The sequence below is a fragment of the Periophthalmus magnuspinnatus genome, chromosome 24, assembly GCF_009829125.3.
Source record: "Periophthalmus magnuspinnatus isolate fPerMag1 chromosome 24, fPerMag1.2.pri, whole genome shotgun sequence".
Taxonomy (NCBI): domain Eukaryota; kingdom Metazoa; phylum Chordata; class Actinopteri; order Gobiiformes; family Gobiidae; genus Periophthalmus; species Periophthalmus magnuspinnatus.
In genome coordinates, this window is record NC_047149.1 from 22,711,645 (window position 1) to 22,855,823 (window position 144,179).

General features: G+C 40.2%; 1 protein-coding gene across 4 annotated transcripts; it reads right to left on the reverse strand.

Annotated features, from left to right (window-relative positions):
• Positions 1–7,001: 7,001 nt before the first annotated feature.
• runx2b (RUNX family transcription factor 2b) lies at positions 7,002–99,566 on the reverse strand. 4 transcript variants are annotated; one of them, XM_055232045.1, is made up of 8 exons: positions 98,974–99,566; positions 98,608–98,731; positions 62,649–62,908; positions 60,859–61,015; positions 51,896–52,000; positions 21,903–22,070; positions 14,909–15,061; positions 7,002–9,971 (listed from the first exon to the last, which is right to left on the reverse strand). In XM_055232045.1, exons 2-8 carry the CDS (start codon positions 98,663–98,665, stop codon positions 9,490–9,492), a joined length of 1,383 nt encoding a protein of 460 aa, XP_055088020.1. In that variant the 5' UTR covers positions 98,666–98,731; positions 98,974–99,566; the 3' UTR covers positions 7,002–9,489. The 4 variants fall into 4 exon arrangements, with proteins under 4 accessions (XP_055088020.1, XP_055088021.1, XP_033846545.2 ...); XM_055232046.1 differs by having other exon boundaries at positions 98,970–99,566; XM_033990654.2 differs by lacking the exon at positions 14,909–15,061 and having other exon boundaries at positions 98,974–99,565.
• Positions 99,567–144,179: the final 44,613 nt, after the last annotated feature.

Genomic DNA, 144,179 nt, shown 5'->3' on the forward strand with positions numbered 1-144,179 from the left:
CTCTCTTTCTTTCTCTCTCACTCTCTCCTCTTTAACCCAGCGACGAACGGGGATCTGGTTTTAGGAAGTCCGTCCGTCTTATTGCGCCGACCGTCCGACCGCGGTGTCTGTGGGCTCGTTTAAAACCGGCGTCTTGCAGATTCGAGTCTTTTTTTTATTACGGGTCAAGAGACAAAAATGTGTTTTACAACGTCTCCGGGCGAGGGTGAGCGCTTTTTAAAAAATATCTGGCATTCATTTACGGGGCTCGGGGCTTTTGGCGACATCGTGCGTAGTGTTGAAACCGTAGTCGCGTTCGGAGTAACATAACATAATAACATAATAAGAGGGGCTTGGCAAACGCGCGGGCCCCTTTGGCTCTATGGGGCTGCGTACGGGTGGGCCCCTCACCAGAATCCCCGAGGTTGTATGAAAAAGCCACTAGAGTGCGCCAAAGTACACAGTTATTGTTGACTCAGGGCGGCGTGGAGCTGGAGCGGGTCGGTTACACTCGCGTCTTATTAGGATCATCCGTGTGGGTTTTTTAATGTTTTCTAATGGCCGCGGCTCGATGACATTAGTGCGGCTCGTCACGTCGGGTTAAACTGCGGAGATGTGTGCGGGTTCAGGGAGGTCGGGATGTGGGATCCAGGGGCGCAGCCGGGACGGAGGGGACGAGGGAAAGAGGAGAAGAGGAGAAGAGGGAAAGAGGGAAGGACGGGCCCTGAGAGAAAAGAGGGAAGTTTAGTGTCTGCGTCGTGTTTTTGTTCAAGTTTCATTAAAGAGTTTTAGATGAAAAGATCACTTTATGAAAAGAATGACACTCGTTTGTCATATTAATGATACTATTGCTCTATCTATCTATCTATCTATCTATCTATCTCTCTCTCTTTGTATGTCACTCTCTCGCTATCCATCTATCCATCTCTTTCTCTTGATTTCTCTCTCTTCTATTTCTCTATTTATCCATCCATCTCTCTCACTTTTTATTTCTCTCTCTCTATTTCTCTTTCTATCTATGTCTCTATCACTCTCCATTTCTCTCTCTTTCACCTTCTATTTCTCTCTTTCTTTGTCTTTCTCTCTCTATATATGTATCCGTCCATCTCTCTCTCACACACACACACTGTTTCTCTCTCTCTCTCACACACACACACACACACTCTGTTTCTCTCTCTCTCACACACACACACTCTGTTTCTCTCTCTCACACACACTCTGTTTCTCTCTCTCTCACACACATACTGTTTCTCTCTCTCTCTCACACACACACACACACACCCACACACACCCACACCCCTTCTCTCTCACACACACACACTCTGTTTCTCTCCCCCTCTCTCTCACACACACACTGTTTCTCTCTTGTTCACTCTCTATTTCTCTTTCTTACTCTCTCTCACAGTTTCTCTCTTTCTGTCTTACTCTCTTTCTCTCTCACACACTCACTCTCTCTCTATTTCTCTCTCACACACTGTCTCTCTCACTCACTGTTTCATTTCTCTTTCTTTGTCTTTCTCTCTCTATATGTATCCATCCATCTCTCTCTCACACACACACTCTGTTTCTCTCTTTCTGTCTAACTCTCTTTCTCTCACACACTCTCTCTCTCGCTCACTGTCTCATTTCTCTTTCTTTCTCTCTATACATGCATCCATCCATCTCTCTCACACACACACACACACACACGCACTCTTTCTCTCACAAACACTCTCTCCCTCTCTTTATTTCTTCGTGCCTCAGTCTCATCTTTCACCTCAGTTTCCTTTTCTTTTTTTTTATCTCCAGGTGTTTATCACTAAAACAAACCCCTTAATAAACCTGCACGTTCACTGTGAGCGGGGCTCCCTCTCCACAGATCAGACCTGTAACACCTGTTCACTTGTCTCCATGGAGTTTGACTCAATCCCTCCATAAAACCACAACCCCATGTATTTCAACTAATTTTGTCTTTTCTCAGTAAAGTAAAAATACATCTGCTGTGCGCTGCCTGCATCTAATTATAAACCATTTTACTGTCCGATAATCAGGAAGTGCACATTAGCATGCTAGCTTGTTGTGAAAAGCACTTTTAAACTCCGAATGCAGAAGAAAAGTGAGGAATAACTCTGTGTTTTCCGTGTTTTTAAGACGGTAAAAAGCAGGTCCGGTCCGTGTGAACAGTGTGACGTATCTGGGCCCCGTGTGTCAGGGGCCTCTGTAATGATCCTAACCTCTCCCCTCCAACACCAAGGGCCCCGCGGAGCCCGGAGAAGAGTTTATCTGCAGATGAGAACTGAAGATGTAGAGCACACAGAGCACACAGAGCACAGAGAGTAAGCAGCGTACGGGGCCCCTCCCTCCAGAGGAACAGTCCGTCTGAAAGGGCCCCTCTCAAACACTCACTCAGGTCAAGTCAACAGTTTGGATTGGACTGGGACGGAGCACAATACTGGAAAAAACGTCTGATAACTGACTGAATGTTGACACTTAAATTCACTTGAGCGAACACAAAAAGGTTCCTGGGGCCTGTATTTGTCAAACATGAAAAATGAACAAAAGACAAAAACAAAACAGACAAATGTGGAGAAGTAAAGAGGCGGCGGATGTACATGAGTAAATTTAAAACTGCGTAAGAAAAACAGCTATTTATAAAGGATTTTTTCACGTTTACTTAAAGACTGAAGGCACAGATGTAAAATATATAAACATAAATAATAAATAGTAACTAATGACAACAAGATCTGTAATTTTATTTAAAATCTGTGTCTGAAACTTTAAAATCTTACATTTTTAACGGCTTTTTCTAAAACACCTGCGTTATGGATATTACACACATATTAGCACATAGATGGTTAGCACGTAGATGGTTAGCAAGTAGATGGTTAGCACGTAGATGGTTAGCGCGTAGATGGTTAGCGCGTAGATGGTTAGCACATAGATGGTTAGCACGTAGATGGTTAGCATGTAGATGGTTAGCGCGTAGATGGTTAGCACATAGATGGTTAGTATGTAGATGGTTAGCACACAACTGGTTAGCATGTAGATGGTTAGCACATAGCTGGTTAGCACATAACAGGTTAGCATGTAGATGGTTAGCACATAGCTGGTTAGCACATAACAGGTTAGCATGGAGATGGTTAGCACATAACTGGTTAGCACATAGCTGGTTAGCACATAACTGGTTAGCATGTAGATGGTTAGCACATAGCTGGTTAGCACATAACTGGTTAGCACATAACTGATTAGCATGTAGATGATTAGCATGTAGCTGGTTAGCACATAACTGATTAGCATGTAGATGATTAACATGTAGCTGGTTAGCACATAACTGATTAGCATGTAGATGATTAGCACATAGCTGGTTAGCACATAACTGGTTAGCATGTAGATGGTTAGCACATAGATGGTTAGCACATAGCTAGTTAGCATGTAGATGATTAGCATGTAGATGGTTAGCACATAACTGATTAGCATGTAGATGATTAGCATGTAGATGGTTAGCACATAACTGATTAGCATGTAGATGATTAGCATGTATCTGTGTGATCCTCACTCGTCCAGGTCCATAGTTAAAACCAAAGTTAAATCTGTCAACTGAACAAAACGTTGTAGGAGTGAAGATATTTCGCTGCTCATCTTAGCCGCTTCTTCTTCAGTTAGCACGTAGCTAGTTAGCATGTAGCTGGTTAGCCTCCACAATGCTGTTGAACTCTTAATATTTGAATTTTTCCAAAAGTCTAAGGGAAAAACAAACAGGACATTGAGCGGGCGTCACTGTTGAGCTCCATTATATAAGTCGACTTTGTTATGTCTGTAGAGAGCTTTGACCTCTGACCTCCTTCGTCCTATATCCAGATCTTGAGCTAATCTTGGTCAGAACTACCAAAAATATTATGTATTTTCATCCTCCGTAGACACATTAAGAAAAAAAAGAAAGACTAAAACCAGAGAATGAGAGTCTGGTTTGGCAACATCGCTTTACATTTTCACACACAATATCAGCAGACGACGGCTTTTTTGCTGCTCTGTCCCGATAAACGCTCTTCCTACTGTCCAATCTCTGCTTAATTTAACGTGAAAAGTGTATTTTCTTTGTTGCGCAGCTGCGAAACTATTTACAACCTGCTTTCAGAGTCATGTGTGTCGAGTTTAACGGGGCCCAAACTGTACCCTCTATGCTAATTTCACCGGGTGTCTGGGTCCCATTGCTTCTCCCGACTTCATTATTATAATTGCCCGACATGGCTGAGAACGCGGAGAATGTGAATTTGAAACCAGCTCGTGTTTTTCTGTCTTTCTCGTCTCCTTGTACATTCGCTATATTCAGGGAAATCCCAAAAAATGTTCCCGATTTGAACCCTAAAACAACACACAGACGGGATAGGGATGGCGCAGCGCTGGGTCTGTCTCTGGCTGTAGTCTATTATGTCTTGGAATAATGTAAAACAGGTTCCCTCGTGTTTCGCTCGTGTGCTCGGTTCTTCCCGGAGTCTCGCTTTGAACTCTGGCCCAGTGCAGTGGCAGCGGCGGCCCCCGTCCAAACACAATGTTGGGGAAGAGGAGAGATGACACCGGCGCTTGTTAACACACCAAGTCTACACTGTGTGGAAACTACGCCTGAACAATGTAGGAAAATATGTCATTGTAACTTTTCAGGTTCATGTTGTGATAAAGCCGTAAACGTCGCCTCGAATAGCCTCAGTGAAGAATGAACGTTTAACACTGGAGTATTTTCTGGAGTATAAATCGCACTTTTTTTCGTAGCTTGGCCAAGGGTGCGACTTATACTCATGTGATTTATATGTGGAATATGTTTTTTTTTAACTTCATTATTATGTATTTCTTGGCTGGTGCGACTTATACTCCGGTGCGACTTATACTGAGATGCGATTTTTATGTGAATTATGTTTTTTTACTTCATTATTATGTATTTCTTAGCTGGTACAATTTATACTACAGTGCGACTTATACACAGATGCAATTGTTATGTGAAATATATCTGAGTATACATCTGAATATGTTTTTTTTTTCCTTCATTATTATGCATTTTTTGGCAAATGCGACTTATACTCCAGTGCGACATGTACGTGAAATATATGTTTTTTCCTTCATTATTATGCATTTTTTTGGCTGGTACAATTTATACTACAGTGCTACTTCTGCTCAGATGCAATTTTTATGTGAAATATGTCTGAGTTCCTTCATTATTATGCATTTTTTGGCTGGTGCGACTTATACTCCAGTGCGACTTATACTGAGATGTATGTTATGTGAAATATATCTGAGTATACGTTTTTTTTTCCTTCATTATTATGCATTTTTTGGCAAGTGCGACTTATATTTCACGTACATGTCGCACTGGAGTATGTTTTTTACTTCATTATTATGCATTTTTTGGCTGGTACAATTTATACTACAGTGCGACTTATACTCAGGTGCGATTTTTATGTGAAATATATCTGAGTATACGTCTGAGTATACGTTTTTTTCCTTCATTTTTATGCATTTTTTGGCTTATACTCTACAAAATACGATAATTCATAACGGACAAATTGTTTATTAAAGGTCCCATGTGAAGCAAAATTATGTTCGGATGTCATTACCTCATCACATAAACATAACTATCCTTAAGATTTGTACTATATAATCACTATTTAAGTTAAACCTTGACATTGTCCCAGACCACAGATTAAAGACAGAACCTGGAGTGTTTTTGAAATGGAAAAATAATAAATAAAACATGATTAAATGTCCTACATTACATAAAACTGACTCTTGTGACCTTTAAGCCATGTTCTAATTCTGTTACCTCATCAAAATCAGACCTGGAGTTGTGTTTTGTTTCATTCACACATGTTTGACTCACACTTTATAATTAGTCTGTAACATCTCCAAAGCTCAAAACGCTCTGTTCCACCTCGTGATGTCATGAAGTGGTAGTTTTCAAGTTAACAGCGACGTTTTCACCTTTTATTTAGTAGAGCTTGACATTTCCAGGGCTGAAATCCTCCAAATGATGCTAGCGAAGGTGTGTGGAGTTTAAAAACATAGTAGAGCACTTCCTGTATTACCACATGATGACATCACAAGGTGCAACAGAGTGTTTTGAGATAAGAATCCAGCCTAAATATGCAAGGTTTATGTATTAAAGCAGGTTAGCAGTGTCCATTTATACATACAGTCTATGCTCTTCACAGATCTGACCTGTAACTTGTCTCGTCTTGAGCTAAATGCTGTTAGCTTCAGCGCTGTTAGCTCCTCCCCTCAGACAGATATAAGTCTTATATCAGTAATCTGTAGTAGTAGTAGTAGTAGTAGTAGTAGTAGTAGTAGTAGTAGTAGTAGTAGTAGTAATCTGTAGTAATCTGACCAGAACTGAAGAAGAGGCTTGGATGAACGACAAAACGTCTTCACTCTAAAACCTTTGTCCAGTTGACAGAATAGATTTTTTCTTTTTCTAAACACTGTGAAATACTCTGGGCCTTTCCAAGTAATGGATTATCTACCAGAAAAGTTACACAGAGCAACTTTAAAGGTCCTATATTACACAAAACTGACTCTCGTGAGCGTTTAGCCTCGTTATAAAGCTGTTAACTCATCAAAAACACACCTGGAGTTGTGTTTTGTTTCATTCACACGTTTGAGTCACACTTTATAATTAGTCTGTAACATCTCCAAAGCTCAACATGCTCTGTTCCACCTCGTGATGTCATGAAGTGGTAGTTTTCAAGTTAACAGCTACGTTTTACCTTTCAGTTCAGTACAGATCGGCAATTCCAGCGGCTGAAATGATCCAAATGATTCAAGTCAAGGTGTGTGGAGTTTAAAAACACTGTGGAGCACTTCCTGTATCACCACATGATGACATCACAAGGTGGAACAGAGTGTTTAAACATGTGTAAATAAAACAAAACGCAACTCCAGGTCTGTTTTTGATGAGGAAACAACATTATAACAGATAAAAAATAGAGTAATACAAGCCCTTTAACTATACATAAACATTTTTAATTGCAGGTGAAAACAGAGAATACAAAAAATAATTTACAAAAGTCATATTTTATTCATAAAATAAACAAATGTACAATCACAATGCCAATTTCACTCACTGTTGTCAGGTATTAATCCCTTAAAAAAGATGTTTGTGAGAGATACCAGCAATTTGTAATGGAGAGTCCATCAGAGGGTTTTCCTGACAAGTTCATGAGAGAAAAAGCAAAACTACAGACTTAAACAGACTTAAGTACATTTTACATAGAGAAAGCAAACGTCTGCTCCTGCGTAATTTACATGGTGGTCATTAAATAATACATTATAAAGTTGACTGAAATCGAAAGAAAGAAAAAAGTCGAACCTCATGAAAAAAAAAAAAACACAACACAAACAAAAACAGATGAGGACAGAATGGATGTCAGTGCTGCGTCGATGTGTAAACACTTTTAAAAAGACCATTTCCTGGTCCAGTCTAAAGAGGAAAAGGGATTCAATTAAGTCCAACGTGTGGCCATGGTAACCAGAGGGCTGTTTACATTAAATTAACTAATAGACTTTTATATGGAGTCTTCTGTTACACCAGAGACGCAGACAAACCTGTCCTTTGGTCTGGGCCGATGGGGAAACGTGTTCACTTGTATCAGGAGCACAGAGCCTCAGTCTGCGTGCAAATCTAAAATGAAAGCCTCTCCCTGATCCTTGGACTGGCCCCTGCTTTTCTCAGCTTTGTAGAATCGGGTTATTGTATTACCTTCATGCTCTGAATATCAAATTGTATAAAGTTTTAAAAAAAATCAAATGAATACCAAGTGCCCAGAGTGATCAGATTCAACTTCACTGTAAATGTTGTTTGGCCAAGTGTTCTCCATTGTACATGTGTGTGTGTGCGTCTGTGCGTGTGTGTGTGCACTGAGTGTGTGTGTGTGTGCACTGAGGGTGTGGGTGTGTGTGTGTGTGTGTGTGTGTGTGTGTGTGTGTGCACTGAGAGGGCCCGATGCCCTCTGCTGGCAGCCCGCTGTAAGTGCAGCTGAATCAGAGTAAGTGCTTCATAAACAAACATACACAGAGCTCCACACTGGAGTCACCAGTTTGCTGCCAGCAGCTGCTTCCAATCACCTCCACGTTGCACTTTGTCCTGTTACTGTGACATCTTTAAAATGATGAGCTTTCATTTTAAACGGTGTACATCAGACTTCCCTCATTGTGGTGTCACAAAGTGTTCACTTATGACAAGAGCAAGAAATAAGATACAAACTAGTTTGGTAAACAAGTCAATGCAGAAGAGAAAAATAAATAATAAAAGGAATGTCATAGTTTAGATTCTGCGTCAGTCTCACAGACTGAGCTCACTATGTGTCTCACAATGTGTCTCACACTAAGACTCACTTTTAGAAAGCGTCTTCTGCACATGCTCCGAGCTCTGCTCCGTGGCGTCTTGCGGTGGGCGCAGACAGGCAGTTAGTTCCAGTCGAGAGAGGATCCATCCTGAGGAATAATATCACAAATATCAAAGTCTGCCTCTGGTGGCAGTGCCAGGACCTCCTCTGGGCCTCGTGTCAACAGCCCCAATGCAGCGTTTGAGAGAATACAGAAAGTATCTGTACGCTCATCAGGAACAAACTCAACAAATGAAGCAGAATTTCCCCAACGCATAATTACTTTCTCCATTGAAGCTCTTTCATGGTGCGTTGCCAAGAGGCACAATACGAGTTATTGCTCAATAAATACCAAGGTTTCATTCCAAGCCAAATGTGTGTCAACGCCTAGTATGGATCTGGGCTCTTAATACGAGGAGCAGTTTAACTGAAAGTTACTCCAGAAGAAACATGTTGCAATACTCTTTGGAAATTACATATTCAAAACCATTTATATCTTTGGGTGCTACAAAATTAAACCTCTCACTCTTTAAATTACCAAAAAAATTCATTTAACTTAGTCATATAGATGCATCAAAAATATTCAGATTACACTTCTTCGACTCAAGTTTCAAATACAATACATAATTTATGGCTTTATAAGTTAAAACAAAGAAAAAAAAAAATCGCCTCAATCTACATCCATGTTTCACCCACAAAGTACGTTAACTTAAATTAAAGAAAAAGCATTGTCCATACCACTTAAAGTACCTCTGCTCCACTCCTCAGTGCTTCACTTGTCTTAATAGTGTCATAGTACAAAACACAGCCCAGCAAAAAGCCTCAGCAAAGTTCAAACACTGTACAAAAATAACAGCTTTGTGGATTATGAAAAGAGAGCTGTAGTCTCCTCCACTCGGGCTTACAAAAGTTAAAATGACATTGAATCTTCGTCAATATTGCTGCAGACGCCTCCCTTTGTAGTGCTTTGGTCAAAACACATTTAAGGGAGACAAGCCTTAACAAGTCTCATGTTTTTCTTTCTTTTAATCTCAACCTTCACTTCCAACTTTAAAGGCGGAGATAGTATTAGCTGATCTGCGCACACACAAAAAAATCCCCTTCTCCTCTCAAACGTTGTGCTTTCAAACCTCACAAGGAATTACGCTGCCTTTATTTTTCTTCAATATGGTCGCCAAACCGCTTCGTCCATCCGCCCGCCGTTGTTGAGCACGGTTGGGGAGTTGCTGTGACTACCGTCCCCCTCCACGCCCCCCTCCGTCTGGCTGGGTAGGTTGGGGTTGACCAGGGTGCTGCCCGTGGACGCGCTGGTGCAAGGCGGGATCATTCGGGAGGGTGAGCGGTCTCCTCCGGGCACCATGGGGAACTGGTAGGAGCTTGATGACGTGCCGTAGTAGAGATACGGGGTGCTGCTGGTTTGGTGGAAGGGGACGTTTTGGTTTTGGGTGGAGCCCGGGTACGGAGGGGGCAGGTAGGTGTGGTAGTGAGCGCTGCCCAGAGACATGGGGGAGGTGACGGGGGGCGTGTAGGTGAAGCCGGCCGGGTAGTGCATCCTGGGACTGGGGAAGCGCGTGTCCGTGAGCGTGGAGAGGCTCGGGAATTGGCGCTCGAACTGGCCCGAGAACGGACTCAAGTCGGAGGAACCTGCGGGAAAACACAGAGGAGAAGATTTGGTTAGACTATGTTAAATGTTAAGAATGTTGTTTTTTTAAAAGATACACTGCGTAACTTTTGTGGTGGAGTGTCTGCTGGCTAATCGTTTCCATGGAGATGTCATTGCTTTGTCAAAAATATCTGTTTAATCCTTCCGTCGTCCAGGTTTGAAGGAAAACGCCTACATCGTTTTGTCCAGTTGACAGATTTATTCTTCTTTTTTGTCAAGAATGTTCCACCGTATGGCATTAAACGCATCTATCTTGCATTTATTCAACTTTTGCTGTGAGCTGGGTCACCACCTCACAGATCTGACCTGTCACTTGTGGTGTAAACTAGAGATAGACCGATATATCAGGCCGATATTTGCACTTTTTAGCGTATTGGCTGTCGGTCTTAAATGTCCAGCAGGAGGCTTGCTTTCACGAACAACTGCATAAAAACATGAATAAAGCTTCGTTTAAACACTTCAAATCAAAGAGAAAACTGCACAAAATGGGACTACACGCTCTTATCCGACTCGTATCGAAACAGGATTGTGGGTAAATTTGTAATAAATTAAAATTATTTACTTTCGGGAAGATAATCCTGATTCTAAATGATCAGTATTGGCATCATCCATGGGAAAAAACAACAACATTTCGGTCGATCTCTAGCGTCATCTGCTTGTTTTGATGGATGAAGATGACTTTAATGCCGTACTATGGAACATTCCAGGTCAAGGAATAACATCTCCACGGAAACGAGGAGACAGAAAAGCGCATAAACGTATAAATAAAGCGTGTAGTGTTGTAATGTTGTGAAGTAATAAAAGGATTCTATCAGATACAGTTTTAGCTGATATAATTGGAACTTTGGGCATTTAAAACTAAACTAAAAGTATTTATTTATTTATTTATTATTTATTTATTTTTTTATTTCATTCATAAAACATAAAAATAAATAAAAATCAGCAGCGTCGTAAAGTTAAACACACAAAAAACTAATGAAAAAGGAGAAGAAAGAACAGTAATCTTATGTTATCCGCCCCATTTTCCAGACAAAACTAAAACACTCGCCGTTACTTTAAAACATTAACATTCACAAACATTAAAACATCGCAAACATCCACACTTTTATGCACCGCAACTTTTCAAACTGACTTAATGAGTTGTTTTTTTATGTATTTCTTAAACACTGTTACTGTTCTCGATCGAAATATCTCCACAGACGCTAAGGAAATTACAATTGGGACTAATTATGGGACCCCAACGGTGCATGTTTTTTTTTTTACATCGTCTGATCGTGCATTGTGTTGTGCGTCCTGATTGGCTGTTGGACTGTAGACCATTGTGTTCTGCGTCCTGATTGGCTGTTGGACTGTAGACCATTGTGTTCTGCGTCCTGATTGGCTGTTGGACTGTAGACCATTGTGTTCTGCGTCCTGATTGGCTGTTGGACTGTAGACCATTGTGTTCTGCGTCCTGATTGGCTGTTGGACTGTAGACCATCGTCTCCTCCGTGCCGTGTCTCCTGTACAGTTTTACATAAACGTTGTATCGCAGTGTGACTCTGAAGTGCTGTACGTTCGCAATTTGTTTTCTCCCCGACAAAACCCACAACGTCCTGCACCGACAAAGACGCCTACGAAGGTTTGAAAGAGTTGGAGAGAGTTTAAACGAGAGAGAAATGTGAGAAAATTGTGTGAGAAAAGTGTATAAAGTGTGTGGTGAGGGGTTTTACAGCAAAAAACATGTAGAATAACTAAAAAATGACGCTGATACTTCGCAAATTTCGACTATTGCGGGTTATTTTTATTTTTATTTGGACTTTTCCAGTATCAACAAGCTTCTTAACAACTTTCCTGTTTTGATTTGCTCTTAACAGCAGGAGGCGACGTTGCTCTTGCTTTTACACAATCTGTTATTTACAATCTAAACTAAAGCGTGTATTAGAAAGATTGCCTAAGCTGTTTACATCTCCGTGCTTCCCCGCTCCCGTCTACTCCTTCAAATCACACTACGGACTTAACCGCATTACACAACTCCACAAAAACAATCCTCATAAACGCACAATCCCCTATAGTACATAAACACATTCTATTCCCATTAGACTATTTACCGAGATGGGATTATTTTAAATGTGGCTTTGGCTTCATAAATTGTTTAATACTTTGTCTTGGAAGCGTAATTGACTTTAACGAACAAGTCCCATGAGTACGCAACGGTAGTAAACTCAATAGTACAGACGTTCCCATCCGGAAGTGTGCGGGAAAAAAAAGAGCTAATGGGTTCTTGTGGGCGCAGTTATGCATTCTAATTGGACAGTAAATATTATTCTATTCATCAACTTTGTGTTTTCCTCACTTGGAGTTTTCGGGATCTGATAAGCTCCCCAAACAACGACGAAGCACATGTGGTTACGTTTGAATCCGTTTATGTATATTTATGTTACGAGTGTGTGTCTGCGCATGTTTAGATGTCGCTGTATAACTGTTTACGCGTTTAAATATGTCTGCGAACGCGGTATAGGCTAATGCACGTGTGTGTCTGTGTGTTTCAGGGAGTATAAAACGCATTTGGGTTGAATAAGAAGCTGAACATGTGGTAACGCTTTGAGCCCAACAGTTTCCATGAGATCTATAATGAGGCAGGACTGAGCTCTGATGTGGCTGGTTCGCTCCACTCCCACTGGCTCCAATGCAAGTGTGTGTGCATCTCCCCCCTTATCCCTTTAAAAGTGCCCCCCGAAACCGCTAACTGGTTGCGGTGAGGATCTCGATGGGGTTGGAGGAGGATTGGAAGTCCTCTCTCAAGCTCTACCCCGGTCCCAAATTCACACTCCACCCACGCTCCTGTCTCCGTCGGGTCCGGTTGTAGCGCTGTTATCATAAATCAGCAGGCGTCTTCGGTGTCACCGTGTCTGCAGTGAAGTGAAGGCAGGGGGCGCCGCGCTGTTTATACGCACCGAGGAGCGGAGGGTTTTGTCGCAAGCATCTGATAGCATGTGCAGCCAATTAAGAGTTTCACGCTTTTACGCATTTACACGCCGCGATCTGGAAGGTAATAGGAACAGTGCGTGGCCCCCCCACTGTCACTGGAAACCTCGACTGATACGAGAGAATAAGGAAAAACTAAAGCTCAACAGAAAATGAATAAAAATGATGAAGTGCTGTGGCTGTTTGGTAAGAGCACACGTCCTTCTGACCAAAAGAACACGGACATGGTCTGTTTCCAGGTAAAGGACGTGTGTCTAATCTCACTAGAAAATAATCCCACTGGCCCAAAAACTCCATGAATCTACTGTAGACATGAAGAACATGGTTTGGTCTTAAAGAATCAAAGCTACGACTGTAGATTGTGTAAAATGTTTTATCATGTGATCTCTTCCTTATTTCCTTAATAAAATATCTCATATTTTGAAGGGCTCATGTAGTATTTTCAATATAACTTTTAAATCAAATGTGTCTAGGGACAGAAAAGGCCCTTGAGTGAGTCCATATGTGGACATAGTCCTTTAATGGGAGCTAATCCTGAAGGTTACGCTGGCTGAAACCAGACAGGAGCTGCAGATTTCCAAACGAGAGCATCACATCCGACTTAATGAACTTTTGTAACAGAGACTTAGTGGCTGTGACATTTGGCCACCGGAGCTGCGCTCTGAGGAGGTGTGTGCTCAAAGTTTGCACAAGTGCGTCCATATCAGCTTCTGCTCGTACTTGTCGCTATGTTCTGAGCTGGATCCTGTTACAGCGCAGCCCCGAGAGGTGTCAACATGATCTGTAGATCAGAGAGCCGTAGTCACATCACTTAGGACGCTTTAAGCGCCGCAGGTCGCTCTGTGTTTATGCACGTGCACGTGAGTCCGCACGCTCGTGCACGTGAGTCCGCACGCTCGTGCACGTGAGTCCGCACGCTCGTGCACGTGTCACTTTGAGAACAAAAGCCCTGCTCAGGAGATGAAAGCTGCAGAGCGAGAGGCTAATCAGAGCTGACACGGCAGCTGTGAGTTTGAAACCTGTTCTAATGCGCACTCACACTCAGAGCGCCTCATGGCACAGAGTCAAACAGGTGAACGGCCCCGCGGCGCCTTTAAAGGAGCTGTACATCCACACTCAGACAAATTGGAACACAGATGCTGCTGTTTGCACAAAAAAGACTACAGGCTAATGCCATTACCCAGAATGCCTTGTGAGGGCGGCGTATCGCTGTAAAGACACTTTATTTGTCAGTCATGAGGCTGTTATTAAGCCCTGGTCTGTTATTACCGCTCCTCTGGGATCAAAGCCTTGGAGCGAGGAAAAAAGGAAACAATCCCTTTTTTCTTCGCTGTTTGTCCAAACTTTTCTCTAGAGACGCCTCAGCTCCTCACGTCCAGATATAAGGAGCACGAGCAGCTGCAGTAGACCTGGTAAGAGCAGCACAAGTCTCATTTAGAGAAGTAACTTATCATGGCACATTTGGAATTAACTGAAAAGAGCCGTATGGAGCCTGAGCTATTAATGTTTTAAGGAGTTGCCAGAGTCTTAACCTGCAGATACAGACACATACAAGTTTGTCTCATTCTCAGTTTATGTACAGGCCTCATGTGAAACCTCCAGAAAACACTGACTCATGATTTGCTGCAGGCGCTGGTGTTTAGTTCGTGACGATTCAGACCAAATAGAGTCTTCGGGGTTAAACCGACTTGACTTCAGCCTTGGACCTGGCGACACAAATGAGAGACTCGAGAGAGAGAGGCTCATTCTGCGTTCTGATTGGATAACCATCTCGAGAACCAGAACACAAAATTATAACATAAACAACTCGACCGTCACGTCCAATTTTTTGTAATCAAGAATAAACCATCATTACAATCAGCTCACGCTACATTTCATCTGAACATGTCGACACACACAGACACACAGAAGTCACTATTGTCACTAACTTTTTTAACTCTTTTTTTTCTACCTGTCAAGCGTCTGGGCCCGTCAGTGATGTTGGGCAAGCCCGTGGCGCGGCTGGAGGAGAGGGGGGCGGTGGAGTGAACCGAGGGGGACGCCATGGGACTCAGGTAGGACGGGTAGGTCTGATCATAGGCCCAGGGAGGAGAGGACGGGGACTCTAACATACAACCACACGGGACAAAACGCACAAAGGAGAAAGAGAAAGAGAGGAGAGTTACCCTGACGCTGTTTGCAGACAACATCACAACAACAAAAACGAGCTTCATTTGGAGGAGTTTTAGTTGGTAATCACTATGGCAACGGTGCAGATGTGCCATCGTTCTGAAACCAATGGATATAAGTTGTTTAAAACAGATAGAGTTAGGTAAAATTACTTTTGTTAATGTGCATTTTTTTTGGTTGTAAATGCAGCAAAATAATAGGACTAGTCACTAAAATAACTAAATATATTCATTGTGTCATTTGGTAAACTTCATCCACTCGACGAAGAGGCCGATGGCGCAGATTAGCAGCCTTACTTTTGTTCGTTTACCCCAGGGCAGGTGTGACTACATAAATAATTACCCAAATGCAACTGAAAAATGACTAAAAATGCTCCGTCTGATTTATGTTTTTTTACTCATCAAAACCATCCCTGGAGTTGTGTTTTGTTCCATTCACACATGTTTAACGCACAAATCCTGCATATTTACGCTGAGCTCTTCTCTCAAACACAAAACACCCCGTTCCACCTTGTGATGTCATCAAGTGGTAATACAGGAAGTGCTCCACTGTGTTTTTAAACTCCATACAGCTTCACTAGAATCATTTGGATAGCCTAATTTCATCCCTGGAATTACTCATTTCTACTAAATAAAAGGTAAACGGTAGCTGTTAGCATAAAAAAACTACCACTTCATGACATCACAAGGTGGAACAGAGCGTTTTAAGCATTGAAGGTGTAGACCAGAGGTGTCAAAATCATTTTCACAGAGGGCAACATCAACAAAATGGTCGCTCTCAAAGGGCCAGATGTAACTGTAAGATAAATGTAACTAAATGTGACCAAATGTAATGTAAAATAAATGCAACAACTTTTTAATCTTGTTAATTAACCGTTTCTATATTTATTACTTTTATGGAGTTGCATAGATATGAAAAAAAAAAAAAGTGTAACTGTGTATCTCCTGATAAACTGATATTTTAAGACAGTCATGCCTTTTAATTTACCTTGTCGTGGGCCACATAAAATGACGTGGCGGGCCACATTTGGCCCACGGGCCTTGAGTTTGACACGTGTGGTGTAGACAAACTAATAATAAAGGGTTAGTCAAACACGTGTGGCAAACAAAACACAACTTCAGGTATGTTTTTGAGGTTAAAACAAGAGTCAATTCTGTGCAATATAGAACATTTAAAAAAAATAATACAAATGACCAATTAAATCACCAATTAAAAAAACAAAAACAAACTCTTTCCTTCCCAAATCAATGGATCTGTTGATTTCAGGCTATAGAGTAAAGCACTAATGGTTTATAGAGATACTACTTGTGTGTTTAAAACAAATTTCCTTCCGGACAAACAAAGTAATCTTGAATCTTGTATAAAGAAGCATCATCATTATAACTACGCAAACACCATATAAGTACACAGAACACCTAGCTCCTCCCCCTTCCTATATGACATAATCAGAAACTATCAACCCGCACGGTGCGTTTGTGCGACGGCTGATTTCGAGTGTGTGTTCTGAGCAGGTATCAGTTGGGCCCATTGCGTAACATCCTTCGTAATGACACAGCTAATGTTTGCCTTCGCTGATCTTCCTGTTTGCCTTATAAAACCCGGTGCTGCAGCTGAGCGCTCGGCTGGCACACGCCCAAGAGGTAAACACACACGAGGAGCAGGAGACGCCGTGACAACAACCGGGGTGCAGCTCCGAAATGCAGCTTTAAAAGGGACGATATCACACAGAATGGACTTTTGTGAGCTTCAAGTCGTGTTATAATGTTGTTTAGCGCGTCATAAACAGACCTGGAGCTGTGTTTTGTTTCATTCACACATGTTTGAGTAACACTTTAATATTAGTCTGTCCATATCTCCAAAGCGCAGAATGATCTGTTCCACCTTGTGATGTCATCAAGTGGTAGTTTTCAAGTTAACAGCTACCGTTTACCTTTTGTTCAGTGGAAATCGGCGATCCCAGGGCTGAAATAATCCAAATTACTGACGCTTGAAGACTGTGGAGCACTTCCTGTATCACCACATGATGACATCACAAGGTGGAACAGAGTGTTTTCTGTCTGAGAGGAGAACTCAGCCTAAATATGCAGGTTTGTTTGTGTGTTTAAACGTGTGGGAATGAAACAAAACACAACTCCAGGTCTGTTTTTGATGAGGAAACAACATTATAACATAAAAAAGTGTAATACTGGCCCTTTAAACAGCCAGAGACAATGAGAAAAACTATGTAGTATTTTGATGAGTCTATTTATTTTTTTTATTTCGAGTACATGTATCAGGTACACTTAAAGCTCATTGTCACAAATTAATCCTTATTTAAGCTCAAAAACCAGTGGGAAGAAGAAAACTTATTAAATCCCACCTCTGTAAAAATAAAAGCAAAAAGTAAGATTCATCAAACCTGGACTGTTTCAAAATGTTGTGGAAATGGGACTAAACCAGTTCTTTTTTTAAATTATAATAGAATTCAGTGGTGGAAGAAGTACTGTTTTGTTACTCAAGTAAAAGTACAGATAATAGAGCAAAAAAACAACAACCCCAAAACAAACAAAAAAAAAACAACTCAGTAAAAGTAAAACTATCACATCAAAAAATCTACTTAATAAAAGCACAGATACTGGAAGAAAACTAGTCAAATACTTAAGTAAAAGTAAAAGCATCACATGAAAACATTTACTTAAGTAAATGTATGAAAGTACCTGTTTAAAAATGTACTTAAAGAGTAAAAAGTAAAAGTATTTCGCGTATATTTTGAGGTATTATAAGGCTTCAAATACAGTGATTTTGATACATTTTGATTTGTACTGAATTTTGTTCAGTAAAAACAACTCATTTTGATTTTTTTTCTTGTGTTTTTTATTTAAATATATATATTATTTAACCTTTTAAGCAGGTCTCAAATTATAAAAAATACGTTTACTTTTCAGTCCAGCTCAAAAATATAGCGGAGTAGAAAGTACAGATACTACTCTTAAATGTGATGAAGTAAAAGTCAAAAGTATCCACTGTAAAAAGTACTGAAGTAAAGTACAAATACCTAAAATTGACCTAAAAAGTAGAGTACTTTTACTTTGTTACATTCCACAACTGATAGAATTGTACTTTTTTGTGGAGAATTGTCTTTTTATAGCAATAAACAACATTATTAATTCTTGAAACCCAATTAAACTACATCGTGGTCGGCCATTTTGTTTTATTTGTACAAAATTAAACCCTATAGTTGCTGAGTTATGGAGTTGCGTAATAAAACGTGCCTTGTCTCAACCTAAACACCACCTTTGCCATTTAATTTTTCACCAATTGAGTTTAATATTTCACCCCTGCTCCGAAAAACATGACATTTTCTCCCCGCGATTATCCATTTAAATAATAAACAAGGAACTAGCCTCAAATGACACTTGAATTTGACTGACAGCTGCGGCGTAATTTACTTTTCCGTGCGTTCTTCCCACGTCTTTTGCTACGAATTCAGCGTTTTCAAACTTTGTCACCTCTGCAACGCTCAATCTTACGCCGTCTACTGTTCCACTGGTTAACCATCCCTCAAACGACCCGCCGCCGAGCAGAGCCAGGGAGCAACTCAGAGCTAAATGACGCCGTGTGCGGAGGTGTGAGCGGCGATCGGGTGTAGCGGTCATCTCCAAACCGTGACAGATCGGGTTTCTTTCCTGGATGCCGTCTAATAGAGTGACGGAGACGAGGGACACAGGATCCAAGAGGCCGCGGTGCGACATGTGTCCTGCCTTAGTCCCACTGGGATAATGACATGTCACTAACCACAGCGTTTACATGGTTTTGGGCAGCCATTTTTATCCTCTGATCCAAGTCACTTTCAAATGATGACACTTGATATTCAGTAGTTTGGCGATTTATACGAAATGTCATGAAATGTGTTTGTAAAGTTTAGGTTTGAGGTTCGAGGATCAGACAAAATGGGAATAAACTGTAAAATTAAATATGAAAGTGTATGAAAAGTACCATTTACTGTTTAAATAGTTTGTACTACACTTTATAAACTCTACAGTGTAACTTTGAATATCTCCTTTCCCAACAAGACGGATTTGGGATTATTTCAGGTTAAAAATGAAGCGTAAGTGTATTTTAATATGAAACAGTGTTTATAGTAAATATTACATTCTTAAAGCCACATTATGTAACCTTTTAGTAAAAAAAAAAACAACAGTTATTTAATTTAATTTTGGTTTTTGACTTTTGGTTGTGTTTATTGCACTGAAAAATATGTGTCTTTACTGTGAGCAGGAACCAAGACTAAACCAGGACTAAACCAGGACTAAACCAGGGCTAAACCAGGACTAAACCAAGACTAAACCAGGACTAAACCAGAGCTAAACCAGGACTAAACCAGGACTAAACCAGGGCTAAGCCAGGACTAAACCAAGACTAAACCAGGACTAAACCAGAGCTAAACCAGGACTAAACCAGGACTGAACCAGGACTGAACCAGGACTAAATTAGGACTAAACCAGAACTAAACCAGGACTAAACCAGAACTAAACCAGGACTAAACCAGGGCTAGACCAGGACTAAACCAGGACCAAACTAGAGCTAAACCAGAGCTAAACCAGGACTAGACCAGAACAAAACCAGGACTAAACCAGGACTAAACCAGGACTAAACCAGAAAAATAACAGGACTAAACCAGGGCTAAATCAGGACTAAATGAGTACAAAATGAGGGCTAAACTAGGATTAAACCAAGACTAACCCAGGACTAAATCAGGACTAAACCAGGACTAAACCAGAACTAAACTAGGACTAAACCAGAAAAATAACAGGACTAAACCAGGACTAAACCAGGACTAAACCAGGACTAAACCAGGACTAAACCAGGAACTTGCATCTCCACAAACCTGACTCATATTTAGTCTCCTCCTGCTCGTATCCATGGAGCTGTTATTTGGCTATGACATAAAATGTTCCAAATTCTGCTTCTTAACGTTCTGTTTTTATGATACAGCTCATCATACATCATACATGTGACCAGGCGACCTCCGGAAAGTGACATACTGCAGCTTTAAATAATATCCTGTATGATTTGACATGAAAAACCTCTAAAAACATACTAATAATAACTGAAATAACATTAATACAGTGTCTTATACTTACTAAAGAATCACTAGGACACTATATGAGGTACTTGGGACTAAAAAACGATAAAAAAAACTGCAATATTTCCCATTTTTCCACTGATCCGTGTCTGTACATGTCGTCCACCTCTTCCTCGTGCTGGATAAACGTGAAGTAGATTGAGTAACGTGATAATATTCCCACAAAACCTGGTGCCAGTAAAAGTTTGGTTTGTAATAAACTATTAAAAGTCTTAATGAAGTGTATCGCTGTCTTTGGATGAACGCCACTATAATGTGATACTATGATTAAAGCTCAGGGTAAAACTTCTTTTCACTGCAGACAAAGCGTGTGCTCGATAATGGACCTATTGGAAAGTTTCATCTCTCGTGTTACATTTGAAAGACATGAAAGTCACTTTGAAGACGTTTTCATAGGTTTGGCTTTGGACTGGGAGTGTCGGGAGATACTAGAGACTCACAAAGCTCCAAATCTGCGCTCAAACTCAATATTTAAGTGTGTAGTACGGCCAAAACGGGATATGTGATTGTAACAGCGAATACTACTGATACTTCAAGTGCTGGCATTACTGCTACTGTGAATACCACTGTTGTAAATACTGTTAAATACTGTTAAATACTGTTAAATACTGTGAAATACTTTTAAATACTGTTAAATACTGTTAAATACTGTTAAATATTGTTAAATACTGTTAAATAGTATCATATGAACTATCTCCTACTCTGAGGGTTGCAGGGACCGGCCTCCTGCTGTAGTCAAGGTTTAGTCAAGGTTTAGTCCTGGTTTAGCCCTGGTTTAGTCCTGGTCTAGTCCTGGTTTAGTCCTGGTTTAGTCCTGGTTTAGTCCTGGTTTAGTCCTGGTTTAGTCCTGGTCTAGTCCTGGTCTAGTCCTGGTCTAGCCCTGGTTTAGCCCTGGTTTAGTCCTGGTCTAGTCCTGGTTTAGCCCTGGTCTAGTCCTGGTTTAGTCCTGGTTTAGTCCTGGTTTAGTCCTGGTTTAGTCCTGGTTTAGTCCTGGTCTAGTCCTGGTCTAGTCCTGGTCTAGTCCTGGTTTAGTCCTGGTTTAGTCCTGGTCTAGTCCTGGTTTAGTCCTGGTTTCATTCTGGTTTAGTCCTGGTTTAGTCCTCTTTTAATCCTGGTTTAGTACTGGTTTAGTCCCAGTTTATTCCTGGTTTAGTCCTGGTTTATTTCTGGTTTAGTGCTGGTTTAGTCCTGGTTTATTCCTGGTTTAGTTCTGGTTTAGTCCTCTTTTAGTCCTGGTTTAGTCCTGGTTTAGTCCTGAATCTGGGCACCAGCAGGAGGCCTGAACCAAACCAGAACTAAACCAGGACTAAACCAGAACTAAACCAGAACTAAACCAGGACTAACCCAAAACTAAACCAGAACTAATCCAAGACTAAACCAGGACTAAACCAGGAGCTTGCATCTCCACAAACCTGACTCATATTAAGCCTCCTCCTCCTGCTTGTTTCCACGGAGATGCTGCTTGACTATTACATTCCACAGTACGGCACAGAACGTTCCAAAGTCTGCTTCTTACTTTCAGTTTCCATGGTGCAACCTCAGGAAAGTTACATGTTGCAGCTTTAAACAATACCCTGTATAATCTGACATTAAAAACCATCTAAAAAAACATTGGAAAGTGTCATTTTTTTTTGCAGTTTTCGAGTCTCACCTGTGATCTGCGTTTGTCCCTGCGGGGTGAAGGAGTTGGGGGCGGTGTTGAGGGTGGGTCTGGGCGCTTGGGTGGGCACGGTCACCCTCACCCTCATCCTCTCCAGCTCGCTCAGGCGGTCCGAGAACAGGCCGGCTTTGGGGGGGTCTTCCAACTTCTGACGATGCCCTTTACGACGACAGACAAGAAAAACGGCGTCAGGAAACAGGCTTAACCGGATTTCGATGTGTGTTCAGTTATTAAAATGTACCTCGTGACGCTTTTTATCACGCGCTGGCAGTCACTTCTCATTAGCTAATTAGTTTGTTTTGCTTTTTATCGCGCGTTACGTTTACGGCGCGATCGCATGAGTCAACATCGCCGCTGTCGCATTCAAACACGGAGATTTCGTGAAAAGAGTCGCCGCGTCCCCGCTTAATAAACGCAATTACCTCATATCAGTTTGCACGACGGAACAAAAACAAATGAGCTGAAAGGTGGAAGACGGAGAGAATGCGAAAGTATGTTTACACGTGACCCGCGGCTCCTTCTTCAGGTAAACGCCGTCTCTCACGCCACGGACCCATTATCCCCACAGGAGCCCAGCCAATGCCAAACTCACTATAATATTGTGCATTCCTCTGCCTAAAAGTACACACCTACGGTACACGGGACCCTGAGAGCGATCGTAACAACAACAACAACAGTGTAAACAGGGCGTCGTTCTACCCCAAAACAAGCTAATGACGTCAAAAAATCTGATGCTAATCGATATTAAAACTAATAAATCACATTAACAGGGCAGAATTTGAGGTTTTAGTATGACTTTGAGCTTTATAAGGCCTCACGCTAAGATAAAGAAAGTATTTGGCTCTCCAGAAGGCAAAAATCCATGTGATTATTAGCTGGAACGCTAGCACATGACGCTAGCTGTTTACGTACAAGTATAACTTTTAATACTGCCTTTTGCGGTACAAATGTATGTAAAAGCAGCTCTTATGATCACAATAAGACGTCTAATGCATCTAGTTAGAGAGTTTTTGTTGTTTGTGAACCAGAAAATAATGCTACTGCACTGTTAGCATGCTAGTTGTTGTTGTTAGCATTACCATGACAGCAAAATTCCTCTCTTGCGATACAGATATATGTAAAAGCAGCTCTTATGATCACAATAAGACGTCTAATGCTTCTAATTAGAAAGTTTTTGTTGTTTGTGAACCAGGAAGTAATGCTTTTGCGCTGTTAGCATGCTAGTTGTTGTTGTTAGCATTACCATGACAGCAAAATTCCTCTCTGGCTTCTGAAAAAGTCTCTATCAACTCCAATTCACTTGCGTCAAAAATTCAAGGCAAAAAATTAAATGTCTTGCCTCAAGTGTTGGGTACAAAACTGGCACAGCTATACAGCGTAAAAAAAATAATAAAATAAAATTAAATTAAATAGTAACAAGTGTAAACCTTTCCCAAAAAAAAAACAGAAAAATATCGCAGAATTTTAGAGCTTTTTAGACCTTTTTTTATTTGGCTTTATTGTTCGTAAAGTAAGATATGAACATTAATAAAAGACCAATAAGGCGCATTCTTTAGCCGAGGTCGCTCCCGTCAGCGTTAGCAACAAGTTTGATTGACAGCGTAACTAAGCACTGCCTCATGCTAAACGAGCGGTGCAGGCAGGTACAAAACTGAGGACTATTTCTACACAGCGTAAAAACAAAGAAAATTTACTAATAACACGTGTAAATCTTTCCCGCACGGCACTCAAAAATAAAAGCTAAATATTTGTAAAAAAACAGAAAAATATTGCAGAATTTTATACCTTTTTAAACCTTTTTTATTTGACTATATTGTCTGTAAATTAAGATATGAACATTAATAAAAGACCAATAAGGCCCATTCTTTAGCAAGCGTTAGCAACAAGTTTGATTGACAGCGTAACTAAGCACTGCCTCATGCTAAACAACCTCGCGCCGGATTGGCTCTTTGGTTGCTATGATACTCTGCTCCAAATCCACCCCTTTAACCGCTAACCATGAGCTTCATTTGACTGGAGCCGGACGTTATAGATGACGTCACGCTCATTTTGTCCAATTCTAACACAGTTTAACCTTAAGTTTAGACCAGCGCGTAGTCAGCACTTTAGCATTAGCTGTTTCCACCACAGCCCCAGTGTGTGGATGTGTCCCAGCGAAGGCGGTAAAGTAAATATCAAACAGGAGAGCACTATCTCCCGCTGTGCTTGGCTCACATCCATTTGGCCCAGGCAGAAACAACCAACTACTTCAGAATCCTGCCCAACCTGCTTCTGCTGCCGGCAACGGGAACAAAGGGCTGGCACCAGACCTACACGGCCAATCAAAGGTGGGAGGGAGCGGAGAAGAGCGGAGGCATCATTTGTATTACCAAGACACATCAAAGTCACGAGTAAACAGCCTCACGAGGGGAAATGTCCCGGACTGTGCCATTATCAGAGCGGAACAAAGTCTCTATTAACATACGACCAACACGGCTCACTGTGCAGTCGAGATCAAATGGTTTAAATGTGCATGATGTAACTTTTGTTTTTTTTCTTTTTACAAGAGATAGAAACATGTGTTATTATTGTTTTATTATTGAGCGGGTAAAATGAATGAACGAGTGAGTTTAGTTATGAAGTTATGACTAGTTTTGATATTCAGTTTCAGGGTTGAGTCTCCTTTTTCTTTTGTTTTCTTCCCTTTTTTTCCTCTTTTCCTTTCTTTCCCTTTCTTCTTTCCCCTTCCTTTCCTTTCTTTTCCCTCTCCCTTCTTTTTTTGAATGAATAATCGGCCTTTCGCGAGTATTTCTACTTAACTACGCAACTTTTCTCGTGGAGGGTCTGCTGCCCGCTCGTCTCCGTTTAGATGGCATTGCTTTGCGTAGAATGTTCCACAGTATAGCATTAGCGGTAACTGTCCGATGAGGTTCGTCTGGTCTTTCGGATCTTTTTTTTAATTTTTTTTATTTTTAAAGACCAAGGAGCAAGGTTTTGTTTGTTTTCAGACCTGACAGTTTGGACTAATCAGTTTTTATTGCCCAAAATACACTGTCCGGCCAAAAAAAAAGTCGTCACCTGGATTTAACTAAACAAATACTGTAGGTACGAGCCTCCTATTGGATAATTACTGCATGGGCGATTATATTTCAGATGGCATTTAAGCTTCGAAAAAGACCCATGGTTGTGCAAAAGATGTTAGTCTGTTTGAGAAGCGTCGAATCGTTGGCATCAAGCAGAGAAAACATCTAAAGGAGACTGGAGAAACGACTAAAATCAGGTTAAGAATTGTCCAACACATTATTAAAAACTGGAAAGATAGTGTGGATCCATCGTCTTCGAGAAAGAAATGCGACCGGAAAAAAATCCTGAATGATCATGAACGGCAATCACTTGTCCAAACCACGGCCCGGGGGCAAAATGCGGCCCTCAGACCAGTTTTTATTGGTCCTGCTGAACTGGCCCAACTGTTCTACCACTATAACCTCAAACATCACATTGCCTAAAATGAATGTGTTTTAAGTCTTATTAATCCACAGCGGCTCTGTCAAAGCTGCGTTTAAAGCCGCTTCGAAAATGTTTTGAGATGTGGCCCTCGATAAAAAAAGTTTGGGCACCTCTGACTTAAACGTTTGGTGAAATCAAATCAAAGAAAAACAACAGCAGAACTCAGAGCTACGTTTAATCGTGAAAGAAAGACCATTTTTAAAGGCGGTCCAATGAAATATTAGAGTTTGTGATCTTTTTTTTTTGACCAGGCATAAACAAGAACTCCGAAAGGGATCGCCTCTCCGCAGATCTGGCTCGTAACTCGACCAGACGCCGACACGCGCTCGCCTCAATGGAGATAAATACGCTTAAAAACAACTGAGACTAATAATATGACTTAACACTACCGGCAGTGTTCTATTTAAAGCCCCGCTACGCAACTTTTCTGGTAGACTTCAGACCAAGAATGCGCGGCGTTCGTGACACGTTAAGCCAAAAACAACTGGCGAAATGCAAATTAATGCCTCAGTGTGAAATATTCCAGGCAAAGCTAAGCACACTTTCAGTAATAACAGATAACGTCATGGTTCTATTTTGGGTTTTTTCGCCGCTGCGTTCACGTTTTAAAAAAAGATTAGCCGACACTTTCGCCAATGTAAACCCCTCTTCCAATTGTAACTATTTAAAAAAAAAAAAAAAGTTAATATTTCTCTGTCAATTCCTGGGATAATTTGTGCGTCTCTTGGTACACACAGAACCCAGTCAATCATAGCGTTTCCACTTTCACCAGACTGAATCTCTATTCTAAAAAAGCATCCGACACACTGCCGGCTTTGTGCGCAGCCGTCTCCTAGCGATGGGAATAAATAGCACTGGGACAGACATAGCGGGACAGACAGGAGGGGGGGTATGTGTATATATGTGTGTGTGTGTGTGTGGGTGTGTGTGGGGGGGGTGTACGGCGCAGAGGAAGACCCTGTTGACCAGTAAATTAGGAGCAGCAGCGGCAGAAATCCTCCCTTTATACAGCGTTGAACGTAAAAACAGTTAGCATTTTACGGTTTCTATAGGGACAGTCAATGGAAACTGGAGTGTTTAGATATTTTAACAAGGCAAAGGTCATCAAAGGTCTTGTTTTATGTATTACGCAAGGTTATATGGCTGTACAATTAGCTTCGGGTTGCATGTAGTACAGATACTAGCTGGTAAAATCAACTTTTAGTGGAATATCTGCGTGCAAAACACCAGCAGAGGGCGCAAAGACGCTATTTACTGCTGCACTGAGGAGTGGACAAAGTGAAACAAGAAGTAATAATGACGTTATTGCTCGTGTTAAAAGTGTTTGGCTGCGATTTAAGGGACTTTAAAACACACGTACACTGGCTACTTGTGTGTTTTCTAAAGGGTAAAACTGTTATAACATGTGAGCGTTTGTGTTTTTGTAAAGTTGATCTAAGTTTTAATCAGATTTTCATTGCGTTTTCAGAGGTTTTATGGTTGAAATCAGGTGTTTTTGTGACTTTCTAATAGGGATATTGCTGCTACTGGTCAGAACACACACAAACTCACACTTAGTAGGGTTAACTGAAGCTTGACCGGTCCGGCTCATTATCCCCGTTAAGTCTGGATAATTATCTACCGCATTACGATAAAGCTGAGATAATCCTTTGGCAGATGCACTTTTGAAGCTTTTATTTTGGCGAATAACAAGGAAAATCCATTTAAGTACTACTTTAAATGCAAACTACGCTTATTCGACAGGTCCATCTTAACTTAAACTGTTGCGTAAACTCTTGAAAATGTTATTTCTTTGTGTAGAATGTTTCATAGTAGAACATTAAACTAATTTATCATACATTTTTTCGATTATTATAGCTAAAAAATACCTTGAAAAACATGTATTCTTAGTTCAAACAGGGTAGCCTCCTCGCTGATCTGACCCGTGACTTTGTCTGGTGCCGTTTCCATGGAGATAAATTCGGTTTATACCATGCTACGTTCCAGGTGAAGAAATAACATCTCCATCGGAACAAGAAGGTGGCAGAAAATGACACAGTGTAGCTTTAAAGATCACTATTTGACCTTATGTCTGATATAGTTATAATCTATGACACTTGTGGATTATTATGTTATAATCTAGACATTTTAAACAGCAATATTCATCTAAAACGACTTAATAAAAGAAATAAGTATGAAGGTGAACGCGTAAATGTTCATCTGTAAACTGGCAAATAAAATAAAATAAAAAATAACACTTACAAATATCGTTTTACGCTTACAACTTTGTCATTTTACACGTACAAACCTGAAAATTTGGCTTTCACGAGTTTTGAGACATTCGTTGCACCGAATTCGCTTCAAAAAGATTAGCTAAAGTGTAAGCTAAATTGTTTTTTTAACAGTAAAGAAGCTAACCTGAAATCAGACAGTACGTCACCTTTTCACCTTTATGTGATATTACGATGTTATTGACCTTTTAAGAAGTTTATATCAAAGTAAATTGAGAAGATAAAGTCAGTGTGGCAACAAAAGTTAGACAACAAGTTAGAAAACGACATGTTAGCATTAGCTAGCGCCTTATGCTATCGGACTTTTCAGATTTGTACGTGTAAAATTACAAAGTTGTAAGCCTAAAACGAAATTTGTAAGTGTAAAACAACTTCAACATCAGCATTTACACATTCAAAATTTTTGGAACAAGTCCTTCTGCGTAAAAAAACATGGTGTCCAATGGGAGCTGACGACGCCGTAAACGTCATCACAACGAAGACGGTTAGCTACACGTTTTTTATTTGTCCCAAAATGACGACACGACGCTGCCAAATTAACCGATTAAGTAAAATAACTGGAGAACAAAGTGCGTACATCACAGTGGGCGTGTCCAGGTGGAGATGAAAACGGGGATTAATGTTCAAAATGGCGTCTTCAAAATAAGCGATTTAACTTTGCTCCAACATGAATCACTCCAAACACAACTTCAAGAGGGTAAACGAGAAGAAAACAACTATAACACGGTTTAAAAGCTCTGAAAAGTCCATTTCGCAGAACAGGTCGGATTTAAAGGGTCAACACCGACTGCGACAACTGCTCTTTTCTGTCAAAGGAGTCGAGTGTGTCCAGAAACCGCACGATTGTCCAATTTCCTGCACAAACACTGGCGTACTCTTGTTTAGCCGACTGCAGGGTAAGTACAGTATTTTCTCAGGCTAATGACACCTTTTAGACTGACAACTGTTGCCAAACACAGGGCGCCTCAGCTGTTTTATAGTGAGCTCGGTGGGGCGGAGGAATGGGCCGGCGGTATTTGAAGAGCGGGAAGGAGGATGATTTCACTGCCGTAGGGAAAGTCCCGAGATTCCCATCATCCCTGAGAAAACAGAGGAGATTTTCGATAGCGACTGGCACTTCCCTGTACCCAGCCTACCAGCCGGAAACAAGGCCCGATTCAGAACAGATGTGAGAGACAGAGACAAGACGACACGAGCTGAGGTAACACGTCTGCAGACAGGACACCGGGACTGGACCGGGACTGGACCGGGACTAGAGCAGGACTAGACTGGGACTAGAGCAGGACTAGAGCAGGACTAGAGCAGGACTAAACCAGGACCAGATGTGAGAGACAGAGACAGACACAAGACGACACGAGCTGAGGTAACACGTCTGCAGACGGGACACCGAGACTGGACCGGGACTGGACCGGGACTAGAGCAGGACCAGAGCGGGACTAAACCAGGGATAGACCAGGACTAGAGCAGGACTAAACCAGAACTAGACTGGGACTAAACCAGGGCTAAACCAGGACTAGACCAGAACTAGAACGAAGGCTAGACCGAAGCTGAAGCAAGACTAAAACACAACTAGATCAGAACTAAACCAAGACTAGACAGGACTAGACCAGGACTAAAACAGGACTAAAAAAAGACCAAACCATTTTCAGTCGACACAAAAACCAAACTGAACTAAAACCAGGAACAACAAAGCGTGAATGAGTCGTGTAGTGTCACAGCACACACAGTCCATACACACACACACACACACAGCCCATACACACACACGCACACACAGCCCATACACCCCCCCCCCCCCCCCACACACACACACACACACACACAGATCCCCCTGTATTACTCTGCCTCAGATTAAATAACACATCTATAGATAGTATCTGTAATCGCGCAGCGCTCTGGTCCAAACACACTATTATTTCAGCTGTTCTACTCACAGGGTCTGGGTCCAGATCTGATAAGAGCGAGAGCAAGAAGACAAACACTAAGTAAGCCCTCGGTAATTAATAGGAGCATTAGAAAAACCCCGAGTACAGAGATACTGAATGGAGCGCTACTGCCCATTCATAAAACCAGTACTTTCTGTCTGGTAGTTTTTTATCTGGAGTGTTGCACAGTGTGGGATTAAACTGATATAACACACGTTTATTTAATTACACATGTGTTATAAAGTGTTTAATTTGTGTTTTAATGGAACACAGAGGTGGGATTTACTCCTTTTTGAGGTTAAATAATAAAAAAAAAAAATATGTGAAATGTACATTAAGTGGACTGGATATGTGTGTTTATTAGAATTCAGGGCTGCCTCTCCACAGATCAGACCTGTAACTTGGAAAAATGGTGTTATCAGATTGTTTCCATGGATATAAAGAGGTTTAATGATGTACTGTAGGAATAGACCAGGATTAGGCCAGGACTAGACCAGGACTAAACGAGGATTAGACCAGGACTAGAATGGGACTAAACGAGGATTAGACCGGGAGTAAACCAGGACTAGACCAGGACTAGTCCGGGACTAGACCAGGACTAAACGAGGATTAGACCAGGACTAGAACGGGACTAAACGAGGGAGTAAACCAGGACTAGAGCAGGACTAGAGCAGGACTAGACCAGGACTAGACCAGGACTAGACCAAGACTAGACCAAGGCAAAACCAGGACTAAACCAGGACTACACTGGGACTAGACTGGGACTAGACTGGGACTGGACTAAACAAGGATTAGACCGGGAGTAAACCAGGACTAGACCAGGACTAGATAAGGACTAGACCAGGACTAAACCAGGACTGGACCAGGACTAGATCGGGATTAGACCGAGACTAGACCAGGACTAGACCAGGACTAAACCAGGATTAGACCAGGACTAGACCAGGACTAGACCAGGACTAGACTTAGAAAAATGTCATTACCAGATTGTCTTAATGGATATAAATAGGTTTAATGCCATATTGTGGAATATTACAAGTTTACAGACAAAGAAATACAGTATAATCTTCACTATTCTGACACTGGAAAAGTTACGCAGTGCATCTTTAAAATGGAGTACGCTTATATTTGTTATTCAGGGTAGTTCAAACATTGGGATCAACACGTATCAAACTAGAACAAATATGATTTAAAATGGGTCATTAATTAAGTCGATTAATTTATTAAGAAAAACATAATTTAACTGTCCCATGAGTTTTTGTTCTACTATAATAAAAGTAAAATTAAATTCCCCCGTTCTGTACCAACATTGTAGATAACAATTCCTCCTAAATGTTCTGCGCGGGAATGTGAAAATCAAATTAAATTTCCAAAGCGCAGGACAATTGAAAACACATTAACAGACAGATACAGTAAAACGAAGTCGACAAAAACGGGCCGTGTGTGTCGTTTGGCAGAGGTTCGTCATGTGAAAGTGAAAATCGATCGTCTGGCTCATGTCACAACGCTGTTCATCTCTGTATCTCATCTATTTTACTTCACTATGTCACCATGTTGCGTAATAACGTGCAGTCTGTCAGTGATAAATGTAAAAAAAACAAAAAAAAACAACCCTCAAACCTGGATACGCCTCTGCTGTTAACACTTTAGGAGTTAAAAAGTTCATTTTTTTCACCATTTTCTGGTCTTTTTTATGTTATAATGTTGTTTCCTCATCACAAACAGACCTGGAGTTGCGTTTTGTTTCATTCGCGCATGTTTAACGCACAAAAACTGCATATTTAGGCTGTGTTCTTCTCTCAAAACTGAAAACACTCTGAAAACACATTGTTCCACCTTGTGATGTCATCAAGTGGTAATACAGGAAGTGCTTCAGTGTGGGGTTTTTTTTTAACTCCACACACCTTCACATCTTAATCATCTGGATGATTTCAGCTCTGGAATTGCCAAATTCTACTGAACTAAAGATAAAACGTAGCTGTTGACTTGAAAACTACCACTTTATGACATCACAAGGTGGAACAGAGCATTGTGAGCTTGTACTGTTTCTGATTTTCTGATGTGTTCTAATATTGTTTCCTTTTGTTTTGTTTCATTCGCACATGTTTAACACACAAATGCTGCATATTTAGGCTTTGTTCTTCTCTCAAAACTGAAAACACTCTGAAAACACACTGTTCCACCTTGTGATGTCATCAAGTGATAATACAGGAAGTGCCCCAATGTGTTTTGTTTTGTTTTTTACTCCACACACCTTCACTAGAATCATTTGGATAATTTCAGCCCTGGAACTGCCAATATCTACTCAACAAAAGGTAAAACGTAGCTGCTAACTTGAAAGCTACCACTTCATGACATCACAAAGTGGAACAGAGCGTTTTGAGCTTTGGAGATATGGACAAACTGATAAAAAAAAACATTACTAAAACATGCGTGAATGAACCAAAACACAACTCCAGGTACGTTTTCGACGCGCTAACGCCATTACAACGCGGCTTAAACCTCGCGCGAGTCCGTTTTGCGTAACATAGCACCTTTAAAAATGAGTGCAGAGACATTAACAGGAAATTCTTTTGCCTAATGCTCGACTAAGTAACAAGTGAGGAAAAGCCAGACAGAAAAAAAATGAATCAAGTTGTAATTTTTTTGCCTGATGTTGCGTCCTGCCCCTAAGCCCTTTGGTCTGTTTTATGGCGGGGCAGTCAGCCAGTCTGTGTTTGAATGTTCTGGGGCGTCACTCATCTCACCGAGCGGCCGCCAGCGCAGGACGAATGAGATCTACAGCTCTATATTTCACTTTTTTATTTGCAGCTCTCACGGCGGCCATGTTGTTTTTGTGTCAGATACAATGAGTTATTTCAAGGTGCCACTCCGAAACTGGCACTTACCGTTCCCGCTTCCCACTCCTGCCTCCGCTCTGTTTAACATACGAGTTTTTAAAGGAGAACTGTGGAACTTTTCAGACGGGGGTTGACCACGAGTTTGCGTTTATCAAGCTTTTATTGCGTTGCTTGTGATGTTCCGCAGTGTAACATTATGTAATCTATCTTGGCTGGTTTAGTACAGGTATTTTCAAGGCTAGAACATGGTTTTAAAGAGACTCCCGCGCGCTCACTCTTGGACTCGCCTCTCCACAGATCTGACCTGATAATGGCATTACGCAATCTAGCTTGGCTTTTTTAATACAGTTTTACTTATTGCTAAAAAAAAAATTGTTTTAAAGAGACTCCCGTGAGCTCACTTTTGGTTCACTTTTATTAGAAAAACGTTTAATTTCTAGAACAAAAACACTCATTTTGACCGTGGGTGGACTCGCCTCTCCACAGATCTGACCTGATGTTGACATTACGCAATCTAGCTTGCCTTATTTAGTACAAGCGTCTTTATTGCTAAAAAGATCTTTAAGGAGACTCCTGCATGCTCACTTTTGGTTCACTTTTATTCGTAAAACGTTTCATTTCTAGAACAAAAACAAAAAGCTGAGTGGACTCGCCTCTCCACAGATCTGACCTGATAATGGCATTACACAATCTAGGTTTCCTTTTTGAGTACAGGCGTCTTCATTGCTAAAAAAAAAATGGTTTTAAGGAGACTCCTGCATGTTCACTTTGGGTTCACTTTTCATTTCTAGAACAAAAATGCTCATTCTAACTGTGAGTGGACTCGCCTCTCCATGGATCTGACCTGGCCTGGTGGCATCACACGTATTTGCTGAACCTTTTTTTTTTTTTTTATAACATTTCCTTTCTTACTTTCATGCTTTAAATTATCTTTTTTTTAGTGAGATTGTCTAATTCAACTCATTATTTATCATTGAAAACCAGAAGAGCTCAAAAGGGCCGGGTGCACCTAGTGATGTCATCAGGGGGTAAAACCAGGAAGTGCTCACGTGTTCTCCAAACTCATACTGCGCTACTGTTTTTAGCCTCATTTGAACTGCTTCTTGTCACAGTAAAGCGTGAAAACAGATCGTTCTAGCAAGTTTTAGTATTTTTTTTTGTAGTTTTTATGTTGTAAAATGAGACATGATCAGCAAAAGTAATTATCAAAATGAATTCAAAAAGTCTGAAAAAATGCAAATGAAAGACAGAAGAATTGTGAAAAATATTAGAGTAAAGAGAAAGAAGAGGAGGAGGGGGAGAGGAGGAGGTGGAGAGAGAGAGGGAGAGAGGGAGCCATGCAGTCGTGGAGCTGTGCCAGGCGTCTGTGTGGTCTCTGCGTTCCAGCCCGGAGGAAGCAAGCCAGGCAGAGAGAGAGAGAGAAGGAGGGAGGGAAAGAAGAAGGGAGGGAGGGAAGGAGGGTATGACTAGAGAGAGAGGGAGGGAGGAAGCAAGCCAGGCAGAGAGAGAGAGAGAGAAGGAGGGAGGGAAGGAGGGTATGACTAGAGAGAGAGAAGGAGGGAGGAAACAAGCCAGGCAGAGAGAGAGAGAGAAGGAGGGAAAGAAGAAGGGAGGGAGGGAAGGAGGGTATGACTAGAGAGAGAGAGGGAGGGAGGAAGCAAGCCAGGCAGAGAGAGAGAGAGAAGGAGGGAGGGAAGGAAGAAGGGAAAGAGAAGGAGGGAAGGAGGGTATGCCTAGAGAGAGGAGGCAGAGAAAGAGAGAGAGAAGGAGGGAGGGAAAGAAAGAGAAGAGAGAGAGAGGGTATGAGAGAGAGAGAAAGAGCCAGAGAGAGAGAAAGGGAGGGAGGGTATGACAGAGACGGGAGGCAGAGAGAGAGAGGGTGGGTGAGGGAGGGATGTATGAGAGAGAGACGAGGCGCAGAGAGAGAGAGAGAGGGAGGGATGGAGAGAGGGTATGACAGAGAGAAAGAAGAAGGAAGCACAGAGATAAAGAAAGAGAGGGATGGTGAGGGAGAGAGGGTGTGAGAGACAGAGTAAGAAGGAGGCACAGAGAGAGAGAAAGAGAGGAAAAGAGGGTATGAGGGGAAGCGGGAAAGAGAAACAGAGAGAAGGGAAGAGAAAAAGAAGGAGAGGGAGAGGAGAAGATGGTATTAGAGAGAGAAGGCGGCAGAGAGAGAGAGAAAGGAGGGAGAGAAAAGAGGAGGGGGAGAGAAATGACATTTACTCAACAGAAAAACACATTATATGGACAATTTTGAATCTGGTCTGAAGCGACGCGTGTGTCCTACAGTCTGTGGAAACTACTACAAACACACAAGTACTACTGCATTTTTAAATATGTGGGTGTTTTCAAACTTGTCCTGGTTTAGTCCTGGTTTAGTCCTGGTTTAGTCCTGGTTTAGTCCTGGTTTAGTCCTGGTTTAGTCCTGGTTTAGTCCTGGTTTAGTCCTGGTTTAGTCCTGGTTTAGTCCTGGTTTAGTCCTGGTTTAGTCCTGGTTTAGTCCTGGTTTAGTCCCATTCAGTTTGTATTCAAGCTTAGTTTTAATTATTATAACAGACTAATTTTGATTCTTTTAAGGTATTTCAACAGATTTGAGTAGATTTCTTTCTCATTCTAAGCAAAATCTTCTGCAGTTTGAGTAACACGTCGGTTTATTTTTGTATTTGTTACTCCAATAGTCGATGATATTAAATATAAAACTATGTCAAAACAATAAAAATCTACCGAAAACAACATTTTTAAAGGTCTTAAATTACAAAAAAATGACTCTTTTGAGGATTAATCCACGTTATAATGTTGTTACCTTTTCAAAAACAGACCTGGAGTTGCGTTTTGTATCGTCCACACATGTAAACGTAACCCTTTATCATTAGTCTGTACATCGCCAACGCTCAAAATGCTCCGTTCCACCTTGTGATGTCATCAAGTGGTAGTTTTCAAATTAACCTTGCCTTCAAAATCCAACTCAAAACACACTTATTTCATCAAGCGCTTTTAGGACTTTTTTTGTTGTGTTGTTTTAATTGTGTGTTATTTATTATTTGTCCGTTTACGTCGCCAAAGCTCAAAATGCTCCGTTCCACCTTGTGATGTCATCAAGTAGAAATAGCAGTTTTCAAATTAACATCTACCGTTTAGATTTATTTCAATAGAGACGGTCTGAAATAATCCAAACGTTTCTCGTGAAGGTGTGCGGAGTTTAAAAACACAGTTGAGCACTTCCTGTTTGTATTACCACATGATGACATCACAAGGTGGAACGGGGCGTTTTCAGTTCGAGCTAAGAACACGGAGTAAATACGCAGTTTTTGCGCGTTAAACATGCGTGAACGAAACAAAACACAACTCCAGGTACGTTTGCGACGAGGAAACAACATTATAACGCAAATCAGAGAACAGCGTAACACGTCCGCTTTAAATCAAGTCAATGAAGCTGAAATACGACGCGTTTTTTTTGCAGCGCAGACCGTACGGAAACTCGTTTTTTCTTCCGTCGCCTGCAGCGGAGACACTGTGGGCCCAATGTTTAGCGTTTTATCTCCCTTTGTGATTCACTTCTGACTCTGTTTCTCGCTCCACGCTGTCGTTTTATCCCCCCCCCCCCTTCCTCTCGCCCCGAAACCACTTCATCGTTGTAGGGCTTTGGCACCTCTTCAAGAACCTTCATAAGACATTCAACTGACTGCCCGCCTCTGGAAAACCCTCAAGTCTACGTCTACGCTCTCCACTTCTTTCCACGTCTTTTTCCCCTCTTCTTCCTCATTCTGCTGTTGTTTTCTTCTTGTTTAGTTTAACTTTTATTCGTCCGGCTCCCATTGTTAAAAAGCTGTAAGCCAAACAGCAGGTAGGTGCGGCTGTTAGCGCCAATGAAAACAACTGGCTCTATTCAAAACGCAGACGAAATCCACGATAATTACCAGGATGCCGTATAACGCTCTAATCTATTTTTTACGCAGACAGCCTCGGGGAGGGACTGATAGCGGCGTTTTAATCCATAAACATAAAAGCGCCCTTATTCTAGCCCATTCACGGCAAGAAATTAGCACGGTCTTACATCATTTTTGTATCGCGGTAATGGCGATCTTAACATTTCGAGGTATTTAAGAGAGTCAGTTTTCGCTCCGTCGGGTCTTCAGTGAGTGCTCTGCGTGTCGGGGCATGCGCGTGATGAAACGGAGTGTTGAAAAAAAAAGGATTGTGTACGTCGACTCATGACAGACAGGCTCCTAACGTGGCACTTACATACTCACGTCTTACCGCAGAGATACAGATAACAACTCCAGACGGTGTAATTATTTCAATATTAATTACGAGCTGCAGTATAACCGGGACGCACCGAGTTATGTAAACTATTTTAATATGAAATAGGCGCTCGGGTTATGCAGGTACAAGGGAGAGGTTGGAGGAAAATGGTTTGTACGTAAAGATACATGCGTTAATGGAGCGTTTTAGGCGAAAAATGGGCGTAAATAAAAGCACGTGTTGTGTTTTTTTAACGTTTTGGTTGCGTTTTTACACTGAAAAACAAAAAAAAATGCGTTCTTACTGTGAAAACACTCACAACACGTGTATTTGTGTTGTAATTATAATTATGTGTTATAATTGTGTTGTTTGTGTGGTAATTGTGAGTTTTAAGCGCTGTCGGTGAAAGGTGCTTGCGTGACTGGGCTTGCATCTCCACAGACCTGACTGTCTCCATGTGGAATCTTCTGAAGTAAGGTTGTTTTTGGTAAGGTTTGTTTGGGTTTGAACAAATAAAAGTAAAATAATATTGCTGAATGGAGAGAGTAAAAATGTAAGTGTTAAAATCCTAAAATGAATGATGAATGAAGCAGAATGTTCCGAAGTAAGGCTTTTTTTTAATTTTTTATTTTTTTTATAATATTGCTGAAGAGAGAGAGTCAAAATGTAAGTGTTAAAAACTTAAGATGAATTTTTTAATGTAAATTTTTTTGCCTTTAAATAAATAAAAATAAAAGGAAGCAGAATGTTCTGAAGTAAGGCTGTTTTGTATTTTTTATTATTATTATTATTTATTTATTTTTTATTTTATAATATTGCTTGAGAGAGAGTAAAAATATAAGTGTTAAAATCCTAAAATAAATGATGAAGTAAGGCTTTCTTGTAAGATTTGTTTTGAATGTAAATAAATAACACCGCGTGAGTTGTGTGGTCCTCTGTGTTTTTTATTTTATTTTATTTTATTTATTTTTATGTGTTTTATTGATTTTATTGATTTAATTTTTTTTATGTCACTTTGTCTCTGTGCAGCACTTTGGAAACAATTTGTTTATGAAATGTGCTATATAAATAAAGTGGATTGGATTGGATAAATAAACATAAAATAATATTGCTCAAGAGTTTGTTTTTTTTGCCTTTAAATACATAAAAGTATAATTATATTTCTCAAGTGAGAGTAAAACTGTAGGTGTTGAAATCCCAAGATGAATGATGAAGGAAGTAGAATGTTCCAAAGTAAGTTATTTTTATTTTGTTTTTTGGCATTTAAACATAAAAGTTAAATAATATTGCTCCAGAGAGAGTAAAAATATAAGTGTTAAAATCCTAAAATGAATCGTAAAGGAAGTAGAATATTCTGAAGTAAGGTTTGTTTTGCATTTAAATACATAAAAATAAACTAATATTGCTCAAGAGAGATAAAAGAGAGGTAAAAATACAAGTGTTAATGATGAACGATGAAGGAAGTAATATTTTTAAAAACTAAACATGCCAGTAATTAAAAATATAAGTACATATTTAGTCATTTCTTGCGCGATATCGACCGTCCTCTGCACGTGTCTCCAGTTTTAGAGCACTGAGCTTGTTTTTCTAGGTTTTCTTCTTCACTGGTGGCTACATCCTGTGGTTACATAATTGGACCCAAATAATTATAAGTTTAAATATAGTTTTTAACAAACTTTGAGCCCGTTTTGAGCCTTATCCCAGAACGCCACAGGCTTCATATTGTATTCACTGTGGTGGTTGTCTCCATGGAGATGTTTTAAAAGGGCAAAAATGCTATTATGACCGGAATCAAAGAGAGGTTTCTACCATTACAATAAAACCACAAATGTAGCTACACATAAAAACATCTTTGACAAGTTTTACCTCAAAATCTTAGCGGCAAAAGTATCGAAAACCAGATCCTAATAGATGCTAAAGCCAGTATCGGAACTAGATACTTGTTTGAGCAGGTATCGATACTAAAAAGTCACATTTACAGGACAGAAATGAACCTTTCCTGAAGCTTTAGAATGATCTTGAGCTGAATCAGAACAAGTATAAGACACACAGAGTAGTCTACGCTCATGGATCCAGGGGCGTCGGACTGAGGGGGGCAAAATGGTACTGTTAACCCGGGGCCCACTGCGGGAAGGGGGCCTCGGAAAGTTTATCGCAGGGGTTACGTTCTAAAAATAACCCGCAGTAGGTGAAATCGGCGAAGTATCAGCTTTATTTTTTACAGTTATTCTCTATGTTTTTGGCTGTAAAACCCCTCACCACACACTTTATACACTTTTCTCACACAGGCGTTAACATTTTCTCACATTTCTCTCTCGTTTAAACTCTCTCAAAGTTCAAAAAACCTTCGTAGGCGTCTTTGTCGGTGCAGAACGTTTCATCAACATTGTGGGTTTTGTCGGGGGGAAAACAAATCTCAAACGTACAGCACTTCAGAGTCACACTGCGATACAACGTTTATGTAAATTTGTCTGAACACATTCTGTACTGGACAGGAGACACGGCACGGAGGAGACTGATGGACAATGGTCTACAGTCCAACAGCCAATCAGTACAAAGAACACAATGTACGCTCATACGATGTAAAAAGGCATGAAAAATTGCACTAAAAAAATCAGCGAAACAGCGAGACCACGAAAGGTGAACCACGATATAGTGAGGGACAACATGTAGTGCGGGCCCCAGAGATGATTTTCACCAAGGGCCCAGAACTTGGTACTAGACCCCCCCTGCGTTTACCACTATATGGAACCTACCTGGACGAATGAGAGATTACACAGATATAAGGGAATATACAGAAGTACAGTTGTCCCTCACTATAACACGGTTCACTTTTCGTTGGTTTCGCAGATTTCTTTACAGCGTCTGAGCGTGCGTTGTGTCCTGCGTCCTGATTGGCTGTTGGACTGTAGACCATTGTCCATCAGTCTCCTCCGTGCCGTGTCTCCTGGAGCGACGCCAGAACGAAGAGGCGGAGTCAAACAAACTATGAAATACACTTGAGTCACTATTAATAATTTCTTATGTGTCCAGTATTTCTAAAAGCTATAATTTTTATTTACAGTATAGGAAAATATTTATATTTTAGTTTCATTCTGCTTCTTCTACTGTACTTTTTTCCCCCAAATCTACGAAGGTTTGAGCTTTGCGAGTGTTTAAACGAGAGAGAAATGTGAGAAAATGTTAACGCCTGTGTGAGAAAAGTGTATAAAGTGTGTGGTGAGGGGTTTTACGGCAAAAAACCTTTAGAATAACTGTAAAAAATAAAGTTAGCGTGGGATTTTTTGGAACGTAACCCCCCGCGATAAACGAGGGACCACTGTACTAACATTTAAAGCTGAAAACCACATTCTCTTGTCTAAATAATGAGTATCGGGATCAAGTCTATTCCTTAAAATGGAAATCAAGTTTGAAATTTGAGTCAACACTAGTCTAAACTTTTTATATGTCAATTGGGTTTCATACAATCTCATAAATTCTTTGGCTTGGCACAGCAGGATACCCATAACCACTAATATTATCTACAGCCCTCGCAGTAACCAGGGCCCGTGCACCAGCCTTGTTAACACTGTGACCAAAACCAAGACACGACCCCATCTCGCAATCTCCCCCGACTCCACAAACCCAGAGACAACTTTCCAACCTCAACCTCCAGCGGCAAACGAAGGGGCTAAACCGCTAACCTCCATCACCAATCGCACTGAAATTATGACAAAGTTTGAAATATAAACATGTGAATTTTGCAGGCAACGATAAATGAGTCAGTGTGTGCTGTAAAATTTAGAAATGAAATGGCAGTAATTTAATAGAGTTATGGACACTACCAGTCACAGCATCGCATTCAGTGTTTTATTTTTACATTTATTCGAACTATTTCCTACATTTTATATACATACGGAAGATGTCAAATAAATGAAGCAACATATATGGAATTATTTAGTAAAGAAAAAAGTTTAATAACTCTGCTAAATAATTTTCGACAAAGCAAAGAGTGGCTATTTTCAGGATTTGAAAATAAAATATATATAAAAAATGTAAGTTATTTATTTATTCATTTATTTTTCTCACTACTTAATGTCTTGTGTAAAGAAATAAAATGTAGAAAATAGTAATAAATAAATAAATAAATGAATAAAATAAAATAAAATAAAATAAAATAAAATAAAATAAAAACATTAACACCAGTCAAAAGTTTGTCCAAACTTTTGACTGGTGGTTTTAATGGGTTTAACATAAATGTTGTTTTAATACAGGGCTAAAAACACTGAAATGGGTGGGTTATTTTTATTTCTATTTATTTATTTATTTTTTGTTTTTTTCAAGCTGTCAAGAATCAAAGAAAAAAAAATGTAAATACTATGTTTATCCAATTGGGTTGCAGATTTTTAAAAAGTGGCAACATCGTGAACGAGCTAGATTATAGAATAAATTATACTTTTATGAAAAAACCTAGTCATTTACATTAGTTTCTCCAGCTCCCATTTTAAAGCCCATTATGTAACATTTTGGCTGAGGTTGCACCACCTGCTGAGGTTGGATACTTGGGGTATAGTACAAGAGAGTACAGCGCAAAATCTCTTATCCGTGTCGTATTGGTGCAACTGCAGGTGTTTTTCATTGCTAAAAGCCTTCATAAACATTCACAGAAAAGCTCCGTAATGCACTTTAATTATACTTGTGCAGGCTGTGTTGCGATGTCATGAAAAACCCAGTAATTGTAGGGCTAAAACAGGGTCTTTTGTCACTTTCACTGTTTGCCCTGCCATCACTTAACCCTTAATGGGAGCGGCGGTTTTGGACAGAAAGCCTTGTATATCGTGTTATTATTATCGCTCGCAGGAAGTTTGTCTGCAGTCACCGTTAGCAACCGGAGAAAGGAGACGGGAGCACCTATAAAAGCACAGAGCGCACACAGCCACTCCCTGTGTATTAGCCCAAATGACGTTTAATTAGGCCTTATTAGCGCCGCTCCAAATCAGCAGCTCCACGTGGCTAATGACAGCAATAACACTCCGCTAAACATGTCGCCGTGGAAACATATGCACGGCCTCAGAGAAAGATAAACACCGACGCCGCGCAACATTCATCCTCATTTGACTCCACGTCTTCACGCTACAGAAAAGCCAACGTGTGAAATCTGAGCGCTGGGATTAGCATCGGTTTGCAACAGTTAGCGTATGTTAGCACAGTTTTGGTTTCAGATTAAGACGTATAAAAAGTAGCTAGTCGGTAAGTAGTGCGCGTGGAAAACAAGTGATGTAATGTAAACCTGATGAGAGTTACGAAAGCCCATGTTTCCCAGCAGGAGGCGCAAGGACAAGCCAATTATGCCGATTTTAGCGCTAAATCATCAAAATGAGTATGTACTTATAAAATAATTAGTTTTTACAACATTTAATTCCGATTTTGTTGACTTTTACACTTGAATTTTTCTCACTCGTCGTCATGGAGATGTCATAGCTTTACCTGGAGGGCGGAGACAAGCAGGCGACGCCACTAAACTAACTTACAGCTCAGATCTGTGGAGAGGCAAACCTATGCAAAGTGAGTACGTACCGAGAAATAATTCGTTTTTACAACATTTAATTCAGATATTGTTGAGTTTTACACTTGAATTTTTCACGCTCGTTGTCATGGAGATGTCATAGCTTTACCTGGAGGGCGGAGACAAGCAGGCGATGCCATTAAACTAACTTACAGCTCAGATCTATGAAGAGGCGAACCTACGCAAAATGAGTATGTATTTAAAAATAATTCAGTTTTACAACATTTCATTCAGATATTATTGACTTTCATTATTAAATTCTTCGTGCTCGTCATCATGGAGATGTCATAGCTTTACCTGGAGGGCGGAGACAAGCAGGCGACGCCACTAAACTAACTTACAGCTCAGATCTGTGGAGAAATGAACCTAAGATTAACATGTAATGCGCCATGTATTGATTTAAAATAAAAAAAATTGCTAATCCTCCACCAGAAAATTTACGTTGTGCGTCTTTATTAGTCTTCTTAATGTTGAGTAATGACAAAATATAACCTTGATATATTGAAAACCCTCAGTATAGCTTTACGTATAGACGCTTTAACGTAACAAACACACACACACACACACACACACATAGGAGGACAGGGTGGCTAGGTCGGCGGTACCGCGGCAGACCACAGACTAACCAGGAGCTGTCAAGTGATTAAACACAATGAGAAACCGCCGCAGAACCTCCGCTAGCCTCCTCGCTAATGGCGCAGTGGCCAGAGGGACCTCACAAACCACTTACACCAAACCAGCGCGCGCACATAAGCTCGCCACTTCTGTAAACCGCTCACAACAATCACACCGCAGGGGCCCCCACTCCACTCCACTCTGCTCCCCGCTCCGAGCTTTGACCAACCAATTAATTAGCGAAAACTCCGGGAAGCTATTCAAAAGATACAAAAGTTACCGGGTGGTCCACGTTTTTCTTTTTTTTTTTTTTTTTTGAAAGCGGGGAGAAGTCATATGGCTACCAGAAGGCTCATCAAACGCCTAAGGAACACATCCTTCCTGTCACTGATACAACGGCACGGAGCCAAGTCGTCATTACGGAGCGAAAGAGTCAATACAATTAAAGTTAAAGTGTTAGACTGGGTTTAAGGGAGTTGTAAGTTATTTGGGGAATGTTTCAAAAGTAAATGTACTGATCAAAAGAGAGCGAAAGAGATGAGAGACGAAACAAAAACACGACGGTGACTTGGATCCGCGCTGATTCTGGAAAAAACTACCTGGATCGAGTATCGGTTCCATAGCATCAGTTCAGTTGGGTCTTTAATCGGATGCGCTAACACTATTTAGAGGCTGATTTGGGCCCAAAACGTGTCATAATGTTTGAAGTTTTACTCATACAAAGCTGTTCTGTAGTTATTTGAAGGATTAAATAACAGTTACGTAACACAATCGGATCTCTTGTGTAATAAGTGAACTGTGTTTTAAGGAAATAAGTGCTATTTTCTGTTTTTACACTGGTATCGGTTGATATCGGGTATTGACGGATGCTTAAAGTAAAAATATCAGTATCAATATTGAGACTGAAAATAGCTGGATCGGTGCTTCCTTAGTAAATTGATATAAACTTTCATGGAATGCTACTATACGCTATACAGTCAGATAAACACTACAATTTTTAAATAATAGCTTGAATGAGGTTTTTTTCATATACCGTGTTTTTTCCAGACTATTTTTTTCCACACTTTTTTTTCATAGATTGGTCGGAGGTGTGATGCGATTTATATGTGAAATATATGTTTTTTTCTTCATTATTGTGCATGTTTTTGGCTGGTGCGACTTATACTCCAGTGCGACTTATACTCAGGAACGACTTTTACTCCGTTGTGACTTATACTACGGTGCGATACTTACACTCAGGAACAACTTTTACTCCGTTGTGACTTATACTACGGCGCGACTTATACTCCAGTGCGACTTATACTCAGGAACGACTTTTACTCTGTTGTGACTTATACTACGGCGCGACTTATACTCTGGTGCGATACTTATACTCCAAAAAATACAGTACAATCTTATGTTGTATTAATTTTGTAGTTTCTTTGTTAAGCTGACACCACAAATTTTGACAAGACAGCTGTAGCAAGAAATGGGGCTAGAGAGAGAGTAGAGACATTCAGCAAACGGTTGTTGCCGGGAAGCGAATCAACAACAATCTACCATCTAGTCTTTTTTATTTTTTTTTATTTTTTTTGTCAATTAAAATCTTAGTTAGCATGAATTTCTATATGCTTCCATGTCACGTACAGTATGTTCTGCCAATACGAGCCAAGAGGTATGACACGTACTCCAAGTGTATGTAAATATATTTAATTTGTACTTCAAATATTGTTTCAAAAGAAGGACAACAGTCGTTTAAGTACTGCAGTGTTTGAGTAGTCTGCATGCAGCTATGACACAGCCTACTGTTGTTTCTCCTCTGCCTCCTCCCTGTGGGGCCCCTCCCTGTGGGGCCCCTCCCTGTGGGGCCCCTCCCCGGCCCCGTGCACCTCTGGCCTCCTAATTACCCACTCGTTTAGCGCAAAATAGAGCCGTAATGGCCGACAAAGCCCCCCATGTGTCAATGAAGCGTTCACAGATAAAATCACAGCTCTCCGGACGTAGCCACTCACCAAAATGCTACTAGAGGGAAAGAGGGAGGGAGAGAGGGAAGAAAAGAGAGAGGAGGGAGAGAAGAAGAGAGGGAGATGAGGGAGAAAAAGATGGAGAGGAGACAGAGGTAAAGAAGGTGGAGGAGAAGGGAGAAAGCAGTAAGAGGGAGAGAGGAGGGGTGAGAGAGTGCAGGGAAGAAGAGAAAGAGAGAGAAGCAAGAAGGAAAGAGAAAATGAGAGAGAGAGAAGGGAAAGAGAAAGTAGGAAAGAGGAGAGGGAGAAGAGGGAGAAAAAGACAGAGAGGAGGAAAGAGGAGAGAGAGGTTAAGAGAGTGGAGGAGAAGGGAGAAGGCAGAAAGAGTGAGAGGAGAGGGACCAGAGAGGAAGAGAGAGTGCAGGGAAGAAGAGAAAGAGAGAGCAGAGAGAAGCAAGAAGGAAAGAGAAAAAGCGGGAGAGAGAAGAGTCGAGGAGGAGAAAGAACAGAGGAGAGAGAACAGAAAGAGAATGAGAGAGGTGACTTGAAAATAAGTGAAAGGAGAAGGTGATAATCTTAAAAGAGCTGGGAAGAGGAGAGAGAGAGAGAAGAGAGAGGAGGAAAAATAAAGAGAGGGAGATGGAAAGAGAGGGAGGGGAAAATGAGGGAGATGAGATGAAGGAGAGAGAGAGAGAATGGGAGAAAAAATAGGAAGAAAAGAGAAGTAATAGAGAAAGAGGAGAGAGGCTTTGTAGAGAGAGAGAGGGAGGTGAAAGAGGAGAGAAAGAAGAAGAGGCGAAAAGAGAGGCTTTATACAGAGAGAGGGAGAGAGGGAGTGAAAAGAGGAGAGAGAAAGAGAAGGAGAGGCTTTGTAAAGAGAGGGGGGGCAGATAGGGAGGAGGAGGGAGGTGAAAGAGGAGAGAAAGAGGAGAAAGAAAGGCTTTGTAGAGAGAGAGAGTGAGAGATAGACAGAGGGAGGTGAAAGAGGTAAGAAAAGAAGGAGGCGAAAAGAGAGGCTTTGTAGAGAAAGAGATAGAGAGTGAGAGGGAGGAAGGTGAAAAAGGAAAGCAAAAGAAGAGGAGGCGAAAAGAGAGGCTTTGCAGAGACAGAGAGAACGACCGAGAGAGGGAGCGAGGGAGTCAAAAGAGGAGAGAAAGAGGAGGAGGTGTAGAGAGAGCAGAAAGGGCACATGTGTGTTTTGCCACCTCTCGACCTCGCCTTAATGACCCCACAGAGGCAGACGTGTTCTGGCTCTGGTCTGGGCCCAAATTACACCCGCGCTGCAATTCGGGGCCACTTAAGAGCAAAGCAAAGAAGTTCACAGGTTACACACAATGACACACAATGACACACACTTTATCGCTCCGATTACTGTCCAGAGACTCCAGCCACAACAGGGAAACACGCGAAGGAAAATAAGCCCTGTTCTACATTAAAGCCTTTTTTCCTACGAGCAAATTTGGTAGGGAAATAAAGAGAAAAGTACAAAGGATACGCTTGTTGGTTTTGCGCGTCGTGCCAGTGCTGTGATGTGGGTTTGAGTCTTACCTGAGACGAGGTAATTCGTCAGGTGATTTCACTCGAGGTTTGGCCCAATTTGCTCTAATTTGCGGCGCTAAAGTTCTGTCTAATTCTGCCCGCGTCCTATTTGCGGAGAAGGGAGTACGACAGCAAAATTGGTGTTTCTAAGTTTGCACGGTTGGTGTTTGATTCTCTAGAAGTGTCCTTGGGCGAGACACACATTTGTAACCGATGTACCGCTCCCTCTGTTGCACATGTGTCAAACTCAAGGCCCGTGGGCCAAATGCGGCCCGCCAGGTCATTTTATGTGGCCCGCGACAAAGTAAATTAAAAGGTACGACTGTCTTAAAATGTCAGTTTATCAGGAGAAAAACAGTTAAACAGCCATTTTTTTTATGTCTATGCAAATCCATATGTAATATTTGTAACTTGAATAAGTAATAAATATAGAAATGGTTAATTAGCAAGATTAAAATGTTTATCTTACAGTTACATCTGGCCCTTTGAGAGCGACCATTTTGTTGATATGTCCCTCTTTTTGACACCTCTGCTCTATTGGATATTATTAAGATCTACAAAGAATTGATGCTAAAGGTGCACTACGGAGCTTTTCTGGTTGTTTATACAGAGGTGTTATTGCTTCGGTCTGGAATGTTCAACAGTATTTATTCAATTATTATTCAAGTTTTGTTTTTTTATTGCTAAACAAACACAAAAAAATTAAAAATAACTCACTTTTATGTCATAGTGTGGAACATTTCAAGCAAAGTGATAACATCTCCATGGCGACAAGAAGATGCGGGTGTCATGATAAGAACGTTTCACAGTGTACGTTCAAGATAGTTATGAGTCTTAGACAAAGGGTTACAATTGCATGTGTCAAATGCTTGTCTCCATGGAGATAGATATGTTTTAGTGTGGAACATTTTGAGCCAAGTATAACATCTCTATGGAGACAAGAAGGTCATAGGGGCGTCAAGACAAGAAAGTTACGTAGTGCAACTTCAAGATTGACTGATTAAGAGTCTTCAACAAAAAGTCGCAATTGCATGTGTCAAAAGCTTGTCTCCATGGAAATCGATATGTTTTATGCCATAGTGTGGAACATTTTGGGAAACGTAACCAACATCTCCATGGAGACAAGAAGGTAGTAGGGGCGTCAAGACAAGAAAGTTACGCAGTGCACCTTCAAAATAAACAAATTATGAGGCTTAGATACAGGGTTACAATTGCAAAGGCTTGTCTCCATGGAGATAGGTATGTTTTATACCATACCGTGGAACATTTCGGGAACCGCAACCAACATCTCCATGGAGACAAGAAGATATGAGTGTCAAGATAAGAAAGGTACGCAGTGCACCTTCAAGACTGATTAATTATGAGGCTTAGATGTAGGGTTATAATTGCATGTGTCAAATGCTTGTCTCCATGAAGATAGATATACTTGATGCCATAGTGTGGGACATTTCGGTCCAAGTATTAACATCTCCATGGAGACAAGAAGGTAGTAGGAGCCTCCAGACAAGAAAGTTATGTAGTACAATTTCAAGATAGACTAGTTATGAGTCTTAAATATAAAGTTACAATTTCATCTGTCAAATGCTTGTTTCCATGGAAATCGATATGTTTTATGCCATAGTGTGGAACATTTCAGTCCAAGTATTAGCATCTCCATCTAGACACGAAGTAGTAGGGGCGTCAACACAAATTAGGTACACAGTGCACCTTCAAGATTAACTAATTATGAGTCTTAGACAAAAGATTATAATTGCACGTGTCAAATGCTCATCTCCATGGCGATAGATGCTTTTCGCCAAAGTGCGGAACATTCCAGGTGAAGTAAGAACATCTTCAAAAGAAAGCAGTAGGGGCATCAATACCAGAAAGGTACACAGTGCACATTCAAGACTGACTAATTATGAGTCTTAGACATAATAATTACAGGTGTCAAATGGCTGTTTTAGGCCATAGTGTGGAACATTTCAGGTAAAGTATTAACATCTCCATGGAGACAAGAAGGTAGCAGGGGCGTCGAGACATAGTGCACTTGCAAAATAGTCTTTCAAGAGTCTTAGACAAAGGATTATGAGGCTGGTCTCCATGGAAAGAGGTGTTTTTTTTACAAGAAAAAGATGAGAAAGTAGCAGGGGCGTCAATACTAGAAAGGTACACAGTGCACCTTTAAGATCTAGTCTAATTATGAGCCTTAGATAGAAGGTTACAATTGACACGTCCCATCAAGTTTAATTAAATATTTGAGGGTGTGTCTGCCTACCTACAGTCAAACACACGACTGTGACACGTCCAGAAATATTTTTAGAGACGCCGCGCTGACACATTTCACAGCCGCGCGGGGTTTTTTTTTTTTGCTCGGATGGCAGAAAGAACAGTAAAACGAAGCAAGTTTGTGGACATAGGCACCGTCTCTCCACCCGGTTACGCCTCTTCGCCTACATCCTTTACGGTAAAAATGTAACAAATTCATCTGCCCACATGGAAAAGCAAAGCTGAAACTATTCCACCCCACGCACAAACGCTGCAAAAAACCCTTTAATTTTGCAGTTTGCTAAAGCCATGATCAACAGTAACACTATAGTCAGCGTTCTGGCCGCACTTCTGACAGTGGTGAGACCAAATTGGGCTTTCTAAACAAACTCCGCCTCCCATCTGCTCGCCGCTAAATAACTGGACTTGTTTGAAAGTAAAGTGACGAGGGACAGCAGATGCACAGGAAATACTTTTGATCAAACAAGATGGCTGCAGAGGGAAAGGGAGAATGGCGTTAGTACCAATGTGGTGTTAATTAAACTAAAGGACAGACTAATGGGGAAGACGACATGTGTTAAAGGGGTTGCATCCAGAATATTTCGCTAGATTTGAGTCGTTTTGTTGTGTTTTGAATTACGCACTATTTGTTTCTCAAGCATAATCGGCGGTGGGAAGCTACTTCTTTAGTCGCAGTTGCCCAGAGGCGGATAGAGGACAGTATGGCGGCTATTCTACGCAGCGGGTCCGATCGCACAAACAGAACCAATCAATGTCAGGTGTCCATGCTTCCTGGGAACGTTACATTGATTTATATTCATTTCCTGGGGGTTGGTGCTAATTTTAACCACTGTTGCTACTTCCCTAACAATTCCCTCTCAGTTTGAATCCATATTTGTGACTTATTTTTTGCAAGATTTAAGTTTTAAATCAGGTTGTTGATCCAATAATAAATGATTTACAGCAGGGGTGGCCAAACTCTTCACCGAGGGTCATATCTTGAAAAATATTCGACACAGAGATGGGAGCATTTAACATAGTTTTGACTTCATACTTTAAATAAGGCTTGAAATATTATTATTAGGTCTGTATGACAATGTAATGTGATGTTATTTAGGTTATATTGGTCGGATTACTCAAATTTGCCATAAAAAGTACTGATTTTGATCAATTGGGGCCAATAAAAACTGGTCCGAGGGCCGCATTTGGCCCCCGGGCCATAGTTTGGACACCCCTGATTTACGGGGACAAGATTTTTACAGTTGTCCCTCACTATATCGCAGTTCACCTTTCGTGGTCTCGCTGTTTCGCTGATTTTTTAGTACAATTTTGCATGTTTTTTTACATCGTATGAGTGCACATTGTGTCCTGCGTCCTGATTGGCTGTTGGACTGTAGACCATTGTCCATCAGTCTCCTCCGTGCCGTGTCTCCTGTACAGTACAGAATGTGTTCAGACAAATTTACATAAACGTTGGATCGCAGTGTGACTCTGAAGTGCTGTACGTTTGCAATTTGTTTTCTCCCCGACAAAACCCACAATGTCGATGAAACGTTCTGCACCGACAAAGACGCCTACGAAGGTTTGAACTTTGAGAGAGTTTAAACGAGAGAGAAATGTGAGAAAATGTTAACGCCTGTGTGAGAAAAGTGTATAAAGTGTGTGGTGAGGGGTTTGACAGACAAAAACATGTAGAATAACTGTAAAAAATAAAGCTGATACACTGATTTCACGTTATTTTTAGAACGTAACGCCGACGATAAACGAGGGACCACTGTACGTAAGGTAAGCTAGGAAACAACAAACAACAAATGCTCTAAATTGGGATTTGAACTATTAATATTTTGCATTAGGACTACAAAGTATGCAGCAATTGAATCAAAATCTCAATTCGAATGGTCAAAATTTGGACATCTCAAAAATTCCAATTACGCAACATAATTTCTCCCACAAACAACAAATCTTTTTTATAAGTTTAGACGTTTTATCACGCGCAAAAACGAACCAATTTACAGTTTCCAGCTCTATAAACATGATCAGAAAAGCAAGCAATTCTTTTCTGTTATTATTTCACTGTTTTTTCAAATGTTGAAGCCTCTAAACTTTGAACAGAAACCTACTATTAAAACAAAAAATTGCAAATGTAATCGCGGTTATAGTTTCCAACATAACTCAGCCAAAAAAAACGAAAAAAAGAAGTACGATATGTGTTAATTTTAATGTCTCTGAAGGGTCTAATTGAGCAGAAGTAATCCTTTTAATCCTACAGGGCTGGGAATAATAACAAAAGTTAAAATCTCGAAACATTCGTGCTTTGTTTCTGCGTTGACGACGTCTAAAATCACAACGCTTGGCACTTCAGACGGTCTTTCCCACAATGGCGTCGGATGCTAGTGCTAATCCGGCCGGGTCCCGCGTTCCCGGCTCCTCGCTGTCTCCCTGCGTTCAGTGCCATATGCGACGGAGCGGGTGGCTTTGTTTGTGACGCGATATTGTTTCTCCGAGACTAGACGCCACTGGATGAGAATATGTTTTTTATGAATAGGGAGGAGGGTTAAGGCAAACAGCTGCGTGCCAGACCAGTTGGCATCTACAGCTATAGTAAAGTTTTTTTTTTTCCTCCTCAGTTGTTTTTATATGGGCTGTTAAAAGAAGCTGATGCTAGCACTCTCCAACCCCGTATACCCTCGAAACAGCAGCAGCGTTGCCCCTCACTTTTAATTCTTCTTGCGTTTTAAGTGTCACAAACGCGTTTAAATGCGCCACCGAAATTACAAGGCAGTTGATTGCTAAGTAACAGTCGCTCTCTCATATAACTCGTTTTACAAGGCGGCCATTTACTTCTATTCAGTCGCATTATACAGCTACACCCAGCTATTATCAGAGGTGTCAGAAATCGCACTATATTGTTTATGGATGTATACAATATGGCTGACATGAATAAATATTTCTTGACAGGTTTGAGTAGGGTTAGACAGGACGGTATGTTAAAAATGTAAATGGGAATTTTTCAGGGCAACGATTTCGGGTTCCAGGATGATTCACGTGCACGAAGTAGCAACGATGTGGTTTTGGAGAGTTCATATGTCACTGTGATTGGTTAGATTCACCTGTCACTCACTCAGCGCGCGACGATGGCCGGACAATAGGACGGAAAAGTGGGGAAAAGCGTCTGTAGTAAATCAAAATATGGCGATTTCAGCAAAATACGAGATCGGCAGGGGTCAGATTTTCACTCCAGATGTACTTTTTGATTAAACTGGTTTGTTGTCGAAGCATTTTTTTTGGAGATAAAGTCACATTTGACGCTCATATTTGTGTTTTGTTGTACTCACTCCTGGGCTCTCGAGGTCCATCGACGGTGACTTTAATGGCGCGATGGTACGTGGCGACCTGCGGAGGGTTGGTGAATACTGTGATGGTCAGGGTGAAGCTCTTCCCTGCGGACAAAGACAACAACAATAAATCACATAAAACGTGCAAAATTTAAGCCGTAAACCAGTTTCAATCGTGTTGACTCTCGTGGCTCCGCGCTGTCTCTTTCTATTCATTTTAATTTCAATGGCCTATTGTTTCAAAATACTATATTTCCGTGCTTTGCGATGTCATGAAAAAGTGTTGACTGCATTGCAGAATTTATTTTTGCAGATGGAAACTAACTATTTAGCCATAATCTGGTGTGGGACATGTTTGTTTTTCATGACCTTAACACCACTGTACATTGTCCCTTCAAATAAACCTAAGCGACACAAAAAATTGCGCAGTTGCCGTAGAAACGAACAACCGAAAAAACAAAACATCGCGTATAAACAGTACGCTGCAAACCACAAGTAGAAATCCAGACTATCCGAGGTTGATACGATTAGCCTACGATTACAAACTACCAGCGAACTAATAATTGGACGACTTCTTACTCTTGAAAAATGGTATTCGAAGTACCCGTACTTTTACATAACTCACTAACAACTTTTGGCAAGCATCTCGGTCTGTGGTGACATCAAACACCCTGCAATGACATACCATCCCGCGCAGACAATAACCCGCATTCATGCTTTAACCATGCCCATGTCACAAGTGCGGTTGTGATCACATAATAGCCAATACAAACTGGGGCCAATTCAAAATCGTCTTCATGTAGATTAACGACAGACAACATTGGCCTGCCTTTAGCTTGTTTGGCAGCGGCTAAATAGAAAGATTGAAGCGAAGGAGCCAGTATCTTGTTATCCAGGCTTTCTCCCCGTCTAACCCAGCGTGAGTGGGCGAGAGGCATTTTAATAGTCACTTCCTCTCTAGATAATCCCAAGCAGTTGCTGCCTTGGGCCTGGCTGTGCGTGTTCCTATGCGCACACATGGGGAATGCTGCTACGAAGGGACAAAACGCACACAAACACACACACACGGGCACACACGAGCATCACGTAACTATGGAGACAGACAGGAAACAGGAAGTAGACGGAGCACTGAGCGAGTCGTATTTGCATATTTTGTAGATATTATCATTACCTGTTCTTGAAAATGATCCGATTTGGCACGTTTTTGTTTAGCTAAACCCCAAAAAGTGCTCCGTTTGAACGTATATACACGTCAAAGTTGAACTATTTTGGAAATTTCATAGCCTACTAGCAAAAAAAAACATTATTTTCGCCGCAAAAAGTTAGCCATTTTACCCCTAAAGTCGATTGCGTAAGCAGCTCTTGAGCATTTTATTGTCAGATCATCAGGAAGTGAGCTTATAAACTCATCACTGTGAATAATTAGGATGCTTTTAGCGAGGAATAACTTTGGACCGCTGCAAACCATTTAAAATTAACTAGTTCTGTGTGTAACGTTTTAAAGACATCAGCTACAGCGCCTTTAATAGTTTGAGTACGTTTTTACAGACTTTTAGCGAGAACTGTTTATCTTCAACAGGTAAATTTGTTCCAAAAAAATAAAAAAGTTTGTCTGCAATGATGCAAACAAAGACGATAAAAGTGGTTTATAATTAGACGCAGACAGTCGAATTTTGACCCTAAGAGCTGGTTTTACAATGTATCAGCTTGGATGCAAGACAAATTTTACTTTATTAAGTGAAATAATTGGGTACAGCCAATTTAATACCGAAACGTGTGGAGAAAAGTACGTATTTTTTTGCTAATATTGCCCACCCGTAGTGTCTGAGCGTGTCTGAAGGGCTTCCTCTGCCGCCTCTGGCCCATTGTAAACATCCTCGTTCAAAGGTGTGATAAGACGACTTGATAAGATAACAGCGCACAGACGCAACAGGTGTCCCGCATACCTGACCCCAGCGATATCAGGGTATTGGAAAGGAAATACATAATATACACGACCCTTACTTACTGTTGAGTGTCTATGGAGTCACTAGTGTCAGAAAATTAAACTTCAAACTGTATTTCGATGCTGAGGAAAGGTTTAGTTCGGTTCAGGTGGGTTAACAGATACTAATCGATACTAAAACTAGCATCAAAATGAGAAACGATACTAAGACAGAAGACGCATAGACTAATATTCGAGCACGGACCACTATGGACCCTGCTGGACGACTGAGGAATTACACAGATATAAGGCCACATGGGAAAATTTGAAAAAGTACTACCATTAATGTTGAAAAATCACATTCTACTGGCTAAATCAGGGGCGTCAAACTCAACCCAAAGTGGCCCAAAATTAAAAACAGAGACAAATTCACAGGCCAAATATATTGAAAATGTCCTCAACTGAAAATATACTAGTATTAAAGTATTTACTGAAAAACCGTTTAACCTTTTCATATAAAAACAAACTTTATTTTTGCGCAAACACAAAATCTTTAACATCTCAACCTTGATATTACAACAGAGAGCAATTAAATTTAAAATAAAAGGTACAAAAAGGCACATTAGTAGTATTATGTCTCTGTGTACTATTTAATTTGCCCGCGGTGACGAGTAGCTTGTTCGCTAATGAGTCAACAGAAAAGGACGGGCGCTTGCCGGTCTCGACTACACGCCAGCGTACTAGCAAAGCATTCTGGGATTTGTAGTACTATATATTGGCAGGACAGCTTTAATGCGCATTTGGTATGATCTCACGGGCCAAATATAATTACGCCGTGGGCCTGTTTTTGCCCCTGGGCCTGAGTTTGGATTTTTTTTTTTTTTTCATTGTGGTATCAGAATCAGTATCGAGCATCGAGTCTGTACCTTAGCATCAAAATCAACACTGCAAACACTAATTTCAGCATCAATCTAAAACTATTTGAGTTTTTACAGCGCTGTCTTGTATAACTACAAATTTCGGTCTTCCCCAAATCCATTAAACAATTAGATTTCGTTTCTGTCATTCCTAATCTAATAACTCACGGTGTTTTTTTTTGACCAAAGCTTTGAGGAGTCTTGTGCATAAATGAGGCTGACACTGGTGATCACATGACAGTCCTCAAAATGTCTCCAGATTAGCATCTTTCTCAGTGACAAACTCCATCTCCCGGGAGCCATATTTCTAAACAGCGAGAAATGTGACCCTCCTTTCATGCTTGGTGTGTAATCATTTAGCCGGCTTTCTTTTGTGTTTCTGTCTTTTCATTTCGTGTAATTTATTTCTGTAAATTACCAACAAATTGTGTATGTTGACGATTCACAGTTTGCTTTGTTCCTTTGTTTGATGTTTCACTACGACTGCAGACTAAACACGCAGGATTTTTCAAACTTTTTCAAATGATATCCACGAGTAAACACACTTCTGCATCCAAATTGAAACGCGATATTGTTATAAAGTGTATGTTTTCCAGTAGAGGGGCTGTCACATGCTTGTCATACATGAGAAAATGTTATTGTTCAGCTTGGAATGTTCCACACTACCTCTTTATCATGTTTTTTTTATTTTTTTACACGAGATTAGAGTCAAACTTTGTCAAATATGAACTTAAAAGACACAAAACCGGGACTAAATGAGCCAAATCTTGGACTCGATAAGGAAAATGTCTTAGTTTTTATTGCCAAAATATGTCACCAGCTTGTCTCCATGGAGATAGCTTCGTTTTACGCCATTCCGTGGAACATTCCAGCGTAAACAACAGCGTCTCCATGGAGAAAAGGAAGTTTCAAACCCTCCGCCTAACAATGGTAAATGGTCGCGTTTTTATATAGCGCTTTTCCACCTTCAAGGCGCTCAAACTCGGCCAGCTTGTCTCCATGGAGATAGCTTAGTTTTACGCCATTCCGTGGAACATTCCAGGCTAAACAACAGCATCTTCACGGAGAAAAGGAAGCTCCAGAGGCTCCACCTAAAAATGGTAAATGGTCATGTTTTTACGTAGCGTTTTTCCAGATTCAGGAGTCTCACTAATTCACGCAGACACGAGGGTGAAGTGGGTTAAGTGTCTTGCTCAAGGACACAACGAATCAGAAGGTCGGTGGTTCGAATCCCGCTCACGACGTAAATATCATTGGTTGAGCGGGATTTGAAGGACACAACGAATCCGAAGGTTAGTGGTTCGAATCCCACTCAGTGCAGGATTTGAACCACCTACCTTCTGATTCATTGTGTCCTTGGGCAAGACACTTAACCCACTTCGCCCCAGTGTCTGCGTGAAATGGTGAGTGCCTTAAATTAGCTAAAAACGCAATATAAAAACGTGACCATTTACCATTTTTAGGCGGAGGTTCTGTAACTTCCTTTTCTCCATGAAGATGCTGTCGTTTAGCCTGGAATGTTCCACGAAATGGCGTAAAACTAAGCAATCTCCATGGAGACAAGCTGGCTGAGTTTGAGCGCCTTGAAGGTGGAAAAGCGCAACCATTTACCATCGTTAAGGCGGACGGTTTGAAACTCCTTCCTTTTCGGGTTCCTGAGCAGGATTCGAACCACCAGCCTTCGTTTCACTGGACAAACACGCTACAAAATGAGCTACTGTCTCTTTAAATTTCTTCATCGCTTCAACAGACGCTGGATAATTTATGGGTTTTAGGATGTGTAAAGAGACAAATACAGTTGCACTTCAGTTGCACAACGCAGCTAATCTAGACTTAATGAATAAGACCTCGTTCATATTGCATTACATCTAAAAAAAAAAGGCTATAAATCTTCCTCAATCTGTTCTGGGTCTTTCCTTCACGTGGCCATGACTTTCAGCGATCAAAAATCCTCTTAAGTCGTCTCGTTTGTGCCGGTGGAGTATTCATTTCAGACACCTCATCTCCACTGGCTCCTATGTCATTTCCTGTGACTAGATTCTGTGTCACTGCTAAAAAAAAAAAAGAAAAAAAAAAGGACGCACACAACGGTTTCCACGACGACATAACATCACTGCTCACTTTCTGTTCCTTCACTGCAAAAAATAAAGATAGATTTCTTGAAATTGCAGGCTGTGGATATCTATTTCGAGGTTTTCCAGGCTTAAACTAACTGACAAAACCTCTTACATTTGCATGACTGCGATTTTAATATGCGTTTTTCTTTCTTGAAGCGATATTGTCCACCATTGGAGTTGGATTTTTGGAAGTAAAATTGAGAATAATGTTTGTTTTGAGTTAAAAAATAGCTAATCTCAGTAGTAAACTTGTAGTATCCAACTTTGTAAAGGGTAAAATGGTAAAAGGTCACATTTTTATATAGTGCTTTTCCACCTTCAAATCGCTTTACGTCAAGGGACCATTCACATAGACACTGGGGGAGAAATGGGTAGAGTGTCTTGCCCAAGGACACGACAACAACACTCATCTGTGGGAGCTGGAATCGCACCCCCATCCTACGATCTCACTACTTATGTTTATGTCGAAAGCGGAATTTAAACCGGCAACCTTCAGATCAGTGAACAAACGCTCAACCAACTGATCTACTGTCATAAATGTAGTTTTTAATAAGTACTGTTTGTATCGTTTTTATAGTTTTAGTATTTAGTATAGTAATAGTATAGTTTTGGTATAGTTTTGGTATATTAGTAGAGTTTTAGTCTAATATTAGTCGAGTTTTAGTACATTAGTATAGTATTATAATAGTTTTAGTATAATTTTGGTATAGTTTTAGTATGATAGTATAGTATTAGTAAAGTTTTAGTATATTTATATAGTTTTTGTCTTGTATTGGTATAGTTTTAGTGTAGCATTTATTATAGTATTAGTATAGTTTCAGGATAGTTTTAGTATAGTTTTTAGTATAATAGAGTACAGTATTAGTATAGTTTTGGTGTATTAGTAGTTTTAGTATAGTATTAGTGTAGTTTTGGTATAGTATTAGTAGAGATTTAGTATAATATTAATAGAGTTTTGGTATATTAGTATAGTTTTACCATAGTATTAGTATAGTTTTAGTATATAAATATAGTTTTAGTATAGTATTAGTATAGTTTTAGTATATTAATATAGTTTTAGTCTAGTATTAGTGTAGTTTTGATATAGTATTAGTAGAGTTTTAGTATAATATTAATAGAGTTTTGGTATATTAGTATAGTTTTACCATAGTATTAATATAGTTTTAGTATATTAGTATAATTTTACCATAGTATTAGTATAGTTTTAGTCTAGTATTAGTATAGTTTTAGTATATTAGTATAGTTTTAGTATAGTATTAGTATAATTTTAGTATAGTTTTAGTATATTAGTATAGTATTAGTATAGTATTAGTATAGTTTTGATCTAGTTTTAGTCCATAAATGTATTTTTCTCCTTATGGATGATATTATTATATTGTAAATGCAGCATGTTGTTACAAACGAGTCCCGTGTGCTCCGTCTGCATCTCGTTGTGAAATATTTTCAAGATCACAAGTCCGGACGAAACACTTTGACATGTCGCTAATCCATATCCGTCCATGTGAGTACTGAAGGGTTTGTGACAGCCACGAGGAAGTTAAAGGTCTAATGTGTAACTTTTATGGATCAAAGTGGATCAGACCTGGACGACTGAAGGATTACACAGACTCTTTTTTGTTTCAGGGCTCGTTTTCTGCTTTAAATACCTACTTATCGCCTTTCACGGTTTGAAAATCAGGTACCCACCCAAGTATTAACCATATTTAAACAATGAGTCAAACCAGATACGTCAGAGGTGGATCATCTTTTTTCTTTTTTTTTCTCTTTTCTGGGAGTACACTAAAGCACCCGGGCGTTCTTACCATCACTTTGTCATAAAACTCAAACCGTTTTCTGAATCAAGTCCTCACATATTTTCCCCATGGCTGATTCGTATGCGTGAGGAGGTGCTAAAAAAGAGGTGCCAATTCACACGTCGTAAACAATATGATTTAGTAACAGACAGCCAATGATGCAAATAGTCAGTTGAGCATTGCCAAAAATTCTGGGAATGCCATTGGACCCAATAGAAGGCAGTTTGTGTCTCACACCCTGACAGCCCGAGGATAGAGCGCAGTAGAACGCAAACGCTACAACAAAGACGGCTTAATATGAGCTGGGTTGGCTCAGGTGAACAAGGGACATGAGAGGTCTTCTGTTTTTCGGATGTGTATTTCCGAAAAACAACTAATAAACGAGGAGAATACGTAGAAAGTTTTACAGTGGGCCGCGGTGTGATGAGGTAATATCTGAGAAAAAAATGTATTTATGTTCACTGACAGGACAAAAGCGACATTGTACAGCAGTGTTTGCGTTAATAAGTCAATTAAAGCAATTAAATCTCATTGTAAGATGCCAACGGACATGTCACGTTTCTGTAAATCAACCGCGGTAATCAAGAAATTAAATCGTTAAATTAAAAGTCATGATACGGGAATTTTTTTGGTCTTGTTTACTGTAACTAATCCAGGATAAATGACAAATAAGAATGTAGTTTTACACCAGAACTGAGACATTGAGCCAATAGAAAACTGGCTCAGCTCCACGCAGATCTGACTCGTAAGTTGGCCTAGCGGTGACTGACGTTAAGTTCAATGCCGTACAGAGGAATGTAGACGTGGCGCGTGACGTAACATCTAAGTGGAGACGAGCACGTGGCCAGAAAAGTTACATGATGCCGCTTTATACGTAAACCGGTGACGTCCGAGTTAGGGAAATTTGCGAGGAAAAAATGAGAAAAATTGCGAATATTTCTGTAAAAATAAAATGTAAGACGGTTTATCTTGAGCAAATGGTCTTATTTTCTTGGGATTTTTTTTATTTTTTATGTAATATTCTACGTATAATGAACGCTTTGTTAAATCGTTTGCTGAAGACGCACGTTTGGAATAAGATAAACTAAACTTAAAAGCTTAGATGAGTCATTATTTTTTGTGCTGACCACTTGCACGTCTGGCCCTTTCACAGCGACCACTCTTAATCCCCGCGTCTGGGCTCTGTTTGAAGATGCGAGGGCCCGTTTTGAAAGCAGTAGGCGCTGGGTGATTCAGGCTGCGGTGGTGGTGGTGGTGGTGGAGGGGGCGGTGGAGGGAGGGGGTGGAGGGGCTGGAGTGGGCAGATCATTTTGCGGTTGCCACGTAGAGCGAATGAGACCACTAATCCACACCACTGCACCTAATAGCTACTGCCGCCGTTACCGCTGCCTCGTGCACGGGTGTCGCGCCGGCGCACTTCATCCGCGGGCGTCGGGGGGACCTAGGGCCGTTGCCATAGCAATTAACAATTCAAAGCGAAATATTGCCGCTTTTGAATGGGGAAAGTGCTGAAAATGTCGCACGAAACGGGAAGTTAAAACCCACGAAAAGGGCCCATGGGTGTTAGGGCTGGTTTAGGTTTAAAAATGTGAAAAAACAATACGATTTTCACGATAATTTCATTTTCGAAACAAAAAAAACAACCAAAAAATAAGAAAAATCGATATTCAGTCTCTAAATTACTCCTATGTTACGTGACCAGCTTTAAAGTTTCATTTTGTAGCTTTTCAGACGGTGCGGCGGCCACCTGCACGTCTCCACAAACCTATTCGTTTCCCTGGAAAGTTCCACCGTAGAGCATTAAACTTAACTATCTCCGTGGATACTAGCACGTCAGACTGAGTTATGTCAAGTCAGCTCTGTGGAGAGGCGACCCCGCTCTTTGTAATTTGCATGTAATGGTTTTTTTAAGGTTTTTATAGCAGTGAAAAAAAACAACAACTTGTGATCGAATAAACGCAATTGAGATACATTTAATGCTCTACTGTGGAGCATTTAAAGCTAAGGAATGACATCGCTATGGAGACGAGCAGGTGGCACGCCCCCCAACGGGAAAGCTAAACATCGCACCTTTACAAAACTCTGAATAAAACACGAGCGTAATATAGTTTTTCTGGCGAGTTTATCCGACGCTTTTATCGCTGAAACGTCGACTTTTCTCCGTCTGGCGTTACCGTGGTAATGAAACGTGACAGGTCTAGCGGAGCCTCACCTCTGCCGCTGCGGCCCACGAATCGCAGGTCGTTGAAGCGGGCCACCTGGTTCTTCATGACACCGGACGCGTTCCGCAGCTCCGCAGAGTAGTTCTCGTCATTCCCCGCCATCACTGTGACGACCGTGCCATCGGGTATGTCGCCCAGAGCCACCACCTGCACGTACACATTAGTTTTATATTGTTATTATTTAAAAATACACATAATTACGGTTTATTATTGTTATTTCTCATTAAAGATGTAGATTTATTGTAATATTATCGCACTAAATTTACAATAAAAACCAAAAAGCTGCACGTGCGTCGCTGAATTTCCGACGAAAAGCACGACACAACGCTTCATAACTCTGTAACTGAAAAGAGGGAGGGTAAAATTAACACAGTTCATATGCAAATTAATTATTGTGGTCGGACACGTGAAGCTGGATAAAGCTACAGCGAAAAAAATCATTTGAATATTTAAAAAAAAACACAAAAACAACTGCACAACTGCACAACTGCGATACTGACTCCTTTCCCCCCACACGAAACGGTTTAAGTATCTGCAAACAACAAATACAAACACATCTCTGTTACTATAATGCAGCGCTTGTATTACACGTTGGCACGCTTTTCCAAAACTGTTGATAAATGGATTTAATTTAAGGCTCGTTTCTGATGAGTTTGATCCAAATCTGAAAACACTGTCTATGAAACAAAAGCGCTGAGGCCTCCTGTTATCATTTAGATTCCTGGATGCAGATAAAAGGACACGAGTAGGCGCTACAAAGCCTCTATAATTACTCAGCTCTAGTAATAATACCAGTAAAATCCCACTTATATTTTAAAAACGTGTCACATTTGATTCACGGCCAGGATTGCAGCTACAAATTTTCACTCTGGTTTTTGTCTTTGATGCAGATTTGAAATAATATGTGTCACGGCGTTATGAAAAAAGGCCTTTTACAGCTAAGCATCATGGGAGTAGAAAATTGCTGCGGTTAAAATATTGCGCCTTTGATACAAGAGAACTTTATTAAAATGTTTTATCTGTAACGAGTGCAGGGCCTGAAACCTGTACTTAAATGAAAATCAAGCCTGTTTAAAAAAAAAAAGAGTCATTGTTTGATACGTTTGGTTGTAAAATATAATAACAGTTGTAAAAATCATGTGGTGAGCTAAAATGATAAGTACGATTTGTAATTAAACACACACTGTATTAATAAAAAATACAGTAATGTAATTGTTTAGAGAAGGGCTTTCTTTTTTTCTTTCTTTTTTTTTTTTTTAAATACCACCCAAAATATTTTTACAGCTGTGACTCATTAACATCACGTGTTTTTTTTTTTTAAATAATAAATAAATAATAAAAAAATAAAACATCCAATCAGAATATTGTTTTTTTATTATAAAATTAATTCTATTTTTTTTATTTCAAGTTGCAATAATGTGGAACAGTGTTTTCTGAAGATGTGAGACAGGCCTCTACTGTGAAAATGTGTAAATCCAGAGTGAAAATGGTTCGGTTTAGCTGTGTATATGACGAAATGTTTTTATTCTGCAGTTTTCTCTTCTTTTAATATTAATTTTATGATGATTATTTATGTTTTGATTTGCTGTACGGTGAGTTTAAAGTCTTTCTTATTCTGTAAAGCACTTTGAATTACTTTGTGCATGAACTGTGCCAAACAAAAACACTTTTCTTGGCTTTAATAGAAGTCAGGAGCACTTCAGCTTAAAGTGTTAAAAGTAGAACATGTACAGCTTCGTTTATACCACAAAAGATCAGAAATCAAACCCGTTCTTCTCACCTTGAAGGCGACAGGCAGAGTCTTGTTGCAGCGCCAGTGGGACGGCAGCACGGAGCACAGAAAGTTGGGGCTGTCCGTGCGCACGAGCTCTGCGGGGTGGTCCGCGATGATCTCGGCCATGCTCCGGTTCTCGTGCGGGCGCAGTCTGGGAACCGCCGCGTCAGGCTGCCCGGCTCCCGGCGAGCTCACATCGTTCATCTTCCCTGGGAGCGGCTGGAGGCTGTTGGACGGCGGGCTGAACCTCCGGCTGGCGCTGGGATCTACGGGAATGCGCATCACAACAGCGGGGGTTACCGAACGACAAGGCACTGCGGGCTCTATCCAGCTGCGCTCTGCCTGCGCCTCTCACACTCTGTGCGCACACTGGAGCTGAGTGCGTGGCGACGTGTGCCAGTGGAAAAAGAGCAGAGCGATCACACACACACACTCACACACACACACTCTCTCCCGGCGCTTGTGAGGGCTTTCAAATCTCCGACAAGAAAAATAACCAGCGAAGAAGTTTAAATGGCAAAGTTTAAAGTCCGTGCGGCTTTACGCGTATTCAAATCAAGATATAAATAACATCAAATACAAGTCCGTGAGCGCAAAGGGATATACAATTACAAAAAGAGCCGCGATGCAATGGAACAGTGCAGCCAGACGCTCAGAAACTTTTGTGCGTCTTCCTTCAATGCGGAGTCAAAGCGCTGCTCCAGGTGCGTCATTGAAGTCTTTGTGCCAAACTGAAAAGCTTTCTGAGAGCCCGCAGGGTACGTACACACAAAAAAGTGTTCAAAGGACTTGGACAATACACTTAACAGGGCTATTTATAACCTCGACGCGTGAAAAGTGAACATATTTCCCCGGGAATAAGCGACGAGAAAGGTTTGAGGGGTTAAAAAGTTAAACTGGGTGAAAAAAAGAAGAAAAAAGTGGCCGGTGGAGATGAAGGAGGCGGAAAACCGAATCCAGTTTTTGTAGCGGTTTGTGTTTGGAGGCCGGGGTTTCCCGTGCGCAGACTTTTGTGGTTTATATAGCTCGAGCGCGCAGCAATTATTGGGCTGATGCGACTCCAACACGTGGTGTGTGGAGCCAGATCCGCTCCCTCCGCCATAATCTATCACGCCTCGTCCCGTGGAGTCTGAACACGCTCGCGCTCTGTACGTACCCGCATGTTCCCCTGGACCATCCGCGCGCTCCTAACGCCTCTAACGCTCATGTCCCGCCGTCACAGCAGCAGCAGCAGCAGACACATGGCTCTGTCCCGTGTAGTGTTACTGTCCACGGAGCCGCGAGAGCCACAGAGGAGCAGGGGCGCGTGCGTCACCGGAGCGCGCTGAGTCAGACAGAGTAGAGTTTCACCCGAGCGCAGGGGAGAGCTGTTGTGCAGGTGTACAGGTATTCTGTTCAACACACGGGCCGATTTATGGCCTTAGGGACATGTGGAGGCCTCTGGTCTTGTCACTGGACACAGACATTTGTCTTTTCGGCCGCAGACACTTGGCAAATAAATGGTGGCGCGCGGAGTCGCATAATTAAACCTGTGGTGTATTTTCTCTCGCTGAGGAGGCTGTAAATAACTCAATGGGTTAATCAGGAAAGTATTGCCTCAAAAACCACACGTGAAGGCTTCAGGTGTCGAATCAAACGGATAAATACATGAAAAGACAGTTAAGTCACTAAAACAAAACATTATCTTTGTGGAAAAAAGTTCAAGTTAAAGTGAGGCGTTGTGCCAAATTATACAAACAAGTACTGGAGTTTAAACACTAGGTGGCACTAACACGGGATTATAAAAATATTACAGGATTCATGCCTCTGCTGTTGATCAAACCTTCAACTTTACATTAACTGAAACATTATCCAAAAAACAGACACGGTTCTTGAGTAAACTGTCATTTCTCCAGGATGACGTTTAAAATTCAGTGTTTTATGATCCACACGAGTGATTTACAGTTACTATTATTATGACTGAACAACAATGGCAAACCAGAGACGCACAGTTGGATTATTTTCTTATTTAAACACCGACATGCCAGTATTTCTGCTTTTATGCTTTATAATGGATCACTCATAATAAAAATGCAATGTTTTCAAATCATCAGGACGTAACATTTTCCAGCACATAAAACTGTATTGTCTGACGCATAAAAGGCCAAATCAAACACGAAAGGCCAAAGTTACTGTTCATGTCATAATATACAGTTTATTTACTAATTTTATCCCGAACATAAGAGGTTTACGTACGTTTGGAATAAGCTCAATATTAATCAAGTCTAAAAAAAAGTGTTTTTTCAAAGTGTTGAAAGGAAATTTCTGTTTTCACCTACCCCCTATCCCCGCCCACTGTTCTGTACTTGCTTGCAATTGGTTAAAAAAAATAAAAAATAAATAAATAAAGGTTTAAAAATGTCAGATAACCATTTTTAAAGCTCCAGTGTCCCAGTATTTTTATCCATCAATGCAACAAAACAATTCCCGTTAGAATTTAAAGCGGACGTATTCTGCAAAATCAACTTTTATTTTCGGTTTTAATCATGTTATAAACAATTTTCCCTATTTATTAACTCACTCAAAGTTGTATTTCGATCACACGTTTGAGTAATCCTGCATTTGAGGTTCGAGTGCACGGAAAATTTTAGCTTTCACCTACCCCCCATCCCCGCCCACTGTTCTGTACTTACTTGCGATTGGTTAAAAATATAAAAAATTAATAAATGAATAAATGAAGGGTTAAAAATGTAAGGTAACCATTTTCAAAGCTCCATTATCCTGCCATATTTATCCAACCTGTCCTGTAGAACTTAAAGCGGACAAATTCTGCAAAATCAACTTTTATTTTAAGTTTTAATCGTGTTATAAACAATTTTCCCTGTTCATTAACTCACTCAAAGTTGTATTTTTACTACATATTTGACTAATCCTGCATTTGAGGCTTGAGCGCGCGGAAAATTTCTGTTCTCACCTACCCCCTATCCCCGCCCACTGTCCTATACTTACTTGTGATTGGTTAAAAAACATAAATAAGCAAATAAATGAAGTGATAAACATGTCAGGTGACCATTTTCAACAGTATAAATACGTGTCAGCTCTGCAGTTTTGACCCATTTTTATTATATTAATCTTTTAGTTTACGATAAGCGAAACACAACATGACAATCTACACGTTATTCTTTAATATTAAATACTAAAAAAAGCCAACTACATCCTCTTTAAACCTAAATAACACTGTACGCAACATAACAAACCAGAGTTTCAGGGCTATTTTAAAACTGAAAACAACATTTGGTCCGATAACACATTTGAAACAAGCTCAAAATTAAACAAAGTATTAAAATAAAAAGTGTTTTCAAAGTGTTAATAGTTTGCAGTGAAGCCCCCTCACGAGTGTCAACTGTAGAGGGCATCATCTCCCCTCTGTCTGCCCCACTCCGAGCCCAAATCCCAGCCAAAACTGCAGCCCAGGGCCCCGCGTACCCATCCAGACTTAAGTGCCACATCACACGACAACAACATGTGCTCCTACCCCTTTTCCCCCGTTGCTACCAAACAAGATTTAATTGCGCTGCGTATGTGTGACAAAGCCTTTGATACAGCTAAAATAAAATCGTTCCACAGCTGTCAGGTTACTCGGGCGCCTTACGAGCAAAAGATTGAAGTTTTTTACAATTAGATAACAAGCTTTAAATAGATGGTTTCAAAGCGTGTATGCGATGTACAGTGCAGTATAATGTCTGAAAAGCACGGACACGCATCTGGCACCTCGTCGTGTAGACTGGAAGAAAAAAAACACACAAAAAAAAATGAAAAAGTGATAGAGTTACACTTCCCCTAAACGTGCCCCAAACGCCAGAAAAATATGGGCCGCGTTGTCCAAGTATTCGCAAAAAGATCAGCTAACAATTCACGGGTGGGTAAATGCGAATAGTAGTAATTAAATCTATAATAGTGATAAACATGGCCTTGCAGGAACCGTGAAGCGGCTTATTCCGTGGATTTGGGTTACGTTTTCGGACGAATTCACCCACTGAGTAATGCAGAAAACATGCTCCGAGCTACGACGCTGCGAGTAAAAATGAAATAACAACTCCAACAAGGTCAATTTAGTCCCATCATTCTAATTACTGTTACGATTTATCCTGGTATTTGAATAAGGTAATAGAATGTTTCGCTAATAGATGTTTTCAGATTGTAAAAATAGAGACTGGAGTCAGTGTTTTTGTAACTGTATAAAGTGACCCCAGTTGTAATTTAATTGTATTGAAATAAGGAATAACTAAAGGAAAATACACAAACGTGATTGTCTAAAATGGAGCTGGACAGTGACAGTCTGCGCAGCTACGTGCTAACGAGCTAACGGATACCCATAACGTGGTCATTTTAACTCGGTGGTTTGTCAAGTTTCAGAAACAGATTTTAAATACGATTATCGGTCTTGTGGTCATTAGTTAATGCGTATCTGATTATCCCCAAGGAAGACTGAACTTTTAACGTTAATTTATGAGAAAAATGAGTGCAACATGAATGCAATTTGCCTGTCCTGTAGAATTTAAAGTGGATATTATGCAAAATCAACTTTTAATCATGTTATAAATGTTTATTCCCTATTCATTAACTTACTCAAAGTTGTATTTCGATTACATGTTTGAGTAATTTGGCATTTGAGGCTTGCGTACGCGGAAAATGTCTGTTTTCACCCACCCCCTATCCCCGCCCACTGTTCTGTACTCACTTCTGATTGGTTAAAAATATAAAAAAAAAAATAAATGAAGGGTTAAAAATGTCAGGCGACCATTTTCAAAGCTCCATTCTCCCGTGATGTTTATCCAACCATGCAATAAGACAATTTGTCCCGTAGAATTTAAAGCAAACGCGTTAGACAAAATCTACTTTTATTTTAGGTTTTAAACGTGTTATAAACATTTTTCCCAATTCAATAACTTACTCAAAGTTGTATTTCATTTACATGTTTGACTAATCCTTCATTTGAGACTTGAGTGCGCAGAAAATGTCTGTTTTCATGTACCCCCTATCCCCGCCCACTGTTCTGTACTCACTTGTGATTGGTTAAAAAAATAAATGACGAGTTAAAAATGTCATGTGACCATTTTCAAAGCTCTATTGTCCCGCTTTATTTATCCAACCATGTATCAAGACAATTTGCTGGACACGTAGAACTTAAAGCGAACATATTATGCAAAATCAACTTTAATTTTAGGTTTTAATCGTGTTATAAACTATTTTTTCTACTAATTAACTTCCTCAAAGTTGTATTTTGGTTACACGTTTGACTAATCCTGCATTTGAGGCTTGACTGCGCGGACAATATCTGTTTTCACCTACCCCCTATCCCCGCCCACTGTTCTGTACTTACTTACGATTGGTTAAAAATATAAAAAATAAATAAATAAAGGTTTAAACATGTCAGGTGAACATTTTCAACAGTGTAAACGCCTCTCAGCTCCGCAGTTTTAAACAGAAAGTCCACAGACCCATTTCTATTCTATTAATCTTTCCGTTTACAATGAACCAAACACAAAATGACAATCTCCACATGTTATTGTTTAATATTAAATACTACAAAAGCCTACTACGTCCTCTTTAAACCTATATAATACCGTTCTGTCATCTGAAACCCACGATATGCAAAGGGAATTTCTAAACTAATCAGGCTATAATTTTTAGTAGCGCCCGGAAGAGCCCTTGATTCCTCTGGTAGTAGTCGTGACTTAGACCTCGACAAGCCCCAAGCATCAAAGACTCGCGTCCCATCTGACTCCAGTTTTGGCTTCTCACATCCAGCATCTGCCTCACAGCTCCCCTCTGCCCGAGCTGCCTGTCACACGGAGACTGGGCGGCCTGGGCGTAGAAACCGCCGTTTGAAGTTTATAATGTTTACAATGAATTATAAAGTGTAAAAAACATAGCATGGCATTCATTAACACGCCAGTCTATGTATAGTTAATCAATACCTCAACGTTTCGCATGCTTATGTAACGTTTCGGGTTCGGGTTCCTGAAGTTCCTGAAGTTCCTGAAGTTCCTGAAGTTCCTGGGCGCCGAAATCATTATTCAGGTTGTATTATTTCGCACGGAGCTGCCGATCTTGACTGCAAATATGTTTTACGGATTAAAAAGCCGTTTTGAAGCTTCCCTTGCTGCACGTAAACACTGAAAATTTGACACGAAACAACCGACTTTACGTATTATTTTAGCGTCAAAACATGTCCTAAATTTTCCGTCGAAGAGAACGGGATTCCCACGTAACCGGAAGCATTAATTAACACGCCAGTCTACGTATAGTTAATCAATATCTCCATGTTTCACGCGCTTACGTAATGTTTCGTCTTTGGGTTTCTGAAGTTCCCGTTGGCGTGGGAATCGTTATTCGGGTTGTGTTATTTCGCACGGAGCTGCTGATCTTGACTGTAAATACATTTCACCGATTAAAAAGCCGTTTTGACGCTTTTCAGAGACACGTAAACACTGAACAAATGACACAAAACAACCAACTTTATATAATGTTTTAGCGTCAAAACTTGTCCAAAACACTCCGTCGAAAAGAACAGGATTCCTACGCAACCGGAAGTGTCACCGCCAAAGAAAGAAAGCGCGGTTTAGTTGCCAATAGTCCAATTTTAATACATTATAGAGGCGGGGAAGAGGGACGAGAAGCACTGTCTATCACACATTTATTAAACGTTTTTTGTATTAAACTCATTTCCAAAACGTTGACCAAACATATAAATTCTCCCTTACCTCGCCAAGAAAATGGCATTTCCAATTTCCAGATTTTCATGACTGTATGAACCCTGTTACAGCCCATCACCCGGAGCATTAGCAGACTTAATATTATGGCGTAATGAATCTAGCATACAGCGTCTCATTGAACGGCGAGGCCTGGTGCACAGCTGTCTACGCTCTGGTATCATTCAGCTGCTGTGTTCCTCTGGCTCCGAGTCGCTGCACAGTAGGACAAGTCACAACCACTATGAAAGCACTCTATACCACAACCAGCAAGATGTGCCTTTTGTGATTTATGGTAATATAGAATTTCGCCGTTTTCGCCTTTTTCTGCCGCTCAATTTCAATTATTTGTTTTCAATAAAAATCAAAGTCAGCCGAGGCGCGTTTGACTGTGTTTTCCTGGCAAGATATCGCACACGATAAGCCATGATACCTCTTGGAATGACAAAAGGTAGTGAATGTTCCCTGCCACATAGACACAGTTACCAAAACAGCAACTTTTGATATTTCTACCTTTGCTTTTGTGCCAATTTCCAAGCATCTTTTTCATGCTTTGATAAATCCGTAGTGACACATGCAGACAGAGGCCACCGTATCAGAGCTTTTCGGTCTAAACGGTATTGACAGAACACTTACGAATGGCAAAGATTGTGTGCTTGCGACCTTAAAATGTATTCATAACTATTTCAGAGCCTTTTTCTCGATTATTAGATGTCACACAGACCTGATTTAGGTCCGCCTACTTTTACCGTAAATGTAAATGCCGCTTTCTTTGTGGTGGCACTTCTATTTAAGCGGGAATGTTGCTCATTTTAATGGAGAATTCGGGAAAGTTCTGCAGCTAAACATGATATAAAGTCAGTTAATTTGTGTAAAATATTCAGCGTTCATGTGACGAACAAATCTAAACTGCATCGATTCTCTAAGACGCTTTAAAACGGTTTTGTAGTCGCTATAAAACTTATTTGCTGTTGATTCTTAGCCCCACACGAAGTAATACAACTCGAATGACGATGGCGGCGACCACAACAACTTCCTGAAAAAGGTGAATAGTTCTTTAGATAAAAATCGTGAATGAAAGTTTGAAAAGTAGAGGTCGTTATGATCTACCTTTAACATGTTGCGATGTAGGGCCTCATGTTATCACCTCATCACGGTTGGTGTTCCTTGCAAAGGTCAGAGGTCGCAGACACTTCAGGGGGAGGAACACCCGGTTTTGTCATTTACGTATATTTTACAAATCTCTCCATATCCCTCTTCCTTCTTTTACCGCGGGTACACTCTCATCACTCAACAGGAAAAGTACACTTAGAACTCAGGATTAAGGCTCCATTTCACATTTTTCAAGACACTTAATTATAGCTTTCTAGAGGAGGCTTGTGACGATGCCCAGGCTTTGCAGCTCTAACGGGATATTTCCATGTTTGGCAGGCCACCAGAGAACTTCGCTTGCCAGCTAACCAATCAGCAACCAAGCCAAAGATGTGGTTCACTCGCCAATCACCAAACCAACCAACAAGATGTGCCGCCACAGAACTAGCCTACAGGTACAAGCGCGGCTGGTCGCGGGCCAACCAGCCGTGTCAATTAGAACAGAGACTGGCCTAGAGCAGAAGTGGTGGCTACGCAGAGGAGGAGGATGATGATGATGGGCAGAAACCTTACTCCTCGTGACCTCATCAGCCCAATCTGTGCGACTCACATCCACACGCTGATCCCAGATCACAGCAAAGCCCTTAATGACTGTTTGTCACTGCGCCCGTGACATCACAGTGAACCGTTAGGACAAGGACGGCACGTTTTGCGGTGTGTACGCACGTCTCTCTGGGCAACCACTTTTCATGGAGCGTGATTCATGTTTTGTGTTGAAATGGAGACGGCAGGACTTGTGGCGCCTATACAATTTAATGAATTTATTCATCAGTTGGATGTAGAAAACAGTTTGTATGATATTTCACTGTGCAGTGGAAAAGGCAGAATGGAAAGAGATGGAGCCGAGCGCGCGGAGGGGGCGGCTGCTCCCTGCTTGTGGCAGGAGGCTGAGGGGGAAAGGGGGGCACAAAGACAATTTCCTCTCTGCTCTTATTGCTCTGACTGTCTGCCGCCTACCGCCTTCATGGAGGTCCCTAATTGAGATCACTTGTACTTAAAAATAGGAACAAAAAAAAGGAACTTCTGTGGGAGATGGTGAAGGAGAAAATAAAGCAGTAATATGTGACGAGGGCTGCTATTAAAGAGCCCAATGATAGATCAGAGCTGAGGGCGCAGGGCGAGAGGCTCAGCCCGACTGCCAGAGAAACTTCACATGTGGACGTGTCACACACCACCTGCTGTCACAGCTCTGTGTGAACACAGCTCTGTGTGAACACAGCTCTGTGTGAACACAGCTCTGTGTGAACACAGCTCTGTACTGTGTGTGCGTCTGTGTGTTTGAGTGTGTGTATACACATGTGTGAGTACACATGTGAATGGCTGTATGTGGCCCCGGCTGTGACGGGGTACAGTGACAGTGCCCGGGGCTGGAGCCAAAAACACGCCAAGCAAGGGGGATTTCAGTTTTTCCAGTTTTCTGCGACTGTGAGGTATATGGAGTTTGTAACTGCAACAAAATATCTACATTTATTTGGCCCATGTTCTCTATGCAGCCATTGTGTCATTAGCTATGCTATTATTAGTCTTTCACTTTAACTCAGCTGTTCCACCCATCAAACCTGCACCAACAGCCCTTTCCCAGACTGTGTCCCTGAGGCGCTGCTTTCCCTTCAAACATCTATCACTCAATCACCTCTGATCGAGCTATTAATCAACCCTACGGCCGGTCCGCAGAGAGCTGTTGGAGCTCTGGGCTGGAGCTAACGCAGCGTATCGAGGAGTGGTACCGCACCACGGCTGGGAACAGGAACCCTGTAAAGAGCGTTTTTCTTGGACCGGGACCCTCTGTAGGTGCTAAAGACAATACAGACACTCGGGCTAGGCCAACATTCCACTTTACACTTTTCCCTTCCTCTGTGTATTTCACTGCTCAACTTCCCCTCTGCAAACTAGCCAGCTAGTATCAAAATATTTATAGTACATCTGCAAGACACGCTGTTCTCATGTATCCAGGGTCGTTTAGTCGTGTGTTCATTATGCAAGGTAAAACTAATACCAGATTTATAGAGCTTGATTTCCCCGTGTTCGGGCTGTCCGTGGAGTAGATCGAGGATGATTAATGCGAGGAAAGGCGGCACAGGCCAGATAGATGGAGTGAGTACTGAGAATAAGGCCCAGGCGAGCGCACACAGGGGGGCTATCGGCTATCGCTCAACCATTTCCACCTCTGCTTTTTCTGAATGGAGGTAGACGGACAGGAGCTGGAGACTTGCGTGTTCGAGTCGGGACACGGTGGAAGAATGTCCTTGTGCATTGGGCCAAATCAGTGTACGAAGCAATACAATAACAACGAGATGGAAAGACAGGAAAAAGACTCTAGTGATGCTCAATTGCACGCAGACATAAACATATAACTGTAGACGCTGTAAACCCAGAGCGGGAGATTTACTATATACATTTTTGTCTTGGAACATTTGAATGGATTAAATATACTATCTGTTTGACTTGGCTGTGTGCGCGGAATGGGTACTGTCCAGAGCTGCCCAATAAACCGTGAACAGGCAAGAGTCTAAACATATTTCGAGACCGTGGGATATGGGAAAATCAATACCCAGATACTAATTGATACTAAAACTAGCGTCACGAATAGGATGCACAAGTAGTGGTACGGTCCGTGTGGTGTCTCGTCCAGGTATGATCCATAAAAAAAAAGAAAAATTCAAATCTGTCAACTCGATAAAACGTTTTTGGTCACTCGAAAAACTTTCTGTCCAGTTCTTTTACTAAGTGATACTGAAAAATATGACTGAATTTAACCTTTTCTGAGTAACTTGAGACTGGGCTTGAGTTATACCAGAACTAGAATAAGACCACATGGTAATGAAACAACTTTTTTATATGGAAAATTGCATTAAAACGTCGAAAACCTGTTTTTCGTTGTAGTATTGCAGTTAGTATCAAGTATGGAGCTTGTTCCTTAGTACTGAAAAGTTCATGATTTTAGCACCGTAACAACAAAACACAACCAGAAACAACATCAAAATATATTCATTCTTATTGCTTAAATGCTAAAACTAGTATCAGTTCTTGATACTCACTTGATAAATATGTTTTGTTCGACTTTTGGATCATAACTACACTCATTTGACAAAGATAACACGCACTCGATACTGGAAAAATCCATAAATATGAGGACAAATGGATGTTTTAAACGGTCTGTATCAAAGCTAATTCATAAATACTATTGTTATCGTCATAATTCTTATTTAAAAAGAGTGTGTTTTTATTATAATCGTGTTTTTATAAAGTGTGTTTTTATTATAGAGTGAAATCAGTTTGTAGTGAAGCGTTCTGATCGAATCTTCACAAACAACATCAGCAAACTAGGAACTTGCGTTGGTCGTATGGTGCAAAATAAAAACGATTCAACATAAAAATATAAAACTATGATAAAATAAAAATAAGAAAATAAGAGCAGGCATTAAAACTATGTAAATAAACAGACTTTCAATGAATATAATCCAAAATATACACTACATTGTTATAATAATATCATATTTGACAAAAATGGGTACAGCTTTTCCAAGAACCTTGAACAAAAAGATGAAAAAAAGTCATTCGGCGTCTGCCAGACAAGTCAGTCAATATAAAACAGAGGCCAATCTGATAAACAGAACACTATAGACAGGCACCAGTCCTGACGCAGATCAAGCATTCATGTCCGACAGACTCAATGACTTTTGCGTCTTTTCCCGATTGCTAGCTGATCGTCGTCCAGCTAGCTCTCATTCACGGCGAAGACAGGCCAAACGCTCTGAGACTGAACCCTGAATCCTGGAGCCATACGAGTTCAGATCTTTTTGGATGTCAGCAAGACCAAAAACTGTGCAAGATTTTAATCCAGCGACATGGCAAAAGGCTCGAGTTTGCCCCGCTGAAAGTAAAAAAGTCAAGTTTGTCGGTATAAATGAAGTTAAGAGTGCCATGGCTGATGAGGATCACTCAAATAGGTCTGTGGTAAAAATCTTCAAGTCTGTAATTACACTCTGCCTATTAGGCTACTGGGCAGGAGTGACTCACTACAAGGTGGGGGTGAAACCAGGAGAAGGGAAAGGATGGGGTTTACTTTTAATAGCTAGTTGCGATGTCCTTAAACAAAATCAATCCCATGAGGCCATCGTTTCGAGAAGACCTCAGTGGAAGAAAACATTTAGTATATTGTAAGGCTGGACGACTTTGAAAAAATGTCTAATTGCGATTTTTCAGACATGCATTGTGATTTGATGTGTTTTAATAATGGCTAAAGCTAATATTTTAAATGGAAGAATTGACAAAAAGACTGAAAAATGACTGAACTGACAAAGAAACAAAAATGATCACATTTGTACAGATATTTTGCAGCTTATGGAGGGAATTATGGTACTTCAAAGATGCAGTTTTTGCAATTTTTCAGACAAACATTGCTATTTGATGTGTTTTAATAATGAGATTTTGTTCAAAGCTAATAGCTAAGCAAAATTTTGTTCAAAGCTAAAAGACTGAAATATGAAAAATTATCACATTTGTTATGGAGGGAATTATGGTACTTACACTTGTAATGCGCTTTACAGGCTTGTCAAAGCCTCTCAAAGCCTCTACACTATAGTCATTATTCATTCATTTCCACACTTGGTGATGGTAAGCTACTATTGTAGCCACAGCTGCCCTGGGGCAGACGGAAGCAAGGCTGCCAATCTGCGACCACCACCTATCATTCACGCACACACCACTTTCATACTGTGGGTGAAGTGTCTTGCCTAAGGACACGACAGAACTTGGTCCGAGCGGGACTCAATCCTCCCCACTGTCGAGTTGATGTGTTTTTATAATGGCTAAAGCTAATATTTTAAATGGAATAATTGATGAAAAGACAGAAAAATGACTGAACTGACAGAGAAACAAAAACTTATCACATTTGTACAGATATTTTGCAGCTTATGGAGGAAATTATGATACTTGAAACATGCAGTTTTTGCAATTTTTCAGAAAAGTATTGCAATTTGATGTGTTTTAATAATGGGATTCTGTCCAAAGCTAATATTTTAAACAGAAGAATTGATGATAAGACTGAAATATGACTGAACAAACAAAAAAATATCACATTTGTACAGCTCTAAAGAACAGGATGAGCAGTTTTGTGTAGACTAAAAACACATGTATACATACATACAACATATTTTGCAACTTATGGAGGAAATTATGGTGCTTGAAACATGCAGTTTTTGCAATTTTTCAGGCAAACATTGCGATTTGATGTTTTAATAACATGGTTCTGTTCAAAACTCACACAGTGCATGGAAGAACTGACAAAAAGACTGAAATATGACTGAACAAACAAAACAGTAATCAAATTTGTATAGCTCTAAACTACAGGGTGAGCTGTTTTTATGTAGACTAAGAAACATATTTTGCAGCTTATGGAGGGAATTATGGTGCTTGAAACATGCAGTCGTTGCAATTTTTCAAACAAACATTGCGATTTGATGTTTTAATAACATAATTCTGTTCAAAACTCACATTGTACACGGAAGAACTGACAAAAAGACTGAAATATGACTGAAATGACAAAACAATAATCAAATTTGCACAGCTCTAAACTACAGAGTTAGCACTTTTTACATAGACTAAGAAAACACATTTTGCAGCTTATGGCGGAAACGATGATCCTTGAAAAACACAGTCTTCATGATCTGTTAAGTGCATCCATCTTGCAGCCCTAGCGTGTTAGGGAAAACATAATTTAGCATAAGATAAACGGCTTTTGTTTGGTTCTGCGCCCTATGACCTTGTTTTTCCACACATTCAGAAGTCCTCGGTTATTCCAGGACAGGACCGTTTCATCTCGTGTCTGCTCTTCCCTCCTGCTGTAACCATAACGACGCCAAATTTATAGCGCCTAAATCCAGTCATGAAGGGGACACTCCTCTGCTGCTCGGTCCCACTGGGAACATCAATTACATTGTGAAACGTCCTTCAAGAGCAGTCTATTCTGTGGTGTTGCATTTAGCGCGCCTTTAGCTTAGCGTCACATACACTGCAGTAGAAATCCCTTTTGGCAATGGGCTTGTTGGTATGTGGTCTCTGGCTGACAATTAAATGTGCACTCGAAATACGCTGTCACCCGGGAAGCATTAGATTTATGCAGAATAATTTCCTGAGAAGTGATCATCTTAAATGTTTTAGCTGGATTTAATAGCGCCATAGATCACTGTGATACGTTCAGGCGTCCTCCGGAGACACAAAACTGTCCCTAGTAGTTGCAGAACCCATTTACAGGCAATTAACGCAGTTCAACTTCTCCTGAGTAAGCGAAGTAAAAACCTCCTCCCTTTTTATGGCTCTTTCCATGATATTGGTGGGAATGTCTCTTGCCAAAATACCATCTCAGTCAGGCTCGGGTCCAATTTATGTTTCTCGAGCCGCACATTAAAAGGGTGAAGCGTTTCCTATTTTTGTGCTGATCCTAGTCTTTAGTAAAATATCAAGTGTAATTATGGACATGCTACCCACACATTTTGGCATAGGCTAAATAATAATCATGACATAGAACTGCTCACCGGCCCGTGACGATGACAAATTTTGAAGCAGGGTACATTTCGGTAAAGAAAATATCACGAAAAAGGATAATACTGAAGCTAATTTAAGACACTTACTTAAATATAAACCCGGATAATCCAACTGAACCGTATATTTGAAGGTCTTATATTACACAAAATGGAGTGTTGTGAGTTTTTAGTCATGTTTTAATGCCGTTACCTCCTCAAAAACATCTATAAAGTTGTGTTTTGTTTCATTCACACATGTTTGAGTAACTCCGTTCCACCTTGTGATGTCATGAAGTGGTAGTTTTCAAGTTAACCGCTACTTTTTACCTTTTGTTTTGCAGAGATTTGAAATTCCAGCGTTGAAATTTGACGGTTGTATGGAGTTTAAAAACATATCGGAGCACTTCCTGTACCACCGCGTGACATCATAAGGTGGAACGGAGCGTTTTCAGTGTGAGAGAAGAAGAACTCAGCGTAAATATGCAGAGTTTGCGTGTTAAACATGTGCGAATGAAGCAAAAACGCAACTTTATGTATGTTTTTGAGGTGGAAACGGCATTAAAACATGACTAAAAACTCACAAAACTCCATTTCGTGTCATATAGAACCTTAAAATATATGTCTTCGCTTAAAGTAGTTTCAGTATTATCATGATATTTTCTTTACCGAGATATATCCTGCTTCAAAATGTGTCATCGTCACGTAACCCGGGTCCTTAAAACGTACAACGCAAGTTACATAATCAACCTACATCTCAAATCTGACAGTACTACAAAAAAAGTGAGCGAAAATCTCCCCACATCCCAAAGAAAATACACAAAGGAGAATTACTGAGCCGCACGATATATTATTCCGTCTTTCATTTACCGAACAATAGGTTGATTTTGTAATTATCGTGACAGACGTAAATGCCCTTCACGCTTAGAAAAATATATGTCTACTCAGTCTACGTCGAACGAACGCTGCAAAAAACGTAGCCACAATTAGCCACGACCGAACCAAAAAAACGAACTCCTGGAGAAGTTACGCCGTTGCCGTAGTGATTAACAACTCAAAAAACAGGACATTATATCTTCTGGAGTGGTTAACCGTGCCCAAAACGGCATCATATACAGCCCCGTCTGTGCAAGAGTTCGTGTTTTTGGACCGGCAGTAAATAAAGACTTCAATTACAAACCAGGTGAAGTTAGACCCCGTAAACACCAAACCGCTGTTTACACTGCGGTAGATTCTTTTTCATCAGTAATCGGCTCACGCTGCGACGCTGATGATTGGGTAATATTTATGATGGGCCCTTGGGGTGCGCTTTCCTCCCCGGTCTCTCTCATGTCTATAAATGTTTAACTCTATCCTTAACTACAGCCGACGCGCGGGGGCCTTTGAACCAGACGTGTGCGCGCGCGGGTTATGAGCGAGCCTCAACAAACCGGCGTTAAAAGAGCCGCTGTACCTGATTTTTATTGGCGTAAAAACGGAAAAAAACGAAACAGAAACTGGCTCATCTTAAACCGTTCGCAGCGGTTCAAAGTTACTCCTAGCTCGTCTTATGCATCCCGAACGTCCTAATTACTCACCGTGATGAGTTTATAAGCGCTGTTCAAAATTTTCAGAGCTGAGACTGGAGTTTACCGACAACTAGCATGCTAACCGTGCACTTTTTGATTATCGGACAATAAAACACAGCACAGCAGCCTTATTTTGACCTCAAGAGCTGCTTAAAAAATATAGTTACGATGAGTTTATAAGACCTGTTTACAATTTTCAAAGCAGAGAGTGGAGTTTACAGGCATGGTTAAGACAACTAGCATGCTAACCGTGCACTTTTTGATTATCGGACAATAAAACACAGCACAGCAGCCTTATTTTGACCTCAAGAGCTGCTTATAAAATATATTTACGATAAGTTTATAAGAGCTGTTTACAATTTTCAACGCAGAGAGTGGAGTTTACAGGCATGGTTAAGACAACTAGCATGCTAACTGTGCGCTTACTGATTACCGGACAATAAAATACAGCACAGCAGCCTTATTTTGACCTCAAGAGCTGCTTATAAAATATATTTTCACTGGGGAAAAACACATTTTGGTCAAATAAAAATAAAGATTATGCAGAGTCTCACTAATATTCAGCCTCCACGCCGGTTTTGATTTTTATTGTCTTAAAAACAAACAAAACAGAAACTGGCTCATTTTAAACTGTTTACAGCGGTTCAAAGTTATTCCTAGCTTATCTTATACATCACGAACATCCTAATTCCTCACCACGATGAGTTTATAAGCACTGTTCATCATTTTTCAAAGAGAGAGTGGAGTTTTCCTGATCATCGGACAATAAAACACAGCACAGCGGCCTTATTTTGACCTCAAGAGCTGCTTATAAAATACATTTGCACTGGGGAAAGACACATTTCGGTCAAATACGTGGGCAAAAACATCACGTACAGAGCGTTTAATGCATGTAACACAGCTATAGGATGCGTATGTGTGTGTGCAGCGGGCGAGGGCTGGCTCACAGACGTCGGTTAACCAGGCTATAATTTGGAGGTCCAGTGAAGCCTCCCAGCAGCCTTCAGTGTTTGTTTACCAGGGAGACTGCTGCATAGGCAAGGTCCTGTAGGAAGGGCGTGTGATCTGCTGCTCGTCTATAATCTAGCATTCACGTAGAAGGTATAGAAGTATGCAGAAAATGGAAAAGCCGGACTACGCGTGAACTTTGAATCGAATTTGAAGCGTGGAAAATGGCTGAAAGAGACAAAGATGCCGCCAGATCTTCACCGTTTAAACCACTGAGCCCTTTTTTTGTATCACTTAATCACTTTTTAATTACGGTTAATAATTGCCCCGATCAATTACAAACATTGTGCATGATTAAAGTCTGTTTTGAATTATGAAGATGCTTGTTTTTCGAGGTAGAACAAACCGCGAGTGATGTAATCTGTGATGGATTTGGTAACACTGTATAATAACTGGACAATTTACGAAGAAAGACCTAATTCAAACTGAACAAATCGTTTATTAAGGTTATGTAGTTATATGTAGAGATCCACCGATGTGTTTTTTTTCACGGCAGATGTCGAAACCATTGCCAAGAATTCAAAGCAACCAATGGCCGATAAGCTCTGCCGATATTGTTTGAGCTGATTTTGATTATTTCCCACAAATGGTCTACGTTAAATTGACAAAAACCTTCCCCCAAGCCTCTTTTTTTTTAACAACAAACCTTTAAGAGCTGTGTAGTCACGTTTTGTGCAGTGTATCTCTCCATATTAAAGCGTTAAAATAAAGCTTTGTGTGTGTTTTTAGGCAGCAGATTCAACAAAACTCAAAAAAATCGACTTGTGCTGGCGACTTAAGGCCGATAACTGATACGCTAAAAAGTCAGAATATCGCTTCGATATACTGGGAAAATGATATATCGTTCTATTTCTAGTTTTGTGTTAAGGTATTAATTAAGAAGTGAGTTTAATTATCCTCCTTGGACCTGGTGTTTTCATATGTGGACGATGCATTTTGGGTCGTCTAGGCCACAATGCAGATTTTTATAAGTAGAATAACAGCAAATATGCAAAAATGTTCAAGTTAGAATATTTTTAAGAGCTTAGAATGTTTTTTTTGTTTTAAATGCACATGTCTCCTGCTCCTGTCTCTTCACATCAGACACAATTGTTGTTTCTCATTTTGTTTTTACTCAGGACAAATGTTGCTGCGTTCAGGGTCTTAATAAACAGTTTTTGCAAATAATTATTCAAACGTTTTATCAAAATGACTAAAACGTCCACATATGAGGACATTTACATCACTTTTTTACACTCATCAGGTCCCAATCAGCCCTAAATGACAAAGAGAAATTAATAAACACGAGACGACGTTAAGACGAGTTTAGATGTTGTCAAGTGTTTCCCTGCGGACGAACAGTAAACTGAGTGTTTTGTGATGCTGTTTTGAAACCCATGGTAACACTTTAAAACATCTTAATTCATGATGAAACAGTTTATTAGGAAGGATTCAAGCTCAGTAACTAATTAATTAAGGGGTAAGGGTTATGCGTTAGGGTATTAATTAAGTTTAAGTCTAAATCAGCCTGGAAACGCCTCGGGATCCCACTGGAGGAGCTGGAGGAAGTGTCTGGGGTGAGGGAAATCTAGGAAACCCGGCTTAAGACTGCTGTCCCCACAACCCGGCCTCAGATTAGTGGAAGAAACTGGCTGGATAGAGCCTGAATCGTCCTTAATAATCTACTTTTTCATTACGAATTGAGATGTTTTAAAGCGCTACCGTGAGTTTCAAAACATCTGCAATAAATATTCTCCATTGTTCCTCTGCAGGGAAACTTCCAGCAGCTAAAACTTTACAAAAAGATCACATTTTAAAGTTCTTTCAATGCTAATCCAACTTGAAACTTCCATAAAAGTGACGCGTATAATCCTAATCCCATTGCAAACATCAGTCAAAATCTGCAGTTCCTCCAAAACGCTTCCACCCCGGGTCAACGCGAAAAACACTTTCCGTCAGCCGTACGTGATATACAGACCGTATATATCACCCTGTACTTTAATTACCGATTCCTCATTCTCCCCCGTATAATTTAAGACGGAGTAAATCAACTCTGCAGCGCGCACTTCTGCCAGAAACGTTATGAATAAAAAAACAAAAGAATTCCAAAACAGCCGCGCTCTAAAAAAACTGTTTGTCAGCAAAAAATCCTCAGCTATTTTTGTTTGTGTCGGGACCAATTCTCCTGAGACTACCCTGCTCTCTTTCTGTCCCATTTTTTTTTCCACCAATCCCGTTTCAGCGCTGGAAATGAAAAAGGAAAACAATGTAATTCAAACGCGCGGAGCTGCTAGCCTGTCATTTAGCCGTAACTTTGAATTGGCTTGGCTTTCCTCGGCGCGCGGTGCTCACTCACACACAAACAGAATTGAAACAGCAGCTAATATTCCATCTCGAGAGTGGAAGAAAGCCAGAGGAGGAGCGCAACTTTGAAAATATCACTCTAATAAAATATTCCCGCTCCTCTGGGGATGCTCCTTTGCGCGTTCAGCATCGGTGGAACAAGCCAAAGAGATGTCGCTGGGTCCAAATAGAAGGAAAAGGTAGAGAGAGGAGACCTATTTTCTTTTGGGGAATGACAAAAATACGACGCAACAGTTGACAGAAAAGTTTTAAAAGCGGGAACAAAATGAGGTACAGACGCGGAGGACGAGGGCAGCCGTCTGCGCGCGTGACGGGGAGACTGCGACGGCGGGAGTGGGAGTCTGTTTCCATAGATGATCACAGACGCTTATGTGTATGTGCCGTGATCAAACAGACTGGGAATGGGATGGAGTAGGTGCTCAGAAAGTTGAAGTTTTCCTCAAAGTTACAGGAAGAGGCTTTGAATGGAACAAAATATAACTCTGGTGTTTGGAGGATTTCTGACAAGAAGAAATGGAGACAAACTTTTATAATGTTGAAACGCACAGACTGGAACGATCTCAAGAGGGTTGGAAAATACTATACCTGACAAAAAATTATGTCACTTATGGTTCTTGGATTACAGAAGACAAATTGTTGGAGCTGCTTTTTCTTTCTGCGCTGGATTATGGAGATAGAGTCGACATGTAGACTCTAGACTCAACTGTGGAACGTTTAGATTCACTCGATCACGACTTGTACGATCGTGTGAACAAGTTAAGAAAGAGGGAATCATCTCACACTCGGAGGACGTCAGGGACCGGCCTCCTGCTGGGGCCCAGAGTCAGGATTAAACCAGAACTAAACCAGGACTGAACCAGGACTGAACCAGGACTGAACCAGGACTGGACCGGGACTAAACCAGGATTAAACTAGGACTAAACCAGGATTAAACCAGGACTAAACCAGGACTGAACTAGGACTAAACCAGGGCTAAACCGGGACTGAACCAAGACTAAACCAAGACTAAACCAGGACTAAACCAGGACTGAACCAGGCCTAAACTAGGATTAAACCAGGACTAAACCAGGACTAAACCAGGACTAAACCAGGACTGAACCAGGCCTAAACCAGGACTAAACTAGGATTAAACCAGGACTAAACCAGGACTAAACCAGGACTGAACCAGGACTGAACCGGGACTGAACCGGGGCTAAACCGGGGCTAAACCGGGACTGAACCAAGACTAAACCAAGACTAAACCAGGACTAAACCAGGACTAAAGCAGGACTAAACGAGAACTAAACCAGGACTAAACCAGGACTAAACCAGGACTAAACCAGAACTAAACCAGGACTAAACCAGGACTAAAACAGGACTAAACCAGGACTAAACCAGGACTAAACATGGGGAATCAGTGTTTCATTTTTCTGCAGCTAAAACCTGAAACATTCTTCCTGAAGATGTGAGACAGACCTCTACTTTGACAAAGTTTAAATCCAGACTCAAAATGAATCTTTTTAGTTGTGTATATGACTGAAATGTTTTTATTCTAAACTTTTCTCCTTTAATGTTAATCTCATGATGATTATCTGTCATATGTAAGGTTCAATTTGTTATATTATGATTTTAATGCTTATTTTATTCTGTAAAGCTCTTTGAATCACCTTGTGTACAAATAAACTTTCTTTCACACGGCCCTTCGTTTCATAACAGGAGATGAATTTACAACCCATCACTGAACACTTGACCATCGTTATCTTTCAGAAGAGAACAACACTTCATAAAATATATTTATAAGGGACTACTTCATAAACTGACTCAATATCTCACTTGTTTGTTGAACTTTGATGCGGGAACTTTTAATACAAGACCTCATGATTATCTACGTCTAAAAACTGGCCACGGTAGAACTGAAATGGGCTTTTGGTTATTTTACTTCCCAAAAATGGAATATATTTCAAGGACAAGCAAAACTGGATCCATTGGTGCCACTAATGCACTTTAATAATGTGACAATAAGCATTTATACTCACACCTGCTCCTGTTTTTAATGTTTCAAATGGACCTATGCAGTTAATTGTTTTGTTTTTCTTTGTATCGTTCTGTATTTTAGCAGGACGCTCATGACAAAGAGAGCTTAGTATTCTCATTGGGCTCTCCCTGTATAAACAAACATCAAAATAAAAGACATTGATTCCTGGGCGGTGAACAGTTGTCGTTCACTGCACCTGATGGTTGAAGAATGGGTCAAATGCGGAGAGGAAACTTCACTAAATGGCACGGTTTCCCAGGTTTCCCAAAGTCAGGATCGCAATAATCTAAAGGTCTTTTAAAAAATAGGTCTATTAGCACAATCCCATATTCAAGGAAACGATTTAAAACCTGATTTCAGCTGTACTTACAACTAATACCCGTGTCAGTTTAAGTTTGCAGTGAGAATTTTGGGGTCGGTCGCGTTAGTATTTTGTGGGTCCCAGTCTGAAAAGTTTGAGATTTCCTGCTCTAGAGACACGAAAGTCTAAAATCAACCTTAAAATCTGACTAAAACCTTGAACATTCTTCCTGAAGATGTGAGACAGGCCTCTACTTTGACAATGTTTAGGCAGGCAATGTCTTTTCTTATTCTGTAAACACTTTGAATTACTTTGTGTACAAATTGGGCGGTACAATTAAACTTTTCGTGTCTTGTCTTGTCCAAAATCTATAGGACAAAGAACCCAAAACATAGATTAACCGATCATTACAAAAAGTGCGTTGTAGCGTAGATTGGGACATTGGCGTAAAGAGAAGGGAGGAACGTTTCCCTTCTTTGTCAAACCAACCCAAACAAAAACGTAAGAACCAACCCTCAACCATGTTTTTGTCCTTTTTTTGGGTTAATCAATTTACAAGCAACATAATAACCTGATAAAAAACTTTTAAACACACACCTACACCTTCTTTTACTCCGTTATATGGACTTGTATACGTATTTGTGTGTTTGTTTTTCAGTTTGTGTTGTATTTTTAGCAGGTCGATCATAAGAGTCTATGCGTTTTCATTGGGTTTCCGTGTATAAATAACGATAAAGCGAAGAAAGAAGCGTTACAACTATCCAATCCATGTTTTAGTCTCATTTTAAACCAGGTAAAGCTCTAACTTAGACCTGGGATAGTCCTGGTTTGGATCCTGTCGTAAATCCAAATATCTTCGTTGGTCCTCGGTGTGAAAACCTGAAAGAACCACATCGCCCTATTCAAATTGTACTAATGTAATTCCATCAAAGCATGTAAATACCGGTCTTTTTCCCCATTTTCTCTTGAGGCCACTTTGCACAATACAGCGCGGTATGTAAAACAGAGCTTCCCTTTCTCCCCAGAGACTTGTCAATAGCAGCCGTACAACAGTCAGAGTTCAAAGCCTCCTATCAGATACACACACCTACACACTCTCCCCCGACCCCTTTGTGTCACCCGGAGTGTTCAATTTCACCGAGTGCATTTGGATCTATCTGCAAATACACGCTAGCTCCAGGCTCTTTAGTCTCTGAGCCAGTTAATCGACTGATGGAGGCTCAGTTGACCAAAACTTGTATTCGTTGATGAATCGTCAGACAAGAGAAGGTGTTTAGAGTGAGTTAGCTTGATATTTGGAACTGAATTGTGAGTTTAATCGACATTTTTTTACACATAAATACACGCCTGACTCGTAGTTTTCCTTATAACTATATTCGTAAGTGATCACAGCGATACGTAATCATTTTGAGAGTCGCTTCCTTTTAGTAAACCAATCGATTCACACCGTTTTTAGCAAGAAGCCTTAGTATAAACTGCAAGAAAGTGAATAAAGACAAATCTAAATACATTAAAATGACCTAGAAAAGGAGTTGATTTCAAAATTATGATTTTTTTTAAATGTATTTGTCGCATAACTGCACATCTAAAAGTATTTCTGACTGTCAAACTGAATATTTTAAGGTGAATTTGTGTATTGGTCCCACTAAAAATGGGACAATATATAACAATAATATCGTTAATCGTGATAAAAAAGACTTGACAGTAATCGTTCTTGGGATATTTTATATAATTACGGTAATCGTCAACAAAGATCATCGTCTTTATGTCAACAGAATGTGCAGACGAAAGCTACTTGTCCAATTCAATTTAATCTTTTTTTTAAGAACAAAGACTCTCTGGTTTATAGTGAATAGTAAAAAAATGAATATATAAATACATTGCATGTTATAAAGTACAAAAACAATCGCCACTGTCTTGTTGTTGTCACTTAAAACAAAGTACAGTACGATAAGAGTTGTTTAAAAAGTCTAATTATAATTATTCATGTTCATAATATTTTAAAACTGTCAGTAACTTTAATAATTATTGTGATTTTAAGTAATTTTTCATGCTTTTTTACATCGTCTGAATTGTCCAGTACAGAATGTGTTCAGACAAATTTACATAAACGTTGGATCGCAGTGTGACTCTGAAGTGCTGTACGTTTGCAATTTGTTTTCTCCCCGACAAAACCCACAATGTCGATGAAACGTTCTGCACCGACAAAGACGCCTACGAAGGTTTGAACTTTGTGTTTAAACGAGAGAGAAATGTGAGAAAATGTTAACGCCTGTGTGAGAAAAGTGTATAAAGTGTGTGGTGAGGGGTTTTACAGACAAAAACATAGAGAATAACTGTAAAAATAAAGCTGATACTTCGCGGATTTCGCCTAACGTGGGTTATTTTTAGAACGGAAGCCCCGCGATAAACGAGGGACCACTGTATTTGTTAAACGTAACTATTTTGTTCATGATAATCGCGTCACCAAATTTCAGTAGCCTCCCCACACAACTTCAAGAAACTATCTCCAGATTCTGAGCGATGGTTACAGCTACCTTAAGGTCTTCCCAACTCTTTTCCATAATTTAGATAAGATAAAAAAGAGATATAAATAAATAGATAGTCAAGAAATTAAACAAATCCTAGTCAAACCTACGGAAAACTAGATGTAAGTGAACTTATGTCCACCCTGAGAGCACGGACGAAGGAAAGGAAACAAGGAAAGGAGTAAGCAAGGAAAGGAGTCGAGCGTGAGTGATGGCGAGCGGCCGCCCCCGCAGTGCCAGATGGGAGGTGGCTTCAAAGAGTCAAAGTTTTGTGTTGCTCCGGACTGGGAACGCGCAAAACGATCCACGCTTTTGTATCCGATCGCACTTCCTGTCTCGCCGTACCTTCATTATTTTTTTAGTTCCGTCGTTTTTATGGTTGTGTTCACTATAACGAGATACTTTTACTATAATGCAGTTATTATAATGTTATATATAATGACAAAGTACATGTTTTAAGTATTAGTATTATACTGTTATGCAAATTTCAGTTTTTTTTCCTACTATTTCTGACTTGAACTCGCAATTTTTCATAGTAAAATTCATCATAAAACACTAGTTAATATTAAAATGAACTAGTTTTCCATTCCCTTCGAGCCTGTAACTTTTCAGATGTGATTGTACTTGGCTAAAATTACGTTTAGTTGGACAAATGTAACTCGGCAGGTGAAACGGAGCATCTAAACGTGTTGGGTGTCAATGAGTCACTTTTATTGAAACTCAAGAGCATTCCCGGCTCTGGGGAGATGGCCGTTCATATGTCTGTGTTCTGATGCTTACGTAACATACTTTCAAGGCTAATGTGTAAGCGAAAAGCGAAGGACAGGTTCATATGTTAACACGAGCTGCACCTTTATCATAGTTAACCGAAAAATAAAACAAGAACTTTGAGAAGAAGATTGTTGTATCTGATTTTTACCATCTTAAAACCGCGAAAAACATACATATTTTCTGGATTATAAGTCAAAAAATGCATAATAATGAAGAAAAAAGCGGAGTTGTCAGGCGTGTGCGACTGTAACGAAGATGTGAAATTGTATCGGAGTATAAGTCGCACCCCTGGCCAAACTATGAAAAGAAAAAAAACGTAACGACTTATAATCTGGAAAATACGGTAATTAGTTTTTAACAGTTTGCAGTGTCCAAACTTGAGTAGACCTGTCACCATAATCACTATATTATCGACTTATTATTATATAAAAGCTGGAACAATATTTTTTCTAGGGTATGTGTACATTTTTTTGGACTACTGGGAATTTTTTTTTGGGCAATATTATAAGATATAAGCCATAAAAAAGGTTGATTTAATAACTTCTCTGACTCATTACAGCTGCAAACGAAGCACTAAAATGTTTCAATCCGCTGTTTATTTATGGCAGCTCATGTTTCTTTTTTCTTTTTTAAGATTGTAGAATCGTTTTTACGGTTTAAATCTGCTTGAGTTTTGTTTTCGTGGCATAAATGAGTTTCAGTATCATAATTTATCGCGCGTATTTTATCGAACTTCTACATTTTCGCGACAGGCCTAGTTCTGAGCATGCTAATTTTTTATTTTTTGAGTTTATAAGTGCTTTTCACAACTCTCACGGATCAGTTACGCCAACAGCAACTAGCATGCTAACACACTTCCTGATTATCGGACAGTAAATCGACGCAAACAGCATTTTGACCTCGATATCTGCTTATACAATACGTCTGTAGTGGCTGTGGGACCAGTTTTTCTCGAGTAACTTATGAGTTTTCAGAAAATATTAATGGTTTTCATTCATAAAAACCTGCCGATCCTGTTTCAGCGCTCTTCCTGTGCAGACTGCAGTTAAAAGGCCGTGTGGGCGTCGCCTGCTGGGTGGGCACATGCAGCGATTTTCAGGTGTATTTGATCTGCGTGTTCACACCTCTGTGCTGGCAGGGGCCCCTCTGTGTGGGCAGGTCATTTGAGTGAATTAGGAGATGGGGATTCGGGTTCTGCTATTAATCCCACCCCCCTCCTCCCACCGCTCTAGTCCCACCTATTGTTCAGACGCACCTTTCTGTTCTTCTCGTGTCCCGGGAGCTGCCCAGGGCCTCGTCTAAAGTGGTGTAAAAGAGAGAGAAAGTGGAGAGCGGAATGCATATGGGACGGGGGCGGAGGAGAGGAAGAAGGGGATGCGGAGGAGGAGGAGGAGGGGGGGATTGGTTCCAGGTGCCATTCTGAGTGAGAGCATTAATCAAGCTGACATATCTTTCTGTCATAGACACCTTTAGCGCACGTAAACTGTGAACACCCCCACGCTACTGTGCACGGCAACATGCTAATATTGTAATATATGGTCGATTTTTATTTAGTTTTTAGTTATGACAAAAGAATATGTTTAAATTTGGACAAAATGCGACAAAAACTGATAAGATAAGGACACCGTACCCGGGTTTAAAGACTTAAAAATGGACTAATTCCTGACCATTCACAAAGAAATATTGTTAATCTGAAATAAAAATACTATAAAGTCAAAATCTTGTAAGTTAATTGACAACGTTGCTTATTGTACTTCAGTTATTTTCACACAAAGTTTGAAAAGAACCAGAGTGAAACTGGCGATTCGTCTTATTCCAGAAGTTGCCGTGGTTCGATATCGTCATTTGAGTTGTATTATTTTGCACAGGGCTGCCAATCTTTACAGCAAATACGTTCTAAAGTGACTACAGAACCGTTTTAAAGCCTCTAGTGTCATTTTATGTGGCCCATGACGAGGTACGGTCGCCTTAAAATGTCGGTTTATCAGGAGATGCGCAGTTATATCGCCGTATTTTTTACATTTATGGACATGGATACGCAATGTTTGTAACCTGAATAAGTAATAAATACAGAAACAGGTAATGAACAAGTTAAAAAAGTAGTTTATTTTACATCTGGTTCTTTGAGGGGAACCATTTTGCTGATGTGGCCCTCGGTGAAAATGGATTTGACGCCCCTGCTCTAGAGAGTCAGGGCAGTGTTGACTTGATTCATGTGAACATTTTACACAAATCAACCGACTTTATATTAGATTTTGGCTGCAAAACTTTTCTTAGATAGTCGCATTTAGAGTATAGACTGGATAAAGAAGTGGACTAAGTGAGTGTGACGTCACCTTTAGCGTTCAGCTCCAGTCAAATGAAGCTCATCGAGGCTCGCGTCGTTATGGGGCAGATTTGGAGCCAAGTTCCATATTTAAAATTCCGACCGTGAGTATCATCTATATCAGAGGTGCCCAAACTTTTTTTTATCGGCCACATCTCAAAACATATTTAAAGCGGAGGGCCACAAGCTTTATGCACAGCTTTGACAGAGCCGCTGTATTAATAAAGCTTAAAACACATTCATTTCAGGTCTGTGATGTTTGAGGTTACAGTGGTAGAAATAGTTTCATTTTCTGTTAAAAGATCAACTGGGCCGGTTCAGCAAGAGGCGTGAGGACCAATAAAAACTAGTCTGAGGGCTGCATTTTGCCCCTGAGCCATAGTTTGGACACCCCTGATCGATATCGTCTATATCTGTTACTAGTATTTGTTATTAATGTTCATATCTGGAATCATGGACGACATTTTAAGACCAAAATGACGAGTCTGACAGCAGCAGGTACAGAGAGAGGAGCGACAGTTTTTCAATGTAAAGTGAATTGGAGTCAGAGTCGATGGAGCCGGAAAACGCGCAAATGATCACCTTTCATTTGGAATGCAGCGGCTAGCAGGTTAGCTATGTCCATTTATAAATACAGACTATGATTTAGAGGTAAAAGGGGCAAATAAGGTCAATAGTTAAATCAACAGTGTCTACTTCAACTTTCCACTAACTTTCAATCTCCACTGTTGCTTCTACTTGACTTTTACAACTTCTACAGCCTTTTTCGACGCCTTTGCTAATGTTAAAAATGAAACTATGATCATGCTTTGTAGGAAAACCATTTAGCATCGATGCTATAACCAGATAACCAGCTGCTAACACGATGCACCTCTGTCTCCGGCTTCACCGATCCCCCACCACGCCATCGATCAACGGCAGTCCGCTCGCTCTTTATCTCTTCTCACACGTCAATAACAATCAACAAAGCGCCGCTAACACGTCCACCGCTCCTTTCATGACCCGCTCGCTCGCTAAAGTAGGTTTATATGTTTGAGAGTCAGGCTCCCAGCAGTCAGAGGGGATACTGCATTCCTCCGAGTATAAAATAACAAGAACAGGTAGGGCCTTGTGTAGGTGCCATTACTGGACTTCTTGCTCACATCATTACGACTAAAACCCAAACATCCAGTAGATTCGACAGTCCATATTTCCTCTGCCCCCTCGCTCCCGGAAAAGCAGGGAGGAGGCGCACAATGGCGTTCGGGTTACCTGTGGTTTGCCGTATCATCGGAGCTTAAAACCGTGAGCGCGCTGAAATAACTCGGTTGTATATGGATGAGTTAAAGGGAAAAGACAACACGGGGGAGAGCGGACAGAAGAACACAATCTGATACCTTCAAGGTCCTATATTACGTAAAATCAACTCTTTATCCACGTTATGATGGTGGTACCTCCTCAAAAAACAGACCTGGAGTTGTGTTTTGTTTTATTCGCTACATCTCCAAAGCTCAAAACGCTCTGTTCCACCTTGTGACGTCATGAAGTGATGTGGTAGTTTTCAAGTTAACAGCTACTTTTACCTTTAGTTCAGTAAAAATGAGCAATTCCAGAGCTGAAATGATCCAAATGATTCCAGTGAAGGCGTACAGAGTTTAAAAACACAGTGGAGCACTTCCTGTGTTACCACATGATGACATCACAAGGTGGAACAGAGTGTTGTCCGTTTGAGGGAATAACTTAGCTTAAATATGCAGGGTTTGTGTGTTAAACATGTGCAAAAAAAAAAACAAAAACACAACTCCAGGTCTGTTTGTGATGAGGAAATAATATTATAACACAGATCAGAAAATAGCGTCATACAGTCTTGTGTTTAAAGTTATTTTTGTCATATTTTTGTTTGATTTTAGGCTGGTTTAACTCACAGTTTTAAACACATATAACACCATCTTTAATACTTGGTTACATCCTTGTTTTGAACTGATTTAGTCCTATTTAAAAATGCGCGGTGTCATTTTTCTGGTTCCCAATTACGGCAATAAACTTACCTATCTCTCATTTATTCCATTACAGGTTTTTAGGGGTTAAAAATATCCTGATAAACATGAATTCTTACTGTGAGTGGGCTGACCTCTCAATAGATCTTGGCCATGTCGCATCACTCAGATAATTCACTTTAATGCCGTACTGGGTAACATTCCAGGCTAAGCAACGACAACTCTATGGAGACAAGCAGGTAGTGTCTTTTCCACTAGTCTTACGTAACATATTACTGGTTTTAGTAGAACTTTGAAAACCAAACGAATTGTTAAAAGGTCATTGTGTTTTGTTTCACTCGTCTGTCTACATCTCCAAACATCAAAACGCTCTGTTCCACCTTGTGATGTCATAAAGTGGTAGTTTTCAAGTTAAGAGCTAAATTTTTAACTTGAATTCCTGGACTGAAATCATCCAAAAGATTATAACAAAAATGTACGGAGTTTAAAAACACACAGTCGAGCTCTTCCTGTATCACCACATGACATCACAAGGTGGAACAGAGTGTTTTCGAAGTCTAAATATGCAGGGTTTGTGTGTTAAACGTGTGCGAATGAAACAAAACGCAACTCCACGTATGTTTTTTTCGATGAGGAAACAACAAAACGGGCCCTTAAACTTTGAGAATGATCATTTTTGACTCTAACACTGGCGTTCCGTTACATAAAGGCCCAACAGTTCCAAGATAGACCTGTTCCAAAAGGTAGTTGCTTCCTCTCAGTGGGCTTATATCGGATAACGCTAATTCGCCACAGCGTGATGCAATTTGAATGGATGAAGGGGCCGGAGGATCTTGTTAAGTGTGAAAATAGCGCAGAGCTGCATTAAAAGCTCCAACGGTTAACGCCACTGCAGAACGCTACCTGGTAATTATGGCTGGATACAAAAATCATAGCTATGCGTAGTATGCGGAGGTTTGCCGGGCTCTCCGCTTTTGGCATCTCGCTTAAGACATTGCAATGATACGTTAGCGATGATATATGACGAGATGGGGCTTGATTAAAGGTCCTATATTACGCAAAATTGACTCTCGTGAGCTTTAAGTCGCGTTATAATATCGCTACCTCCTCAAAAACACGCCTGAAGTTGCGTTTTGTTTCGTTGAGACATGTTTAAGTAATCCTAATCCTTAATTTGTCTACATCTCCAAAGCTCAAAATGCTCTGTTCCACCTCGTGATGTCATAAAGTGGTAGTTTTCAAGTTAATAGCTATTTTTTTTTACCTTTAGTTCAGTAGAAATTAGCGATTCCACAGCGGAAATGATCCAAATGATTCTAGTGAAGGTGTGTGGAGTTTAAAAACACTGCGGAGCACTTCCTGTATTATCACTTCATGACATCACAAGGTGAAACAGAGTGTTTTCCATTTGAGAGAAAAGAAAAAAAAAACAGCCTAAATAAGCAGGGTTTTTCTGTTAAGCTCGAGTTTGTGATGAGGAAACAACATTAAAACAGATCAGAAAATAGCGTAATATGGGGCTTTTTAACCTAATTAAACCCAAAAGTTGTGTAGTTTTTTTACTATTATTTGTTTTTCTTTATAAAAACTGCCAACTCTATTTAAGTTTGGTCTAAAAGTGACACATTTTTACAAAACTATGCAGCTTGCAGAAACTGTTTTCACAATAATTTCCATGTGGATTTGTATTTAACTTTCTGATTAGCACAATTCTTTCAGTTCTAAACATGTGCGAATGAAACAAAACACAACTCCGGGTAAGTTTGTGATGAGGAACATTATAGCGTAGACCAGAAAATAGCGTAAAATTAATTTAATAAGAAACGCTATAAATTGAAGCAAAACTGGCAGCGAAATCAACTCTTAAGCAAGCGGATATTCACCAAACCTAGACATAATACACCCAGCCTTCATAGTATTTACACTGAACAATCTAAATAGGTTCTTGCGTGTTTTCAAATCCTTGTCTAAACTTTCCTATGCGCGGTAAAGAGCCATGTATTGTCCTTGAATCAGCACATTAAATACGTTTTGGTTGACTGGACATGACAACATAGGACACCGCAAAGTAAACAGCTTACAAGTCCTACAATGAGGGGGGAATTCCCGGCAATTTTACAATCCACAAACCGAAGATATAAACATGTTCTATCTTTAACTTTAACGTAGACATTGCATTGAAAAGAGAAACATCTAAGCATAGACTGTATGTATAAATGGACATAGCTAACGTGCTAGCCGCCGCGTTTCAAATAGGAAGTGATCATAGGCGCGATTCCGGCTCCATCGACTCTGGCTCCAATTCACTTTAGACTGAAAAGCTGTGTCCTCTCTGTGTAACTGCTGCTGTCAGACTCGTTATTTTGGTCTTAAAACGTTCGTATTAACCCGAGCTACGTGATCCTGCGGTTTTTATTTCACTATTTTGTCCCTAAATCAAGAACCCTATAGCGTCGGATGCTATCGCCACCGTTAGACTCGCGGTTGTGGGACTTTCCATTACCGTAACTCCGCAACCGATTGTGTGATTGTGTAAATTCAAACGGCGTCTCAAAGCAGAGGCGCGTGGCTCTTTAAGGACTGAGCACATTATAGACCATTAAAGCGCACCTAGATGTTTTATTTTTTTGTCGTAAAAATCATGTTAAAGGAAGTATCAGCTTGTACGTTTGCCCTTTTTTCACACAACTACCTCTTTTTTACATATCCATCTTTATTTTTCCTTTAACTGACTGGAAGAATCCCGGCGGCACCTGCGCTCTGATTGGTCGTCTTCGATGGCGACGTAAGCGCATTACCGTAATGACAGTAAAATATTTAAAGAGTCTCCTGCCTCTGCTTTGAGACGCCGTTTGAATTTACATGACGCACAATCGGTTGCGGAGTTACGGTAATGGAAAGTCCACAACCGCGAGTCTATCGGCGGCGAGAGCATCCGACGCTATAGGGTTAACAACAGATAAATCAGGCGCCTTCGTGTTAGCAACAGGTTTGATTGACAGCGTCGCTAAGCACTCCCTGCTAAACCAGCGATGCAGACGGGAAGGGGGCGTTACCTTCAACTTCGTCGCTTCGGATTGGCTCTTCCGTTGCTACGATACTCGCGGTCGTAATTCCAAACGTGAAACTCAGCTCCAGATTCGCCGCTATAACCGCTAGCCTCGGAGCGCTCCATTTAACTCGAGCTAAACGCTACGGGTGACGTCCCACTCGCTCAGTCCACTTCTTTATACATTCTGATGATCGCAACGCAAAAAAAAATCCGTTTCGCCGTCGCGTCCGTTCCCACGTTACGTTACGTTTACTTAAATTACCGCCTATTTAAAGCTACATTAAGCCCACGTTTCAGTGTTAGTACAAATTAATGTATTTCTGATTAAACAGTGATCGCATTAACACAGTGATTACCCTTAGGAGTCGTACGAGCTAACGCTAATAAGTGCTAATAGCCAAACACACACACGTACATTGTTTTGTAGCTCCGTCAATACAACCTACTGGGATTAAGTAACACGAATGGCCCTGAGGTACAATTAAGCGTGGCTAAAGAGGGTTTTTTAGAGCGCGTCTTCACTGTACACAGTAGCAGCCACAGAACAGCTCAGATTTTTCCCTCTGGCTTTTTCAAATTACCTATTGATGAGTGGGCTTCGAGTCTCCACCAACCCAAAAAAAAAAAAAAGGAGGGAGGGAGGGAGAGCGTCTGGTTGGTTTTTAAGATGTCTCCAAGAAGCAGGGCCTGTGGTTAGATCTAAAGCAACACTTATGCAACAGTATTTTTCACATACATATTCAGTTTCCCTGCAAATTATACGACGTTAAAGTTTAAGGCTTAAACTTTTGTGTTCTTTTGAAATCCCCCCACAATGCTTTTGACTGTAATGACTCAAATTGTGTACGCAAGCAATTTTTTTTGTGTTTTTTTTTTGAAGAATAATAGCTACCATGACCTAATTGTCTTATATGTAATTAAGTTTGTAATAGGGAAAATATAACGCTCCCCGGAGAGGTTTCAGCGAGTGCCACACATGTTGAAAATTATTCTGCCCTCCTCATTCTGCCAGGGAGGAGTTATAAAAAATGTATTTCATCCAATTAAAGGGAAATTGCTTGATCCAAATGCCAAGATAAATTTTAATGAGACCACTTTTTTTCATTGGAATATACAGCCGCTGTTTAAAGTCATTGCAATTTATCACAGGGACTAAACGCGTAGCCTTAAATTAAAAATGTCCTAAAACATGCATCAAGAGAAGGGATGGAGTAATGTGGTTTTCAAACTAACGAAACAATATTTTGCGTTCCCGGGAAAACTAGCTGACACCGGACAAACCGATCCAATAGAAACATGAAAAATACATATAAAAAGTTAAATTTAACAGTAAAGCTTCAACCCGTTTTGTGCCAAACAGAGTGGATTTAATTAAAAATCACACGAGGGAATTCATTTAACGTCCAAACAAAGAAACAAAACAAGTTCTTGCGTTTTATCAAGTCTCAATCAAAGTTAGAAAACAGCTTTTTTGATGGCGCCAGTTCGGATACGGAATATAGCATTTATATATTTCAGTTTATACAGTAAAAATAACATAACGTTCTGGTGGTCTCTGGGAGCTGGGGACTTTTTGTGGTTGTACAGACAGATTTACAAGCCAGATGTTCATAAACGGTAACTTCAATGAACTCCAGGGGCTGCATCAATTTGGGATCCTTAAAAGTTAATCGATCTATCCGTTCGCTCCACCTGCGTCGCCTTCGCCCCGTCCGTTCTTTTGCTTCTGTATCGCGGGCGTGCTTTTCATTTCCTACCCACCCCCCCCCCTCGCGCGACCCCATATACGCGCGGAGAGTTCAAAGGTTAACGTGGTAATAGGTGATGGTGATTGGTAGAAGACGCTCCCTCTCTCCCGGCTTTCAAAACATATTAGAGCCATCCTGCTTCTGAAGGAGCTCAGTGGAACAGCTGTGTCTGACCGCGTAGCCATTCGCCCCCAATAACACTTAAAAAACATCTTTGAAACGTTTGATTTGGACACGAGAGCTACGCGAGCTACTGACTCAAGAGACCAAGGGAGGAGAACTACGCAAAAAAGACTCGAAATTCACATAATAAACATAACTTGAAATCCGAAAGTTCGCTTTGTTTTGAGCAGTTTGGCCGTGGACAGACTTTGTTTTACTTCCAAGTTAAATTTTCTTAATCCACGAGCAGACAATGTTGTTTTATTTAAGAAAACAAGTGGATGGTTTGGACTAAAGAGAGCAAGCTACTGACTCAGAAACTCAAACGAAACAAAAATAACTTTACCTACGTGAGCTCAAATGATGTGAATTTGCAAAGTTGATCTTGTTTTGGAGGAGTTTTATAAAAGCCACAGGTTTTAGTTTAAATCTACAGGTAGAAAATATTGTTTGGGATAGAAAGAAAACGCAAAGAAACGAGTCCACGTGAGCTTGCAGCATGTCAAATAATTTTAAACGAGTAAAATAAACGGATTACTTCATACCCTCGTGGCTAAATCTGCAGTCAAAGCTACTCAAAAAAAACGTATATTTGAAATTAAACTTATTTTATGTCCACATTTTGCAGTTCTAAACCTATTTCTCTCACTCTCTGTGCCTCAGTGCTGCAGAATAAGCCAAAACAGAGGCCAGAATGTGCAGTGCTGCCCCGAGCTTTCACGGGTCACTGCAAATCATAAACTTGACCGAGCTACTGTTCAGATGTGCTGTGGCTTTATTTACTGCAAGTCTCCAATTTGACAAACAACAGGCAAATTTAGAGCGTAAACACATTTGAAAAGTGTAATCGTGCACACTATGGAAATATAAATATTTTTATGGGAAGCAGATATGTTCCACAAGGGTTCTATTAAGCGTAGCTGAAGCCTGCATGTGCCTTTTAAACAGGGGGTTTAACTTTGAAAGGCAGGTCTTAAAATTGGATTTGTAGAGAAGCGATCCATCTTAAGAGTTTGAAGAGAATCGAAGAGTATTTTAAAACAAGCGATCTCCTTCTTTTGCTGTGGTCTCTTGCTCTGATACTACGCAAAAAAAAAAGACTCAATCTTCAACCGGGCAATTTTAAAACCGAAGAAGGCTTTTCCGACTCATTCAAAAATCCCCAATAGCTCGACAATTCTAAGACCGAAGACGATTATTCCAACTTATTGATAGATTTCCATAGAGACACCCAGCCCTGACTCTGGGGACCAAGCAGCCCTGTAATCCCACATCTTGTTCCAATGCAGCACTGTAAACTCCCCATGTGCAGCCTGTTTACTTTTGTCAAAAATATCACCCGGTACTTTTGTTTTTGGTTCCGCAAAAGACGGCACAGCTTTGTAAATCTAAGGGTATGTTGCACAAACATGTCATCTCCGAGCTTCAGAAATATTTATAAACATCACATCGAGTAAATACTGGAATCTCTAAATGCAGTGAGCTTTTTCTCCGCTCGTCGTATCTGTCAACCGCGAACGTCTTGATGATTGTTGGGTTCTGATTCCACCACAAACGTTTGGATGTTGATAGCTGTGCCCTCAGTGACCTTACGGACCATCGCGTCTTCTCCGCTTACTCGAAATCTTTCAGTCAGATCGAAAAATTGAGGATCAGTGTGGATTTGTCCGGCGTCCAACTCCCATCACTTACACTCGAGTCCTCCCCAGCGGTCCGAGCCCCCCTGCCCATCACACAAGCCTCCAGTGAAGAAGTACTTACCCCAAAAGAAGTTCTGCTGACATGGTGCTACAGTGCTGAAGAGGCTGTTAGATGCCATGGCTGCCTCTGGTCGCCGTAAGCCCCACTTTTGTTCTTCTGTGGTTTCCGTGACCCTTGACACGTCCTAAACCAAGAGCACGCAGCATGTCATGAAGGCACTGGGAAAAATATGGAAAAGCCATCCACAAGACATGCTTTTTTACATATCAACTATTCAGATGACCACAAGTAACGACCAGGTCTGGTTTTATAGTGATGAGAAGAAGAAGAAAAAAAAAAAAACAGCAGAGGCAAATATCGCCTTTGCGGACACATCAGTTGGTGTCGGACTTGCTTGCTTGGCGAGTGTGGTTGGAACGTACTTACTCGCTACGCGCCGTCCCTGTGACTGGATCTGGCCCGCGACGATTAACCATTTACACTCCGGGTCGCCCTCAAACACCAACCCCGAGCCGCACGTCTGTGGTTCTGTGGTTGTTTGGGAGGCGAGCAGAGCCCTCACACAACCCAAAAGACACCAGCTTTAAAACTCGTCTCTTTCCTGCCCTCCATGCGCTGTCAATGGAGAGAGCGGATCACATGGGTGTACGACGTCATCACGGAGCAGCGCCCGAAGTGGCCCAGCCTACTACTGTTGTGGCTCCCGTCCCTCTCCTCTCCTCTTCTCTGCTTCTTTTTTTTTCCTTCCTCCCCACTCCTCTGACTTGGTTGTAGAGCTGCGCGTGGCTTCTTGCCGGTGCTTCCAGTTTTGTCTCTTAAGGGATAGCTGGGGTCTGACTGTCCCATGAGTCAGGGAGCTTCAGCGGGGGGGCAGCCCGTTCAAACGCCTCCTGAACATATGGGCAACAGAAGTGAGCGACTTGCCTCCCTTCGCCCTTTCATCCCCTCCCTTTTTTCTCTCCGCGGTGTGTCTCTCTCTGTCCCTCCACTCCTCCGTCAGGCTGCTGCTGCTGCTGCTGCTCCCGTCTGCCTGTGCCGGAGAGCTGCGGGTGTAAGAGAGGCGCGAGGGTTGGCTGGCTCCGCTTTGGGTGTGTTTATTTCAAATACACGCTCTGAAGAATAGAGCTGTCAGCGAGAAGGGAAGGAAGACAGGTTATTGTGAAAGTTGGCTAAAAGAGTCGGTGTCAACTTGCTTACCTGAATTAGCCTGGCCACTTTACACGCCGGGCTCCTATAGGGTGTCAGTGTGTCACTCCAGTGCGAAGTGTGTGTCATAAGTAGTAGACTTTAAACTGGCTCTCGCACAAGCGCTATCTGGAGGTGATTATTATAAAGACAGGCTTCACTGGATACGCTGCGGGTTAGCTGATGAGGCTTAGTTTGGTCATAGAAAAACCCATGAATAGGAAAAACACTTAAAGCAGTCATGCTAATTGTGTTTTTGTAAAGAAATAAATGTGTTTTGACAAGGCAATATCTTTACAATCAATATGAACTGATCAGCCATAAAAAATAAAACCTGATACATTTTTTTAAACAATTTCAACGTTTTGCCACATTTCACTATTGTTGTTACTTTTTAATTACAACATTTTCTGGACTTTTTTTTTCAGTTTGGCCGGTGGTGCGACTTATACTCCAGTGCGACTTATACTCAGATGCGATTTATATGTGAAATATGTTTTTTTCTTGACTATTATGCATTTTTTTGGCTGGTACTTATACTCCAGTGCGACTTATATCTGGAATACATGTTTTTTTCTTCAATATTATGTATTTTATAGCTGGTGCGATTTATACTCTCGAAAATACGGTACTGCAACTGAACATTTCATCCACTTTGGTCTTGATTAGCGATCGACCAATATGGGTTTTTTTCGTTGCCGATGCCGATTGTTTATAATCCAGATCACTCGATGGGTGCTTAGCTCTGCCGATATTTTTGAGCCAATGTGTAGGACCGATTTGGATTATTTCCCACAATTTATGTCATTTAAATTTACTACAAACTCCCTTTTTACCGCAAACCTTTAAGAAAGCTGTGTACTCACGTTTTGTGTAGCTGCCTCTTCATATTAAAGTGTTAATTTAAAGCTTTCTGTGTATTTTTTTGGCAGCAAATTGACCAAAACAAAACATCGGCCTCTGCTGGAGATTTAAGGCTGATAACAGTTACACTAAAAAGTCCAAATATTGCCTTGACATATCGGCCAAACGATATTTCGCTCCATCTCTAGCCTCCATGTCTTTTATAATGAGTTGCATAACAATGACGATATAAGCGGTCTTAGATGTAAAAGTCGTTTTCAAATGACTTTTTAGCACCATTTTGAAGCGTTACCAAGCCTGAATCTCTCTTAATAAACCATTTGTTCATAAAGAATCACATTTTTTGCTTTGTGTTTTAATTAAATAGGGTTTTAGAGAAGTTATTTTGGATGAAACAAAGCAGTTGCACAGTCCTAACATAACACCACAATCATTTTCTTGCACTCATAATCATAAAGACGCACTGACAAACTTTATCCTCCCAGCTCTGGATAGCCCGCAGGGGAAGCATGCCTTTTGTGTCTCTGTGTTAAGTTAGCTCTGCCACTTTTCATCATGGCCTGTCATAAGCCATCATTGTGTCACCCGTGTAATAGATGTGTGCCAGGACGGCTCTTGTTTTGATTGGCTCTCGCTGCCGCATCAGTGTGGGGGTGATTCCTGTAAGCCGCTGTAAATCTAACCACCTGTCTGCCTCCACAAAGACTCGCCTTTCTCGCTGTAGTGCTAAGACTTGGATAAAGACCATCTGAGCACTTTATACAAGAAATGAAGAGTCTCAAAAGCATCGAAAATCAGACACGAATCGATGCTAAAGAGAGAATCGAACAAGTATACGACCGTGTAGACTAGTATACGCCCATGGACCACTGAGGGATTACACAGATATAAGGCCACATGGGAATAGAAAAGAAAGTACTACCATTTATGTTGAAAATGACTTTACTTCCGTGCCTAAATAAGGAGTATTTTTTTATGGTCATCATGGTATCAGAATCGGTACTGAGGATCAAGTAGGTAGAATAACAAACAAGTCAGTTTATGCAAGAAACTAAGAGTCAAAAGCATCGAAAATCAGACACGAATCGATACTAAAGCTGGTATCAAAACTAGATTCTCATTTGAGCGGGTATTGATATTAAAAAATTCAGATATAAGGCCACATGAGATTATAAAAGAAGGTACAGTACTACCATTTAATGTTGAAAATTACTTCTGTGCTTAAATAAAGAGTGTTTTTTACTATCATCATGGTATCAGAATTGGTATTGAGTATCGAGTGTATTCCTTAGCATCGAAATCGAGTTTTAGTATCGTGATAACACTTCAAGAAACTGTCCGTCCACGGCAACGAATGAGCGATTAATCGAAAAACAAGCTACAGTTTTTAGGTAGAATAACGTCTGCGGAAAAGCATCAAATCCCGTCACTTTATACAAGAAACTGAGTGTCAAAAGCATCGAAAATCAGACACGAATTGATACTAAAGCTGGTATCGAAACTAGATACTCATTTAGGTGGGTATCGATATTAAAAAAGTCAGATATAAGGCCACATGAGAATATAAAAGAGGGTACAACGATTTAAAGTTGAAAATTACCTCCTTGTGTAAATAGAGTGTTTTTTATTACGATCTTGGTATCAGAATCAGTATTGAGTACTGAGTCTTTTTCTTAGCATCAACATCGAGTATGGAATTCCAGTATCGTGACAACATTCCAAGAAACTGTCCGTCCACGCCAAGGAATGAGCGATTAATTGAATCACAAGCTACAGTTTTTTGGTAGAATAATGTCGGAGAAGCACCAAATCCCATCAGTTTATGCAAGAAACTAAGAGTCAAAAGCATCGAAAATCAGACACGAATCGATACTAAAGCTGGTATCGAAACTAGATACTCATTTGAGCGGGTTAGGTAGAATAACGTCTGTAGAAAAGCATCAAATCCCGTCTCCGTGGCGTATTATTATTAGTATGTGAAAAAGTGCTGATCCTGTAGTTTAGACTTTTCTAAACATGTTCTCGAGTACATGTATTTCTTGGATTAGTTCAGCAGGTAATGTTTCAGAGTTCTCTTAAATATTAATGGTCAAATCAACAAACCCTGACAGGCGAATAATGTCGTGATACGGGGCTTGAATTAAAGGCGCACTATGTAAATTTCCTGGTACGGGGTTCACCACCTGTTACCTGCTTGTCTCCATGGAGATGTTATCACTTTGCTTGAAATGTACAAATAGTATTTCTTTCTATGGCAGGTGCAAAAAGTATGTATTATTATTTTAGTGTACTTTGTTCCAGGCTGCCTTTCCATAGACCTGAACTGTAATGGCTTTGTTGTGTCTCCTGTTTGTCACCTGTTTGGAGATAATTTTAATATCATACAGTTTCACACATGAGGTAAAAAATGTGTATTATCGTCATTATTATTTTTGTTGTTTTTATTATCATTATTATTAGCAAACAACGAAGTTAAATCCGTCAACTGGACAAATCGTTGTAGGAGTGAAGACGTTTCGCTGCTCATCCAAGCCGCTTCTTCAGTTCTGGTCAGATGCTGGTGGTCACTGCCTTTTAAATCTAACAAAGGGGAGGGGCTAACTACACTGAAACTGTAAACAGCTATTTGTCCAGTTGACAGATTTAACTTCGCTCTTTGCTATGGATCAGACCTGGACGACTGAGGGTCTACACAGATATCCTTTTTTTTTTTTTTTAAATTGTCATTATCTTTATTATCATTATTTTTTATCATCATTATCATTATTTATTTTTTATTATTTTTTATCATCTTTTTTTATTATTTTATCATATTTTTATTATTTTTTTATCATTATCATCATTATTTATTTTTTATTATCATTTTTTTATCATCATGATCATTATTTATTTTTTATTATCATCATTATTTTTTATTATTTTTTATCATCATTTCTTTTTTATTATTATTATTTTTTTTCATTATTATTATTATTATTATCATATGTAGTAATACCATATCCATGAAATAATCAGGTGACACAACTTTAATGCTTTTGAAAAATTAAAAAAAAACATTAAAAATTAACATAAATGACCAAAATCTAAATCCAATATTCAACAGTTTTAATTTTTCCCCTTTTTTCCTGCCCTTCTCCTCTCTTCTCCACAGCCGACAGCAGCCAGCTTCTGACAATCAAACATGAATCACCAGTGCCCCGAAACGACTGTCCCCGCCCACTCGCCCACTCACAGGCCACGCCCACCCTCCCGCAGCTTTGATCAGCGCCCAAAGGTGTTTGTTACAGCCCATGAAATATACAGAGCTTCTGCCGGCTCACCGCATCAGCTATGAATGGAATGAAGCCAGTAGTTCTTAAAGTGTATATCGCGAGTATCTCTGTCATCTCCACTCGGGCCCGCAGGCAAACACGCCGGAGCTGTTGAAACGCTGAAAAGACTGCGAGCTTCCATATGGATTTTATGATTTTTATAGGCAGCAGATAGTAACTTTTGCCACGCTACATGTGTTTTGAGATAAAAGTGATAGTTCGACAAAATGAAAATAGCTTCACTGACCTTAAAGTTCCTCAATGAATAACAGATATCGGGTCAATTTCTTATTTGATATATATGAGACGCAAAGTGTGCTCTTTGGCAGCGTTTTATAAAACAAAAGGGAAAAATATAAAACGTATTAAGAAAGTCTCATCTGGAATATCTAGGAAGCTATGTGAAGTATGTCGTTTCAAAGCTAAAATGTATGGATAAATATACAACGTGAGGTTAATATCGATGGAATGATCAAACTGAATTGTACGAAACAGATGTTGAGACGAGAGCGCTTTCAAATTAATAAAAAAGTCACTATTTGGTCGCCTATAAAACTGTTTCCTCAGTGATTATGAGAAGAGAAAAAAATACTGTATATAGAAGTTTCATTAAATGGTACATAGGTAAGGTTAAAGACGCACTATGTAACTTTTCCGGTGGGGGGGTCCGCTACCTGCTGGTCTCCTTAAAGATGTTATTGCACAATCTGTCATTAAACTTCTATTCTATTTAACATTCTATTCTATTTAGGATCTAGTTAAATCCAAATGTTTTATTTAAAGCTTTATTGTGGAACATACCAGGCAAAGCAATGGCGTCTCCATGGACACAAGCAGGGGCGGCGCCAGACATTTTTGGTTGGAGGCGCTAACCCCACCCTCCATTTACCGTGTTAGCTTTGCTCTCTTAGTTAATATGGATTTTTATGTATTTTTTATTCAATTTTTGGAGTTTTATTTTGAACATTTAAAGTTATTGGGTTGGATGTGCTATGAAAATGAGACATGACATTAAACATATCAATCCTGCTTTTGTTCAATTATAGTTTTTAAAGGTGAAAAAAAATATGTATTCTCAGTGTGAGCGGAGTCACCTCTCCACAGATCTGACCTGTAACTTGACCGGTCACCATGGAGATGTAATTTATTTGCCTAGAATGTTCAACAGTATGACAGCAAACATATAAACCATGCTTTTATTCAATTACAGTTTTTTGTAGCTGAAAAAAATATGTATTCTTACTGTGAGCGGCGTCACCTCTCAACAGATCTGACCTGTAACTCGACGAGTCACCATGGAGATGTAATCGATTTGCAGCTTTAAACACAGAAGAATCCATTGATCAGTTTCATGTTTTTTCACTTACGTCTCAAAACGTTCGCACATTTTAGCTCGACGTTTTAGCTCGCCATAGCAGACCTAGACGTCTGCTAAAATAATACACAAACACTACATTCAATGCTGCTTCGAATTCCATAAAAATCTATTTCAAACCACCTTTGATATGAAAATATACTGAATAAAATGTCACTAGACAAGTGTATTTCCACAAGTCTACGGCGCTGACTTATTTCTGTGCAGTGAAACATTTTCCTTGGCTCGACGCTTTGTAAATATTTGCTGCCTAAAACAAGAACAAGCCTTCTGGAGTCGCGGCACATGTTACAGAATCCTTAGGGAGGCTCTGTTGAAATGCAGCTATAAACAGCCCCGAGCTCGCCGTATTTGAATATTATCACGCATGGAGGTCCTTTTCATTCATTTGTTTAAAGGCGCACTGTGTAACTTTGCTGGAAGGGGGTCCGCTCGACATGACGTGCCGGTCGCCATGGAGATGTAATCGATTTGCTTAGAATGTTCTACAGCAGGGGTGTTCATTACGTCGATCGCGAAGGCATTTTGTGTAGATCACGTCCCGTCATCCATCCAGTCACATGACTAATATACAGGACAAGTCAGATTACACCTGACCCTGGTCACATCATGGCGCTGCATAAACAAGCGCTAGTTAACTTAACCCTATAGCGGCGGATCCTATCGTCGCCGATAGAGCGCGGTTGCGGACTTTCCAGCAGCGTAACTCCGCGCCCAGTCGTGCTCTCATGTAAACTCAAACGGCGTCTCAAAGTGGAGACACGGGGCTATTTAAATATTTTACCGTCATTACAGTAATCTGCCTCTGTTGTCCCTCGAAGGTGACGAATGAGAGCGCGGGGCTGCAGGGATTTTCCCAGTCATTTATTCGATGCGTAAAAGAAAAAATACGGATGGATGTGTAAAATAGAAGTAGTTGTGTGAAAAAATGCAGTAAATTCTGATACTTCGTTTAACATGATTTTTATGGCTATAAAAAAAAAGACAAAACCGTAATCAACATGATTAACTCTGTTATCGCTTTCAAACGAAAAATGCAGTTTTACTCCTGGCTACAGTGTGACATTAAACATATAAACTTTTGTTCAATTATAGTTTTTAAAGCTGAAAAAACATGTATTCTTACTATGAGCAGAGTCGCTTCTCCACAGATCTGACATGTAACTTGACCAGTCGCCATGGAGATGTAATAGATTTGCCTAGAATGTTCTACAGTATCACATTAAACATATAAACCATTCCTTTTATTCAATTACAGATTTTATAGCTGAAAAAAAATATGTATTCTCACTGAGAGCGGGGTTGCCTTGCCACAGATCTGACCTGTAACCTGACCAGTCGCCATGGAGACGTAATTTATTTGCCTATAATGTTCTACAGTATCAGTATAACAGTAAACATATTAACACTGCTTTTGTTCAATTATAGTTTTTATAGCTGAAAAAACATGTATTCTCAACGTCTGCGGGGTCGCCTCTCCACAGATCTGACCTGTAACTTTGCCCGTTGCCATGGAGATTTAATCGATTTGCCTAGAATGTTCAACAATATTATAGTAAACATATCAACCTTGCTTTTGTTCAATTATAGTTTTATAACTGAAAAAAAAACAAAACACGTATTCTCACTATGAGCGGCGTCGCCTCTCCACAGATCTGACCTGTAACTTGACCAGTTGCTATGGAGACGTAATTTATTCCTCTAGAATGTTCTACAGGATGACATTAAACATATCGACCTTGCTTTTGTTCAATTAGTTTTTATAGCTCAAAAAAACATGTCAGCAATAACATCTCCACGGCAACAAGCAGATGGCGAACTCCACACCGGAAAAGTTACGCGTTGCACCTTTATTTTTTCGCAACGCAACTTCCACAGAGCCGCGTTTCCAATTAACAAAGCCGTTCAGTAGTCGTGTTTACGCTCCTACGTAAACATTAAGGTTATTCATACGTTCGCTGTCAAAAGCGTTCACATCCAGGACACAGCGCAGGCTGCTCCGACTTTTTTCCCGAGCCGTTGCGGATTTTGATGGGAATATCGTTTGGAAGTTGTGATTGAATTTTAAACACAGAATGAAAAATAAACAAAAACGTCAGACTTGATGGAGGAAACATGACTTCTTGGGTGGCTTTGCGTGTGATAAACAACCTTGATAGTCAGATCTGTCTTTTTTTTAATTATAAAAGAGGGAAAAACGTCATAAAGGATAGATTTTCTTTTTTAACCGGATAGAATAAAACCCCATAAAACTCAACATTGCCAAATACGGTCCTGCCTGCTCAGCTTCGGTTCAGGTTAACAGTTCGCTCACCTTTCTACAAACCGCAATAGACTTTTTACCCCGCCGAAACGTTGACCACAGCGGCGGCTCCCGGCTGTAAGCGAGTCGAAAGAATTTACTCAGCAAACCTCAGAGTTAACCCAGAGAAGCGCGTCGGCTCAGGGGGTTACGTTTAAAAGGATAGTCCTGGATTTCGGGTTAAGGTAACTCATTCGGAAGTAATCGTCAAACCCACATTTTCTGGCACGGCTACACGCGGAACATAAGATACTGTATTTTAATATGCAGATGTACGACGAAATCCAAAAACGGGCAAGGAATAGTGCTAAGAGTATTGAAATTCTGTACTGTGAAAATACTGTTCCATGGCTAAAAAGTGACCGAAAAGTTAAAATACTGCAGCCAAAATTGTAAAACTACGAATAAAAAACAGTCTCTTTGAAAAATACAACTCATTTTTTAGACATTTTTATAGCAATAGTAGTAGCGTTTACGGTCAGTCTTGCATACAAAACTAATAACTGTGTAAAACTGGATTAAGTTGTTTTAAAATGAAGTCGTCGTACTTGGTGAGTGTACTGCGAATATTCTGGTTCATGTGAAAATAAAAGTAGAAAGATTAAAAAGTGCACGAAAAATACAACTCATTTTTTAGACATTTTATCGCTATAGTAGAAGCGTTTACGGTCAATCTTGAATTAAAAATGTATGTAACTATGTAAAACGCATTCCTTGTACTCAGTGTACTGTGAATATTCTGGTCCATGTAAAAGTAAAATGATAAAATAAAGTACTCAAATACAAATGCAAAATATAAAATACAACTCATTTTTTAGACATTTTTACTGCAATACTAGTAGCATTTACAGTTGATCTTGCATAAAAAAAACTAATCTAAATTTGTAAAAATGGATTAAATTGTTTTAAAATGCAGTTCTCGTACTCAGTGAGTGTACTACAAATATTCTGGTCCATGTAAAAGCTAAAGTAAAAATATAAAGAAGTTTGCATGAAAAATACAACTCATTTTTTAGACATTTTTATTGCAATACTAGTAGCGTTTATGGTTGATCTTGCATAAAAAAAAACAACTAATGTAACCGTTTAAAACTGGATTATTTTAAAATACAGTTGTCGTACTCAGTGAGTGAACTGCAAATATTCTGATCCATGTAAAAGTAAAAGTAAAATGATAAAATAAAGTACAACTCAAATACAAAATATAACTCATTTTTTAGACATTTTTATTGCAATACTAGTAGCATTTACAGTTGATCTTTCATACAAAACTAATCTAAATTTGTAAAAATTGATTAAATTGTTCTCGTACTCAGTGAGTGTACTGCAAATATTCTGGTCCATGTAAAAGAAGTTTGCATGAAAAATACAACTCATTTTTTAGACATTTTTATTAAATACTAGTAGCATTTATGGTTGATCTTGCATAAAAAAAAACTAATGTAACCGTTTAAAACTGGATTATTTTAGAATACAGTTGTCTCATTTTTTAGATATTTTTACTGCAATACTAGTAGTGTTTACAGTCAATCTTGCATACAAAACTAATCTAACTGTTTAAAACTGGATGAAGTTGTTTTAAAATGCAGTAGTTCTCGTACTTGGTGAGTGTACTGCGAATATTCTGGTCCATGCAGAGCTGTTCTGTGTGTTCGTAGATACAGAAAGTAGCAGAGACAATCGGGTCTTGTACTGTACTCCGCAATTTCCAATAAATATAACAAAGTACACGGCTTGAATTACGCTCCAAAGTACAGGTACATGTTTGAAGTTTGACTAAAAAAGCACAAAAGTCCGTGCGGTTATTACAACGTGACCTCCGCAAATAATAAAATAAAATCTCCAAATCGCTGTATTACTTACTTATTACAAGGCCAAATAGTCAGATTATGTATCGAGACCTCTTGAGCTCATAAGTACTACACCAAAGAACGTTCAAAATACGGTCAAAGAAATATTTAGACGGAGGAGTTAACATTAAACATTCATTCATTCAAGTTTATGTAAATGCGCGACGCTGCTGAAAAATTGCCAAGTGGAAGTGTTTGCGCTGGAGAGCTCTGTGGTTGTATAAATAAGCATCGGAATAATAGGAATCACATGTCGCCAAAACATTGGATCTAATGCACGACTCGGTAACACTGTTTAAAGTCTCCGAGCCCGGTTTGATTGTTTGAATATTACTGACAATTATCTGATACTTATGACGTCTCGTTAGTGGCTGCTGCCGTAAACTGAGTGTGTATTCGAAATTACAAAAATGTCTCGTCTTGTTTCCGCCTTCAAACCTGGACGTGTGGACTAATGTCTTTTACTGTTTGGATTGTCTCTAATGTCACAATAATAAACAAAACAAAAGTACAAAAAGATGAATGGATGGATAAATTCGGAAAAATGAAATATGATGAATATCTGTGTTAAATTTGAGTCGAATCACATTTAAAGTCTGTTATATTTCTATTATCTGAGTTTGAAATCATGATGTTCTACTTGTGTTTTTAGAAAAGTGAGTTCCCCCATGAACAAAAGAGTTTTTTAAATGTTAGTTGAATTTATGAAAAATGTGTATTTCTATTACATGAGTTTGAAATCATGATTACTCTGTTTTTGTATTTTTAGAAAAGAGAGTTGAGCAAATGAGCAAAATAGAGTTGAAAAAAGCTAAATCTATTGCATTTTAGTTGAATTTATGAAAATCTATTATATTTCTATTATCTGAGTTTGAAATCATGATGTTCTACTTGTGTTTTTCGAAAAGTGAGTTTCCCCATGAACAAAACAGAGTTGAAAAAAACATCATTGGTTAAAAAAAAACATCATCGGTTGAGCGGTCAGATCTACCAATCCACAGGTTGGTGGTGTGATTCTAGCTCACACAGATGAATGCTGTTGTTGTGTCCTTGGGCAAGACACTTAACCCACCTCGCCCTCAGTGTCTGCGTGCACTGGTGTGTGAATGTGTGTGTGAACGTGTGTGTGAATGTGTGAGTGGTTCCTTGTTGTAAAGTGCTTCGAGTGCCTTGAAGATGGAAAAGTGCTATATAAAAATGTGACCTTTTACCATTTGAAAAAACTGTTAGTTGAATTTATGAAAAATCTATTATATTTCTATTATCTGAGTTAGAAATCATGTTGACTCTGATCTTGTGATTTTAGAAAAGTGAGGTCCCCCCATGAACAAAATAGAGTTGGACAAAAAGGTATTAAATTTAAGTTGAATCACATTTAAAATCTATTATATTTCTATTATCTGAGTTAGAAATCAAGACTTTCTATTTTTGTTTTTAGAAAAGTGCCTCCATGAACAAAGTAGAGGTGAAAAAAGGCTAACTATTAAATGTTAGTTGAATTTATGAAAAATCTATTATATTTCTATTATCTGAGTTACAAATCCACATGGCTTTCTACTTGTTTTTCAAAAAAGCAAGTTCCCCCATGAACAAAATAGAGTTGAACAAAAGGCTAAATGTATTAAGTTTAAGCTGAATCACATTGAAAATTTGTTATATTTCTATTACCTGAGATAGAAATCAAGATGTGTTTTTAGAAAAGTGAGTTGCCCCTTGAACAAAACAGAGTTGAACAAAAGGCTAAGTATTAAAGTTGAGTCAAATCATATTTAAAATCTGTTATATTTCTATTATCTGAGTTTGAAATCATGGTGAAGTTCTATTTCTGTTTTTAGAAAAGTGAGTTCCTGCATGAACAAAAGAGTTGAAGATTAAAAACTATTAAATGTTATTTGATTTTATGAAGAATCTATTATAATTCTATGATACGAGTTTGAAATCATGATGACTTTGTACTTGTGTTTTTAGAGTTCCCCCATGAACAAATTAAAGTTGAAAAAAAGACATTAAAAGTATTACATTTTATGAATTGAACAAATGACTTTCTGCGTTTTAAGTTCATTCCTCTGTGGTCATATTAGAGCTGCAAAAATATTTAAATAAAACAGGCTAACTATTACATTTTACTACAGCGTGACTACATCTAAAATCTGAAAGTGTAATTTTCATTAATCTTTATTTGTACAGGGAGAGCCCGATGAGAGTACTTAGACTCTCCTTTTCACGAGCGCCCTGTTAAAATACGGAACAACTGAACTGATCGAATAAAAAATATGTAATAGGAGGTTGAATTAAAGACGGGGCAGCTCGTAATAGAAGCTTTGGATCAAGGTCGTCAGCTCCTTTGGGTCTATGGAGCGGAGAGCATTTAAGACCTCCATGTTAGACAAAATCTGCCTGTTTTCTGCCAGAGGTTCAGATTCAACATAATCAACATCAGAAGAACCACGATTATCATCAAAACCATCACACGCAGAGATAAAATGCCTATTGAAAGCGTCACATATTCCCTCTTTGGAATTGACAATAGTTGAATCTAATAAGTATCGGTTGGTAATGAACAAAATCGAGGTTCTGCGGGGGGTCGTACTGAACTCCACGACTCCCCATCACCGCAGACAAGTTAAAAGTTTTTTCCTTTCTCACTGACGATAAAGATCTATCTCTTTTGTTACGAAAAAATCCCCAATCCAAATCTGACCTAGCTGTGTGCAGTTTTCCAGGCAGCGTTTCTTTCTCTCAGTAAACTTGCAATTTCTGAGTTGAACCAGGGGATTGCTACAGTATTTCACGACATTTTTTTCTGCATGTCTGTTTGCAATTTCGTTAAACGCATTAGTTTAAAAAAAGACTTTCTTATATTTTTAGAAAAGCGAGTTCCCCTTTGGATAAACTAGAGCTGCAAAAACGTAAAAATAAATTATTTAAATGATATTATATTGATTGTATCTAAAATTCGAAACTGTGACGATGTTCTTTTTGTGAGTCGAGCTTGTAAAAAAGTTGGAAAAAGAAAAAAATGACATTAAATAAAAGGCTGACTATATAAAACTCTTGTCAAATTGCATTAAACATCTAAAGCCTAACCATTTCCAAAGCCTTTTCTACATCTAAAATCTGAAATTGTGATTACTTTCTTCTCGTATTTATATAAAAATGCACATCTACGCTTTTTCCTCTTTTAACCCTGATCCCTTTCAAGACGCTAATGGCTCTAGCAGATTGCAACGTATATGTGTTTTACAACATCTCCGAGGGCAAGGCCTTAATTTTGCAGCACAGACAAATTTGTAATATATGTTTGGGGAACTGAAAACTACCTTTATGTGAAGTTAATAATGTGTGGAATATAATATTTCATTCATTGGTGCCTCTCCATTGGTGGCCATGCGCTGGGCTGTTGTGAGGAGCCTTGGCGATGCTCGGAGCGGTGCTGGAGGACTGTGGTCAAAAAAGGGCCCACCCTGCCAGACACTTTCTCTCTGCTCTCACCACTGTGGACCACACACTTTCAAACGGACTCACTTTGTTATCTCAAGCTCTCCCAGAAACATAATAGTCGTATCACGTGTAGTTTTAAAATTACACATGCTATTAGCGCCGCTGGATGTGCGCTCGACGTCTTTCACGCTTAGCTGCTACGGTCTTGAGATGTTTGCTTAAAAATTATGTTCTACTGGAAATTTTCAAGGAGTTTAGCGGCGTCTAAGAAGTATCATGGTCGACTTGTGTTTCGCTTATTGTAATGTGTGTAAATTGTTTTTCGTTTATCAGAGTTTGTACTTCGTTTATCAGAGTTTATACTTTATATTTATGTTGGACCATAAAACAAAGCAAGTTCCAAGTTTGTGAATTGTAATCAGATTCTGGGAGGATCGATATCAATCAATACTGACCGGGGAATCGAAAAGTAACGATTCTCATGCAAAAATATCAATACTAAAAATTTCTCCAAAAAATGCAGTTTTTATTTTTTTTTTTACATTTTTTACATTTAAGTACATTTATATTTTAATTTATTTGTAGATATATTAATTTTTTATATTAATTCAAGCTGGGGCGGAGCAAAGATAATGAAACAGGTACGTCGATATCAACTTATCGTTTGAAGTTGGAACTATATTTTTGGGGATCAGCAATTATCGTGTGCATTTTCTTTGTACTACTGGGATTTTTTGGTTATTTTTTGGCAATATTATAAGATATGAGCTGTAAAATGTTGAATAAATAGCATCTATGACTCATTACAGATGCAAACTAGGTAGTTAAGTGTTTCATTCTACTGTATTTATTGCAGCTCATGATTTTTAACAATCATGGGTTTTGTGGTTTAAATTTGCTCTTTGGTTATTGCATCAGTGACAAATGAGTTTCAATATTACCGTTTATCGTCTATATTTACTTCAGCGATATATCAAACTTTAAAATGTGCCACGAAAAGCGCTATACAAGTACTATGAAAACGCATTGGTATCGATATTAGCGTAGCCTCATTTCGAAACAAAAATCCCCAGTATCGCCTTACGCAATTATGTCTGAGTTTGTCTTTCTTCAAAATATAAACTGACATAACTAGGGTGGATTAAAAAAGGAACATCATATTAATAGTTTTTGGCGTTTGCATTGGAACGTGTAAATAAACATTCAGAGTGATGTACTTTAGCAGGCGACACCCAGCTAGTTTACACTGCGGCCAGGCCCGAATTAGCGTGCTTTTATTGGAAACACTGCTAGCAATCAGCTTCTGTTAGCCAACGGTGAGAACGTAAATATCTTTTCGTCGCATTGCTCAAGCGGGGACAGCGGGGGGCAAGCGCGTCGCCCCAAGTAGGCGTCAAACCACGGTCGATTTAGTTTCCAAACTTGACGATTCAGAAAGATGTTGACGTTGTATGTGAATTGTTAGCGCTGCAAAAGTAGTGAATATTTTTCTTTGTAGAGTCCATACATGGTATCTACTGCTCCCAAGGACTTCAGGCTCTTTCTTGTGGTGTCTGGACAACTGTTTTTGGAATCGTAGCTTAGAAGGAAAATTAACTCGGGCCTTTAAGTAATAGGGGGAAATGTTTAATATCGAATGGCGCGCGCACAAGCTAAACACGCATTAAAAATAGCTCTGCGCGTTCTGATTACATAAAATTGCGAAAAAAGGGAACGTCAGCTCATCGGTGGAGACTGGGATGAAGAGACTGTGGCTGACCACCGACAGACTCAGCCATGTTTTTTTTCTTTCCCTCATTCCTCATTTTAATCAAGGTCTCGCTCCAGGATAAACAGTATACCTACCTACACTGCAGTTCAAACACGAGCCCACCGGGACCCCGAGCAGCGACGGCTTCGAAATGTTCACCGACAACTTACTTTAATTTGTGTGTTAAGTAGATGGACTTGGACTTGTATATATCTTTCATACTTGGCAAAGGCGGGTGCCATGTCTCCAGCCCTATGAAAGTTTATGGCGCTTCCCGGTCTGAGCAGCTCTCTGGCTCTGCTGCTGCCTGGTTTATGTACGCCATGCTGTGTTAAAGGTGAGGACAGGTTCAACTGCTGATACTTGGATGGCAAATCGCAGCAGGGTCTCCAAACCAGGCATTTTCCAATCATTATAACTACTAAAGTCTGAAATATAACAATTTTCTTTGCAATTCAAGTAGGTATTAAGTAGGATCCATTGCTTGGCCTGTCATGATAATTACTATATCAACTTATCGTTCAATATATGTTGGACGGGACAGTACTTTTTCGGGTTCAATATTTGGGTACTTTTTCTTTGTACTACTTGGAAGTTATTGTAGAAGTTTGAAGCAGTAAAGGTTTTTGCAGTTTTAACAATATTGTACAGTTAGAAAAGTGAACAAAATGGAGTTAATAAAAGGATAACTATTAAATTTAAGTTGAATTTATGAAAAATATGTATTTCTATTATCTGAGTTTGATATTATGATGACTTTCTACTTGTGTTTTTCAAAAAAAGACTTGAAAAAAGGCTAACTGTATTAAACTTTTGTTGAATTAAAGAAAAATCTATTATATTTCTACTAAATGAGTTTGAAATCATGATTTTCTACTTCTATTACTAAAAAATTGAGCTCCCCAATGAACAAAATGGACTTGAATATATGTTGGATGGGACAATACCTTTTGGGGTTCAATATTTGGGTACTTTTTCTTTGTAGTACTGGGAAATATTTTTCTGTACTACAATGAGATTTGAGCTGGAGAAGTTTGAAGAAGTTTTTTGCAGTTCAGATTTTTAACAATACTGTACATTTAGAAAAGTGCACAAAATGGACCTGAAAAAAGGCTAACTATTACATTTTTGTTGAATTTATGAAAAATTTGTATTTCTATTATCCGAGTTTGAAATCACGACGACTTTCTACTTGTGTTTTTTTTTTGAAAAAACGAGTTCCCCCATGAACAAAACGGACTTGAAAAAAGGCTAACTGTTAAATTTAAGTTGAATTTATGAAAAATCTATTATATTTCTTTTATACGAGTTTGAAATCAAGATGATTTTCTACTTTTATTGTTAGAAAAGTGAGCTCCCTAGTGAACAATATAGAGTGAAATATATGTTGGATGGGACAACACTGTTTGGGGTTCAATATTTGTGTACTTTCTCTTTGTACTACTGGGAAATTATGTCTCTGTACCACAATGAGATAACCTAAATAATTTTTTAGTTTGATCTCAATATTATCAGTATTATATTCAATAGTATCGTTTATCATCTTCAACATTATCATTTATCATCTTCCGCAATATATCACGCTTCATTTTTAAATTTTTTTATTTTATGGTAACAGGCCTATCTATTGCTACATATGTCTAAAGTAATTTACCAAACAAATTATTTACCTTGAACAAATCAATAAAACGATCTTTTCTAAACGCCTCATCAGTTTAAATGCAGGGTCCTGTCATGTAGAGCTTGTTCATTTACTAGTTGACAGTTTTGTCAAATAAATTTTTACCCTAACATAAACTGTAATAGTGACATGTTTAATTTTGTGCTTGTATAATACTGTACCTAGACGTATAATCTGGAACCATACCCATGATTTACAGTGGGTGTGACTGACAGGTGGACTAATCGATCAGAGAAAGGCCTGACAGGTTTGGAGTAAAAGAACATAACAAAATAACACAGAATACTTTTTATATCTATGTACTTTTGTCTGAATATAACAAGAATTTTTGAGAGTAGTCCACGTTTGTCCCAAAATTTGGCAGTTGTATGATGCGTTGAGGGTCAGAGGGACTGATCAGGAAACAATAGTGGTCTTATACTCCAGGCTCTAGCTTTAGTATTTTGAGTTTGATTTCTGGTTCTGGCAATTTGTTGAATGTCTCACCCCACTCTTAGTCCCTTTTTCCCCCCGTATTTTGATTTATAGTTTTCTAATGTGCCTGTGCAAAGCATTAACTCTCAATAAACAACATGCAAATACACCATTATGTATCCGTTCTATCAAATTGATTTGTTTAATATTCTACTTGGAAACATTTAATTCCATCTGTCATTCTTCATGCGTCATTCACACACTTTATTCTAAAAGAGCCTTGGGCCAGAGTTGTGTTTAGTTTCATTCACACATGTTTAGGCCGAGATCTTTTCTCAGACAGAAAACACTGTGTTCCACCTTTTGATGTCATGTGGTAATACAGGAAGTGCTCCAGACACCTTCACTAAAATCATTTGGATGATTTCAGCTCTGGAATTGCCCGTCTCTACTGAACTTAAGGTAAAAGGTTAAACGTCATCACAAAGTTCACAAGAGTCAGTTATGCGGAATATTTGACCTTAAATCTACCCTGTGTTTGTCCGGGGGTGTGACTTATACTCAGATGCGATTTATATGTGAAATATATATGTTTTTTTCTTCATTATTATGCCTTTTTTGGCTGGTGCGACTTATACTCCAGTGCGACTTATACTCAGGAAAATATGGTAGATATAAAGAAGAAAATACAGATTGAAATAACACTTTTGTAACAATTAATGGTGCTCTTATGTAATACTTATTCGCATTATTCTGGCCGTGGGCGCCACCGTCGTCATTTAGGTTGTATTATTTTGTACGTAGCTGCTGATCTTGACAGTAAATAAGTTCTATAGGGACTACAGAGCCGTTTTAAAGCTTCCCAGAGAATCGGTGCAGACTTGACTTGTTGTTGCACATAAACATTGAACATTCGACGCAAACCAATCGATTTTATACATTTTAGCGCTAAAACTTTTCCCAAATTCTCCAGGATTTCCACTTAACCGGAAGTACTGCTACAACAAAAGCGCGGTTTAGTTGCATTTACGGAAAAAGTGGGCGGGGCGGAAAAAGGTCAACACTTGCTGAACCTACAGTAGAGAATCGTGATGGGATTTTCGGCTCCTTTGTGGGATCTGAATCTTCTCGAGCCGTTCAAATGACTGGCTCCTTTACCAGTACTATATTTATATGAAGCCAATGTGAGAGGTCAAATGTGTTTAAAACGGCTCAAACTGATACTTGGAGCGTGCTTAACCTTCAAAATTATGAAAGTCTAAACATAAAATGTTGCGCTACGAGACGGTAGCTCAGTTGTTAAGAGTGTAGAGTCCACTGATCCGAAGGTTGGCGGTTCAAATCCTGCTCTTGACATAAATATCATTGGTTGAGCGTCCTCATCCACTGACTCACAGGTTGACGGTGCGATTACAGCTCCTACAGATGAATACTGTCTGTGTACACTGGTGAATGTAAAGTGCTGTGAGTGCCTTGAAGGTGGAAAAGCACTATATAAACTGTAACTGAAGATGTTTTTTTGTGCACAAAGCTCTCCCTCACGTCACCTGCTCTGCTTCTGTTCCGATTCTTGTTGGTTCAGGGTTAATCAGTCTAAAAATGGATACAAATTGGAAAGAAAAAAAGATCCGGTTCACGTTTAGGACCCGTTCAGAAGAGCCGACTCGTTCGTAAACATCGCATCACCAGTAGCGTCCAGAACCCTGCAGCTGTGGCCACTGGAACCCTGTCATTCTGTGGTCACATTTCAACAGCTGAGCCACTCCACTGTGACACAGGCTCGGATCGAGAGAGGGTTCAAGAGGGCAACTGCTCCGTCAGCACTATTTACATAAAACTGAAGAGAATCACATGATGCATTCATCCGTCACATGTCCAAAAACGTCTTATAAACAGCCATGTGTTTCTGATAGCGCGAAAGTGACGAGGAATAAGTTAGCACCGTGAGTCAAACGCGGGGGTCAGAAAAGCTGGGCGTAACCTGAATGAGATTACACATAAGCTGTCTATTATGCCGCTCTGAAAGTCCGTTTTGGCTGCCGCCGAGAACAAAGTGCGATTGATAAAGGCAGACTGCTCGCCTTTACAGAGACGAGGTTCGGCACTGTGTCACTGACAATGGGGCCAACAAAGCCCTCTGTTGTCTGCTGCAGCCGGTGGGTTTGTTTTCTTCTTTGAGGCTTTTGTGACGGATAATTGGCCTCCTCACATGATTTCAGACTCTGCTCTGACTAGGCTTCAGTGCATGCGTAACACAATAACAAGATATAAAAAGAAAGACAAGGCCTAAATATGAATTCTGACTTAGTTTAGCTCTTTACTGCAGTGGCATACTACTGGAAATACACATAAAAAAGGCAGAGTTCAGCTGGTGATAAGGCAACAGGCATCTCTGGAGTCTGATTATTTTAAAAAGCTCACATTAAAACACTTTTTATCTGTTATAATGTTGTTTCTTCATCAAAAACATACCTGTAGCTTTGGTTTGCTTCATTCACACATATTTGACAAACAAACCTTGAATATTTAGGGCTGAGTTCTTCTCTCAAACAGAAAACACTCTGTTCCACCTTGTGATGTCATGTGGTAAAACAGGAAGTGCTCCATTGTGTTTTTAAACTCCACACACCTTCACTTAAATCCATCCGTCCATTTTGTTCCGCTTATCCGGAGCCGGGTCATGGGTGCAGCAGTCCAATCAGGGACTCCGACACTTCCCTCACCCCGGACACTTCCTCCAGCTCCTCCGGTGGGACCCCAAGGCGTTCCCAGACCAGACGAGAGACATAGTCCCTCCAGCGTGTCCTGGATCTTCCCCGGGGCCTCCTTCCTCCTGGTGGGACATTCACTTAAATCACTTGGATAGTTTCAGCCCTGGAATGTCAATATCTACTGAAAAAAAGTAAAGGTTTGCTGTGAACTTGAAAGCATCAATCATATCATGACATCACAAGGTGGAACAGAGCATTTAGAGCTTTGGAGATGTAGACGGACTAATAATAAAGTGTTACTCAAACATGTGTGAATGAAACAAAACACAACTCCAGATATGTTTTTGAGGCGGTAACAACATTATAACACGACTTAACGCTCACAAGAATCATTTTGTGTAATACAGAACCTTTAAACATTATGTAAAAACAAAAAAGTTAAATTATATTGCAGTATTTTTGGAGCATGTGGTGTTATAATAAAAAAAAAAACAAACTCATTTCTTGAATGCATAACCCTCTTTAGCAGCTCAAACTGTTATTTTTACTTCACAAAAACAGCAAAAGAGTCATATCTGAGCTACACTCCTCTGTGCAGGAAAGGCAAATTGGTCCTACCTGATTTTTACAGATGTTTTATGCAAATAATTAAGCGTCTTGCATGTTTTCACTTCTGTCTTTTGCATCAGACTAAATACTGTGTCTGCGCCGCTCCTCAGCAGAACCAGGCTAAACTGTAAACATTGTTCTGTGGAGACAAAGCCGTCTGCACATGTACTCCACCGGCGCTGCGAGCCCTCGGGCATTCACAATTAGATGTTTGTGCCATGTGCGGCGTTTCTTCTGAGTCAGCAGAGATCAATCCAGGACACGTCAGGTAAAGAATGTATTTACTCCACCTGGGATAAAAAGACCGTCTTTATCAGATCTGCGTCAAGGTGTCTAATTGTGCTGCCTATTAACTAGAAGGAATGCATATATTACAGAGTAGCTGGATTGGGAAAAAAGAAACATTCCCACCTGCATTCCAGCCCCATGGTGCTTATTAAATTATGTTGATGCGTTTTATATTCTGGCAGCATCTAGTGGTGGCATTTGACATAGCAGCATTTTATATCTATAACTTTTAGATCTGAAGGAACCAACTCAGATTTAAAGGTTTACTATGTAACTTCTGTGACCTGGCCCTGGATAAAGCCAAAAAAAATGGAAAAATGGATGGACTATGTACCGTATTTTCTGGAGTATAAGTCGCACCAGCCAAAAAATGCATAATAATGATAAAAAAAAACATATTTCACAAGTAAATCGCATCTGAGTGTAAGTCGCACCCCCGGCAAAACTATGAAAAAAGTGCGTCTTATAGTAGAAAATACAGTAACTTTTCTGCCCCGTTTGTCTCCATGGAGATGTTACTGCATTGCCCGGAATGTTCCACAGTGTAGGATTAAATGTACCTCTTACAAAAATAAAATGCTGCCCGATACTGCTCCCTGGACGCCTGCGCCTGGGGAGGTGTTCCGGGCATGTCCCAATGAAAGGAGGCCCCGGGGAAGACCTAGGACCTGAGAACACCTTGGGGTCCCATTCTGGAGGAGCTGGAGGACGTGTCTGGGGTGAGGGAAGTCTGGGAGTCCCTGCTTAGACTGCTGTCCGGTGACCTGGCCCTGGATAAGTGTAAGAAAATGGATAAAAGGATGGAAAAATACCTTGAAAAACATGCATTCTTACTGACTACTCGTCTCGATGGACATAGAGAAGTTTAATGGGATACTGTGGAACATTACAAAGCGTTGGCATCTCCATGGAGACAAGCTGGTGGTGGACTCTCCATTAGAAAAGCGACCTTTTCAACCTAAAATTAATTATCTTGTTAGGTACTCCTGTTTCCCCCTTCATCCGAAAACATGTACAATTCAACCAAACTGATATTCCTCAAAAAGAGTCGCAAGTTCTTTAAAAATGTTTTAAAAATGGGACATTCTTCAAACATTCGGCTCTATAGTTATAATCTACGACACCTGTGCATCATTATGTTATAGTTTGCACATTTTCAATCATAATATTCATCTAAAATGACTTAATAAAAGATGCAAGTACAGTGACTTCTGCGTTAGAAAACAGCGGCGCCTGACGGATTTTTTTTTCATTTTTTGTGGCGTCTTGAAAATAAGCAATTAAAGATTACTCAAACACGCACGAACCGCTCCAAATACAACTTCACGAGGGTACATGAGAAGGAAAAACAACTAAAACACAGTTAAAAGCTCTGAAAAAGTTGATTTTACATAATAGATCTGCTTCAAAAACGTTTCAATAACATCGTCAAACTGACACAAATTTGTACCCCTGCCAAATCGAGAACATTTGAAGTCTTACGTGCAGGAAGCTGTTGTCATTTACGCCTAAACGGATCTCTGTTTTGTGACAGGAACACTTCTAAATGGAAAACCAATCCCTGAACCCAGAGCCAGCCAAAAGTCCTAAAGCTTTAGCTGCTACTGATGACTTCCAGTAGCACGTCGACTCGAGAAATTAACAGAATTAGATACTCTTGTGGCAGTTTATCCAAACACAGCGCGACTTCACACAAAATCTTTTCCGACAGCTGAATTGAACCAGTGTTTCTAATGTGTGTGCTTTGAACGTGTCGCTCCCATAGCCCATTGTTGCCTCTGCAGTGTCATTTTTCAGATGGTGGTTTTGGGATGTGCTTTTCTGAATTACAATAAGTCCCATATTTTAGTCTTGGCTGATTCCTGCTCCCTACAAGATGAAATGCTGGAATCTGAGGCACGATGTTAATTTGAAGACAGAATAAATCTATAAATTTGAGTTTGTCTCTCGCCCGCGGAAATACAGCCATGATAATTACAGGTTGACATTACAGACAAGCAGACATCTCTCATCTGTATTCCTAATAGTATAACCAGCAGGCTGCTACGTGCTTACTCAATGTCTAGCAGGAGGGGTTAGCAGAGGTAAGCTGTAACAATGATATCATTATAAAGCAAAGAAAACCACTTGGATCAGATTGCATAATGTTATGACAAAGATTTACAGCAGTTTAAAATTGTATATCTGTCTGTTTTTACGCTGCCTGGCTGTTGGAGGATTATCCATAAATTAGCATTCATAAATAACTCTGGAAATGGAAATTACATGTGAAGAGAGCCAGATGTTGTCCCCCAGCGTTAGCAAGCAACGAACATTAAAACACATTTGTGAGTACATTGTTTTGATTGTCCAACAGACAAACCCCCGTCCCTCTCCGCTGGCAACAGGACGATCTGAAGAAGATGGAGCACGAAGACGAGGACAGAGCTGCATCTGGGAGCAGTTAAATGCTTGTTTTGCTGTGTCCTTCAGACTCGATGCCATAGGCCTCAATCTCCAGTAAGAAGAGTTCATATGGAGCAAAAAGCAGTGTGCGGTGCCTGCAAGACTCCCCACAGGGGTCAGCTCCAGGACTCACGGGCCCAAGAGACAATGGAGCCAATTAGGTGGATTGGATCAAGAGACAGACGTGTAGCAGAGAGACATAAACGTCGACCACATGGGACGCTCCAGTGTGCGAGGCTGCTTACATTTAATCTGCACATTTAGGATCTCTCCTTTTCCTGTTTGCACTGATTTCCATAAAATGTATTTTTTCTCAGCTGACTGGGTGGGCCAGAAGTTCCACAGTATTGAGCCAACAGAACAGGTGAGGCCTGGTTCAATCCAAATCAAACTCTTAGGCGTAATAAGGCATGACTAATTAATATTTGTGAAGTGGGCTGTCCTGTCACTGCCGCCTCTGATGCATTTGTAGGGGTCATCAGAGCAGTCAGATTGTTTTTGCTCAGTGTTTCCTGCATATTCTGCAGCCTCCTGTTTGCACACCTGGAGGGATATAGAGTTTGTCTTGGGTCATGTGTGTTTGCTCACTCGGGCCCTACAGGTGACCCCAGCACTTGCGTGTGGCGATTTCCAAAGTGTCCGGGTTTGGAGAGGGGCCACGAGCCTGCGCCTGCCTTTCAGCGCTTGGCCCCAGCGTGGCTGCTCCGGGAGGGAGAGGCTGGGGGCCTCGTTGGCACGGCACAGAAATGTTTTCAGAAGCACAGACTTCTGGCAGCATCGTTCAATATCATGGAGAAAAATGCTCGCTCCTAATGAAAGCCAGCAGTGTGTCTCCAGCGTGTAGAGCATTATGTAACTGCCATACCGTAAACATTTCAAAATTGTCTCTCAACAAATTATCAGTGTTTATTTTTTCCACATCATATCTGATATTTCTACAGCAGTGTGTAATTTAAAGACGTCTGTTGAATGTAAAGAATTTAAACTACAATCATTTGCCTGCTATTATTTTTTCATTTTATTTTTAAATAGCCCCTTTCCCTCTGCATATCCAGGAATAAACGGCAGTGAATTTTCTTCTAAGAGGCTCGTGTATCTTTGAATACGAAAGGCTGCGGCTCTAAGTTCATATTAAATGTTTAACTCGGGAGGTATAATTAGTTTTATGACAGAATTCTGTCCCGTACTTATCACAGAGGTGCAGCGTCTTTTTCTGCCCTGATCAGCACATGATGAATGCTCCTCTTTCACTCGCCAGTGTTTTTGGCACAAGCCCAGTGCCTCACCTAGGGTATGTATTACTCAAATATTTATCTTGTTCAGAAATACATAGTTATATAGAGATGGGAATAAAGTCCAATGATTTAATGCGTGCACCAGAGGACCTTCTTGGGTGCCAGAGAGTTGCAATTTTGGTGGTCTTCTTCCAGAGATCAGAGAGCAAAGGGGTCGTTGAGTATACCGCGAGATGTCATGATTCAAAAGCCACTGAGGGGAAATGAAAGTGTACTAAAATTCGAAGGGGCCTGGATAGTAATTACCGCTCATCAAGGAGTTTCAAAGGGTGACTAAATTGTATCGCATATGTGTGATTTACTGTGTGTCCTTTTTGTGCGCAGCCTCCAGTGACAGGGCGGAGGTAGAAACATACGGTCCCCGAGCACACATTCACACATAAACACTTTAACTACCATATCTGAATCCAAACTGTAAAAGACAAGGCCAACTGGAAGTGAAACAAACAGCATGGGTTGGTATGGCACACTAAAGACCTTAGCAGCACTGGAGGTTATTTTCATGACGGTAGAGATCTCTAAAGTATTTGTTGCATTTAAAAAACAGTGAATCCTCAATGCGATTAACATTTACGACACTAAAATCATGAGTTATAGATGCGTTGGCTTGACGAGAAGCTAGCGAAACATGTCAAAACTACGCTCCCCGTAACATTAACCGCGTTAGAAAAAAGTACGAAAGTTTATTTACTGAGGCGGGTTGCAACAAAAGTCACTTCTGGACGGTTTAAATGAGAAAAACACAAAATGGCAAGCAACACATGCGGTTTTTATGTTGAAAATTGTCAAGTGAAGAGTGAATTTTAGAAACGGAGAGGAGCAGAGGCTGTAGAAGGAGAGCGTCGCCCCATGAGATGTTTGTTTAATCCCTCAGTCGTCCACGTTTTCGCTCCTACAACGATTTGTCCAGTTGACAGATTTAAACCTCGTCTTTTGCTATCGCCCCGTGAGGTCAACTTTGGGATTGTTTTGAGCTCTCAGGAGGGAGAGAGAAACATAACTTTAAAGCCCCTGTAACTATTTTCCCCCATGTCTTAAGCAAATATACAGATATATTACATAAGCAGCTCTTGGGATCAAAATAAATCCGCTGTGTGGTGTCTGCATTATTATTATGAAGTGTTTTATTGTCTTATGATCAGGAAGTGCGTGCTTAGAATGCCGCTCTGTCCTTTGAAAGCTTTAAGACAGTAAAAATCAGGTACAGTGCGTTTAACTGAATGAATGAAAAAATAATCACATCTCCAGGTTCGTTTTGATGAGGCAAAAATGTGGTGTTTACATAGTTCTGAACTTTTAAACTCTTCTCATGTCATATTTACTATATCGGCTTATCGTTCAGTACATGACAGATGGAACAGTCAATATTTATCGTAAGGACTTTTTCTTTGCATTAATTGGACATTTTTAGTTAATCTTCTTCATTATGTTGAGATTTGAGGTGCAGACAGTTGAATTATGAACTTCTATGACTCATTATAGACACAAACTAACTACTTAATTGTTTCGTTCTGTCGTTTATTTATTCCAGCTCATATTTTTAACACTATTCTACATTTAAAATACTTTTTGAGGGATAGTTTGTCTTATGATTTGGTTTCAGTATTATCATTTATCATCTATATTTGCTTCAACAACATATCACACTTCAAAGTTTGTTATTGAGACAGGCCTAATTAAACCTCCAGCTCAGTAGCTCTATAGGCTGATACTGTGCATACATTACAGCAGAAACACAAGCCTCTCCGGGCCGTGCCAGGCCGACCTGTCCAACGCCAGTGTTCAGTGGAAAAGTCTATTAAGTTACACTGCATTTGCTGCAATATTTACTGTGGCCGCTCCAACCATTTGATCCCTGTGAAATAACAGCCACACTGCATTAAAACAAAGTCTATTTTTACATGTAATTCTAAATCCTGTTTAATGCATTTTTATGCCTCGTGCATGCATAGAAAATGAGATTTTCCATAATGTTTAATGAACCAACTTTTAGTTCAAATAGACAAAGGGAACACTTCATCTTTAAAGCTGTTTCCTCTGGAAGAATTTTTGCTATATTTGAGAAGTGAATAAGTTTCTAACTTACACGTTACACTTCATATATCACTGTTAATGTCGACTGTCATAAACCTAAAAATAATATTTGTCCCGTTGTATTTTTCTGGCTGTCATGAAATTTGATGAAATGTTCTTAAGTGTCTGTTCTGTTGTTCTTTGAAAAAGCAGCCACAGAAATAGATGTTTCCAGAAGGCTCGACTAGAGTTACAGCGCAGGGGGAATGAATCAATACAGCCCACTTCTGGATTTCCACTTGAAAGTGCACTGTAGTAACACTTAATCACTTTACAAATCTCACTTCAGGAGCTCTGTGTAAATTACCTGTTGAGAACGAGACAGAAAAGGTCCAATCCAGTAAGTAAACTGATAAAATCATAGTATCACATAGTAACGCTACGCAAATAATATTAAAACATAACTTAATCTTAACATTTTTAGTATATTATCTACATATTCAGTCGGAGGTGCCATGCAAACCAGCCCCACAGTACTTTGGCAGAAATATGTACACAGTCATTTCAAGATACGGTGACTGGAGACTGCAACATCAAATAGTTTTAAGGTTAAAGTGCACTGTTCATGTGACATTTCATTCGTTACTTTAGACCCACAGTGAGCGACCGTCCTACACCCAAAGCCCCATCTTCAGACATTAACTTGACAGAACTAGTTTATCTGGGGGATTTTTCTGCGTGTGTGTGATTGTTTTGAGTTGGTGGAGGAAATCTGCCCAGAAGTGAGACATCTGAGACCTGCAAACCCCGCACAGAAAGACCCCGCGATACTTCTGACCTTCTTGATGTGAGACCAAAGTATTACATGCCAGCGACACAACATGATGTGCTCCAGTTTCTTTGCGTAACTTTATTTACACAGGGCAGACCCGACGAGAGCACCCACACTCTCTTTTTCATGGGTTTCCTATCCAAAATACAACACAACCAAGAAACAAACTAAGAAATAAGTCTATAAATCCATATAAAACATTACATAAACATCACCAGATCATTATTATTTCTTCGTTTCCCCCTATTTCATCCGTTTTCTGTTGTTAAATCTTTATTTCCACACGTTTTCGCGCAAATCTACCAGCGTAACAGCCCGATGCATGGGACAACTCCAGTACAAGTCTGCATTTATTTCACGTCTGGATGGACTATGAGCTGAAGGTTAAACTTGGGTGGGCCTGATATATGGCATTTGACATTTCAAACTGCTGTATTCATAACAATCATGACATCAGCGTTCCCTAATGGTGGCTGTATTTTAACGGCCAGGATTATATGAAAGGCCGTGACGTTTATATTGAATCTGTTGCAGCTAATTAGACTGGAATGGTGGACGAAGGGTCTGCTTATTCACAGGCACAAACCGGCACACCAGATTCACAAATATCCTTTCCACTCCGAGTGACCGCACCGCTTTTGTGTTGTTTCAGGTACAAGATCTTCATTAATTTCAACAAACCACGACCGGCTACACATCCTGCAGCAAAAACGCGCAGTTAAATCTCAACGACACAAGGTTTAAAGAGCGAACTTAGGACAATGCTTCCACGTTTCAAGTTTCATTGTGCCAAAGTTGAAAAATAGCATTAAAACTTTTGTTGTGAGAGGTTGAGAGCCACAGGGGAGTCGTCTGAGGTCTAATGTAAGCCGCTACTACAAAGTGTGTCAGCAGCAGCAGTTATCGGAGCTTCTGTTCTAACCAAGGCCAGGTTTCCCCCGAGCACCTATGTGCCACATTAGGTTCATTTAAGTCCAGGATTAGCTACACTAAACCCAAACATCCCCTAATGCAGCCACTGGTGTTAAATAAACTCTGGAAAATGAAAAATATACTGAACAGTTTCATTTCGTTAGATATATTATACCTACATATATATACAGAGTGTTCATGATGTCTCTTTACAATAAAAACTAAAATAATATAACGACAATTGATAGATATATTAATCAGACTTGTTCTATTGTATTCAGTGGTTTACCTCATTTATCCATCTATCCATCCATTTTCGTCCGCTTATACAGGGCAGAATCGCAAAAACAACAGTCTAAGCAGGTACTCCCAGACTTCCCTCACCCCAGACACGTCCTCCAGCTCCTCCAAGACGTCCCCAGGCCAGACGAGAGACATGGTCCCTCCAGTGTGAGGCATCCTGAGCAGACACTGTTCAGATGACGATGATGATGATGATGTTTTACCTCATTTAATGCACCTCTATATGGGCAACATGAGCCCGCACGAAGCGCATCAAGACGGGACGGGATTTCTTGCCGTGTTCGCTGTAGCAGAGCGTCATCAGTCGTTCAATCGCATCTGTATCTTTTGTTTTAGTTCAGTAATGTCCAGTGTCTTTGTTCGATACACGATTTCTTTAACGTAGCGCCATAGAACCCACGATACACATTCTCTTGAGTAGCCATTTTTTATAAGCTCATTCAATCGTTCGTTCATCCGACAGCGAGTATCATAGCAACCAAAGAGCCAATCTGGAGCGAGGCTGTTGAAGGTAACGCCCCCTAGCAACGCTGTCAGTCAAACCTGCACTAATGGGAGTGACCTCAGGGAAAGAACGCACTTGATTTGTCTGTTATTAATGTTCATATGTTGAGTTACGGACACAATCGCAAAATTAAACACCAGGATCATGTAGAGCAGGTTACAGAGAGAAGGGCCAAAGTTTTCTAATGTAAAACGAATTGGAGACGAATCGATGAAGCCGGAAACGCACCAATGCTCACTATTCCTATTCGTAACGCGGCGGCTAGCAGGTTAGCTACGTCCATTTATACATACAGTCTATGGTTTTGAGGATCCACAGCCAAGATTAAGAGAAAGAAAACCTACTGACATTAAAGTTTGTGACCCACGGAGAAGAATCTTTGCAGTGGCCCAAATGAAACATCCTGAAACGACCCTATGACAGTTTCACGAGTCATGTAAAGCATCCAGGCACAGCAGCTAATGATCTATTTCTGACAAAGGGGAAAGGGTGTTCAACGAGCTTCAAATGTTGAGCTAAAATTACCTTTCTTCTCGTTCTTGCAGCCTTAAGAAATGTACCGCTAAAGACTCTTACAAGTGACTACAAGTGACTTTTTCTCCAAATGTCCTTACTCATTTAGATTCCTGTTTAATTCCTAACTACACCCATAACAGCTGTGTGATAAAACAGAGTGATATCAGCGCTTACACATACGCAAAGATGATACCCACCTATTGAAGGCATGAGTGACTCCCCAGAGCTCCTGCCAAAGCGAGGGAGATCCCCAGCTAAACAATATGATATCACTTAATCCTATTCCCTGAGCTCCCCGGCCCACATCGGCTTTCCACTCAATAGTGATGACTGGGCTCTGTGCTGATGAAAGAGAGGAGAGGCCCGTTAAACCTTACGAGTCATCGGACCATTTGAGTAATCTGGACCAGGGCTATAGGAATAGTTTTGCAACAGTTAAAGACAAATGCATTAATTAGTGTCACAACATTTATATTCTGTTGCAGACAAGACGGAGTAATGTAAAAACTTTAACGTGGAACAATGTGGCACTTGTGTAAAGATGTTTTATAGGTGCATTACGCAACTTTTTTTCTTTCTAGTGGAGGGTTTGCCACTGTCTGTCTATGTGGAGATGTTGCTTTACCTGCAAATACTCCGTAGTTTGGGGTAATGCTCATGTATATCCTATAAGACAAGCCTCTGACACTGCAAGGTAAAGTATCTTGTTTAGTAATACTGTTTATCGCCGGGGTTACGTTCAAAAAATGACCCGCAAAAGGCGAAATCCACGAAGTAGTCGGCTTTTTTGCAGTTATTCTCTATGTTTTTTGCTGTAAAACCCCTCACCACACACTTTATACACTTTTCTCACACAGACATTAACATTTTCTCACATTTCTCTCTCGTTTAAACTCTCTCAAAGTTCAAACCTTCGTAGGCGTCTTTGTCGGTGCAGAACGTTTCATCGACATTGTGGGTTTTGTCGGGGAGAAAACAAATTGCAAACGTACAGCACTTCAGAGTCACACTGCGATCCGACGTTTATGTAGATTTGTCTGAACACATTCTGTACTGGACAGGAGACACGGCACGGAGGAGACTGATGGACAATGGTCTACAGTCCAACAGCCAATCAGGACGCAGAACACAATGCACGCTCATTAAAATATCGGCGAAACAGCGAGACAGCGAAAGGTGAACCTCGATATAGTGAGGGACAACTGTAAATGAAAAATTGCCCAACATATGTGACTCAAGTTAAGGTTAATGTACACTCTTCTGCATTTGACCCATCCTTTAGTGCCATCTCCAGGCTGCTAGTCTTAGTCATGACTCCTTTATCTGGAGGATTTGACCTACTTTGCATGTTTGGGTTGATGGGGACATGAACAGAATGTACAAAGTCCAGACAGACAGGCCTGGAATTGAATCTGGAACCTTCTTACTGTGAAGTCTGAGGGCTAACCACTCAGCCACCATTAATGCCATAGTTTAGAACATTCCAGTCAAAGCAATATCATCGCCAATAACACAAGCAGGTAGCGGACCGTCCACCAGAAGAGCACTTTTAAAGCCTGATGAGCCTTTTAAGGATACGGCAATTGTGTCGTGTTTGAAGCAGCAGTAAAAATATTGTATAAAATGTCTACTTTGAGAAATTGGCAAAAACAAATCCATAAATGTTTCGTCCATCATGTTTGAAGTCTCCTCTCTAATGTCACATTTAAACTACTTTCCTGCTCACTGCCCTTGGCTTTAGAACGTATTAAATGTGCTGTACTGTGGCCCATTTAAAAGTTGAAAGACTTATTTGAGCCTGCAGTTCCTGTAACTTCCGGACTATATGGGTCAGGGAAATGTGCCAAAATGCACCCTGCATATTGGCCACACATGTTACACCACACATCACTGATATTTGATGTTTTCTACCTCCACTTCCACTCCTCTCATCCTACGTTCTTTGAGACCTCTGTTCTTTTATACTGGCCTTTTTTCTCCTCTTTGTTTCTTCTTTAGCCGATAGGGATTGTGATGGAGAGGTTAATCTGCCCGGCATATGGTTGCCATTGGCAGCAGATCTGCCCATAATGGAGGATGGACAGTGTAAGCTAATCATGATCTTTGATCCTGCATGAAGCCCGGGACTCGCGTGGCTCTGATTTCCCCACATTGCTGCCACGCTAAAATAAGGAGGCTGGTGCTCTGGAAGTCATTTTGTGCTTATTACTTAAGCTTCGGCGTATTCCCATTGTCTTTGTGAGCATTGAAAATGACTAAAGGCTGTGCTTCTGTGCAGTCGCGGTGTGGTAGTTCCTTTGACTTGCACTCTTTCCACAGCAGCCAACTTTTGATGAGAGCTTCAGTTTGATGTTGTTAAGGTTGTATGGTTCAACATTGCCATTTTTTTGGCGAACGACACTAAAGTTTCCCCCTCGCACGGCCTGTTGGGCGACGTCCTAAAATGGCCTCCAGATTTATTGGGGATTTTTTTTCCTGCTGGAGCCAGAGCTCAAACATTACTCAGCAGTAATTACCACACCAGTTGACAGGTTTGCTGCTCGCCACGACCTACGCACATCCAAGCGTCAAGGTGTGCAGTGATGGACTAATGCAGTACTTTTGAAAATGCACAATTACAGCTTAGGGAGCGTGCTTTGTAACAGTGTCATCCTGGTAGGGCTGAAACAGCACACCGGCTGAGCTCAGGACTGTCACCGGGGCAATCAGTGACACCTTAGCAGTAATTAGAGTAAGACTTAGGGAGGGCATCCGTCACGTCCCAGCTCTAGTGACTCATGACCCCCTTGAGCAGGCTGCGCACACACAGACACACACACACGGACACACACACGCCTCACGGCCGCCTGCACACACGTGGAACCAGTCAGAGGACACTGAGCCCGGCAAGTCTTAAGTCAAATGTAGAGGCTTTCAATGGATGATCTGTTTACAGCCAGAAGAAAGGCCAGAGAACACGTTACTAGATCTGGAACACATTGATGTAGACGCTGCTCCATTGTTGAATTAAACAGTGCATCTATGTGATCTGTGTGTAATCTCCTTTCACCGGATGGTTGGCAGTTCAAATCCCGCTCTAGTCCATTCATATTTTTGTTTTTGTTCTTGGGCGAGACGCGTCACCCACATTGTTGGGAGTGAATAAAGAATGAGTGGTTTGTGGTGTTTGGAGAAGCAGCTACTTCTCTGGCAGCCAGTCCCAGGGCAGCTACGGCTACACCCAGGGGAAGTGTGAATGAACAGTGATCTTATTTTAGTTTGTTGGACCATATTGGCTAAGTACATTCATGATTTTTTGGATTTTGTTCACTCACACTGCCAATACAACTTTATTTTTCTCATGACAGCCATTATTATTATTATTATTATTATTATTATTATTATTATTATAAGAGAAGTTGGTTTAAGTGATACACATATTTCATCAGGACTGCATTAACTGGTACACTGCAAAGTAAAAAGTAAAAGTAGTTTGCTAGTTGCTCTGAAATGTTCTCGTTGTGTAACTCCACTTAAGTTAGGCCTCTTTATTGCAGTTGTTGCTGTGAGGTAAATGGATATTTTCCTCAAGGATACCTCACCACAGTTTTGTGCTCACCAGGAGTTTTCAGAGCCCGGGTGAAAGGTACACTACACTGCAGGCTGAGCTCTGCTTTAGCTCCTGCTTTGCCATTTCACTCTGCTGCAGGCCAAATGTATGAGATGGAGGTTTACAGCACAACAAAGTGATTAACAATGACACAGCATGGGGTTTGCCAACATTTTCCCGCTGGGTGGTAAATCTAATGGCCTTATTAGCATTAATTCAATTTACCTCCATCCTGTCATTTCAAGAACTGCTTCATTATACCAGGGTTATTTCTGATCTTCAGATTAACAGAGAACAGGGAATTACTTCAAAATGGTAGTAACACTGCTAGTTCCCATTAAATAAGAGGCTGTGTGTGTATTTTTACTTTAAAGAGCTGTTTGTGCACATTTTCTAAATGACAAATGCAGGCCATATCCTGTTATTGAAGCCTGGTGTCTTTATGGCGTGGTGAGGAAGCACCGTGGCCCTGGACGTCAGGAGCAGCACGTTTAGTCACACATTGGCAAAGGACATTTAAGTGCTACCTGATGTTAGCAGGAGTGCATGTGGACACACTGGGGTTTTTAGGCGTGCCTCAGAAACTATGCACAATAATTTTACCATTTACTGCGGTCTTGTGATGCTGCAGTGCCGCTGTTATATTGGTTTGGAATGTACCATTCTATTTTTGAGCAGGCCCACTCGGTGGGTTGTGGGCTGCTACGGTCACTGGTCCACTCAAGACATTTACAACAGAACCAGATGATTGGGTCTGAACTGACAAAGTCGCTTTTTGACAGAGGGCATTTTTGAGGCGATTGTGTCAACATTTCTGAGCAGCAACATCCTTTATAAAGAGAAATGAGTGACAGAGCAGACGTCGGATTTCACCACAGCCTTTTCCCAAATTGAATCCAACAAATTGCCCTCATGAGATTTCCAAGGTTTCAAGTTAAATGCAAAAATCAAACATAGACTGATTCAAATATTACCAAGGAAAATGTTACCTTTACTTTCTGATTGCAATTGGACCAAAGTTTGTTATAGATACTATGACTGTATATAAGTAAAGAACAATCCTCATTCTGTGGCTGTCTGTCCCATTCATCTTTGTGAGTGCAGCTTGTAATTACAGTGCAGGGCCGTAGTGTTTAAATGGCAATCGAGTTTGCACTTTTTCACATAAACTGTCAGAAGCTTGAACGTGGAACGAAGCAAAATAAGCAATATTTCTTTGGAGAGTCCCTGCCAATGGCCTGCACAAAATAACAACTCCGATCCAGGCTAACTGCTGTGGCGGCCCTGTTTATTTTTCTGGATAGAGTTCATTGACGGAATTTTAGAATTAACTGACAGACTTCAAAATATTTATCGAAAGGGCACCGTAGTAAAATGAAGATCAGAAAAATGAAATCAAAAAGCATCCATCATCGGTATTAGCAGAGTGCACGAGTATGGCGCAGCTGTCTTTTCGTTTCCACACGCCGCGCTGTAGTTTAAATAAAGAGTATGGAGGAAAAAAAAAAAAAAACAACGAGGTACTCTTGAGACTCTAGGCCTCCAAAGGACTGACCACTTGTCAAACTACAAGCGAAAAAAAGCACTGTAATTATGCCCGGCCACAAAACTCGACACAGCTATTAATAAAATTCAAATATACAATCCCATATTTTATCTTCCATCACTGGAGTCTAATTAGTTTTGGAACAGAAACATATTGCTGTCAGATTTCTAAGGCCACGCTTGCATGAATATTGATCCATCATGCAGGATCTGTAATAGTAGCTGCAGTAGTTGTATTAGCAATATAGTTAAGCCCTAAACCTCAAAAGCATTTCATATGTGCGCTGGCTTTGATTTGGAGGGGGAATAATGGGAGGCAGACACTAAGGGGTCTGGCTGCCTGCTTGTCTCTAGCCTCTGGGCCAGGACTGAGGTTGAGACTGTAGGCTGGGGTTCGACGCTTGGGGTTTCACGCACGACAGAGCGAACGTTATGGGGTTTTAGTAATGAAAAGACCTGGATGGATGAAGAGAGTCAAAGGCGTGTCATCCCTCTCTGCAGCGTGACCCTTACCTCGGAGATTAGCCCATCGCGGAGGGGTATCAGCGGGGTTTAGCGAGCGAGCGGGGTGGGGTGGGGGGAGAGGGGTTGTTGCCTCTGTGGGAACGGGGCTTAAAGTGAGATGGGACGTGTGCGGGTTGGGCTGGGTTGAGTTGGGTTGGGAGGGGTGGGGTGGGGTGACTTCGGGCGGTGCCAACTCCTTTCTAAACAGCTCTAAAAATAGATCCTTCCAGCATTTGAGCGTAAAGTCGGGAGAGGATGAAAGGGAGTTCTTTATAAACCGGTTTAAGCGAAGTGAATGTACAATTTGATGCAGGATTAGCGTCGGGCGATTGAGGAAAAGACGTGGAATTTTCTGCGTGGTATTTGCAAACAGGAGCTTTGTAAATGTTTTTTAAAAAGTACTATCTGCAGCGTGCGGAGTATGACATAGCCTAATACAGCTCCAATAAAGTTAGAACTCGACGATGGCTGATTTATTTGAAGTGGAGAGGAAGTGTTTAATACGCCGCACATGGTTTCAATAGATAGCTCAACTTCAATGTTATAAATTGCAAAAAGATGTAAAATGGACTGTACGGGATTTGGTCAACGATAAGTACATGATAGAAGACAGACAGTCAAATGTTGGACAGTGCTTCTTTTAGTTTGGCTTCGGTGTGAAAAATGTGTCAAAGTCAAATCCTACGAAGACAAAAAAAAGGGCTAGAGCGTTTCACTTGAAATAACCTGCGAAATTACGCAATAATCTACGCGCATGACAGGAGAGGAGCTAAACCGCAATGTTACAACTTATTGGTCGCTGGTTTCATAATCATAGTTTTCTGACAGTGCTGTATCAGACTGTAGTGAACGAAAATTACAGATAATGCTCCGCACGCAAACGTATTACAGATTTAAAACTCTAAAGTGACAGCGTTTAATTAAAAAACGCAATTGACTTCGACTGATCTCAAGCGCTTTACAGAATAAGACATTAAAATCACAACACAACCAAGTCAAAAACATAAAAAAATCATCGTAAAATTAACTTTAAAAGAGAACCGTGCACAAGAAAAACCTTCTCTTATCCCGTAACGCTCAGGACTTTTGCTGTAATAATTAAAATTAACGCTCTGGCACATGCAAAACATTGAATCTTGTCAGTTGTAACAGAAAACCTCTCCCAGGGATTAGCACATGTTAAGCGGTAAAACAGCCAACAGCGCGTATAGGTTCTTTTCAGCAGCACCCAGGTTTCATTTATACAGTTGCACACGTTCACACCTGGTCCCTGCACAAACATTCACATGATCGAGCTCTGATGGAGTCCACCATGGTCAAATATCGGTACAACTTTCCGGACTTTCCAGACTTTCAACAGCTTTCTTCTCACACAAGGAACCTTTCGATTTTTACCCCAAAGCAACTGTCTGCCCCGCACTGTCTACACTCGCAGCAGCTGCTAAATCACACACGTCTTAAATGGTGCTTAACATTATGTTGTGGTGCCGGAGAGATTCAGTGAATGTTGTTTCTTCTTGTTTATAGGCATGGTTGCGTTTTTAGTCAGGGGGAAGAAGAGCGAAGGGAGAGAGGGCGGTGCATTGCAAAGAAAGACTAAAAGCAGATCTGACTTGCATTTTCGGATCAGAGCAAGAAGGTTCTGTGTTTCAATCCGGGTATTTTTGTGCGAAGTTTGCAAGTTTGCTTGTCTGTGTGGGTTTCCTCTGCTCCCATCAGCCCAAAACATGCACAATAGCTAAAAGTCTTGACCAAGTTGAGCCCAAGATTTGGAGATGGGACCTTGGTTGCGGCTCTGTGGGGCCCACTGCACCTGACAAGTCGTCGTAGCTGCATTAAAGAACGGGTCAAATGCAGAAGACGAATTTCCTTATGGAGGCTAAAAACTGTACCTTAACCAGGCCTGTCGTGAAAACACAATTTCAAGTTCGACATATTGCTGGAGTTAGCATAGACAATAAACGATAAACTAATTTATGCCACTGATACAACAACCTAAGAGCAGATTTAAACCACAAAAACTATTCTAAATCTAAAATATTGCTAAAAAAACATGAGTTGCAATAAATAAACGGAATGAAACACTTTAGCACTTAGTTTGCAGCTGTAATGAGTCATACAAGCTATTAATTCAACCTTAAATCTTATCATATAGCGCACATGTGTCAAACTCAAGGCTCACAGGCCAAATGTGGCACTCCACATCATTTTATGTGGCCCTCGACAGGATAAATTAAAAGGTCCGATGGTCTTAAAATGTCATTTTATCAGTAGATATGCAATTACACAGCCATATTTTTTCATCTTTACAAATGCATATGTAATATTTGTGACATGAATAAGTAATAAATACAGAAACAGTTAATTAAAAGTTTAAAAAGGAAATTTATTTTACTTCTGGCCCTTTGACAGCAGCCATTTTGCTGACGTGGCCCTTGGTGAAAATGTGTTTGACACCCCTGATATAGCGAAAAACATAAAAAGTTTCCTAGTAGCTCAAAGAAAATGTACACACAATACTATATATAATAGACAAATACATAAGTTGATATAATAATTATCATAACAGGCCTAACCTAAAAATATTCCCCATTTTTTTCATAGTTTGGACTTGATTAGTTAAATTAATTCACCACAGAAACTAACACGAGAACATCAACAATGCAAATTAGCTACTAGTTGTGTCGCTCCATTAACAAATTATTTGGTTTTAACAAAAAAGAATGTCAGAAATAACCTCAACACGTCAAATACTAATCGAAACAAAGTGCGTATCCTGAATTGCGCTGCGTCCTTTGTTGCCGTGCTGCTTCCTGTTTACGGGCATGTGTGCGTATTCACTCGTTGGTGTGAAGAAAGGGGCAAAGGGAGGGAGAGTTTGCAGATTCGACGCTGACATGAAGTATTTTTTTTCTCGACAAAGCCGGATAGGCCTCAGAGCTCGGGGCATTGTTGAGACTACACGAAGACGCGCTCACTGTTTGTCGCTCTGGAAATACCAACTGATCCTCGTCCAGTCTGCGCGCACTCGAAAAGCCAGTTGTCTCTGTAGTTTCCTGATCCGCACCAAAGCCCTTTGTGACTAAACAAATGGAATAAATTATCCAACTGGAGTGAATTATATATTTTCCCTCTCAAAGTCGCTGGCATTTATTATATTACAAACGCCTTTATGTTCGGAACTGAATCGAAATGGGGAAGTCGTAAAAATCTAAGACTTATGGCAACAGGCTGGATAATTGTTTAAAACAGAAAAGCTCGGGTGGAAGGGAAGGGTCGGGCGTTCGCGGCGTTCGGGTGCGTGTATACGTGCCTATCATTTTGAAGATGTAAATTACGAGTCCAACCTGGCAACCCCACCGACGCTTTCCCCTCCCGTCGCAGCCGACATTTCCTACAGTGTCAAACAGGCTCCCGGCTCCAGGCTTTTGAGCTCGGTCGCTACATCTGCTCTACATATTCAGAGCCCCTTTAATTTCTGCAGAGCGCCCACACACACACTCTCGCGCAGACACACACGTCCAATCAGAACGCACACATTTCATTCATAAATTAAGGAAGGAAAGATAAAAGAGCCCTATAATCATTTGAATTCAAAACATAGTCATGATAGTTTGGAAAAGACATGAAAGTCAAGATTGGTGTTGACACAAGACTATATTCACATCAAGAATGAACAGAAAATACATGCCCAGGCTAATTTAAAATGATTTGTATAAATAGACTGCTATGTCAAAGCTAGTGGGTCTAACCATGATTTATACTGTATCAATGCATTATTAAAAGACGTCATATATTGTACTTATGGTTAGTTGCTAGTTGCTGTAAACGTGTGAATAAAGAATTGACCATTTGTGTTGTAAAAGTACCGCATGAGACAATAAAATATCCAGTACGAAAAGTAAACATAAAGAGGACTGGAATATGACCTGATATACACAGATGCATATATATTACTGTGTGTAAACTTCTGACTTCCTGAAGAAAATAATGAAAAACTGCCACAAAAAAAATCCATCTCTCATTATTCTGGCATTTAGCAAATAGAAATAATTTTGGTAATCCTAACTGAACTAAAACAGGAAAAGTTTAGTCTGATTTTATGTTAGACAGGGAGAAAAAAAAAAGTGTATGTGTCTTTTGTAGTGTATGTAAACTTCTGACTTCCTGAAGAAAATCATGAAAAACTACCACAAAAAAAAAAAATCCATCTCTCATTATTCTGGTATTTAGCAAATAGAAATAATTTTGGTAATCCTAACTGAACTAAAACAGGAAAAGTTTAGTCTGATTTTATGTTAGACAGGGAGAAAAAAAAGCATATGTGTCGTTTGTAGTGTATGTAATGTATGGTTTCATGATAATTACTGTATTGATATATACGAAAGCTGGAACAATATATTCTGGGCTCAGAATTTATCGTGAGAAGTACTTTTCTTTGCAATAATGGGGAGGTTTTAGTTATTTTAGTTGTAATGTGATAAGATTTGAGGTGTGGAGTATTGAATAAGTCACTTTTACGGGTTCATTCTGCTGTTTATTTGCTGCAGCTATGACCTTTTAAATTATACTGTCTATTAAACTGACATTAAGTAGTTTCAATATTATCGTTTACCGTAATATTTCTCTTTAGCAATAATTTGTTAACGTGACAGACCTACTGATAAATGGTTAATATCTCTGTATGTGCTTGTCCACATGAAACAAAGACTGCCATAAATGTCTTAACTATTTAAAAAAGGTGAAATAGTATAGTAGTAGTAGTAGTCTTATTTAGACAGACTAAGACTTTGGACTGGCGAAAAGATTGAAAAACACACACTTAACATGGCAAAGGCCCAGGACATGTTGGAAGAACAAGGTCACTCGGCTGGCCTGGGAACGCCTTGGGGTCCCACCGAAGGAGCTGGAGGACGTGTCTGGGGTGAGGGAAGTCTGGGAGTCCCTTCTTACACTGCTGCTCCTGCGACCCAGCCCTGAATAAGTGCAAGACAACGAATGAATGAACCGCCAAGCTTCAGATCAATGGATAAACACTGTATCAACTGAACTACTGTTGCCCCGATCCCTACAAAAACTATAGAGTTCAACAGATGTGCATCGACAGATTATTTAATTATAAAAACAACAGCTTTCCCATAGAGTTATATAAGCCAGTCCCTTATAATTTATTATGGCATCATCAAAATCAAGAATGCTATTTATCATACAACGTTCACGCAGTATCGTTTCTGGTTAATAATACTACTTACACATATTTTTACCTGAAGTTTTAAAGGAGACGTGTTATGTAAAGTCACATTTTATGAGCTTTTAATCTTTATATAGGTCTATGTTAAAGATTTGAACCGTTATGATGGTGCTCCCTCAAAATTAGCTTACCCAAAGTTGTATTTTGATTAATTCCTGCATGTTTGAGTCCTGAATCCTGCATTTGGGAGTTGGGGTGGACACCCCAAAATGTCTGTTTTCACCTACCCCCTACACTCACTGCTCTGTATTTACTTAAAAAAAACAGACTCTAGGCCACACACAAAAAGGTTTACAAATGTTTTATACCAATATTTCATCGATTTAAAAAAAAAAATGCGAATGAAAATCCACTGCTTACAACGGCGAAATACCAGTATGAACTTTTGACATTTTGAACAGAAAGTCAATGGACCCATTTTTTTTTACTAAACCGGTTAAGATCAAAATGTAGTTTACAATCTACAAAATTAAAAAGGTATCTGTTTTACTTTAATACTAAACACCCCAAAAAAGTATAAAACAGTGGTCCCTCGCTATAACGCAGTTTATTTTTCTTTCTTTTTTTGTGCAACTCTGCATGCATTAATTAAAAAAAGAGAGAGAAATGTGAGAAAATGTTAATGCCTGTCTGAGAAAAGTGTATAAAGTGTGTGGTGAGGGGTTTTACAGCTGCAAAACTTGTATAATAATTGTAAAAAATAAAGCTGATACTTCACAGATTTCACTTATTGAGGGTTACTTTTAGAACGTAAACCCCCACGATAAACGAGGGCCCACTGTATGTCTTATTTAAACTGAGTGGAACAGAACTGGGCTTGGTCACATCTTTGGAAACCTATCGACCCACGGTAGTCCTCCCCAAAACGAGTGGTTCTGCAGAGGCCAAGACCATTTAAATCCTGCTCCTCTTGTCTACATAATGGAGAATATTCATCTGGCTTATGTAAAAAGGATAAAAGTACGTTTGAACTACTGGCTCTTGTTTATGTCAGCAACCGCTCAGAACTTTTGTTGATTTTACAAGTCAACATTTCCTTTGTGATTCTTAAAGGTTATGAAAATGAGCACGGGTCATGAGTTGTGTTTCGCCAACATGCAAAACAGTACGCTTCTGTTTGCCTTAGAGGATGAGTGACGGAGCTCATGTTTGCCAATGCGTCACCGCTTGTTAATACCATTTGAACTACCTTTAAACAGGAAAATCAGGCAACTTCTAACCGCACTGCTTTGTTGTCTGGTTATTTTTAGACTTTTTATACGCAGGGGTATTTCTCCATAAAGTTGGCTGTGGGGGTTGCTGGTTTGACCCCCCACGGTGCTAAGGAAAAAAGGACAAAATGGGAAAAAAAGGGTTGAAAAAAATGTTGCGTGGCTGTTGGACAAATGGTAAATGGTCACGTTTTTAAGGCGATCAAAAGGTCTTTACATCAAAGAACTGCTTGTCCATTCACGTAGGTATTCATACATCGGTGTAGGCAAAAGCTGGGGGCGAGGGAGGTTAAGTGTCTTGCCCAAGGACACAACAAACTGACCACTGAAACAATGATATTTATGTCGAGAGCGGGACACTCTACCAACTGAGCTACTGCCACAAAAAAACATAGGGTTCAACATATGTGCATTGACAGCGTATTTAATTAAAAAACAATAACTTTTCCAGAGAGTTTCATACGTTCCTGCCTTTTAAATGAAAAAAAAAAAAAGAAAAAGTTGACTGGCTGCTCAATCAATGATATTTATGTTGTGAGTGGGATTCAAACCACCAACCTTCGCATCAGTGGACAAACGTTCTACCAACTGACCTACTGTCACAAAAATATATATAGGGTAAACATATGTGCAAAAAACAAACAAAAAAACTCAAAAAACAGCAGGCGATGGGGGTTAAATGTCTCGTCCAATGACACAACAAACCAATGATATTCATGTGGAGAGCGGGATTCGAACCACCAACCTTCGGATCAGTGGACAAACGCTCTACTAACTGTATTACCATCACCCCGAGCCCTACACAAAACGATGTGGTTCAACATATGTGCACTGAGAGCGTATTTAATTAAAAAAACATACCTTTCCCAGAGAGTTTCATAAGTTCCTGCCTTGTAAATGGAATAAAACCTCAAAAACTGTCTTAAGTGTCTTGCCCAAGGACACAACAAACCAACAACATTTACATCGAGAGCAGGATTCGAACCACCAACCTTCAGATCAGTGAACAAATGCTCTACCAAAAGAGCTCCAAACGCTCCAATCCCTACAAAAAATGATAAAGTTCAACATATGTGCATTGAGAACGTATTTAATTAAAAAACTAGAACTTTTGTACTTGTAATGGAATAAAACCTCAAAAACTGTCTTAAGTGTCTTGCCCAAGGACACTACAAACCAACAATATTTACATCGAGAGCGGGATTCGAACCACAAACCTTCAGATCATTGAACAAACGCTCTACCAATTTAGCGACTATCGCCCCAATCCCTACAAAATACGATACAGTTCAACGTACACGCATTAATTCAAAAACGATAACTTTCCCATAGAGTTACATAAGCTCCTGCCTGGTAAATGGAAAAAAAACTCAGAAATCGTCTTGCCCAAGGACACAACAATCCAACAATATTTACGTCGAGAGCGGGATTTGAACCACCAACCTTCATATCAGTGGACAAATGCTTTACTAACTGCCCTTCTGTCGCTCCAATCCCTACAAAAAAGGATAAAGTTCAACGTACGCGCATTAACTCAAAAACGATAACTTTCCCATAGAGTTACATAAGCTCCTGCCTGGTAAATGGGAAAAAAACCAAAAAACTCAAAAAGTATCTTGCCCAAGGACACAACAAACCAACAATATTTACATCGAGAGCGGGATTTTAACCACCAACCTTCAGATCAGTAGACAAACGCTCTACCAATTTAGCTACTATTGCCTCAATCCCTACAAAACGATAAAGTTCAACGTACGCGCATTAACTCAAAAACGATAACTTTCCCATAGAGTTACATAAGCTCCTGCCTGGTAAATGGAAAAAAAACCTCAAAAATCGTCTTGCCCAAGGACACAACAAACCAATATTTACGTCGAGAGCGGGATTCGAACCACCAACCTTCAGATCAGTGAACAAACGCTCTACCAACTCAGATACTATCCCCCCAACCCCTACAAAAAACGATAAAGTTCAACGTACGCGCATTAATTCAAAAACGATAACTTTCCCATAGAGTTACATAAGCTCCTGCCTGGTAAATGGAAAAAAAAAACTCCAAAAAAAAAAACACAACCTTGCGAAGCTGTTGAACAAATTGGCTCTGGTGTATTCTTATGTGTCATGTAGCAGTCTCTCTCTTCGCCGCCTGCCAATCTCACCCATGTTACACCCTATGTTCCCACTGAGTCACAGTATTTCCATATTTACGTCGGCAGCGCGCACCCCCCCCCCTCCTCCTTCTCCGCTTTGAAGTTCAGAGGCCGATCCTGTTATGGCCTGTTCCTGTAAATACTTTGAAGTGCCCTGGGATTAGAAGATTGCCGAGTCGATGAAAAAACAAACACGTTCATTTATAAGAGCCCTCGAAGACACACAAAAATCATTTGGTAACACTAGATGCAAGTTTACTCTGTAATTCTTGGTAATTGTGGGGCTGGCTGTTTACAGGTTCTGACAGAGTAAAATTCTCGGAGTGATTAAATATGGATTTTGTTTGCTATGCGTCGCCTTTGAAACTTGACGGTAGCGTAGTCTGGCCGTACTTTGCTGACCACCGCGTATAAGCTCCCATAATGCCCCCCTTCAGTGATACCGGTGGGAACTTGTATCTCCGCCGACCTGGTTCCTATAGTGCGTGTCTGCAGTTACAACTTCTAAAACTGCGCCGCCGAAGACCTCCTCTGATATTTAAACGGGTTTATTTACATCGTTTTTTGAATTAAATCTTTTTCGTGCAGGTTAATTTCAGTTTAAAGTGACACTAAACAGTTCTGATCTATGTTATAATGTCGTTTCCTCATCAAAAACATACCTGGAGTTGTGTGGAGTTTTGCTTTCATTCGCACATGTTTTAACACACAAACCCTGCATATTCACGGTCAAAACGCTCTGTTCCACCTTGTGACATCATCATGTGGTGATACAGGAAG

Excerpts from the sequence above, each read along its gene's own strand:
- runx2b (XM_055232045.1), bottom strand. The coding sequence starts at position 98,665 with ATGGCATCTAACAGCCTCTTCAGCACTGTAGCACCATGTCAGCAGAAC. Across the intron at positions 15,062-21,902 it reads GGGACAAACGCAGATCACAG|AGTCCCCGTCCTCTCCTCCC; the intron begins GTGAGACTCGAA and ends GTTGTATGTTAG. Across the intron at positions 9,972-14,908 it reads CGGGCCCAGACGCTTGACAG|GTTCCTCCGACTTGAGTCCG; the intron begins GTAGAAAAAAAA and ends GTTTTCCCGCAG.